Raw genomic sequence first — 121,896 nt, 5'->3', positions numbered from 1 at the left:
TGGGGTCTCCCACTTGGGTGCAGGGACCCAAGCACTTGAGCCATCTTTTACTGCTTTTCCCAGGGCATATCAGAGAGCTGGATGGGAAGAGGAGCAGCTGGGACTCGAACCGGCATATGGATGCTGCACGGCAGTCAGCGGCTTCACTCGCTATAGCCACAGCGCCGGCCCCACTTTTATTTATTTGTTTTGTTTGTTTATTAATTTATTTAAAAGACAGAGTGACAGAGAAAGGAGGATACACACACACACACACAGAGAGAGAGAGAGAGAGAGAGAGAGAGAATCTTCTTTCCGCTTATTTACTCCCTAAATAGCCACAATGGCAGGGTCTGGGCCAGGCCAAAGCTAGGAGCCAGGAACTCCATCTGGTCTCCCATATGGGTGGTAGAGGCCCAAGTCCATGGGCCATTTTCTGCAGCTTTCCCAGGTGCATTAGTAGGGAGCTGGATTGTAAGCGGAGCAGCCAGGACTCAACCAGTGCTCTGACATGGGATTCCAGCATCGCAGGTGGCGGTTTAACTCGCTGTGCCACAGCGTGACCCTGGCCCAGGAGCTCTGACACTCCTTCTACCGACACACTGGGTTTCAAGGCTTTCCCTTTGACTCTGGGCTGCGCTAAGCAGCGTGTTTGAAAGAATGCGGCCGAAGCGATGTTCCAGGACTTCAAGGGTCCGTCCCAGAGAGCAGTGCAGCTTCTGCCTGGCTGTCTTGGGACATTCTCCCTGGGAGCCCTGGGCCACCACGGAACAGTCTGATGCTTCCATTAACAACTTGCATGATGTAAGTGCTGTGGTCATCAGTCCCAGCTGGGACCTGGGCTTCTGTCCTCCCAGCCACAGCAGCAGCCCTGCGAGTGACGTCATTTGAGGTCCTTCAGACCAGCCCATCCTCCAGCTGGACATACTCTGTGACATCAGATGACACTGACTGGAACAGAATAATCATCGTGCTAGGTCTGCCAAACCCCTGATTCACAGAATCATGACATTTCATGTGATTATTGTTTTAGACATTGAGTTAATCTCTTAGGTGATTATCTCTGTTTTCTGTTGCTATAACAAAAGAGTTGAGATTGGGTAATTTTTGTATTTTTTTAAATATATATTTATTTATTTTGAAGAGGAGAGAGAGAGATTGTCCATATGCTGGTTCACTCCCCAGATGGCTACAATGGCCAGGAGCTTCATCCAGGTCTCGCACATGGGTGGCAAGTGCTGAAACCTTTGGGCCACCCTCCACTGCTTTTCCCGGGTCATTATCAGGGGGCCGATTGGAAGAGGAGCAACTGTGATATGAACCTGCACCCATATGGGATGCGGGTGTCACAGGCAATGGCTTTACCTACCTACTTTACCCACAACACTGGCCCACCAGAGGCTTGGTAGTTTTTAATGAACAGAAGTTTATTTCCCTCGTGGCTCTGGAGGCTGGGAAGCACAGGGGCATAGCATCTGCAAAGCTTGGCATCTGGTGAGGGCCTCATGCTTCACCACATGTCAGACGGAGCCCACTTGTATCATAAAGCCATTTCCTCTGTAGCCCACTCATCCATGCATGAGGGCTGAGACCTCATGACCTGACCCCTTCCAAAGGTTCCACTTCCAGCTCCCATCAGCACATGAACGTGGGGACTGAGACAGGTGGCACTAGATCACTGGGATCCATTAAACAAGGAAAGGCTTCTCTGTAGGCTGAGACCCTCCAGCTCCGGCCTCTGCCTACCTCTCTCTGCTCATCTCGCATCTTTCCCCTTCTACTGCGCTTGCCTGTTCTCTATAGCTTCTCTAATTTTAAAAAAAATATTTGTTTACTGTGCTGGTGCTGTGATGCTGTGGGCTAAAGCCCCAGCCTGCAGCTCTGTCACCCCATATGGGCACTGGTTCATATCCTGGCTGCTCCTCTTCTGATCCAGCTCTCTACTGTGGCCTAGGAAAGCAGTAGAAGATGGCCCAAGTGCTTGGGCCCCTGCATCCATGTGGGAGACCCAGAAGAAGCTCTTGGTTCCTGGCTTGGGATTGGCACAGCCCCAGCTGTTGCGGCCATTTGGGGAATGAACCAGCAGAGGGAAGACACCTCTCTCTCTCTCTGTGTCTCTACCTCTCTGTAATTTTGTCTTTCAAATAAACAAAAATGAATCTTTTTTTTAAAAAAGAATGTTTAGTTCATAGAAAAAACATATATAGTTTCTCTGTGTAGGTGTTGGGATTTTTCCTCTTGCTTCTTTTTTCTTTTTTAAGATTTATTTATTTTATTTGAAAAGAGAAGTTAGAGAGAGAGAGGTCTTCCATCCACTGGTTCACTCCCTAAATGGCCACAATGGCCAAGGCTGTGCCAGACTGAAGGCAGATACCAGAATCCAGGAGCTTCACTGAGGTCTCCCATGAGGGTGCAGGGGCCCGGCATCCTCTGCTGCTTTCTCAGGCACATTAGTAGGGAGCTGGATTGGAAGTGGAGCAGTTGGGATTTAACCCTGTGTCCATATGGGATGCTGGTGTCACAGGCAACAGTTTAATCCAGCATAGCACTGGCTCACCTCCGATTTCTTTAGGCTACAGGGGAGACTGCTTCTTCTAAAGAGGAGAGTGCTTTACAGGGAACACAACACTGCACAGCAGTGATCTGAGTGCCTTGCTCTGGACTGCCCCCTGCAGGCCTGGGTGGGCACGGCTGGTCAGAGTGTGGCCAATCAGCAGTTGTGACTTTTTTTTTTTTTAAAGATTTATTTATTTATTTGAAAGTCAGAGTTACACACAGAGAGAAGGAAAGGCAGAGAGAGAGAGAGAGAGAGAGACAGACAGACAGACTGAGGTCTTCCATCCGCTGGTTCACTCCCCAGTTGGCTGCAACGGCCAGAGCTGTGCCAATCCGAAGCCAGGAGCCGGGAGCTTCTTCTGGGTCTCCCACATGGGTGCAGGGGCCCAAGCACTTGGGCCATCTTCTACTACTTTCCCAGGCCATAGCAGAGAGTTGGATTGGAAGTTGAGTAGCCGGGATTTGAACCAGTGCCCATATGGGATGCTGGTACTGCAGGCTTCAGCTTTATCCACTATGCCACAGCGCCGGCCCCAGCAGTTGTGACTTTTGACTGGCTGACCGTGGTCCCTCTTTCATGATCTTTCCTTCTTGGATGACATGAAGACCAAACATTAACTAACAGGTCATTTCTTAATTATTCAAAAAGGATGCTAGGGACAGACAGACACACACACACACACACACACACATTCCAGGACAGAGTAAAGGACTTCTATTAGTCAGAGTTCTTATTTGTAGATAAAGAAACAAACCCTTGATGACTTAAGCAGAACAGGAATTTGTTGACTGTGTATTGGATAAGGCACAGAATTTATGGGAAGGTAGAAGGCTGAAACAATGCCCAGTCACCCTGTGGAAGTGGCTTGGGCAAGGACACTGTTGAGGGTTCACCCTGTCGCTCCCCCTCTTCGTGGAGGAACGACACTAGACCCTGTGCTGTTCTTTTGTCTGCTCGGCCCTTCCCTGGTTTGCTGCTGGTCCTTCCCGGGTTGGCTGCCGATCCCTTCCACCTCCGTGGAAGGGCGGCTCCCACTGCCACTTTCCCCACTTCCACGGGGGAGCGGCACACCGCCGGCCGGCTCTCTCTGGGGCTGCTCAGATGTTATCCGGATGTTCCCCTTAGATGTTCCTGGTGCATGTTGTCTCTCTCCTCCTCTATAGTCCTCTTCCACCAATCCCAACTCTGCTACCCACACACCAAGTACGCTGCTCTCCTCCAATCAGGAACAGGATCAGCTCCTGCAGGTCATCACTCAAGTTGGCGAGAGGCAGCTGTGTAAAAGTTGTTTACTCCCTTCTCAGCGCCATATTGTGGGAGAGCAGATGCATAGAATAAGTCTTAATTCCAGTAACTTAGTCTAGTCTGAGTTGCTCCCCACACACCCCATGTGCCAGGAGTGGACAAGCAGTTCATGGAGACAACACTGCCTTGACCATCTGTGTATATTCCCTGTACCTTGGATGCAAGTTTCTAATGAACAGGAAGCAGCGTGGCCGCTTCACAGTTACTGATTCCCTAATCTCTTACCAGCTCAGTCGGTCAGTGCAAAGGAGTCCACGTGGGGAGACGGCGTCTCCTTGACGGCAGAGTTGTCGCCCCGGTCCCTGCTGCAAGTCGTCCTCACTCCCTCTGTTGGCAGAATCTTCTTGCTTTGCACAACTATTGCTTCCTTTGGTGTCTCTGACCTCTGTCCTCCTGGTTTGCTGCCTACTTCCTAAATGTGCCTTCTAGAAGCCCCTCCTCCATGATCAGCTTGTTGCCTGCAGGACTCTACTCAGCTGCCTTCCTTCTCTGTTTCTTCTCTCTCCACACCCATATTAGGAACCTAAGTGAGGATGTGGAGCACCGGGACTCCTCATTCACTCTTGGCAGGAAAGCAATGGGTACGGCTGCCTGGCAAGTCGGTTTGGCATTGCCAGGCCAAAACTCTAGAAACCAAGGGATCTCTGAAGTAGAAAGGGTGAGGGAGCCATTGCAGAGGCTAGCCAGAAAGAGAAAGGACCAGGTGCTGGGCTGCCGAGGACCCACTTCTTTCTCCCCATTACTAGTTGGAAAATACCTGCCAGATGATGATAAGTGCCCAAGTGTGATTTTTACAGCCTTTGGGGAGGTGAACCTACATGGGCTCTGGAGAAGAGAAGCAGGATCATGTGGCTGTGGGGATGAGGCAGTGAGAAAGCGGGGAGCTCTGGAATGGGGGGACTGTCCATGGAAGTCATCGCTGCTTCGGTATTGGTTGGGGCTGACCGCCCTGAAAGCTGGAGAGCAGAGTGGCCCTGGCAGTTGCCTGGAATGGAAGGGAAGTCAAGGTTTCAGGATGTACAACCTCTGTTGCTTTCACCCACAGCGCTGATGAGCTTGCCTTATCTCCTCCCCTCTCTCCTTTCTGCCTTTGCCATTAAACTCCGAACGTCTGAGAATGTTTTTGTCAGCAATTGTTCTTCTTCTTCTTCACAAAGGTGAAGATACTTTTGGTCCAGCAATTTTGTGTTTCTTGTTATTTACTCAAAGGAGGCGAGAATTTATGTTCACAGAAACACAAAACTTTGAAGCAACCAATATGTCCTTCAGCGGTTACAGGTAAACAAACCATGGTACCTCCATCCAGTGGATTATCAGTGACAGAAAGAAATGAGCTATCAAGTCAGGAAGAGACATGAAGGAGTTTTAAGTGTAGGTTATTAAGCGGAAGAAGTCCGTTTGAAAAGGCAACCACGCTGTGTGATCCCAGCTACGTGACATTCTGGAAAAGACAGAAGTAGGGAGACAAAGTATGGTTGCCAAGGACTCAGTTGAAGACAACGGGATGAAACAGAATAAGAAATTCTCCTATAGTATGTCACAGTGGTGGGTACAAATGACATCCATTTGTGTGTGTGTGTTTTGAGATTTTATGTATTTGAGAGGCAGAGTTACAAACAGTGAGAGGGAGAGACAGAAAGAAAGGCCTTCCATCTGCTAGTTCACTCCCCAAGTGGCTGCAACAGCTGGAGCTGGGCTGATCCAAAGCCAGAAGCCAGGAACTTCCTCTGGGTCTCCCACATGGGTGCAGGGGCCCAAGCACCTGGGCCATCTTCTGCTGCTTTTCTAGGCCATAGCAAAGACCTGAACCAGAAGAGGAGCAGCCAGGACTAGAACCTGCGCCCGTATGGGATGCTGGCACCCCTGCAGGTAGGGGATTAACCTACCTCGCCATAGCACCAGCCCTGAAATGCCATCCATTTGTAAAAGCCCATAGAGTGTACATAAGAAAGACTAAACCATAAAGTAAACTATGAATTCCAGTGAATAATATATTAATATTGCTCATCAAGTGTCATAAATGTACCACAGGAATATAAGATGTTAATAATAGGGGAAATTAAATACTGGGGGTAGTGAGCTGGTATATGGGAACTCTGTACTTTCCATTCAATTCTTTCACAGGCCAAAAATGCTCTCAAAAACATACTATTCATTTAAAAATTATACCAGTTTCAGATTTCAATGTTCATAGATTTATGTTGGAAAACATCCTTACCTGTTCATTCCCACATCATCATGGCTGCTTATGTGCTATCACGGTTAAGTTACTTAGTCGTCATACTGACCAGGTGGCCCCTAAAGCCTAAAACATCTTACTCTCTAGCCCCTAACAGGAAACAGCGAGCTGGGGCTGAGCAATTTGTTTAGTGGTTAGGATCCTACCTGGGACATCTACACCCTGCATCAGACTGCCTACATTTGAGCGCTGGATCCACTCAGGACTCCAGCTTCCTGCTAATGTGCACCATGGGAGGTGGCAGGTGTTGGCTCTAGGACTCGGGTCCCTGCAACCCACATGGGAAACCTGGATTGGGTTCTTGGATCCCTGGCCCAGCCCCAGCTTTTGCAGGCTTGTGGGAGTGAACCAGCAGATGGAAGATCTTCTGTCTGTCTGCACGTCTCTCTGCTTTGCAAATAAAAAAAATATTTTAAAAAAAGTATTCCCTTAAAAAAGTGCTGAGTCTGCTCCGAGATATATGTAGCCATTGTTTATTTTTCTGGCCTCACCCAGTGTCGCTCCCCCTCTTCGTGGAGGAACGACACAGGACCCTGCGCTGTTCTTTTCGTCTGCTCGGCCCTCCCCGGGTTTGCTGCTGGTTCTTCCCGGGTTGGCTACTATCCCTTCCACCTCCGTGGAAGGGCAGTTCCCCCTGGCCACATTCCCCACTTCCGCAGGGGAGCAGCACACCGCCGGCCGGCTTTCTCGGGGGCTGCACAGGTGTTCCTTCAGCTAGATGTTCCCCTTAGATGTTCCTGGTGCATGCCGTCTCTCTCCTCCTTTATAGTCCTCCTCCGCCAATCCCAACTCGGCCGCCCACACGCCGAGCACGCTGCTCTCCTCCAATCAGGAGCAAGTCCTACAGTTTATCGGTTGAACCGGAGGCAGCTGTGCAGAAGCTGTTTACTTCTCTCCCAGCGCCATATTGTGGGAGAGCAGATGCATAGAATAAGTCCTAATTCCAGTTAACTCAGTCTAGTCCGGATTGCTCCCCACAACCCAGTCACCCCATCTCTCATCTCATCTTTCAGCCATCCTGAGAAGTAGTTTCTCCAAAAGTCCATGCCTCCCCTTGTCCATCCATTTCCTCTGCGTGAAAGACAGGGCAGGACTGACTGGGCACCCTTTTGTTCCAGGCGCCTCTTTTGAGTGGCCTCACAAGGCTGGGTTAAGATGCCCCTTCAAAGTGTTCCTCAGACCCTGCGCCCATGATTTGGCCTGTCTCTTGAGGGCACCATGTTCCAGCTGGTCCCTTGAGACTGCAAGCCTTCAAGTTTCAAGCCATGGCTAATTCAGCTGGTCTCTGCTGGCATCCAGTACCTGCTGTGTGGATGATCCAGACACATTTCTTCAAGGGATTCTGAACCTGGAGTCCATATGTGGATGAGCTTCAGGGTTTGGGAGTCCCCTGATGGGATGATTCACGTTGTGTGTGTACACCTGTCTGGGCACATTTCCAGGGGAGAAAGAGCATTATTTTTATGAGAGTCTTCAAGGAAACAATGGCGACCTCCTAAAGATGAATGGGCCCATGGTCAATAAAGCTCTAACAGGGATAAATTAATATTTATTGACTTTGTCAGTTTGATAGAAGCAAAGCAAGTTCACCAACCTAATTCAAAATCCTACCATCTTTGATCCATTTAAAGATCTGTGTGGGTGACCAACTCATCACATCATTTTTTTTAAAAATTTTAAAGATTAATTTATTTACTTGAGTGGCAGAGTTACAGAGAGAGGGAGAGACAGAGAGAGGTCTTCGATCCTCTGGTTCACTCCCCAAATGTCTGAAATGGCCAGACCTGGGCCAATCTGAAGCCAGAAGCCAGGAGCTTCTTCTGGGTCTCCCATGTGGGTGCCACAGCCCAAGCACTTGGGCCATCTTCTGCTGCTTTTCCAGGCCATCAGCAGAGAGCTGGATCAGAAGAGGAGCAGCTGGGACATGAACCGGTGCCCATATGGGGTGCCAGTGCCATAGGCGGATGCTTAACCTATTACGGCACAGCGCTGGCCCCACATCTTTTATTCTCTTGAAGATTCAAATCCATGACCCACTGACAGGCTTAGCTTTGGTTATAAACAGTGCAGGCATAGTAGATTGATATTCAAAGGAAGAACGTATCATAAGAGATTCATACAAATATCTGCATTGGATTAGATACAGGTTTGTGATGGGTTCGTTTTGTCAACCTGGCTAGGCTGTGGTCTCAAGTCCTTGGTCAAGCACCAGGCTGGACATTGCTGTGAAGATTTTAAAGACAGGACTAGTATTTACATCATCAGATTTGACTAGAGCAGATCACCTTCCGTAAGGTGTGGGACCTCCCCCGGTCAGGGAGAGTCGTCAGAGACGACAAGGGAGTTTGCTGAAGAAGGAGGAGTTCCGCCTTTGGACTTGGCAACTGCCGTGTCAGCTCTTCCCTGGGTCCGGCCTGCCGGCCTGCCTTGCACCTGTCCTGCATATCCTATTGTTCTTTCTCTAGCGAACACCAACACAGTTTTCTTGTGTTGAACATTATGGACTTAAATATGCTATTTTGAATGAAGACAGGTTTTGGAGGGAGATATTTTTACTTGGAACATTCTTTAGTAATAGACTCAAGATTGCCTCTGGTCTGGTTTCTTGGTTAATATTTTCAATTAATGCTCACGGTAAACACCCTTCCTTAGTTTAGAAAGCATTTGCCAGTGAGAAAAGTAGGAAGGCTTTTGGCATTTAGGTTTGCTGGCTTGCTGGAATTGGGTAATGCCTGCAACCACAACTCTTGGTCCCTGAAGAAGCATAAATCTTCAGACCACTTTACACAATAGGTGGTGATAGTATCAAACATTCTTCGTGGAAATCTGAGATGTGTAGCTATGTGTCTAGCCAACAGAAATTTGAACTTATTTAAAAATTGATTATTTGCTTTCCTTTTATTTTAAAGAGAGAGAGAAAGAGAGAGAGCGAGAGAGTGAGAGAGGAAGAGAGAATCTTCCATCCACTGGTTACTCCCTGAATGCCTGAAATAGCTGGGGCTGGGCTAGCCTGAAGCCAGGAGCCAGGAACTCCATCTGGGTCTCCCACATGGGTGGCAGGATCCCAAGCACTGGAGCCATCATCCACTGCCTCCCAGGGTGCACATTTGTAGGAAGCTAGAACCGGAATCAGAGCTGGGACTCCAACCCAGCTCTGCTATGGGATGTGGACATCCCAAGTGTCTTTTTTTTTTTTTTTTTTTTTTTTTGACAAGCAGAGTTAGAGAGAGACAGAGACAGAGAGAAAGGTCTTCCTTTTCCGTTGGTTCACCCCCCAAATGGCCGCCACAGCTGGTGCGCTGAGCCGAACCGAAGCAAGGAGCCAGGTGCTTCCTCCCAGTCTCCCATGAGGGTGCAGGGCCCAAGCACTTGGGCCACCCTCCACTGTCCTCCCGGACCACAGCAGAGAGCTGGACTGGAAGAGGAGCAACCGGGACAGAATCCGGCGCCCCAACAGGGACTAGAACCCGGAGTACCGGCGCCACAGGCAGAGCATTAGCCTAGTGAGCCGCGGCGCCGGCCCCAAGTAGTATCTTAACCATTGGACTAAGTGTCCACTCCACCAATGGAAACTTAACTAGGAAATAGATTACCAAAGTATTCCTCCCTTTTACATTGTAGCCATTTTTAATTTTCCTTCTGCTTATAACCCATATCATTGATGTTTATTTTGCTTAAACAACATTTTGCTGTTGTTTCATGGATACTTAACAGCAATTATGGAATTTTATTTTGGAGGACAATTTACTTGCAGTCCCACTATTCTCAAAAGTTACTTTATTGCCGGCGCTGCGGCTCACTAGGCTAATCCTCTGCCTTGCGGCGCTGGCACACCGGGTTCTAGTCCCGGTCGGGGCACCGGATTCTGTCCCAGTTGCCCCTCTTCCAGGCCAGCTCTCTGCTGTGGCCTGGGAAGGCAGTGGAGGATGGCCCAAGTGCTTGGGCCCTGCACCCCATGGAAGACCAGGATAAGTATGGCTCCTGCCATTGGATCAGCGCGGTGTGCCGGCCACAGTGTGCCGGCCGCGGCAGCCATTGGAGGCTGAACCAATGACAAAAGGAAGACCTTTCTCTCTGTCTCTCTCTCTCACTGTCCACTCTGCCTGTCAAAAAAAAAAAAAAAAAAAGTTACTTTATTGAGCCTGTCAGAGATACAGGCCAAAGAAAAGGCGAACAGAGCTTTGAGTCAAGGGCAGAAGGCCGGGGAGAAGGGAAACCATCAAGAAACCGGAGTGGCACAGGAGTCATTTCTGAAAGGTAATTTACAAGTTGGCGTTCCCATGGCACGAAAGATCACTTGCACCATTTGGAAAGCAGCGAGGCTGTTTGGCTTTTCAGAACAGCTGTCTCGGTGAACTCTCCCCAGCCAGGCTCGACTCTCTACGCTGTTTCCCTTTTTGTCTTCCAAAGCCCAGCATAGGCGGAGTTGGCAGCTAGAACAAGGTTGCAGGCGCTGACACAGGAAACAGCCCGTGGCTGGACTGGTGCCTGCATGTAGCTGAATGGGCACACACCGCCCGGTCTTAGCAAGGAAGCAGCCGTCAACCAAAGCACTTGTTCAATGTCACCAGCTTGCTCCTTTCCTTATTCTAAGGGTCTCAGCTGCCGTAGGAAGGCAATACTAAAGCTGTGACACAGCATCCCTCGGACTGAACTTGGTGGCTCTTTTGTAACAGGGAGAAGTAGGAAGTAACTAACATTTATTTAATGTATCCCACACTGTATGGAGCACTAAATATGTAAAAGGAGACTGATTTCCGACCGCTGGCTGTGTCCAGCTTGCGTGGCCTAGGTCAAGTCACTTAACGTCTCGGTGTGTCCTGTTTTTTTTTCTGTAACAGTAATCAGAACACCCACATCACAAATGTGTTATGAGGAGCAAGTCCACTATTAATGTGAACAGTGCCTGGACACGGCGAGCGCTGTGTGTGTTCGCTGTTATCTCCCATCAGTTAACGTTAACACTGCCCTGTTTGTCCTTTTTCCCACTGAAGAAACTGAGGCTAAGGGAGATTAACTCAATTACCGGTGATGGCAAGAGCCGGAAACCAAACTGATTTGTCTGCCTGCAGTGTTTTCTTCCTGGAACATGACTGGGCCTGCTCAATGCTATCAAATTCCCCCTCCTGCTTGCCAGCTTAGCGTTGGGTTTGTCAGCTCGTCTTTGTACCGACGAGGGTGAAATCCTACACGACTGGGGCTCTATCTTTAATCCCCCATTCCACTCATCCCTGGAAAGAGGCCAGGGGTCCCTATATGGGGTTCAGGGGGAGCAGCAGCTGGTTCCTGCGCTGTCCGGCTCAAGGCCTAACTCCGGCATGGCCAATGCTTCCTCTATTAGAAAGCAAGGGCGGACCTCGCTGGAGAAAAGAAGTGGTCTGACAAGTAGGTCTCTAATCGCGGGATTCCAGGGAGCAGAGGGAAGGCGGTGCAGCTTTAAAAACAACTCCACTAAAAGAGCAAGAAACAAAACAAAACAAAAGTGAAATAAATTCCAAGATCGCTGAAGCTAATAATATCCAAAACCATTATGATGGCAACCCGGAATCCATCTAAAAATTACTGATGAGATCTTTTGGTTTTGAGGGTTAAGTCCATTTTGTATTTTACACCTATGGCCTGGGACCGAAACGCGACGCGAGCCGCGGTTCCCGGCCAGACTCTGGGATTTCTCTACCCATGTAGCGGCTTCACGCGTCGGCCTCCACCGGCAGACGCTCTGATGGAGAGGAAAAACAAAGAAATGGCTGAAGGAGGAAGGTCGTTTTCTGCCCCCCGGGGAATGCCCCCAGCGCAGGCAGCGCCGCCGCGGAGACCCGGGGCCTGGCACGGCTCACGGGCCGCGGCCAGGCGTGAGGACCTGGGGCGCTTGGGGTTCGGAAAGACAACGTCCGTGACCGGGTCTCGTCCCCCCAGGGATGGTGTGGCCGAGGCGCGGCGGGGCTCGGATTTCCGGGACCGGATGGCGGTGCCCAGCCCCGAGCCCTGCGCTGCAGGGCGTGCGCGTCCCGGGCATCCGTCCGAGCTCTGGCCGCCGCGCAGCTGCTGCAGATCCGGGGGCCTGGAAGCTGCAGGCGTCCCCCCTGCCCGGGCCGCAGGGCGGAGTCGCCCACCTGTCATCAGAGGCGCCCCACGTGGGCCGGCGGGGAGGGGGCGAAGGGAGGGAGAAAAGGCCGAGGCGTGGAGGGAGGCAGGAGAGTGGGAGGAGAGGAGCCGAGGAGCGCGGAGGGGACACGGGGGGCGCGGAGAGGAGCCCAAGAGAGGCACAGAATAGAGGACCCGAGACACCTGCATAGGACAGGTAAGGCGGCCCAGGTGCCCGACCAGGTGGGAGGGAAGACCCAGGCCAGGCGGCGTGCGGGAAGAGACGGGCGTGAAGAAAAGGCTGCGGATAACGGACGAGGAGAGGCCGAGGCAGAGACTCCGGGGGCGAGGGGGGCGCGTGGGTCCCTGGAAGGAGGCCGGGGGAGGCCCTGGGGCCGCTGCGCCTTTAACGTTGCCAAGGCGACAGCGCGGGCCAAAGCGAGGCCCATTGACGTCAGCAGCCGAGCCCTGATTGGCTGCGGCCGGGTCGTTTCCGGTGGGGCCGCCGCCGTGCCGTTATCGCGGAGTGCAGCGGGGTGGGAAGCAGTCGGTGAGGGAGCCCCGCACGCCGCAGCCTCGTACTCGCAGCCCCGTGTCCGCCGCCGAGCGTCCGCAGGTGAGGAGGTTCTGCTAGAGACCCCGGCGCCGGCCTTCGCCACCGCGGCGTCCTCTTTTTTTTTTGGGGGGGGGGTTGGGCCGACCCAAGATGGCGTCACGGGGAGCGACCTGCAGGGGGACGGCCGCACCCCCAGCCGCTCCCCGCGGGCATCACGCCCTCGGCTCCGGGTCTGCACCCCGGAGATCCCCGCTCCCGGCCGCCGCGGCGTCCGCTGCGGTGCGGGGCACCCGGCCGTCCCGTCGCCGCCCCGCCGCCCCGCAGCGCGCGGTCCCCCGGCCCCAGGCCGCCCGGCCGCCTCCGCCCCCGCGCGCCGCGGCCTCCTCGGCCGCCCTCGCCCCTTTGCTGAAGGGCAGCGACGGCAGCTCGGTCTTGGGCGAAGCCGCGTCCGTTGCCGGCCGAGCCCGCGACCCAGCCGAGGAGGCTGTCTCCTCCTCCTCCTCCTCCTCGCCGATTTCCGGGCCGTCTCGGTCGCTGCCCCGCGCGCGGCGGTCTTCGTCCGCTCTCACCTCCCTGGGTTTCCCGATGTCCCTTCCGGCCGGAGCAGCCGGGCGAGGGGCCGCTGTCCCCTCCCGCGGCGGTCGCGACCGCGGCCTCTCCCTGGGAGCTGGGCGTTAACCCCTCGGGCCCGGGGCGCGCGAGCCGGGGCTGTCCGGCGGCGAAGGGCGGACGAGCGAAGGCTTCCTGTCGGTGACCCCCAGGGGGGTGCGGCCCGAAATCTGGAGCCCTTTGCGCAGAACGGGTCTTAAATATTGCCTCGAAGTTGCGCTTTGGAAATGGTTGTCACGCCTGGATTTCTGGAAGGAAACACTTGGCTGGTTTTCGGTAGAAACCGTGTAGCGAAAATGTTGAAATATGAAGTCGTGTTTTTTTTTTTTGGAGGGCGGGGAGAAGCAGAGTTCTCTGGCCCTTTACAAACACAGAGTTAATTCAGGCCTGTTCCCTTAAAAATACCAAGCCCACGACATTTGGACATTTCGGGCTTCACGTGCTGGCTTCTTTAATCTCGGGGTGTTTTTGTTCGTGTCCTATCTCTCCCAGTGTTGTGTTTTTGCTTTTTTTTTTTTTTCCCCCGCCTAATATCTTGGTCTGTTTCAAACCAGCAAGAACCAGTTTCGCCTCTTGGGCGAGTTCTTTGGTCTCTACCAGCTGGAGAGCCAGTTTTAGAGAACGATTTCTGTCATCAGTTGAATACCGGTACTGATAAGCCTCCAGTGTGCCCGCGTGTTTCGAGGCATAAAGATCCGAGTTATCCCTGTTCTTGCTGGCCTCCGGTACTGTTTGAACTGGGCCTCTGCCGAAGTGGATTTTCAGGTCATGTGGTTACCCGACCTGGAAGAGCAGCTGGTATAAATCTAAAGGAAATACACTTCAAAATTTTTCCTTTTTCGTGTTTATTTCTTAAGTAGTAGCATGATTGTTTTTCCATGGCTTGAAGTTTATGTGCCTGTCAGGGGGGAGCCCCAAACTTTCTCCTGGTTTGTGTGTTAGTCTGCTTGTTACTGACCTTTATCCTGAAAGTTGTCAAAGCAAAAAGAGTAAGGTGTAGCACTTGGAATAGCTGTTAAGTATTTTTCTTTAAATTTACAGTTCGGTGTCTGGTTTTGTGTGCATTGTAATTAGAAAAGTGTGATTGATGTTGAATTCATTTGCAGAGTGGTGGGGAAACACTCTTCTCTTCTAAATTTAACTGCATAATTGGGAGTCCAGAGGGAAGCTGTGATGGTCCTGTTGTTAAATTACCATGCTTTCAATTCTAGATAAGCTTAGCTGCTCCTTGTTAGATTTCTGTTTACTTCTCCTCAAGGTAGTTTGAACCTTCTAAAATCCATTACATGGGATCTAATTAGTGGATCTCCATGTAGGCTTGAAACTTAACATGCTTTATTTAGCATTTTTCTGCCCACACGAGTGAGCTCTGTTGACAGTATTCTGGTCCTAAGGGGTCTTTCCCTTCCCTGCCCTCCCCCACCGCTCTGAAGGATTTCCCCTCTCATTTAGGACTGGAATGTGTTGAGAGGTTCCAGAATGAAAAGGTTACTTTAAAAACTCCACTGGGGTTCCTTTTGGGATTTAAAAAATTGTGATGAAGCTACTAGCGGGCAGTCTGGTCCTGTGCTGTGTGACATTAGGACTCGGATGGGTCAGGGAATGTCAGGTGCTGCTCCTTGTGCTTGCTTTCACTTGTAATTCTCTGCCTGTTTACCGGTCACACACTCCCCCGGCAGCATGCTTTCTTTTGCAAGGGAGCACTGAATGAAATTCCCCGAAGGACCTGACTCCTCAGCAGCCTGCCTCTGCAGGGACACTGGCTCCCACTCCAGGAGCCGAGATGGCCATCTCTCCCTGCTGCCTGCGAGCCCAGGCCCCACAGCAGCACTGAGTGAAACACTGAATTTGGAAGAATGAAAATTCTGTACGTGTTTTATTCTCTCGTCCCGAACTCCCTGTTTAAAAACAAAACCTACTTAGGAAAAAAAAAATCCCCATTAAACCAGTTGGCTAACGAATTTAAGAGCTCAGAGGAAAATTGGCATTTGTGCTTCATAAATAGTTTACAGAGCGTGTGTGTGTGTTCTTGCAGAGAGCCATGGCGTCTGGTAGCACTGCCGCCAGCGAGGAGGAGCGCAGCCTGCGGGAATGCGAGCTCTACGTCCAGAAGCACAACATCCAGGCGCTGCTCAAGGATTCCATCGTGCAGCTGTGCACGGCTCGCCCCGAGCGGCCCATGGCCTTCCTCAGGGAGTACTTTGAGAGGCTGGAGAAGGTAAAAATGAATGTGGGGAGATACTGAGGGGGCCCCGGCCAGCGTTAGGTTTAGTGCTGTAAAATGCGTTTTGGAACAAAAGGAATTTCGACCAAATAAGTCCAAAACAGAATTTCAAATACGACATATAGTTAAGGGATTTGTGGTAATTTGAAAATTCTTAGCTTGGAGAGTTTACCAGAAAATCATTCTGTGTGCAAAGTTAACTTGGCTAACAAAAGGCTTCCAAAGCTGTTTTAATTAGTACATGAAACTGCCCATAACAGATCAGAAATACTACAGCAGTCAGTAATTAAAAGCAGTTAATGCTTCTCTTCAACAAAGCAAGCAAGTTTAATACACCTTATCTCACCTTTTAAAACTGGTGTAATGAAACGTTGGACTACAGCATGTGACGGATACATCAGAAATTCTGAAAATAGTGAAGTCTGTTTTCCTGCAGAGTGATTTCAGATGGATTTACTGGGGAGTGACGAGGTCACGATTGATGGCTGTCAACATTTTACTCTGGGTGTAGTCTTGGTCAAGGCTTGTTTGTTTTCCCTGGAAAAATTTGAGTGCAGTTTTCGCACGGTGTCATTTCCCTGGTGTATATGCCGGCATATCCTGCTGCTTTTCTAAGCAGAATGACACGTGTGTGTCAAGGGTAGGACTTTCACTTCCTTCAAGAAATGGTAAATGAAACCGTCTGGATTACCAGGTGTTTTGAGTTGTTTGATTTGTTTCTATAAATCAGTGAGATAAATTTATAGGTTTCTAGGGCGTATTAACGTTTTGAGGTGTTTCATAGTGATTATGAACCAATTGGGACATTTCTTTAAAATATCATGAAATATCAAATTGTGTTGTAGAAATATTTCCGTTATTTCCCATTGGTTTGGACAGTTTCTTAACATTTTTTAAAAGAATCTGTATGCTAACATTTAAAATATGGGCAGCTCAGGTATTGGAATTTTCTGCTGTCTTGAAACACTGTTTTAGCTTCTTGTTGCTATAACAAAATACTCCAGGCAGGTTACATGTAAGAAGAGAGGTTTCTTTTGGCTCTTTGGTTGTGGAGATGCAATGTCTAGGAGTCTTATCTGCCTTGGTGGTAGACGTCTTAAGGCAGTACAGAATGTCACATGGCAAGAGACAGGGAGCTGCCATGTTTGCTGTCTGTGGTCTCTTTCCAACTCATAAATCCGCCAGGATTCAGTCATGGGGCTCTGCCCTAATGACCAGTTTTAATCAAACTAGCCAAAGCCTTGCCTCTAAACACCATGGTGGTGGGATTAAGGTTCTTTCCCTCTGTTAATGGTTAACATAAAACTATGGAGATTAAACTGCTGTATGAGTTGTGGGGGATAGATGTTTAAATCATAGCAATTGCTTATTAAATTGGTATTTAATGGTACCGTAGTTGGAATTAAGAAAAAAAAAATCAACCAATCCCTATGAAGGTATAGCCTTACTGTTTTGGAATTGTTGTAGAAATTCTGACTTTGTTTTGTGTAAGCAGTTTTCAAATAAGGTACATTAGAGCCAGGCCTTGGGTGTTCTCTGTTCTCTGTTTTGAAATCAAGTGCGTTCCTGGAGATCTGGTTTTGAAATGGGTCATTGTAAGGTGATCCTTTGGACATCAATAGAGACCATCAAATGAGGGGATTAAGTTGGTGAGACATTAAGTGTGTATCTTTTTATAGGGAGTGTTGAATGTGTGGTGCTCGTTTCAGCGCCTGTACTTAACCATAGCACTGTTTGAAGACTCACCAAGGTGGATAGAAATAATTATTGAAATGATTTTTTTGCAGATGGGTGTTTTGAGATTTAATATGTATTAACCTCATTACCTCTTAATAAAAGTCATGGGTCACCACACTTTGTGCTATAATCCAAGAATCTTTATTCACTTCCATACACTTCTTTAGCCAGGGTTGAACATGCATACCTGGACTTTCAGCAGGGCATTGTTTTATATATCAAATGTTAATTTGTGTGTCTGAAAATAACATAGTCACATTCTCTTCACCTCAGCTCAGGGGTTGTATTTCTGGTACTCAACTGCTCCATAAAAAATGTACCAAAAACCTTTCATGGTTGGTCTGTGGAGGATTTCTTTATTTTAGTTCAGACCATCATCTGGAATTTGAGTCTTTCATCCATGTGTTTTTAGAACTGTGCCTGTATGGTCAATAATTAATGATGACCTTCGTGTGTCTCCTGTGTGCAGGTACTGTGTCAAGCACTTCACACATATTACTTCAGATGTCTGAGGTAGGGGATTTATCACCATTTTACAGAGGTAGCAGGTAAAACTAAGAGAAATTAAGTAACCTGGCTTCTACAGCATGGTAGTTTAGCCCTTGCTGCCACAATTTCTAACTCCCAAATTTCAGCGCTTAGTGCAACAGGCCGCATTTCTTGGTCATTGTCAGCTCTGCTGGGCTCAGCCCATCTTGTCTTCTTGTACATACCTTGTTCTGCAGTGAGCAGAAGGAGCAGCCTCCATGTAAGCCGTACGTGCTGTTCTCAGACAGAACAAAATCAAGACGGGAGGAGCCAGCTGCACAAGCAGGCATGGGATGCTGTGTCCACTTTGCGTTCTGTGGCCAGAGTGAGGCATACGGCCTCAAGTCAGTGGGCTGGGAGGGAACAAACAGTTGTAAAAACATTAAGGAAGTGGTGGGGACAGAATTTGACCTTAGAGTTGAGAACGTAATTGGCCGGAAAAGTTGACTGGGAGTGTTCTGTGGTGGTTGTTAATGTTTTGAGAAGCAGGAGAGCTGAAGGGGGAGGAACCTGGCAGCAGAGTGACAACAGCAAGAGCAAGGATATAAAATGTGCTGTGTGCATTAGACACTGGTGGTTTCAGGAATGGCTCAGGGTTCGGCTCTATTCAGAATGCTGCTTTGGAAAAGACTTGCTGGAATTCATGAGGCAATATTAAAATGCTTTTGTTACTTTCAGAATTATCTTAAAAATTTAGTAGAATACTGTTCTGAATGTTACATATGAAGTTTTCATAACAAATTTTGGAGGTGGAGTTTGTGTTTGCATTTATACTCAAACTTTAAGCACGGGGTGTTTTTTCATTTATACACGAACTTTACAATTCTTTGTCAATACAGAGTGGGAAAACCTTATTGGTTATTGGAGCTGCCAGAAAGAAAATTGAGTTTTCTAAAAACTGAATTCTTAAAAGATATTTGTACATGGTTTATAATAATGCAGGTACTAAAGGACACAATACTAAAAGATCTCCTTCCACCCCTTTGCCTTCCTTGAATGCGGTCAGTATTCCAGAGGCAACACAGGGGCATTTATAGATGAATTGATACATACAGAACTTCCTGTGTTCCAGCACCGGAGTGGCATTCCATTATGTTTGGGGGTACACTGTAATTTACTCAATCATCCCTATTGATGAACTTTGTTTCCAGTGTTTTACTCTTAAAATCAGTAGTGCAGCAGATAACTTAGAAGATGTGCCATTTCACATACATGCATATTGTAGAATAAAATTTTAGATATAGTACTGGATTTCTGGGTTAAGAAGTAAATACATTTTTAATTATACCTATACAAAAATATACAAGTTATTTTTGTTTTTCTCTGTGTTCCAAAGTGAAAATTAGAAAATCCAGAGAAATGAAGAAAATTACTTCTGCCTCCTAAAAAATAAAAGAAAGAAATCAGGCAGGAGACTACTGATAGACATGAATGCCATTAACGCCTTGATGATTATTCTAGATTTTTCTTGCTACACATTTATAAATGCTTATCTCGATGCCAGAAGCAAGACCAAGGGTCCGTGCAGGGGGAAAAACGAAGTCCTTGGATATTTCTTTAATTTCTTTTTTCTTAAATTTTTTTCTAAAATCATTAAATATTGAGTTCATTTAGAATTTGAAAGATGGTTTAAAAAACTAATGGAGAATGAGGCAAATAAGTGAAAGTGAAACATAACACATTTTAATTTTTCCCCTTTTATTTCTAGCGTAAGAACTCTTTACTGTAGGCCTGAGAAGAATATCTTTTTAAGATCCTAGATTTTAAAAAAAAAAGATGAATATTTAGTACTTCATCTCAGTTTATATATGAATTTATTCAGTAAGAAATAGTTTTTTATTTAAAAATTTTTATATAAGGTGAACAGAAATAAGTTTTTTTTTTTTTTTTTTAAAGATTTATTGATTGTGAAGGCAGAGTTACAGAGAGACAGAGAAAGATCTTCTCTCCGGTTGGTTTGCTCCCCAAATGGCTGCAATGGTTGGGCTGAACCAGGCCAAGTTGGGAGCCTAGAACTTCTTCTGGGCCTCTCCTGCGGCTGGCAGGAGTTCAAGAACTTGGGCCATCTTCAGCTACTTTCCTTAGCACATTAGCAGGGAGCTGGATCAGAAGTGGAGTAGCTGGTACTTAAACTGGCATGGCTATGGCTTAACCCACTGCACCACAACGCTGGCCCCAAGAAATAATTTTAAAATGCAGATTCTTGGGCTGGCTGCCGTGGCATAGTGGGTAAAGCCGCTGCTTGCAGTGCCAGCATCCCATATGAGCTCTCGTTTGAGTCCCGGCTGCACCACTTCTGATCCAGCTCTATTCTGTGGCCTGGGAACACAATAGAACACATGGGCCCCTGCACCCATGTGGGAGACTCGGAAGAAGCTTGTGGCTCCAGATCGGCGCAGCTCTGGCTGTTGCCGCCAGTTGGGGAGTGAACCAATGGATGGAAGACCTCTCTCTCTCTCTCTGCCTCTCCTCCTCTCTCTCTGTAATTCTTTAAAATAAATAAGTGTTCAAAAAAAAAATCTCAGCTTATCAGGTGTGACATAATTTAAAGGTGCATTGAGAAAAACCAGATTTTTTTTTTAAAACAGGCTCTTTGTTGTTCTAACTTCAAGTATAAACCTTGATATTAACCAATATTTCTAGTTCTGTCAGGAATATCATTAGATTTGATTTTATTTAAATTCTTTAAATTTCTTGTTTAAATAAATCATTTTATTAGTAGTTGATGTTTGAGACCCGGGCCATTATGTGAATTCCATAGCCATGGGACCTATTTGTTTTCATGTTCCCATTGCCTAGCATAGGTCTTGGCATGGCAGACCCAGAACTGTTCATTGAGTTAGTGAAGTAACTCAGTAATTAGACATTCTTGGGTCTCTTTGCTGCATCTGAATTATCCTTCCTGGATAACATGGTGTCGCCTGCTTTCTGCAGTAGCACACAAAATACCCTGCTCTTAGGATTTCATTTTGTACTACGTTACTGTTAATGTGCATCACAAATCATTGTCCATACGTTATTATCATCCTGTTGTAATGGTTTTGGTTCATTAATAAAGGCTAGCATTAATAGCATCTGAGAGAGCCGGCGCCGTGGCTCGATAGGCTAATCCTCCACCTTGCGGCGCCGGCACACCGGGTTCTAGTCCCGGTTGGGGCGCCGGATTCTGTCCCGGTTGCCCCTCTTCCAGGCCAGCTCTCTGCTATGGCCAGGGAGTGCAGTGGAGGATGGCCCAGGTGCTTGGGCCCTGCACTCCATGGGAGACCAGGAAAAGCACCTGGCTCCTGGCTCCTGCCAGGATCAGCGCGGTGCGCCGGCTGCAGCGGCGGCCATTGGAGGGTGAACCAGCGGCAAAGGAAGACCTTTCTCTCTGTCTCTCTCTCTCACTGTCCACTCTGCCTGTCAAAAAAAAAAAAAAAAAAAAAAAAAAAAAAAAATAGCATCTGAGAGTGTCCTTTCTCAAACTTCACTAGCTAGTTTTTTTTTCCTGTTTGGAATTGGCCTTTCCCCTAAATGTACGTTGATAACAGAAGAGGTTTGACATGACTAATGTGGGCTGTCATTGGAACATGAGAGTACGGACTTTGCTTGCTGCAAGATCTCATTTTATAAACCTGCAATTCCTTTTAGGAGGAGGCAAAACAGATTCAGAATCTGCAGAAAGCCGGCACCCGTACAGACTCAAGGGAGGATGAAATCTCTCCTCCTCCACCCAACCCGGTGGTCAAGGGTCGGCGGCGACGAGGAGCCATCAGTGCTGAAGTCTACACGGAGGAGGATGCGGCATCCTATGTTAGAAAGGTAGTTTTGATGGCTAACCACGGGCGAAATGTGTTTGGAACCTGCTTGGTAGTCATCCAGTTTCATTTGGTGAATGCATGCACTTTTGAATAGCAAAGTACAGAACAGGATGACTCCTCATGTGTTTTGGTGCTGGAGAACAGGTTTTTTTTTTTTTTTATTCACTTTTATAAAAAATTCTGGATAATGAGAACAGGTTTTTGTAATCGCACAGAGGAAGTAACTGAGAATGATGACAGCCTGTGAATAGCTGCGTCAGGGTTTGTCACTCACATTTCTGTGCTGCTGCTTTACTCCTTTTTCTCCTGAATCGGTCTTTTTCTTATAGTTCTATTGTGGCTCTCAACCTTTTGTCCTATGACTCCTGTCAGCTTCATTTTCCATGATCTGCTGTTTGGAGTTACGCTATTAACATTAAGGGATAACTGAATTATCCTGGCACTTAGAAAGTAATAGTGCATGATCACAATTTTTAAAATGACTAATTGGTATAAAATGCTTAGTTTTGCATCAAAATAATAATAACCTTTGGGTGAAGTGTATTTTGGTCTCTTAGTTGTTAACTAGTAACCAGTTACCCGTCTTTACATACAGACTTGGCTGTAGGCAAGGGGATGAATTAGTCAATATTTGTTGAGACCTTTGTAGATCAAAGATAAGTGTATTGTAGTGAAAATATTTAATTCAAAGCAGACCTGTTCAAATAGCATAATGTGGCTTGACATTTAATTGAAATAACAGGTTCTTACTGCAAACATGAATGTTTTTGGGTTTATAGAATTGTCATTTGTCCTTCAATTATTTTCTAGGTTATACCAAAGGATTATAAGACAATGGCTGCTTTAGCCAAAGCCATTGAAAAGAATGTGCTGTTTTCACATCTTGATGATAATGAGAGAAGGTAGGTACACGTTCTTTCTTATACTATTTTTCCAGTGAGGCTGTGGTCCTGAACTATTCTCATTGCTACAATTCTCATTGTTACATTTTTTTTTTTTTTTAAAGACTTACTTATTTGAGAGGCAGAGTTACAGAGAGAGGAGGAGAGACAGAGATCTTCCATCTGCTGGTTGACTCCCCAGATAGCTGTGAGGGCCAGGGCTGGGCCAGGCCGACGTCAGGAGTTTCTTCTAGGCCTCCCAGGTGCAGGTGGCAGGGGCCCAAGCACTTGGGGTATCTTCTGCTCTCTCTGGCCATTAGCAGGGAGCTGGATTGGAAGTGGAGCAGCTGTGATTCTCACCAGTGCCCATATGGACACCGGTGTTGCAGGCAACAGCTTAACCTACTACGTCATCATGCTGGCCTCTCTGTGTTTTAAAACTCTTAATAACTGTTCATTGAATGACTGTCAGGGCTGAAGTCTGGGCTCTTTAATTCTTAGTGTTTGAAAACCACAGAAGAGACATGGGAAATGTGACATGAGGCCTTCTCTGTCTTGCAGTGATATTTTTGACGCCATGTTTCCAGTCTCCTTTATTGCTGGAGAGACTGTCATTCAGCAAGGTACGGCTACTTCTGTGGCATGCAGTGTTTGTTGTTAAGGGAGAGGAAGCGAGACTGGAAGCTTTTTGGGGTTTTGTCCTACTGAAGTTTGTTGGCTTCTTTCCTATCATTTTCCTTCTGTTACTAACCACTTTTAAAATAAACAAAAACCTACATTCTTCATTATATAGCCCATCTATTTATAAGGTTCCATAACTTATATAAATCTTACCTTTTTACCTACAGAGGTTGTTATGGGTTAAATCTTTTGGGTGTTGTTCCCTTTTTTCCTTACTTATTCATGACATTTTCATGGGTCTTAAACAATATATTTTGCAGTTTTGTGACAATCTATTTTACTAATTAAGTATTTGAGTTGTGTCTAGTGTGGTTGTAGATGCCATAGCATTTAGTAACTCTGTGCGCAATATGTGGCTTTTTAAACAAAGATTTATCTATTTGAAAGGTAGAGGTGGGAGCCAGACAGAGACATATCTTCATCTGCTGGTTCACTGCTCAGATGTTTGCAATGGCCAAAACAAAGCCAGAAGCCAGGAACTCGTCCATGTTGCCTACGTGGGTGGCAAGAACCCAAGTACTTGGGCCATCTGGTGCTGCCTTCCCAGGGGCATTAGCAGGAGGCTGGATTGGAAGCAGAGAAGCTGGGACTCAGATTTGGGATGGCAGCCTTGTCAGTGATGGCTTATCCTGCTGTGCCAAAAAGCCAGCCCTTGGCTTTTTATTTATTTTTAAAAAATTTTTTCCCTAGAGATGCTCACTGTGAAATGCCCCCCCCCCCCCAAAAAAAATTTGATCAATTTTCTTTTAAAATACACAGCTGGAGTTTAAGTATTTTCTGAAGAGGTTGTGCAAGTTTATAACACTCTTTCACAGCACTACTGTACTATAAAATTAGTGTATTATTTTGTATTAATTTTGGAGTGTCAATTTGTTTAATTTGGAATTAATACACTTGATCTTAGCCAAGAGGCTGAGAAGTGATGGAATATGCTTCTAAATTTTTTACTTTCTTTTAGGTGATGAAGGAGATAACTTCTATGTGATTGATCAAGGAGAGATGGATGTAAGATTAATAATGGCAAAAACATATTGATAGTCTGAAGTCAGTGTATTGATTTGTATTATAAGCGTTAAGAATAGTATTTCTGAAGGGCTGTTTACCCCTTTGCATGTCATATTCCATCAGTACCTTTTGCTGAGTGTTTTTATGACACACAGAAACTATTTTCTCAGGAAGACAACGCACTTACAAACTTGTGCTGAAATAATGGCATGCCTGCAGTGAAGCAGCGGAAAGCTTTTGCTTAAGAAGTGCGTGTGTGCTGTGGAGTAAGACCAGTTTAGGACAGAGTCTAGACCCAGCTGTTAGGAGGCTTCATTTTTTTTTTTTTTGTTAAGTTTTGTTTACAATTGAAATGGTGATACAAATAGCATTGATCTCCTATGATTGTTAGAACATTTAATGACCTGATGCAAGTAAAATGTGTAACACAGTGCACAGTACAGTACTCTGTAGTGTTGATGTTATAATGCTTGGGTAGCCTTTTTTTTTTAAAGATTTTATTTATTTATTTGAAAGAGTTAGAGGAGAGGCAGAGAGAGAGAGAGAGAGGTCTTCCATCCTCTGGTTCACTCCTCAATTGGCTGCACTGGCCAGAGCTGTGCCCATCCAAAACCAGGAGCCAGGAGCTTCTTCTGGGTATCCCACATGGGTGCAGGGGCCCAAGGACTTGGGCCGTCTTCTGCTGCTTTCCCGGGCCGTAGCAGAGAGCTGGATTGGAAGTGGAGCAGCCGGGACTCAAACGGGTGCCCATATGGGATGCCAGCACTGCAGGTAGCAGCTTTATCCATTACTGCTGGCTCCTGGGTAGCTTTTTTTCTCCCATCTCTACAGAGTACCTTTTTCTTATAATTAAACCAGGTAAACTGTAGGCACTCCTAATTCACTTAACTGTCAGAACTCAGCCGTCAGCTGTTTTAACCTGCTGTGTACCAAGAACATAATATGTTGTGTTTTTTAAAAATGAAGTTTAGGATTCTGACCTTTTAAAAAGGTTTGAGGATTTTTAATACTTAGATATTTTTGTATATAGGGAAAAAGCATTTTGTTTATATCAATCATTTGCTTTTAGGTCTATGTCAACAACGAATGGGCAACCAGTGTTGGGGAAGGAGGGAGCTTTGGAGAACTTGCTTTGATTTATGGAACACCTCGAGCAGCCACTGTCAAAGCAAAGACCAATGTGAAATTGTGGGGTATTGATCGAGACAGCTATAGAAGAATCCTTATGGTAAGAGACCATGGTTGGTTTTTTTTTTTAAACATTCTGGTCTCTGTGACTAATGTTTGAACAATATCACCAAATGAAAATGAGACCATTCCTTACTTTTAATGATGGAATATTTTACATTAGACTCAGTTTAGCATTATTCATTATGCCATTTGAGACAGTTATATTTTGGCCAGAAATAACATGAGAAACAAAATGTCTACATGTAAAGATTAATTTATGTTAGAAGCTGATAGGCACATCTTAACTGATTTTACCCAGGTAGCCTGATGGGTGCTGCTTTTCAGTCACGAAGTCACCTAAGGCCAGACTCCCTACACTGTGGGGGTGTTGGCACTCAAGGGCATGTTGTGGCTTTTACTGGAGGAATAGGCAAAATAATACAACAATGGGAATGTTAGACGCTGAGTTAGTCACATGTTTTGAGAACATTTTAAGTTTATACTGAGTAACTTCGGGTGTTTAAGACCCAGCTAGTGACATCCATAACTTTGAATGGTTTTCTGGAGTTTGTGCAGTGCCCATGTGGCCATTTAAAAGTACAGTTTGATGCACTTTGCAATTTTTTGTATTCAAGCCCCCTAGGATACTTCATCATCCCCTGGTGCCCATGGGGGATTGGTTCTAGGCGCTTCCCCTGCCCCCGCCACCTCAGATACCAAAATCTTCAGATATTCAAGTCTTACATGAAATGGTGTAGCGTTTGCATGTAATGTATACCCGTCCTGTTTCTTCAAGTCATCTCTGTTATTGGGCATAAGGTTACTTAATGTAGATGCTATGTAATAGTTACACTGTATTGTTCAGGGGATAATGACAATAAGAAAAAGTATGTTTCAGAAAAGGTTTTTAACGTTTCTTAATATATATGATCTGCTTGGATCTGCAGAGGGAAGGCCAGCTGTGTTTACATATGTGTTTATGTGTGTAGGTTTATATGTTTTGGTGGAGGGGGTGATGGGTGCTAAGGCAGTTTACCGAGTAAGGGAAGGTTGTTTTAGAAGACTGTATCTGTCCCCTTCTTCATTCCCCCCAGTCTCTGCCAATAAGAAAACTTGATTTAGTTTGGGACTATGGGGCATTCTGGGGGGAGGGGTTGTATAAGCAGTGGTACTTACTTTTCTTTTGTCTATGGAGAAGTAGGGTTGTAGGGCAGGATTCTAAGCTGGAAATCACTTATTGCTTGGTGGGTTTTTGGAGAACCGATCATTTGCTTATTCGATGTTTCACTAATTGGTAGTGCTCTGCAATTTCTTTTTTTTTCTTTTTTTTTTTTTTTTTTTTTGACAGGCAGAGTGGACAGTGAGAGAGAGAGACAGAGAGAAGGGTCTTCCTTTGCCGTTGGTTCACCCTCCAATGGCCGCTGCTGCAGCCGGCGCACCGCGCTGATCCGATGGCAGGAGCCAGGATCCAGGTGCTTTTCCTGGTCTCCCATGGGGTGCAGGGCCCAAGCACCTGGGCCATCCTCCACTGCACTCCCTGGCCATAGCAGAGAGCTGGCCTGGAAGAGGGGCAACCGGGACAGAATCCGGCACCCCGACCGGGACTAGAACCCGGTGTGCCGGTGCCGCAAGGTGGAGGATTAGCCTATTGAGCCGCGGCGCCGGCCTGCTCTGCAATTTCTTTAATCATGTACCTGGTTTTTTTTTTTTTTTTTTTTAAGATTTAATTTTTTGAGAAGCAGAGATAAAAGGGGAGGCAGGGAGGGAGGGAGGAAGAGAGAGAATGAGAGAGAATGAGAATGTACTTCACTCCCTGATTCACTCCCCAATGGCTGCACCGCCAAAGCTGGGCCAGGCTGAAGCCAGGAGCTTCCTCCGGGTCACCCGTGTAGATGCAGGGGCCCAAGTACTTGGACCATCTTCCGATGCTTTCCCAGGCACATTAGACAGGAGCAGCCGGGACTCAAACTGGCGCCCATATGGGATGCCAACACTGCAGGTGGAGGCTTAACCCTCTGTGCCACAGTGCTGGCCGCAGCTGGTTTCATTTGAAGAGCAAAGCTTTTACAGAGTGTGGGCCTGTCTTCAGCTTGAAGTAGAATGAAGGTAAATAAACAACATCAACAAGCTTTGGCTTTTCTACTTTTTAAGTTGATTTGAAAGTTAATATTTGTCACTTCATTATCTGATATTACACCTTTTGGGGATGTGAGTTCTGTTATCTTTTTCATTTACAGGGAAGCACACTGAGAAAGCGGAAGATGTATGAAGAGTTCCTTAGCAAAGTGTCCATTTTAGGTGAGTTCTGGTGAAGAATTTTTAAATCCATGATAGTGATATTCAGGAGAACCTGTTTTATAAAAATTCTAGTTATTTGTTTTTGTTTATTCATAGTAATGAAAAACACCTGGAATTTTTGACAGCATTGAAAGTTTGACTAAATTAAAGGAATTTAAAAAGTTGTCTTTGGTAGTGTGTGACAAACGCTCCACTAGAAATGACTGGTCGTGGGAGGAGCTTCCCGAAGGCGTAGGTGCTTCTCAGTCTTGCCGAGGAGAGAGGGAGGCTGAGCAGATGTCCCATCACGAGGTCATGGTTCTGCAAAGTGTTTGCGAGCGTCCTTTGAAAAAATGACAGACTTTTGTTGAAATTTCGAGTGAAAAGCAGATTAATCGGAGATATTTCTGTAAGTTTGTGATGTGGACTCGGGGTGTTGTTGAGCCTGTTCTTGAGAAGGCGACATGGTGATTTTCATAAGGTAACAGTCTTCTGCCACTGTTTTGTTATAATGAGTTGTTTGGTTTTTTCCCCTCCTTTGCCTTTTCTTTGAAATAGTTACATTTGCTTAGAGTCTAAGGTGTGAATTTGGCCTTTGGTAACAAGTTATTTTCAAGCTCCTTGTAGTTGCACAGTAAATTCAGCTGAGAATTTAAATAGGTAAGGCATTTCTGCAGTCTGTGGAATAATATGGATATGTCATGGTAGGTTTGACTTGCAGTGATGGCCATATTCAGGAATACTTTTTCATCCCATTTTCTTAGTCCTTTGCAACTGGGTACAGTTGTTAAACCTGGCCACAGGGCTGCTGAAGTAGAAATATAAGGGCCATCTGCAGGTAACCCGAGAACCTGCTGAGAGCAGAGGTAATTGAACACAGGTGCCATGTTTAATCTGCAACACCTTTAGATGTTGAGTGAGCATGGCTGTTTGGCTGAATCTCTTTATGCTTTTTGTTTTAAAATTGTTAGCACTGAATAATAAAGAACTTCTCTTGATTGTTGTCTTTCAGAATCTCTGGATAAATGGGAACGTCTCACTGTAGCCGATGCACTGGAACCTGTCCAGTTTGAAGATGGGCAGAAGATTGTGGTGCAGGGAGAACCAGGAGATGAGTTCTTCATTATTTTAGAGGTAAACAATTCTGCATTTAATTCTTTTTCAAAATTGTACATAAGAGGGGGAAGGGGGGCTAATTCTGATTTCGAGTTTTAGTTTTTAAGATTACCTGAAGCTTTATTTAAAAAATAACCTTTTATTTTGAAATGCAAGTGTTAGGTTTTCTGCTAGGCCACTGCATTTTAAATGAGGTTGAGTCATAATTGTGGGTCTGAATAGCTGGTGAAAGCTCATTGTTTACATTCTGCAAAGTTACTGTTTTTCTGTCTTCACAAGCCTTAGAAACGTATAGCAGATACTGTTGCCTGTCAGGCAGATCCAAGTAATTGTTTTCTGTGAATTTGAGTTGCTAGTTGCTGACTGGTTTTACTTAAAGCCAGGGATTGGAAGATTCTTTGGAGTAAGTTAGGCTTTGTAGGCCCTGACGTCTCTGGCGAGTCTTGGCTCTGTTGTCAGAGGACAGAAGCAACCATGGACAGTAAATAAATGAACAGGTGTGGTAGTCCCCAGAAATGTAAATTACAAAACAGTGAGCTTGGATTTTGCCTCTCTGCAGCTTGGTAACCTGAGGCTGAACTCTTACACGCTAGCTTGGTAGGAACCGTGCTTGCAGGGGGTGCTTGTTGAGTGGAAGTCAAAGTTACGTGGTGACTGATTGTTCAGTCATCTTTTATCACAGGAACACACAGGGATTGAGATAACCACTGAACTCCTTTTCTCCATTTTTGCAGAGTAACTAGAATTGCACAGGGTATTTAAATTGCCACCCTGGGTTTGAAAGTACTTGTCGAGCTTTTTGATGTTATTTTAGGGGTCAGCTGCTGTGCTACAGCGTCGGTCTGAAAATGAAGAGTTTGTTGAAGTGGGAAGATTGGGGCCTTCTGATTATTTTGGTAGGTGTGGATTGTCTTATAATGAATACACAATTTCTTTGTAATTTCTCACTGAGATATTACTATCTTTCATAATTTTGTCTTTTTTTCCCCCAAAATTTTTTTTTAAATTACAACTGTATTTGGCTTTCAGAGACATAGTGTGCAATTTTGATCCCCACTCAGTTTGAGCTGTTGGTTCTTATATGTATTAGCTGGTGTTTTGTTGAATGTGCAGATGTGGTGTGCTGTGTGTTACGTGGGGAAAGGGAGCAAGTGTTCTTCGTGCGAATGCCCTTCGTTGGGAGTGTTTTCTGTGCAAGTTGGCCTGCATTGACTGCCTTTTCCCTTTCCCAGGGGAAATCGCGCTTCTCATGAATCGTCCTCGTGCTGCCACAGTGGTTGCTCGCGGTCCCTTGAAGTGCGTGAAGCTGGACCGACCGAGATTCGAACGCGTTCTTGGCCCCTGCTCAGACATCCTCAAGCGAAACATCCAGCAGTACAACAGTTTCGTGTCACTGTCTGTCTGAGATCTGCCTCCTGTCCTCCCCTCTCTCCTCTCCCCAAACTGTGCGTCCCCTCCTGCAGACTGCTCTCCTTCCCTGTTGGCAGCGCCCAGTGGCCACTGGCATCGCAGCTTCTTGTCTCTTTATGTTAAAAGTTGCTTTTATTGCACCATTTTTAATTTGGAGCATTAACTGAATGCTCATACACAAATAAATAGAAAGACTTCTCTGGAGACTTTGCTGTTACTGCTTCTCTGTGTGCAGTGTTAGTGTTCAACCGGGCAGTGAGTGCCATGCTTTGTGGTGAGGGCCGATCCCAGCACCAAGTGAACTATCTTAGAGTAATGATGTAACAATGCAAGACTTTCTGTTGTATGACGTAATTTTCCAGTTACAAGCATACTTAGACTGTGGCCCTATGTGCTGTATTTCTTTATAGAATAAATGATTTCTCATTAAGCTCTGATGATTAAGAAAAATGGCTATAGAAACATCTTAGTGTAGTAGAAAGATATCTGCCTGTAGTTAAAATACTTTAAGGGTGGAAAAATGCCCATTTTGCTAATTATTAGATGGGTATGATTGGTTAAGTTTCCCCTTTTTGTTTGCCAAGCTAATTTGCCTGATTTTGTTTGTACCTTCTTGTTAAATGTTTCCTCTCCAATTCTGAAACCTTAAGTGCGGCTATCTATACCTTCCTTTTAAGATTGAAACCAAATCATAGACTGCAGATACAAGGTTATGATATAACTGCACCTACCTTGGCTCACAAATTCTGAGTAGACCTTTATTTATCCAGCTAGTGCCAAATACTGATTGTCAGATGCTGAGTTGAGAATAAGGATTTGAGGTCTACACTCTGGATTGTTAACTCAGAGCTTTCGGTTAATGTATGTCCTTCAGTTGACTCCAGTGAGATCTCCTGTGCTTGTTGAATTCTGACTCCAGGAGATTGAATTTGCGGAGAATAGAGACAGGGACAAGTGTCATAACACAAATGGAGGTGACATGGCTCAAGGGAGAAGCCAGGTGATGAAGTTCAGTGTCATGAAATTTCTCCCACTAATTTTGTTGGGTCATGGAATTTGGGAAGAAGTTTTTTTTCTTTTTTCTTTTTTTTTTTTTTTTTTTTTTACTTTGTTTATCCTTTTTCTCTTCTTTCTGTGTCAGTTTCTGGAGGGTCAGGGGAGAGGCAGGGTTTGTGCATGCTGTTTCCCATTGGTCTGAGAGGCTGTCCTGCTGAGAGTCCTGCTTTCCCACCTGACGTTTGTTGCTGGCACATTTCTTTCTTTTTTTTTACTAGTGAGTCTTAACTGTGTTTCAGTATTTTCCAGCCTTATGTGTTAACATTATTCCAGTGATACTCAACACTTTATTTTTATTGTTATTTTTTTTAAACAAAAGTTCAACAGTTCCATAATGTAGGCACTTTTATTTTCATTGTGATTTATATATAATGTAGGGGTACATTTGGGAGTGACTGCAAACATTTTCCATCCATGTGCAACTGGCTGTGATTATTAACCCCCTCTCCTACCCTTTCCCAGGTAATTTGAATTGGTCATAGTGGGTTTTTTTTTTCCTCCCCATACATTTGAAAAGCTTTTAGATTGTTACTTAGTTTGGAGTATAAATCTGGGAAAGAGGTTTTATTTACATTGCAGTGTGGGATAGAAAGCCACCATGTTACGAAATTTTTAATTTCCAAAATAATCTACATTGAGTGAAGATTTTCTGATCTGTACTTATCTTTGTGTTTAGCTACCTTTTTATATTTAAAAAATTAAAACGTTCTGTTCTTATAGCTTAAAGCTCGATTTGATCTTTGTTTAAATGCCAAAAATGTACCTAAATGAGTTATTTAGAATGCCATAAAATTGCACAGTTTCGTATATGTATATAATCATGTTCATGTATATTTAGATACTTATACTGCTTTCTAAATGAGTTTTACTATTAAATCATTTGGCTTGCTGTTTACTCCCTTTTGTAGTTTTTAACCTAACAAGTTTAAAGATAAGTCTAAATTTGAATTATTACCTTTAAAGCTTTATCTTTGTGCAATCTAGGTATCTGTGAGACATCCCTGTTGGCATAATTTGTCTTAGCTGATATTCAGGGCTTTAGAAGTCATTATTTCTGGGCTTGGCACGTGAATTAAGAGATCTGCTCTAGAAAGTATCGATGGCCAAAGGACCATTTTGTACTGTTTCCTGGTTACCAGTCTGATTATACTGTGTGTGCTAACATACTCTTCTTTTTGTTATAGATTGTCCTAATGGTAGGTCACATAATAAAAAGAGATTAAATAATTTGAATTCTTAAATGAATCAGTTTTTCTTTGCTTTCTCTCTCTCTTCATCACCTCTTTCCCTCCCTGAAAGTCAGCTGTGATGGTGGGCAAGAATGAAGAGTACATTATGGGGGTCAGCGTTTGGAAAGAGTAATTTGTTTGCATTGCTTTCCAATTCAGTTTGTCAAAGAATGGATATTGAAAACTTCTTGAGGGGTAATGGATATGTAGCAGATTTGTCTACTGAGTCATGGAAGGAAAAGATACAGTCGCAAGCCCAAAGGTGGTCTTTTTAGTAGAGACCATTTGGGTCGTGAGCTTGCAACATTCCTAGCCCTAGTGGGGAGGTGTCATTTCTGCATTAGCATGCTCTTTTGTTTTCAGTTAATACATGCATTTAGTCATTTAGGGATGCTTTTATGCTTTGCATAGATAAAGCCTAATTGCTGCTGCTTGGATGCTTATCCCCCAGGCTTCTGAGGGGTGAGATGATTCAGCTGTACTCATTGATGTCCAGAGAAGTTGGAGATGTGTTGTGTGCTGACGAGTGTTCTTGTTGTGCTCTCTGTCAGGTTCATTAGTTCCTTTTCCCAACCAGCTGGAGTTGGAACTTTTAGAATGAGTGGACTATCTCTAAAGAAAATGTCCCTGGGTTGACTGTCCTGGTTATAGTTGCCTTTCCCTGTAGAACAGTGGCCCACGTAGACTCATCTATTGGGTTTTTTAATGGCTTAGAAGTTGACATTTTAAAATTGAAGAAGCATGATGTCAGCTTTTAAAATACTGCTTTATCTCCAATCACGAAGTTGTGGTTGTGATTTTGTTAGGCCCTTAGCAGTGTATTTGTAGATGAGTGAGAATAATGTCTAGGAGCCCATGGCTAGGTAACCATTTATTCTGTGCCCAAAGCGATCTGTCACGATAGTTGCCAGCACAGGCTGTTACCTGCATTTGAACGGAGAAATATTCTGTCTCATCCTTCTGCTGTAGGGTCAGTTTAGAAAGCAGCTTTGTTATGCACGTGGACAGCTGGACCTTGTTTTGTGACATAACTTCAGAGCTCTGACTTCATCATAACTCGTGCAGAACCAAATGAGTGAGTGTTTTGTGAGAAGTTCTGCCAGTTTTCTTAAGCAACTTTGTTATTTAAAGTTACCACTAGATGGAGAGCTTTTTATCATCTTTGTTAACCTCAAATGAATTACCTTGATTCTCATTATTCAAGGATTCTGTATTTGTAAATGTGCCCATTGTTTGCTAAAATGTGCTTGTAACCCCCAAATCAATACTTTATAGCCCTCTCACAGTCCTTTGCAGACATTAGCAGGGGAGTGAAAGCTTTTTTTTATTTTTAAGATTTATTTATTTATTTGAAAAAGTTATGCAGAGAGAGGAGAGGTGGAGCAAGAGAGGGAGAGGGAGGGGGGAGGGAGGGGGAGAGAGGGAGGGAGGGAGGTCTTCCATCCGATGGTTCACTCCCCAGTTGGCCGCAATGGCTGAAGCTGCGCTGATCCGAAGCCAAGAGCCAGGAGCTGCTCTGGGTGTCCCACATGGGTACAGGGGCCCAAGGACTTGGGCCATCTTCTGCTTTCCCAGGTGACAGCAGAGAGCTGGTTTGGAAGTGGAGCAGCCAGGACTCAAACCAGTGGCCATATGGGATGCGGGCACTGCAGGCAGCGGCTTTCCTGCTGCCCCACAGCACCGGCCCCCAGAGTGGAAGTTCTGAGTCTCCCAGCACACATTTCCCAGCTGAAGTTGCACAGAGGGCCATCAGACCTGCTGTTTGAGTTTGTGTGCTGTGAGTCTAGTCCTTGGACTTCTTATTGCCTCATTTTTTGCAATTTTTTTCTGCTTTTTGTTCATTTTTGCTATTTACTACCAAATGTAGTAAAAGAAATGACTATCAGTCTTCAAACTGAAATTGTCTCCCTGACAAACTGAAATTGTCTCCCTGGGGGTGGCTGGAATAAATTCCACCAAACCCCACTTTCCCTAATTCACATAGTGTACAGTTCCCTTTCATTTGAGTTTGCTATCAGTAGTAACATGAAAAGTTTTCAATAGAATCAAGAGAATTTTCTTTTAGGATTTATTTATTTTTCAAGTCGGTTATGGAGAAAAGGAGAGACACAGATCTCCCATCTGTTCACTGTTCCGATGGCTGCAACGGCCAGGGTTGGGCCAGGCCGAAGTCAGGAGCCAGGAGCTTCATCCGGATCTCCCATGTGGGTGGCAGGGGCCCAAACATTTTCTACTGCTTTCCCAGGCCATTAGCAAGGGGCTGGATCAGAAGTGGAGCAGCTGGGACACAACCAGCCGCCCATATGGGATGCTGATGTTACCAGCAGTGGCTTAACCTGCCATGTTGCAACACTGGCCCCTGAGAATTTCTGTTTCATAGGAGATTGAGCACTGGTTCAAGGTGAATGTTAGATGAACTTGATAGTTCTAAGAATGGACATTTTGTCTGGTAATTTTAATAGACGGTAAGTTTGTCAAAAACTAGGACTGTGGAAGATACATGACTAATAAGGTTGTATACTGTACAGATGGTGATCAAGCTAACTGTCACTTTAGTTGGTGAGTTTCTGTAATCGTGGAAGTGGGGTTTGGAGTGGAGCTGTAGCTCACCCCCAGAGGCTCTGTGGCTTGGAGGCCCCAAACCCCTAGTGCTGTGTCTTCAACATCTTTGCCCCAGTCCCTCTTGAAGGGAAGAAACAAATGATTTGCGGTGGGAGACATAGTTGATGAGGTGGGAAACTGCAGCTATAGGGCCATCTCAGGTAAAGCAGTTTCTGGGGTTAGGGCAGAGTTGAGTTTTCATTTTAATGACAGATGTAATTTAATAATTGGGTGAGATGCTGTTGGGGTTTTGTGTTAACAGTGGAAACAGAACTTCATAGGACGTCTACACCATGAGGTTTTGTGATCTCAGTTCTCTCTGAGCCTTAGGGTTTTTTTTTGTTTTTGTTTTTGTTTTTTTTTTAAGATTTATTTATTTGCAAGAGTTAGAGGTCTTCCATCCACTGGTTCACTCCCCAGATCCCCAGATGGCCTCAACAGCCGCCGGAGCTGCGCTGATCCGGAGCCAGGAGCTTCTTCCGGGTCTTCCACGTGTGTGCAGGGGCCCAAGGACTTGGGCCGTCTTCTACTGCTTTCCCAGGCCATAGCAGAGAGCTGGATTGGAAGAGGAGCAGCCGGGACTAGAACTGGCACCCATATGGGATGCCGGCGCTTCAGGCCAGGGCTTTAACCTGCTGCGCCACAGCGCCGGCCCCTCTGAGCCTTAGTTTTCATCCGTGCATGCTGGAGGGTAGGGTCTGGAGGAAAGGTGGCCCACGTAATGTGTTAGCGGAGGGGAGTGGATGGGGGGTCTTTGTGCAGGATGAAAGTCGGACGCGGGACAGTGGTCAGCAAGGTTGCAAAGTTTAATCGGGTAGGGTGTCCATCAGAGCAGATGGGCACCTCTCCAGGCAGAATCCGAGAGTGCCTAGTTTGCCTTTAGATGGATACTCAAGGGAATGGGGTCCTGTTCGTCCCGCTGTTTCCCCTTCCCCTCCTCCTCTTCCTGGACAAAGGGTTTGCTAATTGTGTGAATTAGGTGACATTTTTTCAGGGTTTTTCGTGGAGCAGCAGGGGAGATCAGAAGTACATATTCATGAGAAAATTATATATACGTATCCGTTTACTTATTTATTGGAAAGGCAGAGTGAAAGGGGGCGAGAGAGAGCTCATCTGCTGGTTCACTCCTAAAACGTCCACAGCAGCCAAAGCTGGGCCAGGCTGAAAAGCCAGGAACTGGCCAGATATCCCACAAGGGTGGCAGGGCCCCAGGTGTTAAGTCGGCCATGTGCTGCCTCCCAGGGTGTGCAGTAGCTGGAAGCTGGATTGGAAGCAGACATGGGACTTGATCCCAGGCACTCCCAGTGCCCACCCCTCGAAGTGCCCTTATTTGTCCTCCCAGGCTGGCCCTGGACACGTTGGAGTGGGCTTGGGTGACATTTCTAGGTCTTGCCCCTGTTCTCTCTAGCTTTTCTCTGTTCCCTTCACACTTGCACTATTTGAGCATCTGACCTTCCTTAAAGAGAAGCCGACCTGATGAAACCAGGCAGTTTTACTGGTCTAATCATTCCCCTGAATGGGGACATTGCTGCTGTTTGTGTTAGTTATTAATTATGGAATAATTAATAAGGGAGTTCTAGATGTTAACAAGTCAACAGGGAGAAGATGGAGGGGAGAGAGAACCCCTCTTATACTTGGTTTTAAGGGAGGTTTGGGAGAGAAACCATTTAAAGTTTGGATCTGTTGACTGAGGCGGGGGACACGTGGAGGCCTCACCTTTCTAGATAGTCCCCTGCTGTAGGGAGTAAGTGGGGGCAGTCTGTAGGGTTTTATGTGAAGAAGTTTGTGGTTGGCCCCGGCTTGTTCCCGCCATGCTCCCAGCTCACGCACCTGCCATGTCTGTTCAGGTGCTGTCCTGACCTTTGAGACGTCCCCGATCCGTTTCCCTCCTGTCGTCACTGGCTGCTAATTTTGATACACCTGATGTTATTTCAATTGGTATTTCATACTCTCAGATTGGAACACCCCTTTTCTGCTATTTTGAGCAAATCTTTTTTTACTTGTAAACTTCTGAGAACTTACTCGAGGGCTGGTGAGTAGAGATTATTGTATTGATACTGGGCCGGTGACTGTAAAATACGTAGAAAGGGTGAGGTCTGATTTGAGCCAGTTTGAGAGTTCCCACTCGCAGGTTTTTAGTATGCTTGCGATACACAAAGGCGTTTTGCCTGGACCAGGAATTAGGTTTTACTTGTGGTTATAATGAGGCTCTGGAGGACAGCCGGTATCCACTTGATGTCCTTTTATTTGATTTGTTACAGTTAAAAACTTTTCCTGGAAACAAGGTTTCCAAACCCTCCGAGCTTGACCCATATCCAGATTTCCGAGTGTGCTCAGGAGACAGTGGCCTTGACGAAGCTAGTAACTGCTGAGGTTGATGGAGCCAAGGCAAGTCACTATGGGAGCAGTGCACCAAGGAGTCAAGGTCAAGTTCAGTGGCTCCCACTTGCTGTTTGGGACAGTGCCTTACCTCCTTCCTGAGTCTGACTCCACCCCCGCAGTAAGAGATGGACTGCCTAAAGGACGCGTACTCTGGAGCCCACCACTGGCTTCAGGTGGATTTCCTGAAATTTGACTTCAGCTTGTCAAATTAGCCTGGCCAGAGTCTGGGGCTGACTGTTCTGCCGCGCCATTGGCTATGACGTTCTGCTTTCCATGGGCCTCTACGCATGCCTCCACTGTCTTGAGGATGGTTTGGAGTCTCCGATCCAGGGCAAGGAGGTGGGGTTCTGTGAGGATGGGGGCAAGCTGGTCTTCGAGCAGTGACTCCCGCATCACGTCACTGAGCCTGTAGTCGGCTTGGGCAAGCAGCTGCAGGTGCTGCAGTGTTTTCCTTTTTATCCTGAGAAGACAAGTCACAGGAACCAAATAAGCAAAGGTAGAGAAAGGAACTTGCCCGAGCCTCTTCCCCCACATGGTCGGGAGGCGGATGTTCTGGCGTTCTGAGAGCCTCTCAAGCACATTTAATGAAAACCAGGTAGAAGGGAGTGGGGAAAGTGCCATCCGGTGTTTAGCACTCCTTTGCCCATTCTCTTTGGTCAGGAGCCTGCTGAGCCATTTGTGCTACAGTAATGACTGTCACTCACAGTGATGTTAGGCCTGGTGTTTGCCCTGACATTGCTCAGGGAACCAAACTTGAAGTGACACTTAAGATTTTTCAAGGAGATTGAAAGCTAATGGGAAAAATGCCTCATAGGTGAACTGATGAAACTGTCTGCCAGCTCAAAAGCCCTGGGTTCTGCCAGTCTCTGTGAGTGTCAGGTCCTGGAGTCAGAGGGATGCAGATGGGGTGGGGCCAGTCTTGACTTTAGAATAATTTTTAGTAAAGACTGATTTATTTGAAAGGCAGAGTTACAGAGAGAGAGAGAGAGAGAGAGAGAGAGAGGAGAGACAGAGATCTTTCATCTGGTGGTTCACTCCCCAGATGGTTGTAATGAATGGGGCTGCGCTAGGCTGAAGCCAAGAGCCAGGAGCTTCCTCTGGGCCTCCCATGTGGCTGCAGGGGCCCAAGCACTTGGGCCATCTCCTGCTGCTTTCCCAGGTGCATTAGCAGGGAGCTGGATGGGGAGCCCCCGGGGCACAAACCAGCACTTCAGACCATGGCTTAACTTGCTACGCTACAGCACTGGCCCCTGGGTTTCTTTCCAGATGCGTAAGCAGCTGAGTTGTCTGGCTTCTGTCACTATACCAAGTTTTCCCATCCTGCTCAGGAGGAGGGAGAAGGAAGACATGTTTAACTGCACCTAAAAAATCAATGAAGCCCATCCATACTCCCCTCTGAGTTCCCCACAACGGAGGAGGTCCCACTAGGTGTGAAACACATGTTAACAATTAGCTCTGGGTGCTGTGGCGGAGCAGGTGGACAATTTCACAGTCCTGGCTAAAACAGGAGAGGGAGGGAAGTAGGTTAGATGTCCTCCAGAGGAAGGGTGGCCAGGACTTCGCTTCGATGGTGATCAGACAGTAATAGTTAATGAAGGTTGTCAGGCTCTGCCAAAGTGGGCGAGTATCTGAGCGGGTTAAAGATAAAAGGCGGTGACGGAAGCCTTCAAAGATGGGATCCTACTCCATCCCATGCCAGAGGAAAAAGCCTGAGCGGTGCCTGGGGAGGAGGTGATGGTCGCAAGTGCAGGAAGTGAGGTGTTTCACATCACCCTACCCAGCCACGTCTAGGCCGGTGAAGACTGGCTCCGGGCTCCCGAGCTTGGTGGCAAGCAGGCTGCCGGCCCCAGCTGCTCCCTGCCCCGTTACCTGCAGGCGGGACACTCACATGCAGCACTGCGAGAGAGGCGACAGGATGGACAGCTCGTCGTGGGAGTGTCGTCCGAACCTGGGGGGAGAAACGGGCTTCTGCATGGTGCCAAGGCATCATTCGCACTCCCTCGGGCTGCTCTCTTCTCTGCCTCCGCCTTTTTTGAACCAGTGGTTGGGGTAAAAATGCCTGGGATTGTGGCAGCCACCTCTCCAGCCCATCTCCGTCTGCTGATATAAAGCGTCTTTCCAAGGATGTTAAAACCAACCTCACAGGGCCAGCTGTGAGGATAAAAGCTTGTTGTCTGCCTCCAGGAGCTGTGTGGTTTTAAAAAAAAATACAGCAAACCTCAGCCTGCCTCACTGGAGGGCACAGAATGCGCATAGGCTGGAGGGCAGGCAGGTGGCACTGGGCAAAGATGAAGAGGAAAAAGGGCGAGAAGGAGATGGCCCGTGGCGGTGGAGGCGCAGCCTGGGGCCTCTGCTTTCCCCGAGCCCCTGCACTGGAGTGTGGCTGCAGACCGGGGTGCCGGACCCCGAGTTGGACTTACCCTCTGGCGTTGTCAAGGTGAATAAGGAACCCATCATCCCCAAATTTGGTGAACATCTCGTAATGGTGGCGATCCATATTGCCTGTGGGGGAAGGGGGCAGGGGATGGGAGCCGGGGCTGGGGCTAGGGCACAGGTACCCCCGCCCCTTGAGCCCTCTTGCAGGGAGGGAGGCCAGTGAGCAGTTCAGAGACAGGAGTGGGAACCTGGGCCATGGGCTGCCATTTCCCCAAGGGTGTTAGAGAAGGAAGCTAAACAAGCAAACACGAGGTGAGTGGTCTTGGATCCAAAGCATTTCCTGGGTCCTAGGGGCAGAAACATTGAGCGTGGGAGAGTGGGCATGGGGGGTGTTGGCCACTTTTGCTTCTGTAACTGCGTAACCCTGGGCCCTCCTATGGCCACACATTGTAGTGCACTGTTTCCCCCCACCCGATTTCCGCTGACATGGTGAAGGGAACATCTAACAGCTCTGACGCCCACAGGCCTTGTGGCAAGCTGGGTACCTGCCTTAGGAGTGGTGACCCTAACAACTGCCTCCGGTTGTCTCAAGTCGGGGGCAGCACGTGCACTTCGGTCCTCTTGGGCCTCCGTCACGTCTGGGGGAGGTGTGGGGTGTTCAGTCCTCATCAGCCAGCCTGGCTGCAACTTTCCATTCAAGGTCAAGGGGACTCCCAGGCCAACCAGGGTCTGCCGGGCGCCCTAGCACCGGGACCCACCTATGAGGAAGTCGAAGATGGCCATGTCGATGATGTTGAGCAGCCGGTTGCTGCTGTTGTATGGGTAGATCTGCTTCACTGTGTCACAGTAGCGGGGGTTGAGCTCCCACCTGAGGGTGAGAAGTCCAAGGGCTGGAAAAGCCAGACAGCGAGGAGTTGGGGGCCCACCCCACTCCCGATGCCTGCCTCCCTGGTCCTGCCTGGACTGCCAGCAGCTTCTCGGCATGCCAGGCAGTGGCCAGGTCGTTTGGAGGGCCCTGGGCAGTGCCCATGGGAGGCTGCAGAGTCCACACGGGGAGAAGCTTCTGGTCCTATTGTTTGTTCTGTTAGCATCAACCTGAAAGCTGGGGTGCCCCGGGCCAGAGGGGAGATGACAGGGCAGGTGGAGGCAGGTGCTGAAACCCTGGCCCTCGCCCAGGTCACGCTCTGTCATCTTCTCTCATTCGTGTCCCTCTGCCCCCGTTTCCATCTGGGGCCTCTTCCCCACAAAACCCCTTAGCATCTGTCGTGTCCTCCAGCCGTTCCTCCTTGGTCACCGGCCCTCCCACCATGGTGGAGGCGGCCTGGCAGTTGGGCCTGTCACTCACTCAGCTAACACTGAGGACCTGTGATGGGCCCCGGGGTGTGCCAGGCCCTGGGGCTCAGCAAGGGGCACCCTCGGCTTCATGCGTCTTGCTCAGGGGAGCCAGGGGCCTGCCCCACGGCTGCTTGGTGCCTCTCTGTTACACAAGGATTGCGTTTCTGTGACCTGCCTGCTGCTCTGTCTGCCCCACTGGACCGTGGAGGTTCCTGGGGAGGGGCAGCCTGTGTCTGTGATGTCCGTATCCACCAGCACTTAGGGGTAGGTGTGTAGCAGGTGCTTCATAGCTGAATATATGAACTGAAGTGTGAGGACAGACCCAGGCCACCGCATCAATGTGGAGAGCCCCAAGAAGCACACATTGCTGGCTGGAGTTTGGGAGAGGGGGCAGGCAAGGAGGGAGGGGGGTCTTGTAGGGTGTCCTCTTTCCGCCCCAGGAAATCCACTGGGAAGGAGTGGGGAACCTGGCACTCAAAGCCTGGGAAAAGGCAGAAGAGGGAGCATTGCCTTTTGCAGAGGTGAGGCTGTTGAGTGCTGCTCAACCATGTGTCCTGGGCACGGATTTTCAACTCTCAGTAGGAAGAGGGCCAAAGGAGTGCCCAGGCAGCTTCTGGGGTCCCAAAGCCAGGCCAGCCAGAGGTCTCGGGGCTAGGGAGCACGGCCACTCTCCAGGACTGGACTCGCAGGGCTGGGGGCACGGCATTGTGGCCAGGGAGCCAACTCACTCCTCTTTTCCCTCCAGCGAGTAGGAGCGGATCCAGGGGTTGGGCACAGACAGCCTGGGGGCCAGGTTGAGGGATGGCAGGAAGGCAGAGAGTGAGCCCTCCAGCAGGTGCGGGTTGCCACAGACAGCGTACTCGGTCTTGCACATGTACGGACACTTGGCGAAGAAGCACACGTTGCTGGCTGGAGGTTGGGAGAGGAGACAGACGTGAGAGGGGGGCTTGGAGGCGTGCCATCTTCCTGTCCTGAGAAATCCACCGGGAGAGATGGGGAACCCGAAACTCAGCTTGGGAAAAGGCAGAGGAAGGAGCGGTGCCTTTTCCAGAGGTGGGGCTAGGGAATACTGCTCAAGCAATTTTGAAATAGAGCAGAGACAGGGTGGGACCCCCGTCTCACTGCATCCTGTCCACATGACGAGGACGTTCTTCGGTACCCTGATTCCAGGGAGGCCACCTGTGTAGGTTGGGTGCCCACACAGGCTGGCCCGCACCTCACAGCCTTACCCCGTCCACACTTCCTCTTGTGTTATCCTCAAGCAGACCAGATGGGAGTGTGAGATGCACGCATCCGCCCATCCAGTACTGCGTGTGCTACCAGCAGGGGCCAGACCTCTGCCACACCTATCGGTGACCTGTGCCCTTCACCCGCACTGGGGACTCTACCTGGGGAGACAAAGAAGACGCTCTGCAGGATCTCATTCTTGGTGACCTCTAGGATCTCCTTGGTGACATTCATCAGCCTCCCCACAGTTGGCGGCACTCGCCGGAAGTCCAGGATCCTGGAAGAGAGGGGGCCCTGTTGGCATCTCAGGGGTGGTCAGGGAATGGGGGAGGAGAGGACCTGTACCTAGGCAGGAGCACATTCAGAATTGGCTGACATTCCTGACCGTGCCCAGCAGGTGGCCACGGTGGGGAGGGGTCTCTGCGGTATTGGGCTGCTGGTGCCCAGGGCAGATCCAGGACTAGGGAGGTGGAGAGAGAATCCTTACCCCCACCAAGCCTCCTGGGCTTTCTTCCACCCACACAGGCTGTGTTATAGGGATCTTGTTCACACACAGGTTGTGACTGAATGGGGCTAGGGTGAGGCTCGCCCGTTTCTAAAAAGCTCTTGGGAGGTGCCCGTGAGGCTAGTCCAGAGCCCACACTTGGAACAGCAATGCCTGAGCATGTGGGAGGAGCCAGGAAGTTCAGGGGCGTGGTTTCACCTGCTAGTCTCCTGACCTGAAGACTCCTTGCACCAATGGGAGTGGCCGCCTTCTCAATTTCAGATCAGGAAAACTAGAGCAAAGGGCAATGCCATGTGGAAGGCAGCCCCCCTGAGAAATGGGGCGGGGTTAGTTTTCTTCCTAAATTGTTCTTTTTGTTACATTGAGATCCTGTATTTTTTGATCCATGGGATCGCATTTGAAGGACCACACTGAAGTATGAAGAGTGGAAAGTGAGGGGCAGGTGTTTGGCACAAGGGTGAAAATGCTGCTTGGGACATCTGTATCCCATGTAAGAGGGCCCGGGTTCAAGTCCCTGCTCTGCTTCCAATTCTCCCTGCCTGCTAACAGCGCACCCTGGGAGGCAGCAGACCCAAGCTCAAGTGCCTGGGTCCCTGCCACCCACGTGGGAGACCTGGATGGAGTTCCAGGCTCTTGGCTTCTTCCTGGCCCAGCTCTGGCTGTTGCACGCTTTTGGATTTTATTTATTTATTTTTTTTTGCAAGCAGATGGATGATCTCTGTCTATTTTTCAAATAAATAAAGAATTTTTTAAAGTAGAAAGCCAGGGAGTTTCCTTCTGAAGGTCTGTCCAGCGCCCTTCCAGCCCGCGTCATCCCCTGGGCCAGACCCTACCTGTCCAGATGGAAAGCTGCGATCTCAGCGTTGTGTCTCTGAAAGTCGATGAAATAGAAGAAGTCCTCGGGCGTCTCCTCGTCTCGCTGCTGTCTGGAAGCAGGGAGGGAGTCACGCCCTGGACTCAGGCCTCAGCTGGGCGCCCGAGAAGACAGCTGAGAGGCCTGGTCCACGAGAAAGAACCTGCCCCGACACTCCACGTCCACATGGGCCATGCAGCGACGAAGCAGGAGTGGCCCTGCGCTCCCCGGGCTCAGGGAAGACACGCAACCAAGTTCTCACTGTTTGGTGACAGTGGTTGCTTCTTCCGCAAGCCTAGCAGTTGTGAGGGAAGAAATACAGACGCTGTGCTGCAGTGTGAACAGAAGAGAGACTGCTTGGCGGAACCAGAGGTTGTGCAGACCAGATGCCAAGGGCTGAGACGGGTGCGGCGTGAGCCAGGACTGGAAAATGGAAAAGTGCCCTGGAGACGCAGTTTCGTATGACTGAGGTTTGAAGAACAGACCAGCTCTGGCTCTTAGCGCAATTAGGACAAATGACACGAGACTGTCCCTTCAGACAAAACGGACACGAGCAGGTCCAGCCGGACGGAGCGTTGCGGGAGGCTGGAATAGCAGATACTGATTTCTGTGCGCATTAAAATCTGTGATGGATGCCTGCCCGTGTGCACGTGGCTCTGTGTGTGTGTGTGTGCACTTGTGTGTGTTCAGGACAGCATCTCCTGATCTCAAAGGGCGCCTTGGGCTCTCTTCTGGCCTCTAGGGCTGAGTTTGCCTTGATGCTGACAAACATGGAAGAATGAGGCTCGGGCTGATTTTATAATCCGTCACGTGCATGTGGGACTCTTACAGTGGCTTGCAAAGACAATGTAAATGTACATCATGTTGCAGAAATCTGTAAATAAACAGCACTGGCAGTTGAAATGGGGGATGTGCACTTTGCCAAAAAAGCGCAAGCCAGTCCTGGAAACCACAGCGAGGTGCTGCCAAAAGCGAAGATTCTATTTTAAAAGCCATGGCCGCATTTATAGCACAGCGCTCCTCGCTCAGGCCTCCCCCGCTTCTCCACAGCATCGCTGTGGACGCCTAGGCCTGGGCCAACAGAACGGTCCCTGGTCTCGTTCTAATTCCTGAATTTTATCCACAGGAATATGAGGCTACTTGAAAAAGTTTGCGGGAAATGGAAATCAAGATAAGTTTATTTTGGGATCAAGAAATTGTTGAAGTCCATGCAAGGAAGAATTTATCAAAAAGTTCCCAAGAAATGCATATAATGAAAAAGCCTGTGTATGGATTTCAGCATTTCTTTGCACCCAGAATAACTTGATCTTTTAATTCCTTTTCCACGCACTTTGGAGTGCCCTTGACTGTAATCTTTCAGACTCCTTTAGGATTTTCAAAAACACCACTTCCTTGTTTTGTCTGGCACATGGTGGTTGCGATTTTTAAATTTGAAAGCTATTTTTACTTTGTTCCCAAAGGTGAATATCTACTTTCCCTCTTTAGTAAGAAAAAAAAAAAAGATGCTATTCACTTTAAATTCCAGGAAAGGTGTGTGTTTTTTTTTTTTTTTTTTTAGAAAAAGCATGATTTTTCAAGCACGCATCTTAAGAGGATACCATTTTGATTTTGAACCACATTTTCTAGAGCTGAACACTGAACTTTGTTCTACGGCATAAGAATGGGTAAAATGGCCCTCAGCACTGGAGGGTGGCGCTTTGGGGTTGTGCTCCAGGAAAAGGCTGGTGATTGGAGCAACTGTCATATTTGTTTCTAACTGTCAGGGCAGAGAGATGTTACTTTATTTTCCTACAAACAGAACAAAACAAAAAAGCCACCAGCAGGTTCCAGTGGCTTGCCCCTTCCTGACACGGAAAAGTGAAACAGGAGCTCTTGTGTGCACACCGGCTTCCGTTTTCAACAACAGAGACTCGCAATGTGCCGGGTGAGAGGGTTCTGCTCCTGGGAGTCAATTCAGGCATGTGGGAGCTGTGTCGAACGTGCAGACTCACTACAACCTCCGGCTCCTCATGAACACTGCGTGTTTCTACAGCAATGCGCTCCAAGCTGCCTCTCCCTAAACAGTGCTCTCTTAACAATGCTATATTAAGTGCATGGCTACTGGGGCTGGTGCTGTGGTGCAGTGGGTTAAGTTATTGCCTGTAGCGCTGGCGTCCTGTTATGGATGCTGGTTCGAGTCCCAGCTGCTCCACTTCTGCTGCATCTCCCTGCTAATGTGCCTGAGAAAGCAGCAAAGATGGCCCGAGTGCTTGGGCCCCTGTACCCATGCAAAAGACCTGGATGAAGCTCCTGGCTTTGGCTTGGCCCAGCCCTGGCTGTTGTGGGTATTTGGGAAGTGAACCAGGGGATAGAAGACTCTCTCTCTCTCTCTCTCTTTCTGCCTCTCTCTCTCTCTGTAACTCTGCCTTTCAAATAAGTAAATAAATCTTTAAAAAAGAGTGCATGACTATTAATGATTTAAAACTCATGGCTGGAATCTCTTTGGCAGCTCTTGCGTTCAACTGTGCGTCGTGCCAGAGTCACCTGCCTGCTATGGAACCTCGGCTCATCACCGTGTGTGTTGCTGCCATAGCTCCCGTTGGAGAGCAACGCAAGTGAGTGGTGACTGATTTTAGTGCTTTATATGCCTGAATATAAAATGCAGTGTCTCTGGAAACTGTCCCTAGGGAAAAGAGCCTTGCAAATTTTCTTGTTTCGTTTCTCAAATGGTGAGGGTCCCCTTGGTCACTTTGTTTCATTCAGGACAGACTCTTTCACCTGAAACGAGTTTGGTCCATGCTGGTTGCACTGCCTGATGGAACTGCCTACAACAGGTGGTTGGTAGTGATGGGGGAGGGGAATTGGAGAAGAATTGATTTAACAATGACCCTGAACTTGACTGAGTGATGTTAACCAATGTCAAAACCTTTCTAACAAGTGTAATGTGAGTTGGTGGTGGGGAAGCAGTATTTCTAAATCTATATGGCATACTACATATATTTGATGAGATGTAAAGACTCGTATGTATGCAGACATTTGTCTCATGTTCATCTTTGAAAAGTTACGTATTTAAATAGACCAAGAAACTGATTCGTACATCAGAAAACCAGGGCAAGCTCCTTATGTAGGAGTGGTTCTCTAGGTTACTTGGGCCCGGAGGCCACAGAGGGATGCTCCAAGTCCAAGTGTCCGATGGACTCCGTGAGGGTGGGAAAGGCCGTGGGGATTATCTCAGGCTACCCGGTGAAGCCCACGTGCAGCTGTCCGCTCCGGCCCCACCCTCCGGAGGTGCCTCTGCCACCGCAGCTCAGGCAGCTCAGGGACTGAGCGTCCAGCCTCTGGACCCCGCCCCGGGGGCAGCCGCCCGCCACAGGCCTCCGCTCCATCGGCGGAAGGGCTGCTCTGGGAATCGTTTTTACCATCACTGAGCTGCCGCGGCGGGCACGGCAGCGAGGATGGCGGTCACTTACCTCATGGGCTTGAACATGGCCTTCCCGAAGTCGGAGAAGCGCAGCACCAGCTTCAGGTGGACCCCGCTGGGCTTCACGACTGGGAGGCGGCAGAGAGTGCGTTAGGTCCATAAACCCAGCCAACGTCTTCTGCTTTCTCTTAGTTAATTTTTTTTTTAACTAACATGTAGAATATTTTTATGGGGTACAGTACAATTTCTTTAAAGTGTTCAAATTTTAATTATTTATTTAGGACAGAAAGGGATGGGCATCAGATATACAGAGAGACAGAGAGAGACGGCTGATCCACTCCCCAAATGCCCACAACATCTGGGGCTGGGCATGGCCAAAGCCAGCAGCTGGGAACTCAGCTCAGGTCTCCTGCAGGGCTGGTGGGGATCCGTGTACTTAAGCTCTCCCCACCGCCTTTCAGCAGGAGGCTGGCATCGCAAGTGGCGCTTCTTCTCCAAGGGGCCAGGCCATGAGTGTGTGCCCGGGAGCAAGAGAGAGTACTTTGTCAGCATGGGAGAAAGGCAAACTCTACAGGTTTCCCCAGATAGATGCTCACTGAAAATCCCCAAGAACGTTTTCCTAAGAAGAACGGACCCTTTCTTGTGTCTTAGTCGCACGTGGTAGCCTCTGATTGGGGGAGCCATAGACCAGTCTGTTTCTCTTTCTCCCTTCCTGTTTGAGGCTGTGTCCCAGGCTGGGGGTACAGTGCAGTGAGTGCACCTCCTTGCATTTTGCACAGGAGGAGTCAAGTGTTTAGCCTAGCAATTAGGACACCCACGTCCTGTGTGGATTCAGTATCCGGCTCTTGGCTCCCCAGTTTCCGCTTCCTGCTAATGCATGCCCTGGGAGGAAGCAGCGATGGTCCAAGTACTGGGTCCCTGCTACCCGTGTGGGAGACCTGGATTGTGTTCTTGGCTCTTGGCTTTGCCCAGTTGTCGTGGCTCCATCTCTCTGCCTCTCAAATAACTAACTAAACATTTAAAAAGCAATTTGTATCTGGGTCACCTCACTGGCCTCAGCCTCTCAGCCCTGCAGTAAGCTCTAGTGAGGGTCTCCCTCCCCTTGTGTTCTAGAACGTGGCAAACAGCAGATGCTTAGTTAAAGGACAGGGAAGCCTGGGCCCCGTAAACCTTTATCTTTCACACCTTTGATACATTATGTCGCCTGGAGAAATTTCTTACCTGTTCGACCCATTGAGGTAAATGAACAAGGCTATCCTGTGGCTGGAGGTGACTGGCGGGGGGCTTCAGTGTCCAGGGCCACCCCTAACCAGTCCACAGTGCCCCCCCCCCCCCCATGGGAGCTCTGCTGCACTCTCTTAGCTTTTTGCTTCTGTTAGTCATTTGCCCCGGCTAGGGGGTCTCAAGTTTGCCTGCACTAGAATTGCACAGAGCACTTACAAATGCAGATGCCTGGGCCTCACCTGGGGAGCTGATTCTAATAAAAGCTCCCCAGGTGAATGCAGTACGTTGCCGGCCTGGCTTCTTCAATTTGAAATTGCACCCAGAGTACAGAGTGGAGACTGAGGCTCTGTGTTTCCAACAAGCTCCCCAGGGATGCTGATGACGTCTGTCCCTGGACCACGTGTGTGTGTGTGGGGGGATCCTACACTAGTGCACTTCTGAAATGCCTTTTCTTTCTGTGGGGTGGGGGTGAGTTAGGAAGGGGGCACATCTCAGGGATTGGGCAGAGAGAAGCGTATATCTTCCATTCCTGGCAGGGCCCTCCCTGGAGTGGGTGGTGGGACGATGAAGGGGCAGGCTGTAGGTGGGGCCAGGGCACTTACTCTGGGTGCAGTCACAGGCTCCCAGCAAGGCTTTCTCATCCTGACTGTAATCTGCAGAGGAGGAGAAAGGCAGTGAGAACTCCCAGCCATGCTCCCGGGAGAGCCAACCACACGGGGACCCTAGATTTTGCTTCACCAGAGGGGGCGACTGTGATGTAGCCTGGACCACCCTGCTCCATCCCGGGGCCCTCGTTCTTCAGCCCTTTGGTGGATGTTCCAGCAGCACCTGCCTGGAAGACCAAGTCTGGTTTCATCCGTGCTAACAATGCGCTGTGTCACTGTCATAGCGCTAGAGCACACAGAGGGCCTGTGTTGGAATCCCAGCCTCCCTACTGGGTCCTTGGCCAGGTTACCCAATTTCTCCGAGTCTTGGTTTTCCCATGTGTGAAATGGCAACGATCCTGTCCTTGCCATAAGGCGGCTGTCTGATAGAGGATGCATCTCCTAGATCGAAAGACGCACCCGATGAACAGTAGGGGTCGCCTTTCTCTCAGGGTGCAGAACACCTCCTGTGCTTTCCTGATGGGGTCCTGATGAGGCTAGGGTTAGAAGATCTCTTTCAAAGTGAAAAAGATGGAAGCCCATGTTTTTACTACCCATCTGTGAGCACCAGCCCTTTGGCAGGTGCACCCAGCCTCCCTGGCGCACTGTCGGCCCCTCCTGCCTGAGCCCAGGAACCGCACCAGCGCTGATGGTGGGGAAGTGCCTCATGTCGTGCAGGAGTTTGCTGACCGCGGGACTGGACGGGGAGTACAGCCCGTGGCTGTTGATCCCCAGGTGGAACTGGACCCAGCTGGCCTCGAGTCGTAGCTGCAGTGGGGGGTCCAGCGAGGTGAGGTTCATCTGCTCTTTGTACATCTTGTGTCGCCTGAAAGAGCCAGGGGTTTTGTTTTCGTTATTTTTTTAATTGGAGGAACAAGAAGGCAGAGACCTGCTGACGCCCTCGGCTGCGTTCTCCACACTCGTTCTTTCTCTCACTCAGGAGCGCATTGAGCACCTGCTGTGTGCCAGGCTTCAAGCTGTGCTTAGGACCCCAAGGAGGAGGAAAGCAGCCACGTGGTCCTTCCTCATCCTCACCAGAGTTACCATCTGCTGAGCGAGATAGGCAAAGAGGCCATCCATACATGATACACAGGGACAGCAAAGCAAGCAGACACACAAGGACATGGGGCCCCGTACAATTCGAGAGCTCTAGCCTCTCTGTGCACTTTCCCCTGAAAAGTCTCTGTCTTATCTCGCCCCACACTTCATGTCCTGAGGCATCAGGAGGTAGGGGAGAGAAGGTAGCTGCTGAGAATGAAAAGAATGGAGGGTGAGGCTTGAGGCTGAATCGATACAGCATAGAGGAAAAGAAGAATTCATTAGCAACTGGCTGTCCATCCTGCTTGGCAGCCTTTTCTGCGAGGATTAAAAAAAAATGTAAAAACCGATGGCCCTGCCATTGACAAGTATCAAGTCTAGTTCAGGAGCGAGACAGGTTGCACGTCTGTGAAAGAATCAAGGCAAAATATAAGGCCACTTATATCAACCGCTAGACATGCGGTTCAGATCGAAACACCTTAGCATTTTGGAGATGGGAAAGATGATTCTATGATGAAGTAGACAGGGGGCTGTTGACTATGGGGGAAGAAGGGACTTCACTGTATCCTACAGAATCGTGGTGTTCGGAGACGGGGCAGGTGCTCTTGCATTGGGAAGTAAATGAGCAGAGGCGTTGAGGCAAGGCAAAGGAACACCCTGTTATTTTAGACATTCTGCAGAAGGAAGAATGGCAGGGACTTCTCTTCTGAGAGAGCAGGCTCTCGCCTAGCCTTCCAGCTTGGCGTGGGGTAAGGAGACTGCAGATTATCCCGTGCCTGAAGATCAACAGCAGGTCCATCCAGCCACTGCCTTCCCCACCTGGACAAAGGAGCAATTTTCCCTGTTGGGATCATTCTTTTCATTTTATTTTATTTATTTATTTTTTAATTAATTAATTAATTTAACAGATAGAGTTAGACAGTGAGAGAGAGAGACAGAGAGAAAGGTCTTCCTTCTGTTGGTTAACCCCCCAAATGGCCGCTATGGCCAGCGCTATGCTGATCTGAAGCCAGGAGCCAGGCGCTTCCTCCTGGTCTCCCATGCAGGTGCAGGGCCCAAGCACTTGGGCCATCCTCCACTGCCTTCCCAGGCCACAGCAGAGAGCTAGACTGGAAGAGGAGCAGCCGGGACTAGAACCATACGCCCATATGGGATGCCGGTGCCACAAGCGCAGCATTAACCAAGTGAGCCACGGCACCGGCCCCGGGATCATTCTTAAGAAAGTAATGTTAAACTGCTTCTGACCAGCATTTTATGAAAATCAAGAGAAAGGTCAAGTTGTTGACCAGATCTGTAGGCCACCGGCCAGCTTTTCCTTACCCTATCAGCATTTTATTTTCATTTTTAAAAATAGTCTGGCCAGGCTCTGGTTCCCAAGGCTGCACTGAGGCTAAAGCTATGTGGCTCTGCAGTTCTCTGGGGAGTCTGCTGGAAAGAGTGGGAAGTCCTTAGCGAAGTCAGTCGCCCCAAACCAGGCCAGCGCAGCATACGAAGGAGCAGGAGGAACAATCCTGCTGGACGAGCTGGGTTTTGGGAGAGGGAAGGGGAGGAGGTGGAGTTTTCTTAAGTGGAGCTCAGAGCTAATGAATTCCAGCTACAACCACAGCTGTGGAGACAGCGTCCAAAGCAAATAACAAACGTGGCAGACGGATGCAACTTTTGGACTGGAACAGGCGGCTGCTTGAAACAGTCATGGCGACTGCTGCTGGGGGACGCACGGCTTCTGGTTGGCTTGTCTCTGTCGTTCCTCCTGGTTTGTTGTCTTCATGGTTAGGCAGGGCTGTCAAGAGCCATTTCTTTAGTTGATTTCATCAACTTCCCTGGAGTCCTCTTTATTCCCCAAAGGGTGACCAACAGGGACATGGCTACCGTGGGCTAGGGCAGGCAGCTTGTATTGGCTACAGTGGGAATATTTACACCACGGAAATGGGCAAACGTTACAAATCAGCTGGGGAGAGCTGTTTCCATCATACCACTGGCCCGTTCTCTGATGATGGCTGTGTGCTTACAGGTATAGAAATGGCCAACACAGAGGACATCTGCTTTCTCCCTTGCTTGTTATGCTTAAGAAAAAAAAGTAGAATTCTAAGGCAGCCAGTCAATATGGCAAGGGGAGCTCTCGTTCTATTTTTTTTTTTTTTTGACAGGCAGAGTTAGACAGTGAGAGACAGAGAGACAGAGAGAAAGGTCTTCCTTCCGTTGGTTCACTCCCCAAATGGCCGCCACGGCCAGCGCTATGCTGATCTGAAGCCAGGAGCCAGGTGCTTCTTCCTGGTCTCCCATGCAGGTGCAGGGCCCAAGCACTTGGGCCATCCTCCACTGCCTTCCCGGGCCACAGCAGAGAGCTGGACTGGAAGAGGAGCAACCGGGACAGAACCGGCGCCCCAACTGGGACTAGAACCCAGGATACCGGCGCAGCAAGTGGAGGATTAGCCTAGTGAGCCACGAGGCTGGCCTATCATTCTATTTTAAATGGGTATCTAAAATCCACTGACATAAAATATATGGCTATGCAACAAGGTGCAATATCAGCCAAGAGAATACTGGTTGGTAAGCAAGCTTTACTTGTCAAGGAAGAGGAAATGTGTGTATCATAAAAGGAAAACACTAAGTGTCGATGGCTGCGTACGTGGATAAAAAGAAAACCTTGGCTATATAAGTCATGTGAGTTTGAGAGAAGTGTAGATCGCTTTGCTCTTTACTGGAGTTTGTCTCAAATAATTGTTTTCTAAAAGGAGCAGCACCTCTTAGAGAAAAAAAAGAACCTTTAAAAATGTTTAATTTTACATTTCCAGGGTCTAAAACCTGAAGTCTCGGAAATCTTGCTCGTATCCCTCCCTGTTCCCCAGGTTACCTCTTCCCTGGTCCAGAGGCAATAGATGTTGCTATTTTTTTTCCATTGCTTATTTCTACCTTCTTTTTTGTTGTTGATAATTTTTTTTATTTGTTAATTTGAGAGGCAGGGATAGAGAGGGTGAGGGGACAGAGAGACACAGAGACAAAGATAGAATGTCTACCTACTGGGTCATTCTCTAGATGCCTCCAGCAGCTGGGTCTGGGCCAGGCCGGAGCTGGGAGCCAGGGACTCAGTCCAGGTCTCCATGGAGAGTCCTGGTTAACTTGCACCATCACCGCTGCCTCCCAGAGTCTGCATTAGCAGGAAGCTGGCGTCAGGCACTCTGATCTCTGTCTTACCAGTATCTTAGCCGCTGGGCCAAATGCTCCCCCACCTTTATTTTCACAGGTATGATAATATAAAAACTGCACTGTCCTGGAATTTGGTTAGTTCTCTTGTCAGTAGGTTTTAATGGTTTTTCCAATTTGATGTGTGGAAGGTTCTTTAAAGGCTGCATAATTTTCCAGTGAATGGAAGCGACAGAATTAATTTGTGATGATCTGAGTTGATTGGCCTCACATTCATATATAAATAAAATAAATAAATAAATAAAATCTTTATATATGTATATATAAAAGAGATGGGTCTTTGGCAGAGCCCTCACAGGTGGGAAAGACCCCTGGGGCACTAGCTTGGCCCTCCGTCATGTGAGGATGTGGAGGAAAGATGATGGTTTATGAACCGCGGGACAAGCGCTCATCAGACACCAAGACTGCTGGTGCACCCATCATGGACCTCCCAGCCTCCAGGCAAAAAAAAACAAAACAAACAAACAAAAAAAAACCAAACAGTTTCATGATATTTTGTTACAGCAGCCTAATGGGCCAAGACATAATCCATCTCCCTGTTGGTGAAATTCTAGGTTGTGATCTTTTGTTGCGACAAGTGGTGTTGTGACGTAGGACGTTTCCCGCGTGTGAGAATTCATCTATATATTCGATGCCTTTGAGTGTTGTTGATCAAAGGGCAGGTGTTCTGCTGTTATTACAGATACTGAAACTGCTGCGGCTGGCATTGGATGAGGCCAGGTTCATGAAGCTTGGCCCACAGCATTACTTACTTTTGATTCTGGTCAATGTAATAGGTGAACGGTGTCTTTTGTTTTTAAGAAATCTTTCCAAGGATTTTATTGTATTTACTTGGATGGCAGAGAGTGAGTGAGAGCGAGTCAGAGACAGACAGCAATTTTTCTGTATGTTTTCTCCAAATGTTCTCCAAATGTCTCTGACAAGAGGGGCTGGGCCAGGCCAAAGCCTGATCTCCCACGGTGTGTGGCACAGCCCCAGGTATTCGAGCCATCACTAGCTGTCACCCAAAGGGTGCACTAGCAGGAAGCTGGAGTTGAGAGCAGAGCCAGAACCCAGACACTGCAAGTATCCCAAGCAATCTTATCTGTTGCACCAAGTGCTCACCCTATTTATTTGTTATTTGCTTTTAAATTTATTTAAAAGACAAAGAGGTAGAGACAAAGACAGCGATCTCCACCTGCTGGTTCACTCCCCAAATGCCTGCAACTGTCAGGAGCTGGGAAGTCAATCCCAGTCTCTGGCCTGGGTGGTTGAGCCATCACCTGCTGCCTCCCAGGGTGCAAATTAGCGGGAAGCTGGAATCAGGAGCGGAGAGAGGACTTGAACCCGGGCCCTCCAACATGGCATTTGAGCGTACGCGCTGCCTTGCAACTGGTAGGTCAGCTGCCTGCCTCCGGGTCTATTTTGAATCCGTGTGTCTATTCTTGTTATGAGTGAAAACTGGCATCCTTTCATTTGTTCCAGAGTTTTTGTATTTCTTTTGCCCATGTCAATGCTGCGTGGTTAATCTTTTGTTCAATTGCTTTTACACATTGAGGAAATTACTCATTTTCTGTATGATTTGCCAATAACGTTTCCCAGTTTATTGTTAATCTTTTGACTTAGGGTGATTTTTGTTCTAATGCAAAAATGTTTATTTGTGTAAAGTTGAAATTACCGATTGTTTCATTCATGGCTCTGACTGGTGTTTGTTCCTAGAAAGACATGTCTCACTTGGAAATTATAAGAATATAAAACTAAACCAAAGCATGGTTTCCTCTAGTAATTTGTGGCTTCATTTTTTTCCACTTAAATATCTGCCAAGTCTGAAATTTATTTAGGTAAAAGGTCTTAATATGGATTTGTCTTTTTTCCTCCCAGATGACTAGCCAGTTCTCCAAAAATCATTTGTTAAAGAATCCATTTGTTAATCTCACTGCTTGGAAATGCTATCTTTATCATATGACAAACTTTTATTTACATCTCGGTCTGTTTCTTTTCTTAATATTTATCTAATTCATTAATTAAATTTATTTGAAAAGCAGAGTGGTAGAGAGAGATTCCTCCATCTGCTGGTTCACGGACCAGTGGGAGCAGGGTAAGGATTTGAATCCAGCTACTTGGACATGGGACAGGCGTTTGTGTGTTAACTGCTGTGCCAAATGCCTGTCTTCGGGTCTATTTCTTTTCTTTTCTTTTCAAAAAAGATTTATTTATTTATTTATTTGGGTCTATTTTGGGCAGCTCCATTCTATCTCTTGCTCTGTCTAGCCATACTCCAGTATGATACTGCTTGGACTTCTTTAGCTTTCTAAAATACTTTACCAGCTAGTAGGGGCTAGTTCTTTTTATTGTTCTTCATTTAAAAGTTTTGTTAAATTAATTAATTAATTAATTTGAAAGGCAAAGTGACATAGAGGGAGATGCACAGAGAGAAAGATTTTCCATCCCTGGTTCGCTCCCCAAATGCTGGCATTAGCCGGGGCTGGGCCATCTTGAAGCCAGGAGCCAGGAACTGCATCAGGGCCTCCCACGTGGGTGGCAGAAACCCAAGTACTTGCACCAGCATCTGCTGCGTCCCAGGAAGCTGGACTGGAAGCAGAGGCAGGAGGCACTGGGATGGGATGCGGGCGCTCCGAGAAGCGGCTTCATTTGCTGTCCACAATATTTGCCCCTCTTGCTCTTGTTTTAAACGAATTTTCCTGTACAGCCCAACTTGTGTACTTATGCACATGAATTTTACAATAAAGAAAACTCCTTTTGGGCCGGCGCCGCGGCTCAATAGGCTAATCCTCCTCCTTGTGGCGCCGGCACACCGGGTTCTAGTCCTGGTTGGGGCGCCGGATTCTGTCCCGGTTGCCCCTCTTCCAGGCCAGCTCTCTGCTGTGGCCCAGGAAGGCAGTGGAGGATGGCCCAAGTCCTTGGGCCCTGCACCCCATGGGAGACCAGGAGAAGTGCCTAGCTCCTGCCTTCGGATCGGTGTGCTGGCCGCAGCGCGCCAGCCGTGATGGCCATTGGAGGGTGAACCAATGGCAAAAATGAAGACCTTTCTCTCTGTCTCTCTCTCTCACTATCCACTCTGCCTGTCAAAAAAACAAAACAAAACAAAACAAAACTCCTTTTAAAATGGAAATCTTAAAAACAAATTTTCAAATAGACTTAATGTAATGCCTTTTTGCCTTACTGACAAAAGTCCAGGTCTTCTTTCTGGAGGGCAGTTTCCCAACCCATTTCAAAGTCTGCAATGAGTTTTTTTTTTGACAGGCAGAGTTAGACAGTGAGAGAGACAGAGAGAAAGGTGTTCCTTCCGTTGGTTCATCCCCCAAATGGCCGCTACAGCCGGTGTGCTGCGGCCGGCACATCGTGCTGATCCGAAGCCAGGAGCCAGGTGCTTCTCCTGGTCTCCCATGAGGTTGCAGGGCCCAAGCACTTGGGCCATCCTCCACTGCCTTCCCGGGCCACAGCAGAGAGCTGGCCTGGAAGAGGGGCAACCGGGACAGAATCCGGCGCCCCAACTGGGACTAGAACCTGGTGTGCTGGCGCCGCAGGCGGAGGATTAGCCTAGTGAGCCACGGCGCTGGCCTGCAATGAGTTTACCCTTTGACTTTGCAGCTTCATTTCTGCAGCTTATACTGTAGGATTATTTGCACAAATTTTCAAGAAAAATGTACATGTGCAAAGATGTTCATTGATATATTGCTTATATCTATAAAAATGGAGAAAGATCAAATATTTATAAAGAGGTGGCTATATATGTAGTGATGTGGAAGAATATCTAATTTCAGAACAATATGTAGAGTGAGCCTCATATTTTTCTTTTTTTTTAATTTTTTTTAATTTTTTTTTTTTTTATTTTTTGACAGGCAGAGTGGACAGTGAGAGAGAGAGACAGAGAGAAAGGTCTTCCTTTGCCGTTGGTTCACCCTCCAATGGCCGCCGCGGCCAGTGCGCTGCGGCCGGCGCACCGCGCTGATCCGATGGCAGGAGCCAGGAGCCAGGTGCATTTCCTGGTCTCCCATGGGGTACAGGGCCCAAGCACCTGGGCCATCCTCCACTGCACTCCCTGGCCACAGCAGAGAGCTGGCCTGGAAGAGGGGCAACCGGGACAGAATCCGGCGCCCCGACCGGGACTAGAACCCGGTGTGCCGGCGCCGCTAGGCGGAGGATTAGCCTAGTGAGCCGCGGCGCCGGCCGAGCCTCATATTTTTCATTAAAAATATCACATCATGTACTTATATGGACATGAGCACACAAGCATGCATATTTGGTATGCATGGAAAGAACACAGACCAAATTCGATGCTGGAAGGCCTAGGGCAGGGGTAGGGAGCATCTGGTTTGCGGGCTGTGTAAGACCCATGGAATCATTTGATCTGGCCCTGCCAAGTGACTGCAGGTGAGACTTGAAATTCAGTCACTGTAGAGCAGGCTAATTTTTAAGTTGAGAATTTTGTACAGCCCATGAACAATGTTATCCATATCCAAATGGTCCTTGGCAAAAAAAAGTTCCCCACCCCTCTAGGGGTGGGGATGTGTAGCTTTCATTTTTTTACTTTATACATTTCCTCTTTTTTTTTTTTTTTTTTGACAGGCAGAGTGGACAGTAAGAGAGAGAGAGACAGAGAGAAAGGTCTTCCTTTGCCATTGGTTCACCCTCCAATGGCCGCCGTGGCCGGCGTGCTGCGGCCGGCGTGCTGCGGCCGGCGCACCGCGCTGATCCGATGGCAGGAGCCAGGTACTTCTCCTGGTCTCCTATGGGGTGTGGGCCCAAGGACTTGGGCCATCCTCCACTGCACTCCCTGGCCACAGCAGAGAGCTGGCCTGGAAGAGGGGCAACTGGGACAGAATCCGGCGTCCCGACCGGGACTAGAACCCGGTGTGCCGGCGCCGCAAGGCAGAGGATTAGCCTAGTGAGCCGTTCCTCTTGACTTCATACTCTGTACATTGCCTCTCCTTGACCTGGCAAGACCAGCTTGGTGGTCTGTGACTTACAATTTCCAACCACAAAGCCCTGTCCTTTTGGCTCCAAGGGTTAGTTCAGGCATGTGCAAATGACCTGAGCTGTCCCAGTCTGAGGATTCCTACAAACTTCTCAGGGCTGCCAGAAGAAGAGCTGTTCTCTCTTTGTTTTTTTTTTTTTTTTTTTTTTTTTTTTCCTGAGATTCTCAGCTCTGAACAAACTGTAAGCGTGGGGGCTGCTGGTGGCCAGGGAGCTTGCCCGAGGAGAGCAGAATAGAACGGGGAGCAACCGAGAGCAAGCGCTTGCCCAGTAGCATCCTTGAGTGCCCGGATGCAGTCGCCACACTTAGACTTCTCAGTGATCTGAACAGCACACACCTGCTTCCTCTCGCTGTCAGTACTGGGTGTCCATCAGTTGCCCTTGGACAGATGCAAATCCTGTCTCTGGTGTGTTACACACTCACCTGGGTCTTAGAGGCAGTGTCAGCTCCTCCCCTACACAGCCCACATCACGGGGGAGGGAGCTTGCTGTCTCTGACCCCCACAGTGTCCAGGCAAGACTCTGAAATTCGTTCCCCACATCCACAATTATTAGGGACTTTTTTCCCCTCTTAAGCAAACAAAACCACTTCCCTAATCTCTTTTTATATGAGAGTCAACATGATAGGTGCTTTCCTTAATAGTCTTCAGTGGCTGCGGCCAGCGCTGTGGTGTAGCGGGTAAAGCCGCCACCTGCAGTGCCCACATCCCATATGAGCACCGGTTCAAGCTCTGGCTGCTCCACTTTCGATCCAGCTCTCTGCTATGGCCTGGGAAAGCAGTAGAAGATGGCCCAAGTGCTTGGGCCCCTGCACCCATGTGGGAGACCCAGAAGAAGCTCCTGGCTCCTGGCTTCGGATCGGCGCAGCTCCGGCTGTTGCGGCCAACTGGGGAGTGAACCAGCTGATGGAAGACCTCCCCCCTCCCTTTATCTCTCTCTCTTTCTCTCTCTCTCTGTATGTGTAACTCTGACTTTAAAGTAAATGGATAAATCTTTAAAAAAAATAGTCTTTGGTGTCACTCAGTGTTTAATTAAACCCTTATTTCACTTTTAGACTAAACTAGAGTTACTGGGCTCTCTCTCTCTCTCTCCATTTCTCTATAATTTTTTCTTGCGAAGTTTCCAAGATTTCGGTCCATTTTGCTTTTGGCTTTCACCTGCAGAGCTCCTCCCAGGGACCAGCTCAGGCGCCTCCAACTACAGCGGGAACCTCTCCTGTTCTCTCCCTAACCCAGAAGAAACAGCACAAGGGCCAAACACGAGGCCTGTTTTGACGACAAGGACGGCAGGGACATAGTTTGACCTCTGCTGGAATGAGGTAAGCGTGTCACAGAACGTACAGGAGTTGAACAAGAGCCAATCAGGAGCACATTCAGAGGACAGGACACGGAGTTTGTGTCACAGAGGCCTGGCTGTGCCTCTTAGCAGTGGAGTGAACTTGGGGAGCTGGCTCGTACTGCTGCTCTGTGTACCAGACATGAGATCTGAGCCAGAACTCACAAGTGAGAAGCCTGGGACAAACAGCAAGCTTCAAAAGCATTTTAAGCCCTGTGAGCCTCAGTTTACCTAGAATGGAAAATGAAGATCCTTGTAGCTACTTCATTAAATGCCATCAGAATTAAGTGCAGGGTCAGGCTTTAGGTATGGAGGTTAAAACACCACTTGGGACACTCACATCCCACATCAGAGTGCCTGGGTTCAAGTCCCCGCTCCTCTTCTGAATCCAATTTCCTCCTAATGTACATCCTGGGAAGCAGCAGACGATGGCTCAAGTGCTTGAGTCCCTGCTGCCCACGTGGGGGGGGGGGGCAGTGGGTACGGATGGAGTTCCAGGCTCCTGGCTTTGGTCTGGCCCAGGCCCAGCTGTTCAGGGCATTGGGGAAGTGACCCAGTGGATAGATCTCTCTCTTTGTCTCTGCATCTCTTTCTCTCTGCCAGTCCTACCTTTCAAGTAAATAACATACATTTTTAAAAAGGAATTAGCCACAATAATACGTTACCAAAAAGTAGATCTCCAATAACAGTTGCTACTTTTATTTATTTATTTAATTTACTTGAAAGGCGAAGAGAGATTGAGTGAGAGAGGAAATCTCCAATCTGTTGGATCACGCCTCGATTGTCCATAACAGCTGGTGCTAGGCCAGGGCAAAGCCAGGAGCCAGGAACTCAATCCAAGTCTCCCGCATGTGTGGCAGGGACCATGTTACTTGGCTGCTATTTTTACTTATTGTTTTTACTGTTTATGAAGGCTAGAGCCCAGGTGGATGATGACTTTTCAAAATCACAATCCTACTGGGTAATTACAAACAGTCAGCTTTGCAAGCTGGAGCAGAACACTCTGGAACATTCCCAAAGCAAGGAAAGACGTCCGTGTCACACAGTGGCAGTAGACAGTGCCATCTGCACGTCTTGGCATGTCTGCACAGCCACAGGCAGGCCTCGGGACCCTGCTGTAGCTTGTCTGCGGCCTCTTAGTGTGCACGGCAAGCAGGCACCGAGAGATCAAGGCCTGCGAGGGACATCCCAGGCCGGCCTGGCTTGGGGCGTGGGAACAGGTTCCTGCTGACTAAGGAGCAGCGAGAAGCCTGGAGCTGGGACTTCGATGGCTTGAGTGGGAGCCTGGGTCCTCATGTGCTTCCTGGGATTTAGGGAGCAGAGAGTGTGTGCAGCGTGCCAACCCGTGCCTGTTTCCTTCTGGGATCCCAGGGTGGAGTTGCTGGGGAGTGGCACGGCCTTGCCAGGTGCTGTGAGTGCCCTAGGCAAGGAGCGGAGACAGCTGTGACTCAGAGGGTTCAGGGAGGATCCAGAAGCTTCCTCGAGGTTTGGCCTGGCTCCCCACACTCCCCGTCACTGACCACACAGCTTCAGCTCTGAAAACTCCCTCGGTGCCTAAATTTCCTTGTGTTAGGAAAATAGAAGGAATAGGCCAAGAACTCCCGCTCCCCACTTGGTTTCAGGGCACAGACGCCTTTATTACATTTACATGTTCTTGGGGAGTTGGGGGCAGGCCCTTTTGAAATAATTTTGGTCTCAGACAAAGCAAATATAGACACGATGCTCTCTGTAGGCTGTGAAGGTGGAATTCAGTAACGGTTCTCCAAACCCACAGAGCACACTGCTCGTTCCAGCGTTTTCCCAGCTGCAAAGCACAGCTGCCTTTGATTGCTTTCCCTTCTAAGTCACTTCTGAGTTCTCCAGCTCCTCCCACACCACCTTAAGATTTTCCTGTTCTTCCTGATGTCTGTGCCCTAACTCAACCCTCCTACCAAGATACTGGATATCCTCTTAACTCATGACCTTGATCTTTTGCCCTCTTCACTCTGGGCCCTTCACTGTCAGGTTAACTGTCCACAGCTCAGTTCCAAGCAGGTGTCTCCCTCGACAACGTCCTTCAATAGGTGCTGCTTGACCATGAACTCTCCCCCGGATTCCCTACTCTACCGGTCCCCAGGATAACCTCTTGCACTTTTTAGCGCTGTCCGCATTCCCCTTTCCCAAGTTCTGTGTTCAGTAGTCCCTGTTCCCTGATGCCCCCTCACCTTGAAACACCTTTGTCCCCATTTTCTTTTTTTTTTTTTTTTTTAATTTTATTTTTGACAGGCAGAGTAGACAGTGAGAGAGAGAGACAGAGAGAGAAAGGTCTTCCTTTGCCGTTGGTTCACCCTCCAATGGCCGCCGCTGCAGCCGGCGCACCGCGCTGATCCGATGGCAGGAGCCAGGATCCAGGTGCTTTTCCTGGTCTCCCATGGAGTGCAGGGCCCAAGCACCTGGGCCATCCTCCACTGCACTCCCTGGCCATAGCAGAGAGCTGGCCTGGAAGAGGGGCAACCGGGACAGAATCCGGCGCCCCGACCGGGACTAGAACCCGGTGTGCCGGCGCCGCAAGGTGGAGGATTAGCCTAGTGAGCCACGGCGCCGGCTCCCCATTTTCATTTCTAAAAATCCTTCCTGGCCCTCAGGGCTGAACTCCGGTGGAGGCAGAGGGGGGAGAATCTGTCTATCAGGATAGCATGGATGATGTCGTAAAGGAATTTGGAGAGAATGGTTTTGTGCAAGTGGATGATGGCAGGAAGATTGTGTTTATCCCAGGGTGCTCCACACTGTTAAGCATGGTAAAATCAGAAGGAGGTCATATCTGATATATCTGACCTGGCTGCTATTAAACAAAGAGTATCTGGGGCTGGCACTGTGATGCAGAGTGTTAACGCCCTGGCCTGAAGTGCCGGCATCCCATACAGGCACCAGTTTGAGACCCAGCTGCTCCACTTCCCATCCAGCTCTCTGCTATGGCCTGGGAAAGCAGTAGAAGATGGCCCAAGTCCTTGGGCCCCTGCACCCATGTGGGAGACCTGGAAGAAGCTCCTGGCTCCTGGCTTCGGATCTGCACAGCTCCGGCCATTATGGCCAACTGGGGGAGTGAACCAGTGGATGGAAGACCTCTCTCTCTCTCTCTCTCTCTCTCTTTCTCTGCCTCTCCGCTCTCTGTGTAACTCTGACTTTCAAATAAATCTTTTTTAAAAAAATAGAGGATTTGAGGAAAAAGCGGATATGGTCATCTACGTGGTGGACAGTGGACAGTCTTCATTTCCAGGTGACATTTGCTGACGCTCAAAGGATTGGTTGGTACGACCCTAAACTTACTCTAGAGTCCCGTGCGGGATTTGCTGTGGTGCTAGGGGAAGACGAGAAGAAGTTTAAAACGCGTTCAGACGAGAATGATCCATGGACAAATAGAAGGAAAAAGAGACAGGTTTTAACTGCAGAGGCACGGAAAGCTGCTCCGACACCCGTTGCTTATGGCTGCGTCTGACACGCTGACCTTTCTCACATCTTTCCCTTGGCAGAACGCTAGACGGCAGAGGACACAGCTGCTTCCTTGTGTGCCTTCACCAGAATGGGGGCCATTGCACGCCTGGCCAGTAGGGCTGAAGAGATGCTCCAGAGAGCTGCGCGTGAAACCAAGCACATTTTGGACCATGAGAAGGAATGGAAACCGGGCCGGTGCATTCTGCAGGTCCCTGAGATTTTGCAGAAGATTCTGGATGACTGGTTTCTCCACACTCTGTGTGATTGTGTCTGTGAGTTCGCAGCTACTTACACGGGGTTCTACTAGAGCTGCTGGAGTGTGGAAAAAGAGAGACTTTTCCACCTGGGAAAGTCTTGCAGGTGAACCCTTGGCAGATGCTGCTCTGTGAAGCTATAGCTGCCGTCACGGCCAAGGGCTTCGGTATCCTGGGAATAAAACCTGCCCAGAGGTTGTGCTCCTCCTTAGGTTGGATCACTGCTATGTTTTTACCAAAGTGGCCATTAGTACTGTTTTTTTTTTTTCTTTTATAATTAGTAAAGAACATTTGTCAACTAAAAAAATAAAAAGCTGCAGGAAGCTGCAGATGGAGGCTACAGCAGGGGTGTTGTGACACAGTGGGGTGAGCTGCTTGGGATGCCGGAGTCCTGACCCGAGTGCCTGGGATGGAGTCCTACTCCTGTTTACGCAACCTTGAGAGGCAGCAGGTAATGGCTCACATACTTGGGTCCTTGCAACCCATGTGGGGGTACCTGGATGGAGTTCTTGGCTCCAGGGGCTCAACTTGGTCCTGCCCTGGCTGTTGGCAGGCATTTGGAGAGGAACCCCATAGATGGAAGATATCTTTCTCTTTCTCCCTGTCTCTCCCTCTCTCCCTGTCGTTTTGTTTTTCAAATAAATAAATCTTAAAAAAAAAAAAACCCACAAAACCCAAGCAGTCCTGTATGGAACATGAGCATTTTAACCAGTATAATGCATTTATTACAGAAAAAAGTTGGAAGCGTTCAACTAGTACCAGCAGGGGCAGCTACTGTGGTCTGATTACATTTTTGGTATCAGTGGGTGCTATGGTGGGAGTGTGTTCCACAGACTTCATGTGTTGGAGCCTTCATTCCTCGGTGCAGCAGGGTTGGGAGGTGGGGCCTAGTGGGCAGCATCTGGGTTATGGAGGCAGAGCCCCAGGAAGGGACTGGAAATTTAACTCTCTGTTCCCCAGGCCCCAGTGGCCCTTCTGCCTTCTGCCAAGGGTAGAAGCAGCGCCAGGCCCTCCCCTGAACCTGGGCAGAGGCAGGTGCTCATCACCCTCCCAGCCTCCACAGCCACCAGTGGCCTAGTCGCAGGCATCCTATGATGGCAACAGAAAACAGATGAAGGCAAAGGGCTACCAAGTATTTCAGGGATTTGGTGTCTTGGAACTCGTCTTTCACAGATGATTTCGCTCCAAGCTGTCCACCAAGAAAACTTTCCAGGTAAGGAAATTCCATGGGGGTGGGGCAGTCACAGAGCAGGATCAGGGAGGGGAGTGGCAAAAGCATTAGTGAGATTCAGACACCTCTCTCTGAGTAGGCTTGGCGTGGGTGTACGGTGTGTGCCTCCGCGTTGACAGTTAGACCAGGCAACGCTAAGTTCCAAATAACTGAATGCTAACTTGAGGTAAATGTCCTGGAGAAAGCACATTTCATTTGGTGGCTGGTTTTAAATGCTGGAGAGAGAGAGAGTGAATCTTTTCTTCCATCTGCTGGCTTACTCCCCTAATGCCCACAATAACTGGTGGGGTTGGGCCAGGCAGAAGCCAGGAGCCCAGAACCCGCTATGGATCTCCCAGGTGAGTGGTGGGTACCCAAGTACTTCAGCTGCCATCTTTTGCCTTCCAGGGTGTGCATTAGCAGGGAGCTAGGATTGGAAGCAGAGCTGGGACTTGAACCTAGAAACTCTGATATGGAATGTTGGCATCACAAAGGGCATCTTAACTCTTATGCGAAACACTGGCCTTTGATCTTTCAAATTTTATTTATTTTTTATTTTATTTTATTTTATTTTTTAAAGGTCTTCTGTCTGTTGGTTCATTCCCCAAATGGCCGCAATGGCCAGAGCTGCACCAATATGAAGCCAGGAGCCAGGAGCCAGGAGCTTCCTCTGGGTCTCCCATACCGGTGCAGGGCCCAAGGACTTGAGCCATCCTCCACTGCTTTCCCAGGCCATAACAGAGAGCTGGATTGGAAGAGGAGCAGCCGGGACTAGAACTGGCACCCACATGGGATACCAGCGCCGCAGGCAGAGGATTTACCCATTGTGCCACCACGCCAGCCCCGATTTTTCAAATTTTAAGGCACGCATCTCTGGTCGTTTTCTCTCTGTCTCCCTTTCAGGCTTCCTTGATTCCCCACAAAATGCCAGAGTTCCCTGCCCCTTCCTCTCTGCCGCCTCACTTCTGATGCGATTGCACCCATAACCAGTTATCACTTGTATGCACAGGGTTCACAAATCCAGCCTTACTGTAGGCCCATATTTCCAACTGCTCATTTCTCTAAAGGACAATGTAGTAAATATTCTAGCCTCTGTGGACTATCTCAAGTTCTCTTCTCTGCTTTTGTAGCCTGAAAAGAGTTTTAGGCAATATGCAAATGAATGAGCAAATCTGTGTTCCATTATAGCTTGACTTACTGAAACAGGTGTTTCACAGTTTGCCAACAGCTGTTTGAAAAGCACCTGCATTCAATATGTTTAAAACCAAACTCATAATCTCCCCTTCAAACCTGAGCCTCAGCTGTGGCTTCTGCCTAGGGAAGGCCACCTGGCCTGTGTGCTTAGGAGCAGGTGACTTGTGAGGACGCTCCCTGGAGGAGCTGCTGAGAGAGAGGGGGAAGCAGGCAGGGGGAGAAAGAAGCCAGATGCAGTGGATTTCCGGGGACGTGCCAGACTCAATCTGAGCCCTGGGGACTCTGGCTCTTGCTACACCTAAAAGGTCATTAAAAAAGATTTAATTATTTCAAAGAGAGAGAAGGAGGTAGAGAGGTCTTCTGTCTGCTGGTTCACTCCATAAATGGCTTCAGCAGCCAGGGCTAAGCCGGGCTGAAGCCAGGCCACATACAGCTATTTAAGTTTCAACTCACTAACATTAAAAATTCAGGGTCTCAGCCGGCGCCGCGGCTCACAAGGCTAATCCTCCACCTGCAGCGCCGGCACACCGGGTTCTAGTCCCGGTCGGGGCACCGGATTCTGTCCCGGTTGCTCCTCTTCCAGGCCAGCTCCCTGCTGTGGCCCAGGAGTGCAGTGGAGGATGGCCCAAGTGCTTGGGCCCTGCACCCCTTGGGAGACCAGGAGAAGCACCTGGCCCCTGGCTTTGGATCAGCGCAATGCGCCGGCTGCAGCGCACCGGCCATTGGAGGGTGAACCAATGGAAGGAAGACCTTTCTCTCTGTCTCTCTCTCACTGTCCACTCTGCCTGTCAAAAAAAAGAAAAAAAGAAAAGAAACTTCCACTGTTGGGGATTCACTGGTCTGGCCCCACGCTCCTCCATCCCAGCTACAAAGGCAGCGCTCCACCCACCGGGGGGCCTTGGGACCTGGCATTTCCCGGCCCGGGGCACTCTTGCCTCCACGCTTTGCCTCTTTACAGCCTTCTCATCTGTCCACCAGCTCCAGGCTCAGCTCCTTAGCCGTGTGCAGTGGGCCTGGGCAGGCCTCCTCCTCCGATTTCTGTGCTCCACTGCACAGTGCATCTCTCCTTCACACTTACAAGTTCATGTCTGCTTGTGTTTACCCACCCTAAGCACCCCAAGGGTGCAGTGTTTCCATTTTATCTCAACACTAGATCCTTACTCAGGGAGTACCTGTCGGGTGAATGGATGTGCGCCTGACCTCAGCGCCTGCACAGCTCCCTGCGAGAGGTCCCCGCCCTCTGTGTTCTCTGGGAAGGGCAGCTAATGGTGCTTGCTAGTGTAAGAGAAGCTGATGTTCTTTTAGACAGGAGACACCTGCTATTGTGTTAGGAAATCTGCTATCATTTAGACACGAGACACCTGCTATCATGTTAGGATTTCCACAGATCCTCACAACAGCCAAGCTGCAGAATCCACCTAGGTGTCCATCGATGAAAGAATGGATGAAGAAAGTAGAGGACTTCTACACAGTGGAATATTATTCAGTCATAAAAAGGAATGAGATTCTGTTACTTTCAGCTGCATGGCTGGAATTGGAGGACATTACATTAAGTGAAATAAGTCAGACCCAGAAAGACAGATACCCATGTTCTCACTTACTGTGTGGAAGTTGAAGTTGATCTCAAAGAAGTAGAGGATAGAAGAGTGGTTACCCAAACCTGAGAAGGCTGTGGGAAAGGGAGGGTTGCAGGGAGACGGCTAATGGGTGCAGGGGTCCAGCTGGATAGAGGAATGACATCCCATGTTGCGTAGCACAGCAGGGTAACCATGGTGGAGCAGACCCTGTCCTCAGTACACAGGATTGGCCCATGTTTGAGGGATGGATATGCCAGTTACTTGGATCTGTTTTACACATTGCGTGTCGCTCCCCGTCTTCGTGGAGGAGCAACACTGAACCCTGCGCTGTTCTTTCGTCTGCTCGGCCCTCCCCGGGTTTGCTGCTGGTTCTTCCCGGGTTGGCTACTATCCCTTCCACCTCCGTGGAAGGGCAGTTCCCCCTGGCCGCATTCCCCACTTCCGCAGGGGAGCGGCACACCGCCGGCCGGCTCTTCTCGGGGGCTGCACAGGTGTTCCTTCAGCTAGATGTTCCCCATAGATGTTCCCGGTGCATGCCGTCTCTCTCCTCCTTTATAGTCCTCCTCCGCCAATCCCAACTCGGCTGAGTACGCTGCTCTCCAATCAGGAGCAAGTCCTACAGTTAATTGGTTGAACTGGAGGCAGCTGTGCGGAAGCTGTTTACTTCTCTCCCAGCGCCATATTGTGGGAGAGCAGATGCATAGAATAAGTCCTAATTCGAGCAACTCAGTCTAGTCCGGATTGCTCCCCACAGATCCCCCTTTCTTTTTATTTTTTGGCGTTGATACGCGCCTGTCTTCGGTGTCCCGCAGCACACACTCTGCTGTACTTGCTAGAGTTGCCACAGGCTCTTACAAGTCCTATCAATCAGGAAAACCGAATCCGGGTCCTCTCTTCGCCATTGTGAGGAGGTTTTTAGGCGCTGATGCGTGCCTGTGTTCGGTGCCCTGCAGCGCATGCTCTGCTCTGCTAGAACTGCCTGCAGGTGTTTACAAAACCTATCAGGCAAACCGAATCCAAGCCTTCTCATTGCCGTATTGTGGGGGAGACTTATTAGTGTTGGTTCGTGCCTATCTTCGGTGACCTGCAGCTCATACTCTGGTCGAGCTTTGCTGGCGCTTACCGCCTTAAATCAGGCAGACCGAATCCAAGCCTTCTAATTGGCATGTTGAGGGGAGGCCTTATTTTTCTCTATTTCTCTATCTCCGGGCATTTCTATTTCTCCCATTTTACTTCTGTCTGCCAGCATTCCTATTTCTCTCACTTTACTTCTAAAACTTCTGTTTCTCTTATCCCCGCAGCTTCCCGGCACCTCGCCCCGCCAGCGGGTTCCCGGCTCTGCGCCGCTTCAGCCTGCGCGCCTCTCTCATCTGCGCAGCTTCCCGGCTTTGCGCGGCTTCCCGGCTTCGCGCGCTCCGCGGTCTCCACGCTTAACCCTTTCGCGTCTGAACCACGGCCTACGCCAGCCCCGTTCCCTATCTATTCACGCCCCGTGCTCTCTCTGCACGCGGCGGCTTCCGCAAGTAACACAGCGTAGCTTGCGTCTCCGCCACTAGGATTCAATCCAAGTTCCCCGGGCTAGCCTGGCGAATTCAACCCAGCGTACGTCTCCGCCCCACGGTTTGGCTTCCCGTCCTTTGCTCCCCGGGCTAATCAGACGGGTCCCAACCTGGCTTGCGTCTCAGCTTCTAGTTTCAACTTTTCGCCCCCTATTCCCGGGCTAACTTGAGAATCCCAAAGTGGCTTTCGTTTCCGCCTCGGCCTGCCCCCCGCGGCTTCAATTTCCCTAACATTTTTCTCTACCCGGTATGTTTCCCCAAACTTTCCTCCAACGATATTCCTCCCTCATTTCTCCTGGCCTCTCCCCACAGTCCGCGTCCGAGTCTGTTTGTTCTAGCTTTCACTTTCGCTTTCGACCTTAGAGATTTCTCCCAGCTTCCCCCCGTAGTCCGTATCCGAGTCTATGCCTAGGCTTTTAATAGCTTCTTCCGGCTCCTTTTTCGTCCGGCTTTTCCCTAGGCTGTTTCGAGTCTATGCCTAGGCTTTCAATAGCTTCTTCCGGCTCCTTTTTCGTCCGGCTTTTCCCTAGGCTGTTTGCTAGTAGTTTCTCTCTCCGATATTTTCCCAATTCTTCCCGTTTCTTCCCTCCTAAGTTTCATATCCGTCCTAAGTTTCCTATCCGAGTCATTTCTTCCCTCCTAGGTTTCCTATCCAAGCTAGGTTTCCTATCCGAGTCACGGCACCATTATGTCGCTCCCCCTCTTCGTGGAGGAACGACACAGGACCCTGCGCTGTTCTTTCGTCTGCCCGGCCCTCCCCGGGTTTGCTGCTGGTTCTTCCCGGGTTGGCTACCGACCCTTCCACCTCCGTGGAAGGGCAGTTCCCCCTGGCCGCATTCCCCACTTCCGCAGGGGAGCGGCACACCGCCGGCCGGCTCTTCTCGGGGGCTGCACAGGTGTTCCTTCAGCTAGATGTTCCCCATAGATGTTCCCGGTGCATGCCGTCTCTCTCCTCCTTTATAGTCCTCCTCCGCCAATCCCAACTCGGCTGAGTACGCTGCTCTCCAATCAGGAGCAAGTCCTACAGTTAATTGGTTGAACTGGAGGCAGCTGTGCGGAAGCTGTTTACTTCTCTCCCAGCGCCATATTGTGGGAGAGCAGATGCATAGAATAAGTCCTAATTCGAGCAACTCAGTCTAGTCCGGATTGCTCCCCACAATTGCGTACTTGTGTTGAAATGTCACATTGCACTCCATAAATATTTATAGTAACTGTATCAGTTAAAAATAAAAATAATTTAAAACGTTTCCAGAGATCCTCCCTCTCATCCTTCCTTCTTCATAGCTGGGTCATCTCTTAACTGCCTTATTTTTCCCAAGTCTGTGGATAGACGGATGGCAGCAGATAACACCTGTCCTTCTGTGGTGACATGGGTGTGGTAACGAGTCTCCCTCTGGTGTCTGGTCACAAATTCTCTTCCAAAGGCAATGTTGCCAAGTCACATCTACGGTTTGCAAAATTCACTGGTTACCAAGCCACGAGAATTGGCACTCTCTGCTTTGAGAGTTCACACCGGGTTTCCCTGGGGAGGAATTTGATGGTAATCCACTACTTCCTCTCTAATTGCTTGCTCCCTGGGGCCATGTCCTGGAGCTACTCATTTGTGGCAATTCTAGGAGGAGTCGTGCCAGGTGGGGAGGAGTGATGTGTTGTCTGCCGCCCAGCACCTGGGTTAGGATGGGAGATCTGCAGAGGTCCACGGAGCTCTTGTCCTGGCTGCTTGGCATCCTGCGCAGTGGGAGGACAGTGGGAAGGGGATGTCGGGCACTCAGGCAAAATCTCTGTTGCAAACTCAGTTTACCAGTCACTGTGCCATTGCAGCAGAAGAGACAGGGAGGGATCCTGAAGGACTCAGAGCCACGTCTTCTCGACTACGCTCTAAGCTGCTGCTGCTTCTTTTAAAAAAGACTTGTTTATTTGAAAGGAAGAATTACATGGGGGGGGGGAGATCTTCCATCCACTGGTTCACTCCCCAGATGCACAAAAGCCAGGACTGTGCCAGGCCAAAGCCAGGAGCCAGGAGCTTCTTCTGGGTCTCCCATGCGGGAACAGCGGCCCAAACACTTGGGCCATCCTCTGCTGTTTTCCCAGGTGGTATGGCAGGGAACTGGGTCAGAAGTAGAGCCCCTGGGACTTGAACCAGCACCCATGTGGGATGCCAGTGCCTATGTGGGAGGCCAGTGCTGCAGGCCGTGGCTTTAGCCAGCTGAGCCCCAGCACCGCCCCAGCTCTAAGCTTCTTCAAGGCACAGACCTGCCTTGGATTTCTTCTGCACCATTCTCAGTGTTTGGAAAATGCTCAGCGTTCCATAAATGCTCTACAGTGACCAATTCTTAGATACCTGGACCAGTTTCCTGTGCAAAAGCTCCATCATACCCCAAAACGCACTAGTCTCGAAACTTGGATGGGGTGGATGGGTGGGGAAGACTCTTAAACACAGCAATGTCACTATAATTCTATCTCTGGAGTTCATAGAGTTGGTCTTACTTATTTTAGGAATTCCCAGGAATTCTCCATTGTAAAGAAAGTTATGAAAGCATTTTAGTGAGTTTCTATGGTATTTGACTTTCAAATTAAATCTTGCATCTGTTTGATCTGTCTGTTTCAACATTCTTGTCCTTGACATTGATCTTTGACAGAACGTTTGCTCAGTATTCTTTCCCTGGCCGTTAGGAGTTTGGAAAAATGTCCTTTGTGCTGTTCTGATTCTCCTGTGACTCAGAAGAACTTCGGCTTTGTGTGACCAGATGCTTATCCAATTTGGAGGGGGATATCTTTAATAAGAAATGTACAGAATTGTGAATATCAGTTAGTGTGGGAAAAAATCGCCAAGCTCCTGGTGGCCTGAAGATGCAGATGGCGTTGTTCTGCAGTATCATACGTGCGCAGAGAGACCTGCTTGCAACCTGGCTCCTCTCCCTGCCTACCTCCCAACTCTACAGCTCCCGGCACCCACAGGGGACATGAGGGACACTGGGCTGAGGCTTCATCAGTTTCATGGTAAATCTCTGATAGGCAGTTGTCCAAGTCACAAACCGGAAATATTTCCTGAGCAGCTGTTTACGTCACTTGCAGGCATCATCTTTTAGGGAAGTCGGAGCTGTTATCTAATGGGCTTTGCTGCCTAGCAGTTCCTGAGTATGAGAAGGTCACAGCAGTCGCATCGAGTGGAAGGGATTGGGCCAAGAAGCACATGGGCTTTTGAAATGGTCTTTTCAGTGTTCACAGTTTCTATTTTTTCTTTTAAAAAAATTTTTTTTGACAGGCAGAGTGGACAGTGAGAGAGAGAGACAGAGAGAAAGGTCTTCCTTTTTCTGTCGGTTCACCCCCCAGGTGGCTGCTACCGCCAGTGCGTTGCGCCGATCTGAAGCCAGGAGCCAGGTGCTTCCTCCTGGTCTCCCATGTGGGTACAGGGCCCAAGGACCTGGGCCATCCTCCACTGCACTCCGAGGCCACAGCAGAAAGCTGGACTGGAAGAGGGGCAACCGACACAGAATCTGGTGCTTCAACCGGGACTAGAACCCGGTGTGCCGGCTCCGCAGGCAGAGGATTAGCCTAGTGAGCCGCGGTGCCAACCTTGGTGTCATGGCCTCAGTGTTCATAGTTTCAATGAAGTTTATTCCCAAGACCCCGGCGCTGAGTCCCTGTGGGCTGCATGTGCTCACTACAGAATTATGTAGAGCAACCAGCTCTCTCCAAAATGCACTCTCAGCACACCCAAGTCCCGTGGGTTGTCACGCACAGGCTGAAGAATGCTGACGTCTCCTCACCACTCCACCCCGGGGACCTAAATAGCACATTTCCCTTTTTATCTCTTGCTGCTCATCTGCCTTCTCACCCTTATCTCAGTGCCCTTGAGGCCGGAAGTCCAACAAGAGCTCGGAGCCATGTTAGTGAGCTGGAGCTGCAAGGATCTGCCAGACCCCAGACCAGGACCCTGCCGCTCCTCCTCTCACGTCCCAAGTCAGAAGTGCACCTGCCTTTGGGGTCCATCCTTCAGCTCACAGTCAACAGGACCAGGCTTTGATGTTTAGGGGTAGCTGGAGGGTGGAAACACTGCTGAGTCTGTACATCAGGGTCACTCTGGGGGAGGAACTGGCAAATCCTCTTGGGTTAGGGAGAGGGGAAGGTCTCTCATCCTGAGTCCAGGCTCTGCCGCTCACAGCTGTGTGGCCTGGGCAAGTTATCTAACTTAGTGCCCTTGTGTACAGCCACTTTCCTTGTTAGGGAGCAGTAAATGAATTGACAGTCGTTTAGGTGAGTTATGAACATTGACTTCCAGACCTCCATTTACACGGTGCGCTCATGCCTCTTGGGAATGCCTCTTGCCAATACTTGCACCCTCCCAGTTACCTGGGTTCTGCTTACCAGCGCGAAGTCTTGTTTCTATTTTCTGGGATGGCCCCAGTGACAGACTGAATAATGGTGCCCGTGAATGTTACCTTGCCTGTCCAAAGGGACTTCCAGAAGTAATTAAGGATCTTGAGGGGGCAGAGATGAGCCCATGTATCCGGGTGGGCCCTAAGTACACTCAGAAGCACTCTTAGAGAAGAAGACAGAGAGAAGAGGGGGACAGAGAGTGGTGTGAAGTGGCCACAAGCCAAGACATGCCTGGAGTCACCTGAAGCTGGGAAAGACCAGCAATGGATTCTCCTTTGAACCTCAGCAGGGAGCATGACCTTGAAGGTATCTTAGTTTCAGACTTCCGGCCTCTAGAAATGTGAGAGGAGACATTTCTACTGTTGGAAGCCACCCATACTGTGGTAATTCATTGTGGCGGCTCTTGTCAATGAATGCAAGCTACGGCTGCTGGAGCCACGACAGGCTGCCGGCGCTGCAATTGTTCTTGTAGTTTCTGCGAGCCACATCCACAGGGCGTCCTGTGAAAGCCGTCATTTCCACGCTTAGGGGTTCTCTTTGGGAGACGTGGAGGGTTGGGCTGAAAAGGGGTATTGCTGCTCCATCCCGTCCCAAATTCTGAAACACTGCTGCAGACCAAACCTGTCAAATGGATCTGGCCAACCAATGAAGCAAGTTCCCTTGAGAACACAAAAGCCCAGACAGGCACTACCTACGTGCTCAGCCAGACACACACCCACACTGCCACGCACTTCACCTCTGGTCCTCTAGATGGCCACCCCTCCCTCTTGATCTTCACCCTCCCAATACCCACATTCACATACTAGTAAGAGCCAACATTGATAGAGCCTTGCTCCATGCCAACACTTTCAGCGAAGCACTTGGTATACATTGTTTATTACTCCTTACAGCAATCCAGGGAAGTAGGTCTATTGCTAGCCCATTTTACAGATGAGGAAACTGATACAAATCAGAAAACTGACTTGAGTTAGCTCAAGGTTATCTGGCAGCTGGCCAACTGACTTCAAGGTCAAGCTCCTCATCACTGCTGACTGGATCATTGTCATTTGCCACTTCAGCCTTCTCACTTTGAAGTTCTGAGGCCACGATGACACTACTGACTGTCCCAGCCTCCTCCTTATGGGGAGGGGTCTGCAGGCCCATAAATGCTGGGTGGGGACTCAGTCTAGGTGGGGGGATCCTCACTGCAGACACTTTTCAGACACCTGATGGACGGTATTGCAGAAAATGGTAGCTACATGTCGTTGAGGACCAACAGGTAGAGTGATTGGCTTACCTGACACAGAACTTCAAGATAAACTAGGAATCCCGGTCCTCATGACCTAAAATGGGATACATGCATATATTTTCATATATGCTTAGGGCATGCTGGCTTTATATGGCCTCAGAGATCTGAGTCTAGATGATGCCAGATTGAGCGAGATAACTATGGCAAGCTAGGAGGGACATTCCACGAGATGCACTTACGTCTTCCATGAGAAACCTGCATCTCTACCTGTACAGCTTTCAGGCTGATCATCAAAGATGTGAGTGGGCTGGATACCCTGGAGAGGGAAAGGTTGATCTCTCTTCTCAGGGATCCCCGGAGTCAAACACTTTTGTAGCTGGGCAAACTTTCCTAGATTCTAGTCCTGAGCACAGAGCTAAGAACCAACATGGTTACAGAGTGACTCTGTCTCCACACAAATACAGCTGAGGATAGGAACCCCTCTGGGGGAGGGGCATACATCAAGACGGTCAAGGCTTGGAGGAGTGCTGCGGCCATGCCCCCCAGTCAGAGGGTATTTCCCAAACCATTTCCTTACAGGCCTCATGTCAAAACCCTTGATTCTGTGTCGCACACGAAGCATTTTTGGGATCCCTAGCTCAGGGATTCCAGTTTCAGGCTGTTCCTCTCCATGGCATCCCTGCTCCATGCATAGACCTACGTCCTTAATGAAAGGTGATTCCACCTGCAGGGGACAGTTGGCAGTGCTTGGAGATTTTTGGTTGCTAGCATTCATGGAAGGAGTGTTAAGGGAGGCTGCAAACATCCTACTAGGCCAAGGACGTCCCTGCACAACAGAAGGTTATCTGGCCCTAAATATCAGCAATGCTGAGATTAGAAACCCTGGGCTAGAGCCATAGACTCATGAGCAAATATAGTGCTTAATCCTCTGATGATGGCCTGAGAGTGCCATTCTAGATCTTGGACTCTGTGCAATTTAATAGTTTTCATAGACAGCATAAAAGTCTTCTTCAGAGCCCCTACATTCCTGGCATAACTTCTACACAGCAAAATCTAAAATGTTACTTAATTTAAAAAAATAAACAAGCTTGAGTCAGCAGGCATTTGGTGGTCAAACATGGGTATTACTTGCCAAAGATGCAATCTTGATGCATACTTAAATGTCACACTTTGGGTTGCTTTTCATCCTTAGACTGTGCAATCCTAAAATAAAGAAATCTGTGTTTGACACACAGCCACACTGTTAGCAGATGACATTGGCACTGGATGCATGTGTGTCCTCTCCTCTACCGTTTTCCTGAGTGCAGAGAGCAGAAATGCGTCTGAAAGGTGATATAGGGTCCAAGAAAAGGCAGAATCCTTAAAACCCCATTCCCTGGGCCTTCTCATCAATGGTTTACCAGAATCTATGTGTTTCCAAGAACAGCAGGGTGGTTTGTTCTACTGCTTATCGCACAGGGATGGGCATTTGAAGGAGAGAGGGTTTGACTGTAGGGGGATCTGAATGTCCAAGGTTCCGTAGGGATCAGGCTAGGAGTACATATTTTCATGGTTCATTGACAAAGTTCTTTGTGGCTCCCACAGATGAAATTCTTTCAAGTCTTTGGCCTATGAGCGTGTGCTAATTTGTGTTGTATTAATTTTCCACCTGATTTACAAACAGAGATGGATTGTGATTTTGGTTCATTTCCTCCTCAGCATGAGCAGTCACCCATGTGGTAGGATAATTTATTGAGTTATTTACGTAGTTTTGTGTTTCCGGAATTCTACCCACCCCTATTCTAAGAACGCAGGGGTGTCTTGGTGTTTCCTTGTCTTAGAGGACATTTGTGATCCAGGACAAGTCAAAGTTTAAACAGGTAGGCAGGCTTCTCTCACTCCTTCCCGAGAGCTTTTTTCAAGCCCAGGCTCAGTGAAGGTAGATGAGATAGAGAGTAGGAGATGCAGGAAGAAACACATTTTGGGGAAGCATGAAGATTGTCCAAGATTAGGAAAGGAAGGTTGACTTAGGTCCTGCATCTGCCTGTTTCCTGGAGGTGATCCAACGTGGTGGGCGATGGCTGGCTGGACCTGGGAACGCTCATTTCAGGCATTAGACAGGCAGTCTCAGCAAGCAAGCATGAGCTAGAGCTTGCCCCAGAAGTCCCAGTCCCAGCCCCCCTGGTGGACTCCATCCACGGAACACAGATGGGCCCACCTCAAATGCAGTGACTGAAGACCCCAAGGACATTGCCCAGTGCTAAGGATGTTGGGAAAAGGAGCTCTGGTGATGACTGAGATAGAATTTCCAACCAATCTAATAGGAAGGGGGTGGGTTAGAGATCTATTTGATTTGGATTTCAAATACTAGTGTTTCATTTCTTTCATGCCTGAGTTTGTGGAGCAAAATCCATCTGTCCTCATTTACCTGGTGTGGTAGGGCAGGTTAGGTTCTGCCAGAGTAACCATTCAAACTTGGAATCTCAATGGTTTAATGCAACATAGGCTTACTTCTCATGCATGCTACTTATCTAACAAAGGTCAGTAGGAAGTCTGCTCCACAGAGTGACTCAAGGATCCAGCTTGGTAGTTGCACCAAAGTCCCAACATGTGAACTTCAGAGACATCAAGGCCAAGAAAAGAGAGGAAGGAGAAGGCTAAATACTGGCTGGTATACACTTTCACAGGAAGTGATGAAGATATTCCATTGGCTAGAGCTAGTCACATGTCCCACACAAAAGGGCTGAGACACAGAAGAAAACATGTGGATATTGTTGCACAATAAATACCTCCATTGCTACTCACTGAGACTAGAATGTGTCTTTTTATTTAATACCACTAATTAGCATTATGTAGAGCTCATTCCAGTGGTTTCCCTGGGATTCTTTCCATGTTTGAGAAGTATTGTCTTATTCTAGTTTCCGCAAACCCTGTGAATGAAGAAAATTAAGGTCTACAAGGTGGAAGTAACAACATAGTAAGTACAGACGGAGAACTCCAAGCCAGCTTTTTACTGAGCCTATTCTGCTCTTCCCAGTGGCTACAGAGAAAGCGATGCTTCGGTGAAGATTTTTCCTGAATTTGGAAGGCGCCTCCTTAAAGACTATGGTGGTGGCAGTGGAAAACACTGACCTGCTTATCTGTTTGCTGTTGAGAAAGCAATGACTGTAGCAAGGTTTTACTCAGATTTTGCCAAGTGGGTTGGTTTCCCGACACAAACTCCACCCCCTTCTGGTTAAAATACAACTGCTTCCTCTTCTTGGGGCTGGTTTCATGCTATGTAGCAAGAGATCACTTGTTTTCACTCGTGCTAACTGGTCCCGACCCCATCTTGACCTCTCAGAGGCACAGCTTGGCTCAGCGGTTGAGTAACCCCAGACAGAGTGACGTGGGGCTTCTGAGCGGAAGGGGACCCAAATAAAAAGGGGCATATCATGGACTGTTCCAGGACTGGAAAACACGTGGACTTCCATCCCAGTGGGCAGAGAGGAGATTCAAGAGGAACCAGGGATGCAAAATGGGTCCATTGGTCTGCATCCTTCTATTTTATGGAAAGTAGCTAACCCTTACATAGAGAACACGTGCAGTGTACTAGGCACTGTTTGAAGCACTTTGCAATTTTAACTCATTTAATCCTCACAGAAACTCCTTATAAATGATTGTTATTACCTCTACTTTAAAGGTAAGGAGCCAGGCAGAGACAGCACTCATGACTGGCCCAAGGCGGCACCGCTAGAAAGTGGCAGCATTGTGATGAGACCCAAGTACAAAATCAGAATGTAAGAGACAGATTCGACCAATGAAGACCTTTTCCCTAATTACAAACACCAAAAAATTTTAGCATAAAAATAAAAAAAGGTACATGGTATATAAGGACTAATGAGTTGGACTATTTAAAAATCTTTTTAAAAATTAAAGATGTATTTATTTATTTGAAAGAGAGAGTGAGAGTGAGAGAATCTTCCATCTGCTGGTTCACTTCTAAATGGTTGCAACAGCCAGCACTGGGCCAGGCTGAGGCCAGGAGTCAGCAACTCCATCCTAGTCTCCTACAAGGATGGCAGGGGCCCAAGGACTTAGACCACATTCTGCTACCTTTCCAGGAGCGTCAAGAGGAAGCTGGATTGGAAGCAGAGTAGCTGGGACCCCAATATGGGGTGCTGGCGTTACAAGTGGCAGCTTAACCCACTGTGGCACAACAGCAGCCCTAATGTGTTATTTTTATTCTATTTGGGAAGCAGAGGGACACAGAAAGAGAGCTCTTTCATCTGCAGGTTCATTCTCTAAATGCCCACGACAGCTGGGGTTGGGCCAGGCCAAGGGCAGGAGTTGGGAACTCAATACAAACTCCCAGTGGGTGGCAGGGACCAAAGTGTCTGAGCCATCACCTGTTGCCTCCCAGGGAGCACATTAGCAGCGAGCTGGAATCAGAAGTGGAGCCGGGACTCTAACCCAGGAGCTCCTGTATGGAGTATGAAATTTTTTTTTTTTTTTTTGACAGGCAGAGTTAGACAGTGAGAGAGAGAGACAGAGAGAGAGGTCTTCCTTTGCCGTTGGTTCACCCCCCAAATGGCTGCTACGGCCGGCGCGCTGCGCTGATCCGAAGCCAGGAGCCAGGTGCTTCTCCTGGTCTCCCATGGGGTGCAGGGCCCAAGCACTTGGGCCATCCTCCACTGCACTCCCTGGCCACAGCAGAGAGCTGGCCTGGAAGAGGGGCAACCGGGACAAAATCCGGTGCCCCAACCGGGACTAGAACCCGGGGTGCTGGCGCTGCAGGCGGGGGATTAGCCAAGTGAATGCGGCGCCGGCCTTGGAGTATGAAATATTAACTGCTGCACCAAATGCCAGCCCTGAGCTGGACTCTTCCTAAAGCTTTTGATGCTTATGCCCATTTGCCTTCCTGAATGGTCATGGCAACCTGCACCTCCCAGCAAGATGTTGGAAGTAGTCCTGCTTCGCTCATCTCTGGGCCATGATGGGAAGGGGTGATGCCCAAGAGCATGGCCTGCCGACCTTCCTGGGCAGAAATCTCATCTCAGATTCACATCTAAGACCCTGTCTAAGACAAGAGGCAAAGTCCAACTCGGGGTTAAATTTCGGCTCTGGAGTTAAAAGCCAGTCTCTGGTGCAACCTCTACAGCCTGACCTTCGTCCATCATTTGAAAATAAGGATAAAACCAGTTCCTACTTATTGTGAGGTTGTTGGTGGTGGACAAGGGTCAGCCGCTGTCAATGTCGCCAGCTCCTCAGAGGCACAGTTTGAAGGGAAAGGCTCCCGCTGAGCAGAGAGGAGCCTGTTTAACCAGCTCAATACAGGCTTTGTTCCAAGAGAAAACTTGCAGCACGGGTGTACGTGTGTGTGTGTGTGTGTGTGTGTGGGTGGGTGGGTGGGGGTGGGGAATAGGGCTGCCTCTGAAACAGGTGTACTAACTGCAGACTGATCCCAGTCCACATCTTCTCCCCATTTGCAAGCACCAGGTGTCTGCCATCAAAGTGATGGAGGAGCGATCAATACATGCACTTTCTCTCTGCAGAATCTACAGATGTGGCTGAGTCAGACGAGGGCCACGGCTTGGCTGAAGCCCTCCTGCTTTCCCTAGCAATGAGAGACCACAAAAGTTGTTTCTCCATCATCACCCACCCAAGCACCAAACACACATGGCGAAGGTGAATACTGCTGAGAATCAGACCACCCATGGGGAGCATTAAAGAATGACCAAGCAGGGGTCCTTCCCTCATTGGTGACTCGATGCCAAAGGGAGCAGGCTCAGTGCACGGCTCTACTCCACCCGCCCAGCTACCGCTTGGGGTAGACGTTACGTCCCACTTTGCAGACCAGGAAATGAGCCTCAGTCATAGTGCTTACAGGGCAGAGTCAGGATTTAAACTCAGAGCTGCCCAACAGCAAAACCGCTTAAGCTCTCTCCTTTATTCACTCACCAACCAGTTGCTGAGTCCCTGCTCGCTCGGATTACAAGGCTAAAGAAACGTGCTTCTTTCCTTTTATTTGTTTAATTGCTTGTGGCTGCTGTAGAAAAGGACTCCGGATTTGGTAGCATTCCGCCCCTCTGGAGCATCTAGAGAGAAGCCATTTTCGATTCTCCCAGCCTCTGCTGGCCCCTGGGGCTCCTTGGCTGGCGCCTCCAGTCTCGTGCTGTCTTGGTCACATGGCCTGCGTCTCCTCTGTTTCCGGTCTCCCCGTGCCTCTCTTATATCAGGACACTTGTCAGGATTTGGAGCTCAACTCGACAACCCAAGAGGATCTCCTCCTCTCATGATGCTTAATCACAGCCACAAAGATCTTTGTGTTCCCCAAAGAAGGTAAACAAAGCTTAGGGCCTTCACATATGCGTGTATCTTTTTGGGAAGCTGTGGGGAGCAACTGGGAGCAACTCGGACTAGACTAAGTTACTGGAATTAAGACTTATTCTATGCATCTGCTCTCCCACAATATGGCGCTGAGAAGGGAGAAACAGCTTCTACACAGCTGCCTCCAGTTCAACCAATAAACTGTAGGACCTGCTCCTGATTGGAGGAGAGCAGCGTACTCGACTTGTGGGTAGCAGAGTTGGGATTGGTGGAAGAGGACTATAAAGGAGGAGAGAGACAACATGCACCAGGAACATCTAAGGGGAACATCTGAGGGAACACCTGTGCAGCCCCCGAGAGAGCCGGCCGGCGGTGTGCCGCTCCCCCGAGGAAGTGGGGAAAGTGGCCAGGGGGAACCGCCCTTCCACGGAGGTGGAAGGGATGGTAGCCAACCTGGGAAGAACCAGCAGCAAACCGGGGGAGGGCCGAGCAGACGAAAGAACAACGCAGGGTCCTGTGTCGTTCCTCTACGAAGAGGGGGAGCGACAGGAAGCCACCATTCAACCCACTACAATCCTTTAAGAGCTTTTAACCCAGTGAGATTTTACATTGAACAAATCAATTAATAGGAAGGCATTAAATTGTGGTAAGAGTCCCAATTAAATAGCATAGTGCTTGGTGAAAAGGAGAATTTGGGGCCCCTTTGGGTGGGTAGGAGAGGAAAGCAGATTCTAGGTTTTCTGTTTGCAAGCAAGACTTGGATGACAAGAAGAATCAAGCTAACTCTCTCCAGTGGGGTCCAACCATTCTGACTCATCGGCTTGCTGATGGCTATCTTCATGAGTAAATAATACTTCTGGGCGAATCTGACCCAGCATCTCCTACCGAGAGAATGAAGAAGAAGCATGTTCCCATATGCAGATAAAATGGCGTTCACATCACAAAGCACAGGTGTCTTTAATAGGCTGTTGGCTCTGTGACTGCCAAAGAGGTGGGCGGATCAGTTACTATGGCACAAACTCATCATTTTTAGCTGACTGTTCCCGGTTTTTAATGGGATTACAGCTAATAACGGAGCTGGATGTCACCTCGTTCAGTAGCTGGGGTGGAACGAGTTCTAACACCTTTAACCTGTGGGCCACTGAAGTTATGTTGCCCGAATTAGGCACTTGGTGTTTGCTGAATGGACGATTTTCACTTAGCTCTAATCTGTTCGATTATCTTTCCAACCCTAAAGTTTGTAGGCACATTCCACAGCAAATGGCTCACCTGTCACAGCAGACCCAAAAGGACTGAAACACTGGCTCTCCCTTGCACAGAGGCTGGTGGCTTTGAGGTCACCTGCCTTATTCTGTTTGACCTCCATAAAGAGCCTTTTGTTTCCACCTTCAAGTTCAGCTACTTATCAAATCTATTTCTCTGCACTGAATGACAGCCCCAAAAGCTGCACTCCAGATGCTGCTGGGAGTTTTACCCTAGTGTTTGATGTTGATCCAAAACCCTGCTAAAAATGGTTCATGGAGAAATGCCCAAAGGACGTGCCTGCTGCCCATTGCCCTGGAATTTCAAGGCATTTAGTTCTGCCTTTGGATGAGACATGGCCACAGACCCGAGTACCAGGACAAGCCCACTGGTGTCTTGTCTGAGGAGAGACTTTCAGGTGACCTGGGGCCTGTGTGGATGTGGTTTCATGAACTTGCTCTGGGGCACGGTGCCACCTGCTTGTGCTGAGAGACGCACAAGGAGCCCCCTGGGAAATCTCCCTCTGAATGTAGTGTTGGACACCGTCCTCCATGGCAAAGACACTCCTTTGCTGAGTCATGGCCAGGAATGACTTTGCTCTTCCTGGGCCACCGGCTGGCTTTTTACCTTATAGAAAAGCTTACAGTGCCCCCCAGAGCAGAGCCTATTCTGTGGTGGGTAGGTTTTTGGAGTAAGCATCCTGCGAAGGTTGGCCTGGGGCATCTTTATTTACCCTTTGATCCACTTTTCCTAACTATTTTACATTTATCTTATACCGTGACTATCATAATTATGTTAAAGTCATTTATATAAAAGCTTAAAAAGTCCTTTAAGGAATTAAAATCAGCGACACCTGCACAGCCTTTGTAGCTGTGATGGAATGTGACTGTAGTGGGCTGCGTGGTGGTCCCCCAGGACCACTGTCCAAGGTAGGGAACCTGGGAAGGGACTTTGTTTAGACAAAGAGGTTTTGCAGATGTAGCTAAGTTAAGGATCTTTTTTCAGTTTTTTAAAAAATATTTCTTTATTTATTTGAAAGACAGAGTTACAAAGACAAAGGCAGAGAAAGAAAGAGATCTTCCATCCACTGGTTCACTCCCCAAATAGCTGCAATGGCCAGAGCTGGGTCGATCCGTAGCCAGGAGCTAGGAGCTTATTCCAGGTATCCCTTGTGTGTGCAGGGGCCCAAGGATCTGGTCCATCCTCTGCTGCTTTCCCAGGCTATAGCATGGAGATGGATTGGAAATGGAGCAGCTGGGACTTGAACCAGCCCCCATATAGGATGCTGGCTTATTATAGGATGCTGGCATTGCAAGTAGTGGCTTTAAGGTTAAGGATTTTGAGGTCAGATCATCTCGGCTCATCCGGGTGGGGGCTAAGTCCAGTGACAAGTGTTCTTATAGGAGACAGACATGGACAGGAGACACAGACACACAGAGGTGGAAGGCAGAGGCAAGGTGTCTATGGAGGCAGACATTGCAGCGAAGTAGCCACAGTCGAGTTTACCATCAGCCACTAGAATGGATTCTCTCCTCCGGAGGGCTGCCTGCGGACACCTAGACTGCTAGCCCCCAAACTGTGAAATGAGCCATTTCTGTTGTTTAAAGCCACCAGCAATGATGCCAATTTGTTACTGCAGCCTGGGGAAACAAAATGACTGAATTCCCTTTTCTGACTTAGGAAATATCATGAGATTTGATGGCTTGAAGTCCTGACCTTCAACTTGGTAGCACATGACATCTCAGACATTCAGCTTTGGCTGGGCAGCTGACAAAAGGGCTCTCTAGCTGGCGGTTCAGGCTACTGAGGCGGAAACGTCTGAGGTACAAAGTCCATCCTTGACATCCTTGATGATTAATATAATTTCTGATAGCAAACTATACTAGGAGATCTATTCTTAGTCTCTCACCACGACATAATAATAACAACAATGTAATGATTATGTCGACGGTCCTGGGCTTACAATGGTTTAACTAATGAGGCTTCAACTTTTTCATGCTGTGAAAGTGATACACATTCAGTAGACACTGTGCTTTGGGGGGCCGGGTGCCGTGGCGTAGCAGTTAAAACCGCCACCTGCAGTGCCGACATCCCATATGGCCGCAGGTTCGAGTCCCGGCTGCTCCACTTCCGAACCAGCTCTCTGCAATGGCCTGGGAAAGCAGTAGAAGATGGCCCAAGTCCTTGGGCCCCTGCACCCATGTGGAGACCTGGAAGAAGCTCCTGGCTCCTGGCTTCGGATCTGCGCAGCTCTGGCCGTTGTGGCCAACTGGGGAGTGAACCAGCGGATGGAACACCTCTCTCTCTCTCTCTCTCTCTCTCCTTCTCTCTCTCAGTGTTTAACTCTGACTTTGAAATAAATAGATAAATCTTAAAAAAAGAAACTGAGCTTTGGGTTTGGAATGTTGTCTTTTCCTGGGCTAGCTATGAGCAGGATGAGATGCTTTCTTTCTTGCGGCTGGGCGGTGGCACTGAGCTGCAGCTCCCACTCGGCCACATCCACACCACCTTAAAGCACACATCTTCAATGTGAAATCTTCATCAGTCGTTTGCAGGACCCATGAAGCACTTTCCAGAACCTTGGAAGTTGATGATGCACATTTGGAAAAGCGATTGTCTTGAGTTTCATTCCGACCGACATGGGGGAGGAAATTCCGGCCGAGGTTGTGAAAAGCTTGGAAAAGACAGTTGCAAGGAGGCTTCAGAGCCACAGACTCCCCCTGTTCATCTCAAAAGGAGGAATTTAGGCCTGAGGAGGAAAAGCGCTTTTCTCAGGATTGACACACAGCTATCCTGGCTCCCAGTTGAGTTCTCTTTCTCAGAAAAGGGAGACCTGAGTTTATGAATGAGCTGGGTCTGTGTCAATTACTTTTTAGGGAATCCAAGAAAAAAAAAAAACTGAGGTTAAGAAAATGACCAAAGAATTAAAGATTCCTATTTCCATGAGAAGATTTTGTTTTTAAAGATTTATTAGGGCCGGCATTGTGGCATAGCGGGCTAAGCCTCCACCTGTGGCACCCGTATCCCATAAGGGCGTCTGTTCGTGTCTTGGCTGCTCCACTTCCAATCCAGCTCCCTGCCTATGGCTTCAGAAAGCAGTGGAAGATGGCCTAAATCCTTGGGCCCCTGCGCCCATGTGGGAAACCTGGAGGGAGCTCCTGGCTCCGGGCTTCGGTTTGGCACAGCTCCAGCCATTGTAGCCATCAGGGGAGTGAACCGGCAGATGCAAGACCTTTCTCTCTGTCTTTCCCTCTCTCTCTCTCTGTTACTCTCCCTCTCAAATAAATAAATAAACAGAATCTTTAAAAAAGGATGTATTTATTTGAAAGGCAGAGTGACAGAGAAAGAGAGAGCCAGAGGGTGAGAGTGAGGCTGACCGTCCCTAGTTTACTCCCTAAATACACACAACAGCCAGGGCTGAGCCAGGTGAAGCCAGGAGCGGTAGTGCCATTGGGGTTTCCCACGTGTGCGTCATAGACTCAAGTCCTTCAGCCCTCATCGGCTGCCTCCCAGATGCATCAGCAGCAAGCTGGATCAAACGTGAAGCAGCTGGGACTAGAACCATGCGCTCTGAAGTGGGATGCCAGCATCCTAAGCAGCAGCTTAAGCCACTGTGCCACCAGCCTACCCACCCTGGGGGGAGTTTTAATGATTGGTATAAAAATATGCACGTGGGAATTTATTACTGATTGAATTTGTGAAAAGGTCTCATTAAAACTCCGGCACGGTGGCTGCAGGAGTCACTGCAGTGGACGTGGAGTTGGGAAACTCTCCAGCATCACCCTGCTCACTACAGTTCCTCTCTCGCCCTTCCAGTCTAATGCCCTGGCCCCATTTTGGGTTTTGGGGAGCTGCTCTTCCCCACGCTGTCTTGTGGGTCAATGGCGTTTCCAATGACCCTGCCTCTCTGATGTCAGGGATTGGTTGAGGGGTGGGGCTCGCCTTCAAGCTGGGCCAATCATAACCCTCTGCAGCCTAGCTGTAGTCCTGGATCTGGACAACCAGTGCTTTTGGCCAGCGTCTTTGTTTCCGGAAATCAGAGAAGCCACCTGTCTCCTCTTCCAGGGTTGTTGGCTCGTGGACGCAGCAAGGGGTGAAGACAGGCAGAGGAGCTTCTGAGAGGGAGAGTTAGCGGCTAAAGCTGTTTCTAGTTGTGCGAGGCCAGCTCCTCCTGCCTTTACTGAGAGCTGTCGCGAGAAACCAGTGTACTGATGCATGTGGGGAATACTAGGCAAATGTAATGAACCGCTTTCCAGGAAAGTGAACAGATGCGCAAAAGTTTTGTGTAAAATTTAAGAGCAACATGGGCCTCATGACCTGAACTCGGTGGTGTCCAAGAATCCCAGTTTAAAAAGCCTTAGAGTGAAATGTAGGTTAAAAAGGGGTTGGGGCTGGTGAATCTGACTTTCTCCAGTACCTCTGAATGCACAGGGGAACACGGGAAATAGAAATGAACGGCTGGCGCTGTGGCATAGTGGGTAAAGCTACCGCCTGTAGTACCAGCATCCCATATGGCCGCCAGTTCGAGTCCCGGCTGCTCCACTTCTGATCCAGCTCTCTGCTATGGCCTGGGAAAGCAGTAGAAGATGGCCCAAGTCCTTGGGCCCCTGCACCCACGTGGGAGACCTGGAAGAAGCTCCTGGCTCCTGGTTTCAGATTGGCGCAGCTCCGGCCGTTGCGGCCAACTGGGGAGTGAACTAGCAGATAGAAGACCTCTCTCTCTCTGTGTAACTCTGACTTTCAAATAAATAAATAGATTAATAAATAAATCTTTTTTTAAAAAAAGAATGAGCAGCTATCGTGGTGGATAATTGTTAATTCAGGGTAAAATGGAACATGAGCTGAGCTGTGAGAGCAGACAGATATTCTCTAGGGTTTGTGACTTTCAGTAGCTGAAAGTCAGAAGTACAAGTGTACTTCAAAAAGCTCATGGAAAACATGGAATTAAAAGATAAGATTATTTTGGCCCAAAACTTTAGAAATTCATGCATAGTTTTTTCTTCATAATACGGATTCCCATGAACTTTTTGAAGACATCTCTTAAGCATGGACTTCACAACTTTTTTGTGCAGGAAAATAAACTTACCTTCTAATTCCATTTGCCATGAGCTTCCTGAAGTGCCCTCCTCTAAAAATGCCATTTCAATAGATGAAGCTGAAAGCCCATGAGACACTTGAATGAGCCAGAAGAGACAATTTGCCTCTCTGTACAGATTCCCATTTGATCAGCATCGTCAACACTATTTACCCAGGACCTGTGGAGCTTGCCCCAGGGTTGACCATGGAAGACAAATCTGCTATCTGGGAGCTGGGCTTGGCGTGCCAGGGGGAATAGCTCTGCTTTTCCTCGGTGGGCTTCTTTTCTAGCCCGTAAACTGTGGGGAGCAACTGGGAGCAACTCGGACTAGACTAAGTTACTGGAATTAAGACTTATTCTATGCATCTGCTCTCCCACAATATGGCGCTGAGAAGGGAGAAACAGCTTCTACACAGCTGCCTCCAGTTCAACCAATAAACTGTAGGACCTGCTCCTGATTGGAGGAGTGCAGCGTACTTGGCATATGGGTAGCAGAGTTGGGATTGGTGGAAGAGGACTATAACGGAGGAGAGAGACAACATGCACCAGGAACATCTAAGGGGAACATCTATCTGAAGGAACACCTGTGCAGCCCCCGAGAGAGCCGGCCGGCGGTGTGCCGCTCCCCCGCGGAAGTGGGGAAAGTGGCAGGGGGAACCGCCCTTCCACGGAGGTGGAAGGGACGGTAGCCAACCCGGGAAGAACCAGCAGCAAACCCGGGGAGGGCCGAGCAGACGAAAGAACAGCGCAGGGTCCTGTGTCGTTCCTCCACGAATACGGGGAGCGACATAATGGTGCCGTGACTCGGATATGAAGCCTAGGCAGGGTCTTGTGTCGTTCCTCCATGAAGAGGGGGAGCGACAGTAAACCTCTCCCCCAAGTTTTTAAATCCCATCTCTTTGCAGGCCACCTTAATTATTTTATGGTCCAGCTTCTTGGCGCAAACACTCTTTAAGCTTCTCTTTTGTTCTCCATTTGTTACTGGCTCTTGTGTCTTAGGAACCATAGCTGTCCACTCTGTTCTGTTTCCTGGTACTTCCCGAATTTATTACCTGGCTTATTACTAGTGAATCCAATTAAACCGGCCCTTTTCTGGGACTTCACTTTGCCTTTTGCTCAAGCCAAACTCTCCTGGCTGCCCCTCGTGCTTGGCCTCCAGAGCCAGCCTCCGGGGATGGAAAGTCCTGGTTGCTGGCATCTCCGAAGCACTCAAACTCCGTTCTGTCCTGATTCCATGTTTCAGCCGTGGGACGTTCTGCCAAGTGACAGGGCAGAAAAAGAGCTAAGCCTTTTTTTCCATCCTGTGGTTTTCATTAGGCACATATGTATGTCGCTGCCTATAAAAGCAGGCATAACTTATGCCTAGTAACTTCTACTCTGCTAAAGCCACGGCTGTTGAGGCTGGTGTCCCCACTGGGCTTTCAGCCATACGCATACACAAACCTACTTCAGCGACATCCAGGGGCTCTTATCAGCCTCCAGCTTAATGAATAATCAAAGGAAAAATGCAGGTCAGCACCTGCCAAGGGGCAGAGCGGGAACTGCTTTGGCTAAGCCAGGGTCTCTGGGTTTCCTTTTTTCTTTAACACTGGATTTCTTGGCTGCTCTTCCTCGGAAAGCACAGCTGAAGAAATTCCTCTTCTTGGCAAATGACACTTTCTCAACTTTCCTTCCTGGCCTTTTTTTTTTTTTTTTTTTTGGCGGGGGGGTGGGGAACTACTGCAATAAGAGCATCCCAGATCCAAGTTTCAGATCATCTCAGCAGGGGGATTTTGCGCTGGACTTTTATAGGCGGGAGTGGAAAAGTTGGAGGTGGGGTGATTTTAAAGTTGAGAATGCTTTTGTTCGAGGCTTTTCATAGGAGGTGATGGCCAGTGTCTGACAGTCCCCCAATCTCACTGTCATCTGTTCCCAAATGTGGGGTCCAGAGGTATTTACTCTGGTTCTACCTTATGGCAGGGCATGAAACACATGTGGTAAGGTGGCCACGTGTAAGCTGGGGGCTGCTCATGCCAAGGTCAGATGGCCATGCTCTCTCACAGGAAACTCCAGACAGCTGCTATGATGTTACGGCTGGACACAGCGGACAATGACAAAAAGCATGGCACATAGCAAGACAATGGACACAGTCAAGGAGAGGCCAGAGTGTACATAAGGGTCTCTTGCTTAGTTCCCTCTGTCAAACAAAGTAAGCATCAGTGCCGTACTCACTTTCCATTGCGGTGCAACAAACGGCCACTAACCCAGTAGTTTAAAGTAACGCCCATTGACCAGCTCTTGGCTGCAGCCTGGTGTGGCTGCGCTCTCTGCCCAGGGCCGTGGAAGGCAGCATTGAAGGTGCTGGCTGGGACAAGCGCTCATCTGCAGGCTCTGGGGCACCATGTGCTTCCAAGCTCATCCTTGCCAGCGGCAGAATTCCATTCTTTGTGATTGTACCACTGAGGTGGCTGCTTCCGGGCTGGCTGTCAGCTGGGGCCAATCCCTCGCCACACTGCCCCTTCCACCTTCAAGTCAGCCAGCAGTGGGCCACCACACCTTGACTGTATTTTGAATCTCTGATTCCTCCTTTCATCAGCCAGGAAAATTCGCTGCTTTCAGAGCTCGTGTGATTAAGTCCTATCTCAGGAGCCACTACTGTGGAATTTCAGTTACACCTGAAAAGCTCATTTCTGGTAGAGTCCATATTGCCATTTGATTGACCAGCTAGGAGACACGTGTGTGTGCTAGGAGTGGATGTCTTGGGAGGCCCTCCTGGAATTCTGCTTACTATACACACCTGTTTCTGTAGAGGTTGTGAGGCCTAAATGAATAAGTGTAGGTGAACTCTCTGGCACATAACAACTGTTTCAGGTAGGAGGATCTGCATGCAGAAAATTAGCCATTTGTGCTCCTGGCATTGATGAGTACTTGGTTCGGGTGAAAGATTGGGTGAGGCTGGAAACAACGGAACTACCTGGAAGCAGGAGCTGCCTCTCCTCACTGGATGAACACTACTGACATTCTCTCTGATTTAGCTCTTTCCTGGGGTTATGGCAATGAGGACCCGGCTTTAGCATAAGGGAGCAGGAACCTGAAAATGACCTTCTAGGAGTGGCCTTCTCAGAAATTCTCTGCTTGGCGCTGCTGATTCTGAGAAGAGGAAAGGGTTCCTTTAGCTGTAAGTCCAAGGAGTCAGCAATTACTAAAATAATAGCACTTTTAAAAGCAGCCAAACAAGACTATCGTTGGGAAGAATGGGAATGGGAGACAGAAGTCAGGTTCCCCAGTCCCTCTGGTAGCCACACACAGGCCATGCTGAGACCCATCTCCCCACAGCAGAAGCCGTTTTCTCTCTTTCTGACCTGGCATTGTCGGCAGAAGAACCAGACAAGGAGCCAAGGTCATGTCAGCCCTGGGAGAAAGGCACGAGCCCACTAGCCACAAGTGGGAATCTGTGGCTGAACTGCTCACAAGAAACCTACATGCTGGGAATGGCGTTGTGGCACAGAGGGTTAACCCAGTGCCTATATGAACACTGGTTCAAGTTTTGGCTGCTCCACTTCTGATTCATGCTAACGTACCTAAGAAAGCAGTGGAAGATGGCCCAGTGCTTGGGTCCCTGCCACACACACGGGAGACCAGACGGAGTTCCTGGATTCAACCTGGCACAGCCCCTGGCCATTGTGGCCACTTGGGGAGTGGACCGTAGGATGGAAGATTTCTTTCTCTCTTCTCTGACTCTCCCTCTCTCTCTAACTCTGCCTTTCAAATAAATAAATAAATCTTAAAAAAAAAAAAACCTACGTTCTAAATGATCAGGGGCAGGCATGAGATGAGTAGGAAAGACGTAAAAAGATGGAGGCAAGGACAGAAGAGATAGTGAAGCGATGGCATCGTTCACTCCATAGATGGCACAGGGCCAGGAGGAGCTTTTCTTTCTAGAACTCCTAGACTAGACACCTCCACCTTCCAGCTGAATTCCTTGTCATCTCTCCTGGACCTTCCTCTCCCCTCTCCTCTAACTGCCTGGCTTCTGGATCTTCTCCAAGCACCCCCAGGAAAACTGCAGCCAGTTTACTCCCCTTGAACGGCTGTCATGTGTTGAAAAAGCTGCCCGGCTTCTGAGCTGTGATTTTCAAAGAGAGATTCAGGGCTAGGCTTGCTTTCAGTGACAGCAAATAGGTAGGAGGAGAGGGGCAGACAGGAGCGTGCAATGGGGAGCAATTCTCTCTCTCTCCTCTCTCTCTCTGTCTTCCCCCACCCCCAAGCGCTGAATCTGTAATTGTAGCACAATATAATCTTCCTGAGAACGGACAAAGATGTCACGAACGAGAAGCAGTTGTGGTGCAGCTGCTGGAGTTTCTGCACTGGGAAGGCCTGACCTTGTTTGACCTTGTCTGCTACAGAGGAACCGACCAAAGAGAGCCGGGCAGAAGGCCAGGCCAAACCGACTCGTTGTGACTTGTCGAAGGACAGATGCTGTCTGGCGGGCCAGGGATGAGATCGCAGCTCCGCTTCTCCGAACGTAAGCATGGCGCTGATGTGAGGCATCACCTGTGCTCCAGGTAAGCCTGCCCCCACCGCTCGTTAAGGCAAAGACCAGGAGCAGCGCGGCTGTGCCTTGTTAGTGCGTGGCCTGGAAGAGTGAGACGGTGTTTCCTGTGCTCCTCCCTCTTTGCTATTCAAGACAGGTGCCAACTGTGCCATTGCGCCTGATGGAGCCTGGCGTGGGCCGGCTCGCGGTGATCAGCGGCTGACTACCTGACAGAAACACTTTCCCTGATTACATTTTAAACGCAGACTGTGCCCCCTTGGTCACGTTGTGAGGGGGAAAAGAGAGGAAGGGAGGCAAGGACAGCTGGTTAAGAAGGTTTGCTGGAAGCGTGAGGGTTAGGCAGCACCCAGATGGCCCACCCTACACACCACGTGGCTTCCAAGGTTCGGCTTAACTCAACATTGGCGTCCAATTAACAAATATTGGTTGAAAGCCGGAAACATTCAAAACAGTGGACAAGCTCCCTCTTCCACAGTGTGAAATCAAAAAGGAATTTGCCCAGCCATTACCTACTTCCTCTTAGGGTAATGAGTGTGAGTTCGTAGAAAGACACTTTTCATATCGCTACTTCTTAGTGTGGTGGTAAAAATAAAAGAATATTAAAGAAATCACTCAGGCCAATGGTCTCTTCCGGGCAAGTGAGTGACGAAGAATGTGGATTTGGCTGATTTTACAACCTGCACCTCTCCTGGAGCATCAGACAGCTTCCTGATGCTCTCGGTTCGCATGGCGGTTAATGGTAGGTAATTACTGGCATGGAAGCTTCCACATATGCTCATAAATCACTAGATTTTAAATACTGGCAGAGCTGTGGCTACCAGCAAGGAGGGCTTGTCTGTGCAAGAGAAACACAATTAGCCAGGGTATTCTTTGCTTCTGATTATGCGATGTCCATTCTAACGATCTGTCTGCACCGCCGCTGGGGGCCTTCCTTGGCCCTGCCCGTCGTAGCGGGCACCTGGGTTTCACCAGCACTTCCACGTGTCGGTGTAATCATCAGGGCACTCATAATGAGTGACTACCTCTCACACCACGACAACTCTGAGTGTGATTCACAATCACGCTGGCTAATGACTTCCCGAGTTCCACTTTTCACTCTGATGTAAGTAAGAACACCTCTGCCTCTTAGCAGCCTGGGGTTGCCATTTGCAACCTAGTGAGAGTGGAGATGGGCTGTTCTTAGCTCCTGGGGTCCAGGTCCAGTGTTTGTAAGTGCAGCTGGCCCTCGTGCTACAGCCCACAAACCTCGCTTGGGAAACTCACGGTCAACCAATCACACAGAACCACTCTGTGACCTCTGAGGACAGCAATGTCACCAGCCCCCCCTGACCCTCTGTTAAATGGCCAAGATCATTTCTGGCTAGTGTCTGTGTTTGTGCTTTTTTTTTGGACAGATAATGGTGTAGAAATCAAGCTTAAAATTGATTGTACGAGAGCTTGGAGAGAAAATTTTTTTTTTTTTGCTTTTCTGCCAAAATACTGTCCTGGACTTTCCTCCAGGATCAAAGTGACATAGGGAAGTTTAAGGCCACAGAAATGTGACTAAGTGGACATCGATCAACACTGGCAAAAGCAGATGACTTTTCCCACAGTCTCTCATGCTCAAGTCCACAATAGATAGGTAGATAATTGTTCCAAGGGCAAAATCTTCTAGCTCACTGACCCTGACGCCCACGTCGCTGATGAAATAAAAATGCGGTTGAAAATGACAGTGTCTGAGAAGCAGACTGGAACTGCCTTCTATTGCACACAATTAGCAATGAAATTGAGAACCGCTTTCTTTCTCAAATAAAATCACCAGCCATCGAGTTGCAATTGAAAATCGCCACTTTGATTTCAGCCAGTAATTCTGAACTTCTTCCTCTTTTTATTTTCTAGAGCTTTTTTTTCCCCTTCCCTCCACTCTCAGCAGTACAGAATAATGAGCAAACAGTTAAATTGGGTGAGCTCTGAGTTCCAGCCGAGATTTATGGTCTGCTTTTCTTCCAGAGGGACCATAAAACCACCAGACATCTCATTTTGAAATCTCTCGTATTAAGCAGAGAGATGGGTGTGGTGTGAAAGTGAACTTGGGGTGAGGAGCAATATTTAGAGGAGTTTTATGCTTTCAAATAGAGGAATCCCTGTGAAGGCTTCCAGCCATGGGCATGAGGATCTCAGCCCACACCCCCTGCCCCAGGCCAACCCTTTTACAAAACCATCCTTTTTAATTTCATCCTAAGTATGTTCAATACGTTTTTCCTCCACCCTCTACGGTATTTGCCTTCGGGTTTTTAAAAATTCCCAAGCTGACTTTTTTTTCTTTTAAACCTTCTCCGCGAAAACACCAAACCAGGTCCATGTCAACCCAAATCATCAGGATAACAAGATACTGAAAGTGACTTCAACTTGCTGCACTCGTCAGAGAGGGACAAGCCACGCTGCAAATAGGAGCGGGGAGGGAAGCGGGGAGTCTGAGAGCCGACTGCTGGCTTCCTGCCCCCCGCTGACCTCTTGGGATCTCTGACACCGGGCAGCGGGATCAAGAACGGGTCAGGTCTGGGATTGCGGGGAGCGGAGAGTGGCAGGCTTTCTGGAAAGCGCCCAGGTTTGTTCCAGCAGCAGAGGTGAGGCTGCCTCCGAGGCAGCGCTGCAACTGTTCTGTTTGGAAACTGGAAAAACCGAAGTCCAGCAGCGGCTTTCCGCATCGGGACAGCGGGAAGGGCGGGCGGGACCGGGCCGGGGAACGCGAGTGGGGCTCAGCCGAGCACAGAGGCGCTCAGGGGGAGGGGCTCGGCGCATTTCCTCGCTGTACTGCCGCTGGAAACTTTTTCTCCCGCTGAGGTCTTACTCGCCCGCTGCCCTCTGGGGTCTGCCACGGCTGGTGGGGGGCTGGCTGGGGAACACCCTGTCATCCCGCAGCCAAGCTTCAGGTGTGCAGGCAGCCGACTCAGGCCAGAGTCGGGGGCGGCGCAGAGCAGGCCACGGGAGCGCGCGCTCCCGGGTCTCCCGGGCGGGGTCCTCACCTGTTCCAGCGGGCCACCTTCCTCCGGTAATACCGCAGCGCCTCCTGGCTGGCCAAGAGAGCGTCTTCCGGACCCAGGAGAGGAGGCTCCTCCGGGACGTTGTACAGCGGGTGGGCAAAGAGGGCCTGCAGCTTGGAGACGCCGCGGCCGCCGCCCTCCGGCTCAGCCCCGCGCCCGGCTTGGGAAAAGTTGTGCGCGCCCGCACCGGGGTCCGAGGAGGCTGCGGCCGAATCCCCGGGCTGGGAAGAGGCGCGGCCGGCGCACGGGCAGCCAGGCGGGCGAAATCGGGACCGCAGCTGGCGCTGCACTTGAGGCCAGAGGTGGAAGTAGAGGTCGGCCGAGAGCAGCGCGCCCAGCAGCAGCAGGGTCAGCAGGCGGTCCCGGCGCAGCCCCGGCATGGCCCCGCCCGGGCGCGGGCCGAGGTGGGCGCCGGGGTGCGGGGGGCGAGCGGGCGGTCTCCGAGGACCCGGAGGGCGCCCGGGGCGCAGGCACTAGAGGCGCCTGGAGTCCCGCGGGCCGGCCGGGGTCCACGGGACCGGAATGCTCACCTCGCGGGACAGCCCTCCTTTGAGAGCTGTCACCCCTGAACTTGGGGACCGGGTGCTGGCGGGCGTCGCTCGCTTCTCCGTGCTTAGTGGAGACGAGGGGACCGGGTCTCCCGGTGTCTCGCGCCTTTTCTCTCCCGCCTGGCCGGGTGCCTGCCGCAGGTGAAGGGCCCGGGGCGCAGGTGCAGGCCGCCGCCGGGGTGGCGGCGCGGCGGGGGCACGGGCGACGGCGAGGAGGAGCGCAGAGAGCGGGCGGCGGCGCTCGCTCGGCCCCGGGAGCAGGCAGGCGGCTGCGGAGCCTGGGGCGTCTCTCCTGAGGATGCTGCCGCTCGGCGCTGCAGCGACTGCGCCCGCGGCTCCTTCTGCGGGCGGCGGGGACGCCCGTGCCCCAGGCTGGCACGGACGGCGCAAGCTGGGAGTTGGCGAGGCGGGGGCGCCTCCCGGCGAGCTGGAGCGCGCGCCGGGCCTCCTGGAGGCAGAGGTAACGCGGGGCCTCCCCCCGCTGGCCTGGCGCCCGCACCTCCGCCCACTCGCAGCTGGCACCTGCCTCTGGCGCAGCTCTCCAGCCGAGTCCCGGGCCCGCTGCCGCTCTGCCCTTCCACCTTGTCACCCAGCCCGCCTCTCCAGGCCTCCTCGCTGCGCCCAGGCCTCTCACTTTCCCGGCTCGGGACTCAGTCCAGGCCCGTTGGGGGGACTCCTGGGAGAGGAGGCTGGAACGTTCATTTCCATTTTTATTTTTTAGAAGAAAGCCATCACCATTCCCTAAAAGCTTTCTCTTGTGGGCTTTGCCAGATGTGTGTGTGTGTGTGTGTGTGTGCGCTCGCGCTCATCCTTTCTCTTTGCCCCCGCCCGCAGAGATCCCTAACAACCGCGAACCACGTGCTTGGCACGTAGTAGGCGCTCAGGAAACAATGACTTGGTGAATGAAAAGCTTGACCTTTAAAGAAGAAGGCACCGGTTTTACCTAGAATCTTGGCCATTTCCTGTTTGGACGGGGCTCGATTCCAACTCTGCCTGTACTTTAAAAGGAGGAAACACTTCTTGCGCTGAAGGAGGGAGGGGCCCCTCTGGCCCCACTCCGACCTTTTGAATTGAGCTTGGTGTGAAAGGAGTCCACCCAGATGAATCACTGGAAGACACATCGGGGCTTTCTCCCCATAGTCTGTGAGGTCACTGCTACTCCCCCTCCCACCCTGATTTCCTTGGAGGGAGAGGCAGGCGCCGGAACTCCTGGCTCCTCTGTTTAGTGACCTGGTCCTAGCCTGAGGTGCGGTCCCGCCCTGCTGGATGTCCAGGAGCTGCCTGCGTGGGCAGCAGAACCTCCCCTGTTAATCCTCCTCTTCAACCATCACCCTTCACCCTTGCCTGGCAGGAGTCACCCCCCCCCCCGCCCCCAGATTTATTTGTTTATTTAAAAGGTAGAGTTTCGCGGAGCGAGAAGGAGAGACACACAGAGAGATTCCATTCCCTGGTTCACTCCCCAGATGGCTGCCATGGGCAGGGCTGGGCTAGGCTGAAGCCAGGAGCCAGGAGCTTCATTTGGGTCTCTCAGGTGGGTGGCAGGGGCCCAAACACTTGGGCATCTTCGGCTGCTTTCCCAGGTGCATTAGCAGGGAGCTGGATAGGAAGTGGGGCAGCTGGGACTGCAACCAATGCCCGTATCGGACGCAGACATTGCAGGCAGTGGCTTATCCTGCTATGCAACAACGCTGGCCCCTGGAGTCACCCTTGACTCAGGATTCAGTCCAGAATTCTTGGCCTGCATTTTGGGGGAAGACGTCTTGTGGCCTCAGCCATCCACTCATCTGTAAGTTGAGACAGTCATAGGACCCACCCCCGCCTCCACAGTTATTATGCAGCTTAAATGAATTGAGGTCTACAAAGCACTTATGCTAAGTGGTGACACAGGTGTTTGCTACCATTGTGCCTATTCCTTGAGTGCCTATTCCACCAGGTGCTCTGGTTTGAATGTGATTTGGCCCTCAGACCCAGGCAGGACTTTCAATCCCAAAGTCCTAAGTGAATCAGTGCAAAGAGGGTAGAGGCTCAGTGGCATCGTGGTGTTCAAAGGTGAGGTCTTGGGGGGGGAAGCCATTGTATTCCATAAATTGTACTTTGGAAATTTATATTTACTAATTAAAAAAATTGAAAAAAAAATTTTTTAAAAAAGCCTTATTCATGTAACTGCTTAAGTAAAAATCACATTTTATGTCCTATGTTCCTACACTTTTAATGATCTGTATTTCTGTATAAATATAAGTGATGATATTTAGGCTTTTTTTTTCTGTTTAAAAAGGCTTTTTTACCATTAATTAAATTAAGGAATGTATCTTTTTGAAGAGATTTATATTCTGTAAATAAAATTTGGTTGAAACAATAAAAAAGGGGGATAAAAATAGTTCCAGAAACAAAACAAAACAAAAAGGTGGGGTCTTTGTGAAGTGATCAGACTGGATGAGGTCGTTAGAGCAGGGTGCAATGATTGAATACTAGGGGCTTCACAAGAGACTACGTATACTTAGACACAGCCATACGAGTGTGCTGTGTCCTGCTGTGGGATGCTCTGTGCCACTTCCAGCTGTCAGCAGGAAGGCCCCCACCAGATGAGGCTCCTTGACCTTAAACTTCCAGAACCGTGAGCCAACAATAAACCCCTGTCCTTTATAAAATTAGGCTTCCTCAAGTTTACTTGTTATAGTAACGGAAAGCTGCCTAGTACACTAGGTTAGAGACTTTTCATGGGTAAAGCAAAAATAGAAAAGTATAGAAAAGGAAGATAGAAACAGGAGATAGCATTGTAGTCTGAATGCCCAGTCCAAGGGAGAAACTCCAAGATGATCTGTTCTCCACCAATCCGCTCACTTGCACGTGGCGGGAGGCATTGGGAGGGGTTCTGGAACCTTCTTTCATTGATCTAGAATTAAATTTCCAGTTTCCGAGAATCTTTGCTCCTTCTGATGTGTCATGGCCAGTGAATGAAGGAGGCAGGCGTTGTCTATAATGACCATGGGACAACACTGTGTGCATTTTTCTGAGTTAGCAAAGTCATTATTATGAAGCTGTCACAAGTCCTACAACTTCAACTCTCCCCAACTCATAGGGTCATGCTCCCTTAGTAGACTGTTGTCTGGCCCCCATTTCTCTAACTTGCTTGGAGATTATGTTTCCTGTCCCACAAAGGTCAAGGGCAAAACCGCATATGTCAGATGTTGAGAGAATGAAGTTGGAATAGGAGGAAGACATCCCACAGTAGGACTGGCCAGGCAGATCTCACTGTCTCAGTGTTTGCTTCAAGTCTCTCGCTCCCCCTCCGGGAAATGAGCCTCCTCCTTTTGTTCTTCCTGGCACCTGGCTTTCCCATCAGCGTCATCTTCATCCCCTCAATTCACACTGATGTTTTCCTAGACTGCTCTTTGTAGGGACTCGTTCTGTTTCACGCCTCCCAGTGGAAATCCATCCCTTGCCCCCTCTCCATTTATCCTGCCCATGAATTTGTCCAGAACCTTATACTATCTTGCTTAGACTTGCAGACTGTGAAGTGGTCTCACTGCTCCCAATCTTGCCCCCTTTCAGTGCCCACCCAAATTCTTGCCAGAATGAGCTTCCCAGCATGCAGATGCAACCGGAAGAGTCTCCTGAAAATCCCCCAAGGCTCCTCCTCACTGCCTCTGGATTAAGTCCACGGCTCTTGGAGGTCTGCTCTCCCTCCCTGTCCATCCTCATCTCCCCTGTCCTTCTTACGTCTCTCCCAGTCTTAGGTCCACAGCACTTTCTGAAGTTCCCCAGGCACAGACATGCCTTTAATGAAAGCTCTTTCCCTTGGCTCATTGGTGAACCATTGTCTACCCAAGCTTTGACCACTTGTCCCATTTCCTCGGGTGCTCCTGCTCATGTCCCTTAAACTCAGTGCCATGTGGTCTAGTGTATTCCCATAGCTTCTCCTATATGCCCTTATGACTGCATTGGCCATGTTGTCTGAAGTCGTTTGTGTTATGGGTTGAATGATGTTTCTCCTTCAAATTCATATGCAGAAATCCTCATCTTGAATAGCCCCAAATGTGGCTTGATTTGGAAATAGAGGCATTGTAGACACAATGAGTTGAAATGAGATTGGAATGGAACGGACCTTCACCGCTAGGACTGGTGTCCTTAGAGACACGGGAAATTTGGACACAGAGCTATGCACACCGGGGGAGCCGTCTGAAGATGAAGGCAGAGATTGAGGCAATGTCTCTACGAGACAAGGAATGTCGGAGATTGCCAGAAGCCTCCGGAAGGTAGAAAGAAGCATGCAACAGATTTCCTCCTGCACAGAGCTCAGTCTTGGGCTGGTTACCTCCAGGACTGAGTCAATAAATGCCTGTTGTGGAAGCCCAGTGGTTTGTGGCACTTGGTTGCAGCAGCCCCTGCAAGCTGGTACAGTACACGTCCGTTCTCAGCGGCGCGCTGCTTCCTGAGTGCGGAGGAGAGCGTTGCTTGTCTGTGTCCTTCACTGGGGAAGTGCTTGCTGAGTACGGGCAGAGGTCCTGGCCCCCTCAGCAGCTGTGGAACCTCATGCGGGTCCCAGTTCTCAGTGCCGGGGAGGCCTAATAATTCATAAAAATAAAAGGCCGTAGTTTAGATCTGTAAGAGACACAGGAGAAGTATATGACACATCCTTCCTACCTTCAGACATCTTCATGATCATTAGAGGGCCACGGTCTGCCTGTGCCCATGGCTGATTAAGAGAGGGCGTGAGGCAGTATGTACCCTGCACGGATTAGGGAGTTTGTGCCACTGTGTGCATGAAAAGGAGCAAACGGAAAGGACTCTTGTGTGTTTCCTTCCAGTCAAGCTAAATATCGTGCTTTCTCCCTCTAGGAATTAAAGCAGAAAAGTGAGGGTCCCATTTCAACGCCAGAGTTCCTCATTCTGTGAAGGCAATACTCGATTTCACCTTGCACACACTCACATGTTACTTAACGCACAGCTGGCTGTGTTCTTGTTTGTGTGGCTGGTTTTTTTTAACACTAGTTTTGTCTTCCATGAGGACACGTCTTTCTCTTTTCTTTTCCTGCCTTCACAGGGTCTCATACAAAGCAAGGCATACAGATGAGAACTAGCAGATTCCTGTAGAATAAATGTGTTTGTGGGTCTGCGTATGTGGACTCAAACATGACAGTGAAGAGTGGTTTGGAAAAGAGAGTTTCAAATAACAGCACTGATTTATAAAATCTGACCCCGATAAATGTTAACTGTTAGAACATTTACTGGAATCACAGTGGACTTACTGAAAGAGCAGTAGATAAGAAAAATATAAGGAAATACCTTTGCTAACTGGAGGCGTCTATGTCCCCCGGAGATTTTATTACAGTGTAGATGTGTGTGACGGCAATGCCGACCTAGCCTGCTGGCTGTGCCAGCCATCAGCGGGAGAGGAGAGAGGCAGTTAAGTTACTGAGAGTGGCAGATACAGAATGGAAGTTCAGAAACCCGAGATTGATTTGGTATTGCCCTTGACACCTTATTCTGAACTAGAAAGTCGTCAATTTTCTATGCATGACCAAGACATCATGTTTCTTTTTTTTTTTTTTTTTTTTTTTTTTTTTTTTTTTTGACAGGCAGAGTGGACAGTGAGAGAGAGAGACAGAGAGAGAAAGGTCTTCCTTTGCCGCTGGTTCACCCTCCAATGGCCGCCGCTGCAGCCGGCGCACCGCGCTGATCCTGGCAGGAGCCAGGAGCCAGGTGCTTTTTCCTGGTCTCCCATGGGGTGCAGGGCCCAAGCACCTGGGCCATCCTCCACTGCACTCCCTGGCCATAGCAGAGAGCTGGCCTGGAAGAGGGGCAACCGGGACAGAATCCGGCGCCCCAACCGGGACTAGAACCTGGTGTGCCGGCGCCGCAAGGTGGAGGATTAGCCTATTGAGCCACGGCGCCGGCTAAGACATCATGTTTCAACATAGGCAGAGTTCTTTAAAGTACAACCTGTGTGTTGGAATTACTGGTATCTTTCTGAAAATACAAATTCCAGGGCTATCCCGTAGATTGAACCATAATGTTGGAAGTGGGGCTGGGAATGAGTATTTTCTTCCTTCCTTCCATTTTTTAAAAGATTTATTTATTTTATTTGAAAGGCAGAGTTACAGGCACAGAGAGGGAGAGACACAAAGATTTTGCATCCACTGGTTCACTCCCTAAATGGCCACAACAGCCGCAGCTGGGCAAGACTGAAGCCAGGAGCCAGGAGCTTTGTCTGGGTCTCCCATGTGGGTACAGGGGCCCAAGGACTTGGTCCATCTTCTGCTTCTTTCCCAGGCATATTAGCAGGGAGCTGGATCAGAAGTGGAGCAGCTGGGACTCAAACGAGCACCCACATGGGATCCTGGCACTGCAGGTGGCTTAACCTGCCACGCCACAGCACAGGCCCTTTAGCACATATTTTTAAGTGTACACTTTTATCAGAATAAACCATATCCTGTGATACAGCACAAAAATTATAAATTTGAAAAGAATCAAAATCATATGAGTCAAGTTCTCTGTTCATAATAGAATTAGGGTAGAAATCAGTGCCAGAAAGATAACTGGCAAATCCCCAAACACTTGGAAATAGCAACACATACTTACCATATGATTGTAATCTACTGCTGGGTATTTATCCAAATGAGTTGTGAACATAGGTGCCCAAAGCCTGTCTGTGAAGGTCTTACAGCAGTCTTATGAATAATTGTCAAATTTGGAAATAATGTAAATGTCTACTAATGGGCAGATAAACTGTTGAATATCAGACAATGTAATAATATGTAATAATGCCTAGCAGTAGCAAGGAACACAATATTGATATACACACAGTAAGGATGCATCTAAAAGGTGTTATGTTGTGAGATAGAATCCAATCTCAAAAGTTTACATATTGCGATATTACATTTATATGATACTTTAGAAATGGAACAACTGGGGGCCAGCGCTGTGGCATAGCGGGTAAAGCCACCACCTGCAGTGCCGGCATCCCATATGGGTGCTGGTTCGAATCACGGCTGCTCCACTTCCGATCCAGCTCTCTGCTATGGCCTGGGAAAGCAGTAGAAGATGGCCCAAGTCCTTGGGCCCCTGCACCCACGTGGGAGACCCAGAGGAAGCTCCTGGCTACAGGCTTCAGATTAGCACAGCTCCGGCTGTTGCAGCCATCTGGGGAGTGCACCAGAGGATGGAAGACCTCTCTCTCTGTATTTGCCTCTGCCTCTGTCTCTCTGTAACTCTGCCTTTCAAATAAATGAATAAATATTTGTTTTAAAAAAAAGAAATAGAACAACTGTGGTGACAGTGCATGGCTCATTGGTGGCCAGGCATCAGAGACAGTGATGAAGCTGAGACTACAAGGAAAAGCACTAGGGAGCTGTTTTGGGTGTTGGAACTGCTCCATGTCTTGTTGTGACTGCAATGCATGGCCATGTGAATCTATGACAGAACTGTGCATTCAACAATAAAGCCAACTTTATTGATTGTATTATTCAACCAACTGTATTTTAAAGACAAAATTAAATTTAAAAAGGTGAATTTTTCCCTCCTAAAGAATTTTTCTTGCAGTCTGGCTAATAATAACAAAGATTTTTTAAAAAAAGTTATTGTCCATCCATAGGAGAATAAATGAATATATTGTGCTATGGTCATCCAGTGGAAAACAGCAGTTAAGGTAAAAAGTGCAGGGGCCAGCGCTGTGGCATAGTAGGTTAAGCCTCTGCCTGCAGCTCCGGTATCCCACATGGGCACTGGTTCGCATCCTGGTTGCTCCTCTTCTGATCCAGCTCTCTTCTATGGCCTGGGAAAACAGTAGAAGATGACCCAAGTGCTTGAGCCCCTGCCCCCACGTAGGGGACCTGGAAAAAACTCCTGGCTCCTGGCTTTGTATTGGCCCAGCTCTGGCTGTTGCAGCCATTTGGGGAGTGAACCAGTGGATGGATGATCTCTCTCTGTCTCTCCCTTTGTCTGTAACTTGGCCTCGCAATAAATAAATCTTTTTTTAACGATAAAAAATACAACTATATTTCTCAGCACTGATACATCTTCAAATTGTAAAAGGATTTAAATATATTATGTGTGTGTGTTTCTGTATCAGTATACTACCTAGATAACTGCTAAACAGGCCCAATAATTCTTGGTATTGTAAAATTACAAAAACCTGCATGAGAATGACAATGATGCATGCTGCTTTAGTCTGGGCTGCTATCACAAATGTGATGCTACACGAGGGGACTTGCATGACAGAATCGGTGTTTCTCAGAGGTCGGTAGGCTAAGAAGTCCCAGATGAAGACACTGGCAGATCTGGTGTCCACTGAGGGCCCTCCTCCTGGCTGGACAACAGCTGCCTTCTTGATTTCCATTCATAACGTGGGGAGAGAGAGAACTGGTCTTTTCCTCCCCCGCACAGGGCACTCATACCATTCATGAGAACTCTACGCTCAAGCCCTAATTCCCTCCTCCAAATAACATCACGTCGTGAATTTGGGAAGAACACAAAGATTTGGCCTGGAGCAAATACCAAATTCAGAATAGTGGTTACATATGTCTGTCTCTCTCCCTGTCTCTCAAATAAATAATCATAACATTAAAACTTCCTACTTGTTTTTAAAAGCAGACACATGGTTCAGTACCGGGGATATGTACAAGAGCAGTCTGGACTTGAATGAACCATTTGTGTATTTCTTAGAATGGGAAGAAGCCCACGCACCATGAATATCTGCTTTCAGACTATGTGACCCTTCTGAGCGGCACCCTTGGCCACAGGGCGTGAGGTGAGAGCTTTGGATGCCAGACCGAGCCACGTCGGAACGGGTTTTCCTGCTTTTGTTTCGCTGCCTTGACACCGCAGCTATTCCCAGAAAGCGGGGACCTTCGGGTCTTTAGAAAAATCATGTCTTAAAGGCTTTTAACTGTTGTCTAGCAGCTCCTAATCCATTAGGCGAATTCACAGTTAGTGGGGGAGACCAACGTGAAACAGAGGTAACACAAATAAATACCTCGGGCTGGGTCAAAGTTCAGTCTCAGAACACCAACACAGCTAAAATAAATAGAAATGACTCCAAAATCTTTGAAAATGAGCACAGGTCCTCACTCAGCCGGGTGAATGAGCTCTGGAAGGGGGTGGGAAGTGAGGATTACCTTAGCACGGTGTACAACGCCTAGTGCCCCTTCCCAAACATCCCTGATACCGATTTTGGGGCCCTTTCTCTCCCTTTCACCGTCTCCCCCTCATTCCCACAAACGCTACCGTGTGGTGCTAGTTCTCATGATTCAGTCCACTCTACCGCTCCACCTGCTCTGCCCCCACCACCTTCCATTCCCCTCTTCACTTGCCACTTGGTCCAGTCCTGGGAGGTCTCTTAGCTCCTGGGTAATGAAAGGAGCTTCCTTTCCCAGAAGGAAAAACATTTCTTAATATAGTATATTTTAGCTCTGTCAGATCAAGAATCATGCAATTGTCAATCGCAATTAGGAATGACTACAGTGACACCACCTGAACACACACACACTCTTTAAAGATTTATTTATTTGAAAGGCAGAGTTAGAGAGAGAGAGAGAGAGAGAGAGAGACAGAGAGAGAGAGAGAGAGAAAGGTCTTCTATCTGCTGATTCACTCCCCACATGGCTGCAATGGCTGGAGATGGGCCAGACTGAAGCCAGGAGCCAGGAGCTTTTTCTGCATCTCCTATGTGGGTGCAGGGACCCAAGCACTTGGCCATCTTCTGCTGCTTTCCCAGGCACAATAACAGAGAGCTAGATCAGAAGTGGAGCAGCTGGGACTCGAACCGACGCCCATATGAGATGCTGGCACTTCAGGCAGCAGCTTTACTGGTTATGCCACACCTGAACTCTCCTCACAGGGTTTTTCTTTTTTGTGAATGGGAAACAAGGCTGAAAGGTGTGAAGGATGGTGAGTGGTTTTACCGCAGACAGATGACTATAGTCTGAGCTCAACTAGTCATGCCTCTTCCTCTTTGGGGTTAGATTAAATCCCACAGTTTGCAACCGTGTTCACCTGGTAGCCAGGAAAAGGCAAATGTTCCCCATGGCCTCCACACCACCCTGTTTCTCCCTAGATGTGTGGAGAGCATGTGTTAGAAACTCAAAGTCTGGATTTAAGGCCCAACTCTTGGTTTTACACAGGTTCTTACAATGAGACAGAGGATTTAACACCATGACTCTCCTATCCCGGAAAATGCTGCAGCTTCAGCTGTTGTCACCCATGTGCTGGCCTCACTTCCCTCTGACCTCCCAGATGCAGCCTCAATGGGGCGAGTCGGTGGTCCTGACAAGACCTGTGGTGCCGGGCCTGGATAAGCCATTGCTGAAGCTGCTAAGGGAGGTGTCTTAGACCATTTTGTGCTGCTGTAACAGAATATCCGAGGCCAGGATGTTGGGCATAGCAGTTAAGGTGCCGTTTGGGACACCTGCATCCTATGTTGGAGAACCTGGGTTTGAGTCCTGGCTCAGTTTCTCCTCCCAGCAGCCTGCTGGTGCACATCCTGGAGACGGCAAGTGGTAGCCGAAGTGGTTGGGTTCCTGCCACACCTGTGGAAGACCCAGACTGAGTAGCTGGCTCCTGGCTTCAGCCTGGTCCAGCCCCAGCTGTTGCAGGCATTTGGAGAGTGAACCAGTGGATGGAAGATCTCTGTGCGTTTCTGTCTCTCTGCCTTTCCAAAACAAAAACAAAAACAAAACCAAACCAGGGTTGGGTGAGTTGTAAATAAAAGGGGTTTGTTTTAGCTCATGGTTCCATGCATGATTGGTGGCTGCATTCCGTTAGCTCCATGCATTGCACAGGAGCGGGAAGGGTGAGGGTGCGTGGGTGAGGGATCACACCACCAGAGTGGAAGCTGAGAAAGCTGATCTCCCCTTTTTAACCACTTGGTCTCATTGCGACTGACCGGACTCTGAAGCCAAACAACAATCCATTCATGAAGGGGGATCCCTCCAGACCCCAAATGCCTCTTGAAGTCCTCTGTGCTGTTACACTGGGGGCAGTAAGCCTCAACTGGAGCGACTGGGGGTGGGGACGACATACCACCTGCAGGCTGTAATGGCAGGCAACAACTCCGTGTACGGTGGTAGAGTGTAGTCAGGGAGGCGTGGGCCAGCACCTTACCTTCACAATGGACTTATTTTCAATCATACAAATTATGCACAAATATTTTCTCTTTGTAAAACGTTTGGACAATATTCAAGCTTTTAGAACAATCAGTGAGAATCTCCTCTCCTTTACCCTCTTCTCTATATTGTCTCCTTCCTAAGAAATAACCTTTGTTGGTTTAATGTGACCCCTTCCAATAAAACATATACTCAAATAGCTTTTCCTCTACTTTACTAGTAATCAGGAAATGCAAATTAAAGCAACTGGCAAGGGATCGTATTTACATTGTGAAGATTGCATGAACATACCTGGAATTGGTTAAGGCTTAGGGAAGAAATCGTAAATTGAAATAACTGCTCTGGAAATTAATTTATTATAAATGTATAAATTTATATTATTTATATTATTATAATTGTATAAATTATACATTTATATATTTATACTATTATAAATGTATAAATGTATATTATAAACAGTATAAATGTATATAGACTTTCTATCAGTCAGTGTCCAGTTGGGAGGCTGACAGCACATTGAGTATTTGGAAAGGAGACATTTAATAAAAAGAATTGTTCATTAGTAAAAGTGATAAGTCACCTGTCACTTCTAAGGGACCAAAAGTAGCAGCTGCGAAAAGAAGTCAGTACACGTAGGCTGAGGCACAGTGGACAGTGAAGGAACTGGATTCGGAAGGTTCCCCCACCTTGCCTGGGGCTGGAATTTAGACCTCTTGGTTGGGGGTATGTCTACCACTGGAAAACCCAACCGTTGGTGGGGAAGACTCTTTTCTGAGAGCAGGCCAGTGTGGTCTGTAGAAGCGCCCATGAGATGGGGAGGTAGCTGGCCAGAGGCCATGGCCAGAGATACCATGGAAACAGCCACAGAGCGATGGGAGAGTGTGGCTGGAGCTAGTCTGACAGGAGTGCTGGGCTCCCACGCCAGGTGGGACCTAGAAGGGAAGTGACTTTCTGCCCCCACTACAAGTGACCCACCAGCGCCCTCTGTTGACCAAGGCTATCACTGTGCGGCTGATGCAGAAACGTTGCGGGGCCAGCTCTAGTGTCTTGAAAGGTAGATTGAAAATGAGCGACTAAGCTGGTAACCGGAAGAGACTGTGACCTCTGAATTCCATTTCTGAAACTTCAAGGAAGTGATTAAAGGTATACATACATGTTTAGATGAAGAATGGGGTGGGCGTTTAGTCTAGCAGTTAAGATACTTTCTTTCTTTCTTTTTTTCTTTTTTTTTTTGACAGGCACAGTGGACAGTGAGAGAGAGAGACAGAGAGAAAGGTCTTCCTTTGCCGTTGGTTCACCCTCCAATGGCCGCCGCAGCCGGCGCGCTAAGGCCGGCGCACCGCGCTGATCCGATGGCAGGAGCCAGGTACTTCTCCTGGTCTCCCATGGGGTGCAGGGCCCAAGCACTTGGGCCATCCTCCACTGCCTTCCCCGGCCACAGCAGAGAGCTGGCCTGGAAGAGGGGCAACCGGGACAAAATCTGGCGCCCCAACCGGGACTAGAACCCGGTGTGCCAGCGCCGCAAGGCGGAGGATTAGCCTATTGAGCCGCGGCGCTGGTCTAAGATACTTTCATGGCAACAGCTTCCCCTATCGCATTGAGTCCCGGCTCTAGCTCCTGTTGCAGCTTCCTGCTAATGTGCACCCTGACGGGCAGTGGTGATAGCTCGAGCGGTTGCATTCCTGCCACTCATGTGGGAGACCTGGATTGAATTCCGGGCTCCTGGATTTGACCCAGCCCAGTCTCAGCTGTTTTGACCGTTGGTGGAGTGGATAGTAGGTGTGGGCTCTCTTTCCATGTCTACCTCTTTTTCTATTTCTGTCTCTCACATAAATAAAGCAATAAAAAAGAATGGTTATTACAGCATAGAAAAAAATTGAAATAAACTCAATGGTCAAAAATTGAGAACTAGGACAGTGTTGTGGCATTAGGTTGCTGCTAATGGCGCCAGCATCCCATATCTAAGTGCCAATTTCAGTACCGGCTGCTCCACTTCCAACCCAGCTCCCTGCTAATCTGCCAGGGAAAGCTGCAGATGATAGGCACAAAAATTTGGGTTCCTATCACCCATGCGGGAAACCTGGATGGAGTTCCAAGGCTCTTGGCTTCGGCCTGGCTCAGCCCTGGCTGTTGAGGCCATTTGGTGAGTTAACCAGCAGAAGGTTTCTCTCTCTCTCTCTCTCTCTCTCCCCCTCGTCTGTGTCTTTCAAATAGATACTTAAAAAAAAAAAAAAAAAGAATTGAGAACCGCTTGAGAAAAATAGTGGCTCATCTAAAAGATAAAGTCACATTTATTTGCTACTCAAAAAGATGTGTATGTTGATTTAATAATAACTTATACTATGACCTTTCTAAAACATATTTCTTTAGTACATAAAGTTCTATGTATTCCTAGGAAAAACTTTACAAGTTGTTTTCTTATTCTCCAGCTTCTGGGTGTTTCTATCCATGATGATATTTACTGAGCAAATGTATTCACTTCCTAGGGCTACTGTCACAGATTGCTACAAACTTGAGACAAGTTACAGAAATGCATTCTCTCACAATTCTGGGTGCCAGGACGTGAAATTGAGGTCAGAGCCCTTGAAGGGAGAATTCTTTCCTGTCTCTTCCAGCTTCAAGGTCATAGTCACTCAGGCTTGTGGTCGCACTATCCTCACCTGGCCTTCTCTGTATGGGCTTTCTTCTTCTCGTAAGAACATTTATCATTGAATTTAAGGTCTAATAGATAATCGATGATTATCTCATTTTGAGATCCTTAACACAATCACAACCTTTGCCAAGATCCTTTTTCCAAATAAAGTCACATTTGTAGGTTCTGGGTTCTGGTTCTGGGTCTGGACATGTCTTTTGCATGAGTGTTTACTTGTAAGCTTGTAGCAACATTTTACAGTGGTTTGTTTGGGTGGGAGGATTTATGGATAATTTGGGTTTTCTTTTTCTTTTTTGCTTACCAGTACTTTTAAGATTTTTATGCAGAGATTTTCATGACTTTTAAAGTAGAAGGAAAGGAAGAAAGTATTTGGCATATGAAAAACATGAGGGACTATGTTAAAAAAGTGCTCATTCCATTTTCCCACGCAAACTGAAAGAGCTGTCGGCTGGACACAGAGAAGCTGGCAACCAGAAATCTACAGTCAGCCTCCTGGTGCCTGAATGGAGCAAACTTGTCGTCCGTACAAAGCTTAGGATCTACGTGGGGCAGCAGAGCAAGCCTGGAATCTCCCTGCATTGTTCTCTGTCAGCACAGGCCTCCTCCTTACGAGGTGACTCACTGATGAATTCCTAGAAGACGTTGCTCATTAAATAGCAAGGTCTGTGAAGTCTATAGATCTGAGACTGAAAGGCCCTGTAAGACTGTCATCTTATTTCCTGTTTTTGGAGAGGCAGTATTTCCAAAAGGAATGAAAGAAAAGCGGAGGGGTTGAGGCATAATTACCTTTTTATTTCTCTTAAAGCTGTGAATGTTTTATTTCTAGTCTCTTTTGGAGATAAAAATCTGTTTTTGTTGTTGTTGTTGTTCTAAAGTTTGAAGTTTATAGCCTCTTGCCTAAAACTTGGCTCAGTATTAAATGTTTAGTTCAAGATTCTGAGTGTCATCTGTGTAGAGATAATTTTTAAAAAGATTAGGTTAATTAAAAATAATGGCTACTCATTAATTAAAAGAAAAGGAGAGCATACATTATGAGCTTTGAAAAGCATTGTATGATTTTAGATTGCCATGTATCAATAGTGGTGTTAACATTTTAAAATGTCAGTGAAAGGAATGAATAAATACCCAAGAAAGAGCCTATGATGATTTTCAAACAACTAGGATGGAGGTTGGTAAATCTTATCTGTTAAGGGCAAGATCGCAAATGATTTCTGCTTCGTAGGCCAGATGTTTTCTGTAGCAATGACTCGACTCTGCCCTTCTAGTTCAAAAGCAGCTGTAGAGAGTACGGCAACTAATGAGCGTGGCTGTGTTCCCATAAAAATTTGTTTACAAAAGCAGGCTGGATGTTCAGATTCAGTCCTTGGTTGGACATTTGCTGACCCCTGAAAGAGAACATGAGAGGGTTGCAATTGGGGACCAATAATCATAGCTTTCTGGAATCAGAGAAAGCCGATTTTTGTCTACTTAGTGTTTTTCTTATAATAAGAAAATGCCAACATATTTGCAGGTGTATGTGCTGGGAGATTAATTTGAGCTAAGAGATGATTGACATAAAAGGAAGAAAGAGAAAGAGCATCTCTGTCCTTGAGAAATACATGATTGGGTTCTCAGAAACAAGTTTTACAATGAGTTCTAGTGACAGCGCTTCTGACCATTTTTTTCTAGAACTGTGTTTAATACTTGCCTTTTAAGTATGGAGCTATGTGTTCAATGAATGTGTTTTTTACCATAGTATGGCTGAATTTTGATAGCAGTCGGTAATGGTACACACAAAGGGACTTGAATGAATTCCTTTGTTTATGATTCTTGAAAAGACTTATTTATTTATTTGAAAGAGTGACAGAGAGGGAGTGACACAGAGCAAGAGAGAAAGAGAGAGAATCTTCCATCTATTGGTTTATTCCTCAAATGCCCATAACAGCCATGGTTAGGAAAGGCTGAACCCAGGAGCCAAGAACTTCATCTGGGTTGCCCATGTAGGTGGCAGGAACCAAAGTACTTGAGCCATTGTCTACTACCTCCCAGGAACATTAGCAGGAAACTGGATTGGGAGCGTGGGACAGCTAGGACTTGAACTACCACTCTGATATGGATTCAGGTGTCATCCCAGGCTGTGGCTTCACCCACTGCACCACAATGCCTGCCCCACTTGTGATACTATTAATCCCTCCTAATTCATTTTCCTACATAATATTACATTGCAAGATGAAACTTAAGAACAAAGAAAGACATAGACATAGGTGATAATTTGGAGATACTATTGATGAAACAGTGTTATTGTTGGTTAACAGACCAAAAAAACAGGTAGCACTGCGTGTCTTAACTGGAAAATGAATTGTTTTGAGTGAGAACACCTGTATTTGGTTGTTTAGCTTAGTTGAGGAAATCCCTACCCTACTGTCGCTCCCCCTCTTCGCGGAGGAACGACACAGGACCCTGCGTTGTTCTTTCATCTGCTCGGCCCTCCCCGGGTTTGCTGCTGGTTCTTCCCAGGTTGGCTACCGACCCTTCCACCTCCGTGGAAGGGCGGTTCCCCCTGCCACTTTCCCCACTTCCGCGGGGGAGCGGCACACCGCCGGCCGGCTCTCTCGGGGGCTGCTCAGATGTTCCTCAGGTGTTCCTGGTGCATGTTGTCTCTCTCCTCCTTTATAGTCCTCTTCCACCAATCCCAACTCTGCTACCCACACGCCGAGTACGCTGTTCTCCTCCAATCAGGAACAGCTCCTACAGTTTATTGGTTGAACTGGAGGCAGCTGTGTAGAAGCTGTTTACTCCTCTCCCAGCGCCATATTGTGGGAGAGCAGATGCATAGAATAAGTCTTAATTCGAGTAACAGTCTAGTCCGAGTTGCTCCCCACACCCTACTACCTCTTCATTTTGAAATTAAATGATTTACTGCTTGATTAAACCAAATAATGCATGCTAACTGGTGTAACCTTTTAATAGCCTTAGTTTCAACTGGGTTCCCTGGCAAGCAGATGCTGAGAGAGAGTAAGTGAAGAATATTTCTGGGACAGGAGAGGCATCTGACTGTGAGGTAGCCCAATGCGGGAGCTCCAGAGCAAAGAGTGACTATGACAAGAGTTCTGTGTGCGGTGGACATTTTCTGCCACTCTTTGTTTACAGTGCTACTGTTACTGTTACTCAGTTATTGGTGAGGGACTAGCCCAAGAAAAGTCTGACTTTATCAGCTGGATGAGGTAGCACGTTGGGGCTAATAGCTGCAGGTTGCCAATCAACCACACTCCTTGCAGCTAGGCTATGGGGTCCTTTCTAGAACCCCACTCCTTGAAGCTGAGAATCGGAGTGGCACAGCTCCAGCCCTCCCAGGTCCTTTTCACTTTCTGTCTCTTCCTTCCAAATCTCATTGGCTGACTTATCTTCCTCTGCCCTTTGCCTTGAGGTTCCCCAGAAATCTGTGCTTGTGCCTCTACCCTCATCCTATAGACCCTCACTGGAAGATAACTTCTACTTCTCACGTATCCTCATATTATCTTCTATGCCAGAGATTACCTGTAAATTGATTATTGGACTATACCTTGGAGTATAAAACACAAACACAGATAATGGGTTAAATGTAGAAGGAATCTGAAGGTGCTTAGTTCAGGGCTGATGTGGAGCTCTGTAGTCATTGCAAATCCAGGATCCTTCAGTCTTTCTGCTCTACCATTCTACAGCATGGCTTCCATTTTCAAGGTCACGTCGAGGTCAAAATGACTGTTGGAGCTCTGGCTACCAAAAGCTTAATTTCAGCACAGGAAATGTGGAAGAGTGGAAAAGCAAACAGTCTAGCTTTGATCTGAGTCATACAAGTTTAAATAGCTTCCCTAGAAATCCCATACAATATTCCTACTTCCATCATTGACAGAACACAGTGCCATGCCTACATCTAGCTGGATGTCCATTCATGTGTATCTTTCACACTCCCAAGCCTGTGTTTCTAGAACTTCCTTTTGCACTTTTGAGGGCTATATTCCCCTGGTTACTAGAAATTTCTACCTGGATGTCTTCACAGGGAACTCAATTTGAACATGTACTAAGCTGAACTGCCTTATTTTGATCCACAAAAATGCCATGCTTCCTTCTCCATAATTATGCCATTAATTATTTGGTTAACCCAAATGTGTCATTTTTTTACTCTTCTCTCCCCCACTTTCCATATTCAGTCTGTCTTATGGTCTTGTGGATTCTGTCCTAATTATTTTTTCAAATATGTCCTTCCCCCCATTACCATGGCAGAGTCTTTGTTCAAGAGCTCACTCTTTTCTAACTAGCAGGATTTTTATACTGCTTTGCTCATCTCAGTCTCCCACCTTCTGATACATCCCTCATGCTGTTACTCAAGCTGTTTTTGCAAAATGTAAATCTGACCATGTTGTTCCACAGCTGAAAATCTTACACTGTTTACATTATGCAAGCCAAACTCTGTAGGAGGCAACTTTCAGGGTCTGATGACGGCTGTTCTCACTTTGGCTTATCCTTGGCTACTTCTTGCTGTGCATCCCTTGCCTCATCTGTTTGATTTTATGCCTAGTTGGCATTGTGAAATAACTAAGCAATGCTAGCACAAAAATCTTAAGTTCTGTCTTACCTTTTTGTACTGTGCCCCCACCACCTTTGAGCTTTTGGAACTCAAGTTCTTCTCATAGAGCTCAAAGGGCTTCTTCATCTTTATGATGATGACCAAAGACTTGTTGACATTTGGGAAAAACTGCTGAGTTTGGATTTGAGCATGTTGTATTAATCTGATGGTATGAAATCCAGATGGAAACATCTCGTGCTCAGGATGCTGAGGGAGGGGAGGTCTGGAAATAAGGATTTTGGTGACATCACATAGACGTCACAATATATTCTATGAAAAGGGATGAGGAAGAAAGGTTTAGAAGAATTTCAATGTGTTTGACCACAAGTAATAGCAATCCAGCCAATAGTTGCTTACTTATATCTAGACTTACTGTCATTCAAGCACATGGGTAATTACAACACTAGCTTGGCAGGTCCCTGAAGTCAGAGCACAGTGTTGGCTTCCATTCTTTCCTGGGCTTCCTTTCATGGTGGCAAGAAAACACAGCTCAAAGATGGCACAGCTTCGTGGTTTTATGTGACAACATCCCAAGAAGGAATGGAGGGGCAAGAAGAAAAGTTTCTCTGCTTATGTACCTTTGCAGGTCTTCTCCTTACACTGATCCAAAATGAGCCCCACACCTACCTCTACACTAATCATTGTCAAGGAAGAATAATTTCCCATGATGGGACAGTATACTTTGGCTAATAGGATGGAGAGTGAGAATCGCAACCATAAGTGCTTGCCACAGAGTTCATTAGGACTCAAGACTGAACCACAGTTTTGAGAGAAAGGAGGACTTGAAGCTGAAGTTCAGAAAGTGATCAACAGTGTCAGTTGTAGCAAAGAAGAATGAGGACTGAATAAAGACTGACCATGAAGAGATTATTGACATCTAAGAGAATTTTTTTCAGTTGAGTTGCATTGGAAGCAGAAGTTCATGGAGCTTTGGAACAATCCAGTGATGTGGAAATATAGGTAGAACATGAGTTACGACGTCTTAAGGTTTTCCAAAGTGAAGGGAAGGCAAGTGAAGGCAGAAAGTAGGCAGAAGTGGGCCATAAATGAAGTTAAAAGTGATAGAATTCTTCAAAAAAGGGAAAGTTGGCAATGCTAAAAGCAGATAGGGAGGGGCCATTGCTATGGCACAGCAGATAAAGCTGCTGCCTGCAACAGTTTAAGTCCCAGCAGCCCCACTTCCGATCCAGCTCCCTGTTGGTACTCCTGGGAAGGCTGTGGAAGGTAATGCAAGTCCTTGGGCCCCATGGGAGACCCAGAAGAACTTCCTGGCTCCTGACTTCAGCCCAACCCAGCAGGCCATTGCAGCCATTAGGGGAGTGAACCAGCAGATGGAAGATTGCTCTCTCTCTCTCGCTCTCGCTCTTGCTCTTGTTCTCTCTCTGCCTCTGCCTCTCTGTAACTCTGCCTTCCAAATAAATAAAGAAATCCTTAAAAAAAACAGACTGGAAAGAGCCAGTGGATAAAGGAGAAGGGATGTGAGAGAAATGGAGAAAAGTGGATCTCCTAAATGCTATGGATGTACAGGGAAAGGTTCACTTTTTAGAGGAAGAGAGACTGGACAGAAGGCCAAAAAAATAGAAACTGGCAGATATATTGATATGATAATGAAAAAATACAATTACTCTAAATGGCCCTTAGAGAAACTGAAGGTCTGGTCATCTATGGAATTTATTGAGAAATAAAAGTAGAGAGTAGAAGTAGAGGGAAGAAGATGTTAGAAGTCATGGATTAGAGCCACAGGAAAATATTTGGAACATCAGAGTAGCGGAAATTTTTACAAGTTTAGAAAAGAACCTAAAAAAACAAAGAAAGTTAAAAAAAACCAAAAACACAATTCCTGGGAAATTAAATTTGATGACCAAAAGGGAAAGTAAACCAGAAACCTATAAATTTCCTTGAAAGGAAAAGGTTTACAGATGAAGAGAAGTCAGACATGGAAAACTCATTTTTGTTTTTTCCCAACCCCCTACTGTTTGTGAAATAACAAATGGTGTTTCTGAAACTTCAAATGTTCCACTTCCCTCAGCTGAAAGGTGCCATGTTACTGTTACACTATTTATAAAGGAAGGCTTTGTTTGCTCAATCTTACTTAGGATGAGAAAATGGAAAATAAGTCTCTGGGATAGAATTTAAGTCAGTTAAATCAAGAAACATAGGGTATACATAGTGTGTATGACAGCTTAGGTTATTTTAAAAATTTTGTTTAAGTTATACAAATTTCATGAATTTAATAAATACAGATTAAGGATTTAATAAATAGAGATTAAGGAACCCTCCCTCTCACCCATGCTCCAACCTTTCCTCCTCTTCCCTCTCACATTCCCACTCTTAATTTTTACAAAGATCTATTTTCCATTTACTTAATGATCATAGAGTTAACCCTACACTAAGTAAAAGAGTTCAAGAAATAGTATGAAGGGAAAAAAACTCCATTATTCCTCAATGGAAGAGACAGGGGCTGCAAACAATCATCCAACCTCAAAATGTCTATTTCACTTCAATACATTACATTTCAGGTACTCTATTAGTTGCTTCAGAACAGAGAAAACAGATGACATCTGTCTTTTGGGGACTGGCTTATTTCACTAAGTATCATGGTTTCCATTTGCATATATCTTGTTGCAAAAGACGGATTTCATTTTTTTTTTTTTACAGCTGAGTTGTACTCCATAGTGTGTATATACCATAATTTCTTTATCCAGTCAACAGTTGATGGACATCTGGTTTGATTCCATATCTTAGCTATTGTGAATTGTGCTGCAATGAACATGGGATAAAGATAACTCTTTCAGATGCTGATTTATTTTGGCTTGGGTAAGTTCCCAGGAGTGGGATGGCTGAGTCATGTGGTACATTTATATTCAGATTTCTGAGGTATCTCCATACTGTCTTCCACAGTGGCTGCACCAGTTTACATTCCCACCAACAGTGGACCAGCGTACCTTTTTCCCCACATCCTCACCAGCATTTGTCATTTGTTGATTTCTGTATGAGATCCATTCTAATTGGAGTGAGGTGAAACCTCATTCTGGTTTTGATTTGCATTTCTCTGACAGCTGGTGATCCTGAACATTTTCTCAAGTGTCTGTTGGCCATTTGAATTTCCTGTCTTGAAAATGCCTGTTCAAGTCTTTTGCCCATTTCTTAATTGGATTGTTTGCTTTGTTGTTGTTGTATTTCTTGAGCTCTTTATAAATTCTGGATGTTAACCCTTTATCAATTGTGTAGTTTGCAAATAATTTCTCCCATTCTGTGGATCGCCTCTTCACTTTGCTGAGTGTTTTTTATAGTGCAGAAGCTTTTCAGTTTGATGTAATCCCATTTGTCAGTTTTGGCTTTGATTGCCTGTGCTTCTGAGGTCTTTCCAGGAAGTCTTTGCCTATGCCAATGTCTTGCAGAGTTTCCCCAATATTCTCTAGTAATTTGATGGTATTGGGTTGTAGATTTAGGTCTTTGATCCATTTTGAGTGGATTTTTGTGTAAGGTATAAGGTAGGGATCTAGTTTCATACTTCTGCATGTGGAAATCCGGTTTCCCCAGTGCCTGTTGTTAGAGAGGCTGTCCTTGCTCCAGGGATTGATTTTAGCTCCTTTGACAAAGATAAGTTGGTTGTAGATGCATGGACTGATTTCTGAAGTTTCTGTTCTGTTCCATTGGTCTATAAGTCTGTTTTTGTGCTAGTACCAGGCTGTTTTGATTATAACTGCCATGTAGTATGTCTTGAAATCATGTATTGTGATGCCTCTGGTTTGTTTTTGTTGTTTTAGATTGCTTTAGCTATTCAGGGTATCTTATGTTTCCATATGAATTTTAGCATCATTTTTTGGGATCACATTGAATCTACAAAGTGCTTTCGGTAGTATGGACATTTTGAAGATGTTGATTCTTGGCAGGCACCGTGGCTCACTAGGCTAATCCTCTGCCTGTGGCGCTGGCACCCCGGGTTCTAGTCCCGGTCAGGGTGCCAGATTCTGTCCCAGTTGCTCCTCTTCCAGACCAGCTCTCTGCTGTGGCCTGGGAGGGCAGTGGAGGATGGCCCAGGTCCTTGGGCCCTGCACCCCATGGGAGACCAGGAGGAAGCACCTGGCTCCTGGCTTCGGATTGGCACAGCACACTGGCCACAATGTGCTGGCCGTAGTGGCCACTTGGGGGGTGAACCAATGGAAAAAGGAAGACCTTTCTCTCTGTCTCTTTCTATCACTGTCTAACTCTGCCTGTCAAAAAAAAAAAAAAAAAAAAAAGAAAGAAAAAAGAAAAAGAAAAAAGAAAGATGTTGCTTCTTCTAATCCATGAACATGGAAGATTTTTCCATTTTTAAATACTGTCTTCTATTTCTTTCTTTACTGTTTTGTAATTTTCATTGTAGAGATCTTTGACATTCTTAGTTAAATTTATTCCAAGACATTTAATTCTTTTTTAGAACTATTGTGAATGAGAATGATCTTAAAAGTTCTTTCTCAGCCATGACATTCTCTGTGTATACAAAGGCTACTGATTTTTCTGTGTTGATTTTATATCCTGGCACTTTACCATACTTTTTATGAGTTCCAACAGTCTCTCAGTGGAGTCTTTTGGATCCCCTATAGATAGAATCATGTCATCTGCAAATAGGAATAGTTTGATTTCCTTCTTTCCAGTTTGTATCCTTTTTTATTTCTTTTTCTTGCCTAATGTCTTTGGCTAAAACTTCCAGAACTATATAAAATAACAATGGTGAGAGTGGGCATCCTTGTCTGGTTCTGGATCTTAGGGGGAATGCTTCCAGCTTTTCCCCATTTAATAGGATGTTAGCCATGAGTTTATCATAAATTAAGGTTTTCATCATGAAAGGCTGTTGTATTTTATCAAATGCTTCCTCTGCATCCATTGAGATAATCAGATGGTTTTTGTTCTTCAGTTAATGTGATGTATCACATTTATTGAGACAGGTTAGGTTTTAAGATGAACTAACAAATAATATTTCTCTAATGTACCTTAATTGGAAAGAACTGAAAATTTGACATGAAAATCAAACAGGAGGATGACAATATTACCACCTTTTTTACTCACGGAGCTCTCTGTTTGGGGCTAAGCCATGCTGGCATGGCTTAGATCTGGCCAGAAGACTGGTTTACAGTCCCTTGGATCCAGCTTACATCCCTTCCTTCAAACTGGAAGCCTCTTTTGCAGGAATGCTCCTGTTCCAGTAAGTTTCTGGATGGCCAGGAATGAATGAGAACTCACTGGTCATTCAGGTGGTTTGTTCTTCAGCGAAAGAATAGGGTGGTTTGTTCTTCTGAAGGGTAACTCTGATTGAAGCCCCTCCCATGGACTACACACATAGTAAGTATCCCTCCCAAAGTAAGTCCAGGGACACAGGGGAGTAAAAAGGTGAGCAGCATGTCTGAGGGTCCAGGTCTCATAGTGCAGCACTAGAGAGAAGAAATGGCACGGCACCTGGATAGAAATAAAGAGATAAAAAAAATTAGGGATGGTGGCACTCAGTTGTAGGATGAGGGAAATGGAAGAAATTGAAGGTTTAAGGAAGCAGTAAGGAAGTTTGTCTTTATCTAATGGGTAGTAGAAAGTGATGGGGAGAGTCAGGGTAGGGCAGTGAACAACCGAGTTTTTGAAAACAGTGTGAAGGAGGGGTTAGGATGGGAGAAGCTTAATGTAAGAAGAAATGAAGATCTGAATAAGACACTGGATATCAAAGGAAAGGAGGATATTAAAGGACATCCCAAGACAAAGGAGCAATCAATGAGCTGCTTGTGGATTTGTGGACTTTGATAGGTTGGAAATATCTGGGCTTTTCTAGTAGAGCATTGGAAATAAACACACGCACACACATAGAGCACATCAAATAAATGAGCACTTACTATGTGGTGATCTCTGTCCTATGGACTAGAGGTAGCAGTAGAGATGGCTTCCACTGTCTTTGTCCTCTTACAGCTTAGAATTGACCCAAACTGTTTCTGTCTGTGAGTAGCAGGTCTTGAACATTCTTCTAAGTGGTTTCCTAGATATTTAGGGGAATCACCAAATGAATGGGCCCAGAACCCAGTCTACTTCCGGCATTCACTACTTTGTGTCTGTTACCACATACTCTCTCATTTCAACTCCTCCTTCTCTGTTCTCTTTCTAGTGCTTGTGAGAGCATCAGTGTTACCTGCAGGAGTGTGACTCTGGGTGGGGCTCATGTGCTACACCTGTCTCTTGCACTCACGAGATTCTCCTTCTTGGGTCTAGAGTTTCTGCAGCTCTCATGGTTTTTGCCTCCAGTGTCTTCATTCCGAGTGGAGCTCCAAGGTGAGGTAGGTGGTTGAATTCCCATTCATGTATCTTTCATTGTTTATTTTGATCCATCCCCATAATTTCTCCTGTCAAATTTTTCCTGAGTTTGTATTCATGTGTCATGCTATGCCATCTCTCTCCTGCTAGGAAGCTCCCACACATACGTAAGGATTCCAATGGTGGGGTGAATGTGTGTTTTTTCCACCATCAACAGGAAGCTCTAGATAACTTCCTTGCTACCTAAGCAGTTGTAACAACATGTGATGATTGTTATGTGAGAGCAAGTGCAGAGCACTAAGAAGCAGATAATACTGCAGGTAACAGTCCGGGGCAGAGTTTCCCACTCTTTCTGGGTTCGTGGAGTCATAGTAATTTTTTTTCGCAGCACTCTCTAGCAAAAGACAAACTTGAGTTCTGTTTATTAAGTTGTTAAGTCCCAAAAATGTAAAAGATATTCATGTCCTAACCACTTAGTAGCTGTTCAAAAATATACATAAATAGACAGGAAATGTATTTTAGTTTTATTGTTAAAACTGCAATTAGTTGCTAATGACTCGTGTGTACCTAGTGGGCACTGTAGCTTCTCCATCCCGGGAATCAGGTTGGCACTGCCGTCCATTTTTGTTTCTCCATACTGATTTTCATGGAGTGTTTGCCTTTTTATCATATCAGCTGCCCTAAATCCTAGTCTGCCAAAACAGGACGTCATCAGAAGGAATGCAGTGACTTAATATTGAAACTGTAAAATACTTCTGGTTAGAAATTCTTGCTGTCAAACAGATGTCAAAAATCATTGGGTTTTCCTGGAAGATTTTAAAATATCCCAGATGTTCCCTGTGAGCCCACTGCAGTGCGCTGGGGCTCCTTGGCATGCTGTGGTGTGGTGGGGAGGCCACTGGGCAGAACTCATGTTTGAATCAAGATGTTCCCCATGAGAAGAAAAAGTCCAGCTAAGGGTTCACGTGGGCGCCAGTGAAATGGGGAAGTAGCCTTTTGGAGAAGCCTTGTTCATGGAGGCATGTGGGGCATTCAAGCCATCTATGTGCCTCTTCTGGAGTCACTTATTATCTGGTTACTTGTATCTATTTCTATCGGTATCAATGCATGCTACACATGCACACTTAGGGACATATTACAAATGATATATTGTAAAAGAGGGTATTCAAAAATGTGGAAAAAGAATTAAAAGATAAGTTTATTTGGATGCAGAAGAAATTGAAATCCATGCATAGAATCTTCATAGTACATATTTTCCATGAACTTTCCCACATACTAATGTGTGTGTATTTCAACATTTTTGCCCCAAATAAGCTTACCTTTTCGTTCTATTTTCACACACTTTTTAAGCATTATATATATATATATATTTTAAAGATTTATTTATTTATTTGTAAGTCAGAGTTACACAGAGAGAGGAGAGGCAGGGAGAAAGAGAGAGAGAGAGAGAGAGAGAGAGAGAAAGAGAGGTGTTCCACCTGATGGTTCACTCCCCAATTGGCCACAACAGCCAGAGCTGTGCCAATCCGAAGCTAGGAGCCAGGAGCTTCTTCCAGGTCTCCCATGTGGGTGCAGGAACCCAAGGACTTGGGCCATCTTCTACCACTTTCCCAGGCCATAGCATAGAGCTGGATCAGAAGTGGAACAGCTGGGTCTCGAACTGGCACTCATATGGGATGGTGGCGCTTCAGGCCAGAGCATTAGTTAACTCGTGCCACAGTACCGGCCCGCCGTCTTTCTTCCTTCCTTCCTTCCTTCCTTCCTTCCTTCCTTCCTTCCTTCCTTCCTTCCTTCCTTCCAGATTTATTTATTTATTTGAGAGGTAGAGTTACAGACAGGGAGAGAGAGAGCGAGAGAGGGAGACATCTTCCATCCACTGGTTCACTCCCCAAATGGCTGCAATGGCAGGAGGTAGGCTGATCTGAAGCCAGGAGCCAGGGGATTCTCTCAGGTCTCCCAAGTGGTGCAGGGACCCAAGGACTTAGGCCATCTTCTACTGCTTTCTCAGTCCATGGCAGAGCTGGATCAGAAGAGGAGCAGCCAGGACATGAACTGGAGCTCATATGGGCTGCTGGCACTTCAGACAGAAGCCTAACCTATTACAACACAGCATCAGCCCTCCCTCCCTCCCTCCCTCGCTTCTCTCTCTCTCTC

At 48.0% G+C, this 121,896-nt stretch overlaps 2 protein-coding genes and 1 long non-coding RNA gene across 9 annotated transcripts; 2 read left to right on the top strand and 1 right to left on the bottom strand.

Moving 5' to 3' along the window:
* The first annotated feature begins 12,057 nt into the window (after nucleotides 1-12,057).
* Nucleotides 12,058-32,455, top strand: PRKAR1A (protein kinase cAMP-dependent type I regulatory subunit alpha). 5 transcript variants are annotated; one of them, XM_089318207.1, is made up of 12 exons: nucleotides 12,663-12,742; nucleotides 13,132-13,170; nucleotides 15,367-15,547; nucleotides 21,449-21,619; nucleotides 22,429-22,520; nucleotides 23,061-23,122; nucleotides 24,139-24,185; nucleotides 25,255-25,413; nucleotides 27,593-27,653; nucleotides 28,645-28,766; nucleotides 29,563-29,644; nucleotides 29,981-32,447. In XM_089318207.1, the coding sequence occupies exons 3-12, from the start codon at nucleotides 15,371-15,373 to the stop codon at nucleotides 30,151-30,153; spliced, it is 1,146 nt and encodes a 381-aa protein (XP_089174333.1). In that variant the 5' UTR covers nucleotides 12,663-12,742; nucleotides 13,132-13,170; nucleotides 15,367-15,370; the 3' UTR covers nucleotides 30,154-32,447. The 5 variants fall into 5 exon arrangements, 3 of the variants coding, with proteins under 3 accessions (XP_051681845.1, XP_089174333.1, XP_051681844.1); XM_051825885.3 differs by lacking the exons at nucleotides 12,663-12,742; nucleotides 13,132-13,170 and adding an exon at nucleotides 12,058-12,381 and having other exon boundaries at nucleotides 15,365-15,547; nucleotides 29,981-32,455; XR_016224216.1 differs by lacking the exons at nucleotides 12,663-12,742; nucleotides 13,132-13,170 and adding an exon at nucleotides 12,239-12,381 and having other exon boundaries at nucleotides 15,365-15,547; nucleotides 27,750-28,766; nucleotides 29,981-32,455.
* Nucleotides 32,456-37,271: 4,816 nt separating this feature from the next.
* On the bottom strand, nucleotides 37,272-95,094 carry FAM20A (FAM20A golgi associated secretory pathway pseudokinase). Of its 2 annotated transcripts, none has more exons than XR_016224214.1 (11): nucleotides 94,564-95,094; nucleotides 49,632-49,816; nucleotides 48,949-48,999; nucleotides 47,172-47,250; nucleotides 43,703-43,791; nucleotides 42,526-42,641; nucleotides 41,866-42,046; nucleotides 40,561-40,670; nucleotides 39,847-39,928; nucleotides 39,315-39,374; nucleotides 37,272-37,886 (listed from the first exon to the last, which is right to left on the bottom strand). XR_016224214.1 is itself a non-coding variant. In XM_017349297.4 (11 exons), exons 1-11 carry the CDS (start codon nucleotides 94,959-94,961, stop codon nucleotides 37,622-37,624), a joined length of 1,620 nt encoding a protein of 539 aa, XP_017204786.3. In that variant the 5' UTR covers nucleotides 94,962-95,094; the 3' UTR covers nucleotides 37,272-37,621. The 2 variants fall into 2 exon arrangements, 1 of the variants encoding a protein (XP_017204786.3); XM_017349297.4 differs by having other exon boundaries at nucleotides 43,703-43,795.
* On the top strand, nucleotides 93,673-97,492 carry LOC127484494 (uncharacterized). Of its 2 annotated transcripts, XR_011383402.2 has the most exons (3): nucleotides 93,673-93,779; nucleotides 93,894-94,145; nucleotides 95,964-97,492. It is a non-coding gene; the product is annotated as an uncharacterized LOC127484494 (long non-coding RNA). The 2 variants fall into 2 exon arrangements; XR_011383401.2 differs by lacking the exon at nucleotides 93,673-93,779 and having other exon boundaries at nucleotides 94,028-94,164.
* The last annotated feature ends 24,404 nt before the right edge of the window (nucleotides 97,493-121,896 follow it).

Source organism: Oryctolagus cuniculus, chromosome 17 (genome assembly GCF_051225735.1).
Source record: "Oryctolagus cuniculus isolate XC-2025 breed Fujian yellow rabbit chromosome 17, ASM5122573v1, whole genome shotgun sequence".
In the NCBI taxonomy this organism is placed as follows: Eukaryota; Metazoa; Chordata; class Mammalia; order Lagomorpha; family Leporidae; genus Oryctolagus; species Oryctolagus cuniculus.
This window is presented reverse-complemented; position numbering and strand designations above follow the sequence as displayed.

Coding starts and splice junctions, on each gene's coding strand:
- FAM20A (XM_017349297.4), bottom strand. CDS start 94,961: ATGCCGGGGCTGCGCCGGGACCGCCTGCTGACCCTGCTGCTGCTGGGC. Junction 49,817..94,563: donor AAGGTGGCCCGCTGGAACAG/GTGAGGACCCCG, acceptor TGGCTCTTTCAG/GCGACACAAGATGTACAAAG. Junction 39,375..39,846: donor CACCTTGACAACGCCAGAGG/GTAAGTCCAACT, acceptor TTCTCCCCCCAG/GTTCGGACGACACTCCCACG.
- PRKAR1A (XM_051825885.3), top strand. CDS start 15,371: ATGGCGTCTGGTAGCACTGCCGCCAGCGAGGAGGAGCGCAGCCTGCGG. Junction 15,548..21,448: donor ACTTTGAGAGGCTGGAGAAG/GTAAAAATGAAT, acceptor AATTCCTTTTAG/GAGGAGGCAAAACAGATTCA. Junction 29,645..29,980: donor GGGGCCTTCTGATTATTTTG/GTAGGTGTGGAT, acceptor TCCCTTTCCCAG/GGGAAATCGCGCTTCTCATG.